Source organism: Megalobrama amblycephala, linkage group LG22 (genome assembly GCF_018812025.1).
Source record: "Megalobrama amblycephala isolate DHTTF-2021 linkage group LG22, ASM1881202v1, whole genome shotgun sequence".
Lineage (NCBI taxonomy): Eukaryota > Metazoa > Chordata > Actinopteri > Cypriniformes > Xenocyprididae > Megalobrama > Megalobrama amblycephala.
Window position 1 is genome coordinate 21,889,568 of NC_063065.1, and position 144,179 is coordinate 22,033,746.

A 144,179-nucleotide genomic window follows, 5' to 3' on the forward strand; every position below is an offset into this window, starting at 1 on the left:
CTAGTACTGAACGCTAACTTGTGAAGAGCCTGCACATATAAATGTCAAAATAAAAAGAAAACCATTTTCTCACTGGACATCATAAAGAAAATGGGCGCAGGCAATTTTACAAACGCATGACAGAATGCGAGTGATTTGTGGGGGTAAATGAACCGCGATTTCCAGTATTTTCCCTTGGTGGATAGTTCTGAACTGGTTGTGACTAGTAAAAAATCTGCATATGTAATTTTTAGGCCTTAAACTACAGGATTTAATAGCATTTTCCAACCCTGTCATTATTTTTTGCTGGTGACAAAGGCACAGTTTCTGCTCAGGAGGAATACTCTAGTTGATATGGCTAAGTGAGGAATGTGTCTGGTGCTGGAGGACTTTGACACGTGAAGTGCACAGAGGGGTGCGTGTCATGACAGCTCAGAGTGACTATATACCCACAGGCTGCTGCACACACGGCTTTATTGATGCCAGTGGTAAGGGTACCGGGAACACATCACTAATATGTGGAGTTATCTTCTGGAGGGAATTGGTGGAAGGTAAAAACTCCACACAAATGTTCCTCTCTGGTACGGAGTCCAGGAATGAGTGTGTGAATATTCTAGCAGCAGATGCTGCAGGCTTTGATGAAGTCATTGAGACTCATGAACCCTAAAGACAGATGCATCACGCTGACAGAGTACTGAAGAAACAATCTGTTCTTTCTTTCTTTCTTTCTTTCTTTCTTTCTTTCTTTCTTTCTTGTTTTTTCTTTTGTTTCTTAGTTCCATCCACTCATTCATCTTTCCTTTTTCTATCCACCCTTCTTTCCCTCATTTCTTTTTCTAATCCTATCCTTGCATTCATCTTTTATTTTCTTCCTGCTTTTTGTTCCTTTCAAATGTCTTCCCTTTGTCCATCCATAAATCCATCCTGTTTTTGAGCCATACATCATTTTCCCCCTTTCTTTTCTTTTCTTTTCCTTCTTCTTTTTCCATCCATCCATCCATCCATCCATCCATCCATCCATCCATCCATCCCTTTCCTGTTTTTTGACCCATCCATCACTTTTCTCCTCTTTCCTCCATCCATCCATCCATCCATCCATCCATCCATCCATCCATCCATCCATCCCTTTCCTGTTTTTTGACCCATCCATCACTTTTCTCCTCTTTCATCCATCCATCCATCCATCCATCCATTTTTTATTTTCTTCCTGTTTTTTGTTCCTTTCAAAACTTCTTCCCTTTTCCATCCATCCATCCATCCATCCATCCATCCATCCATCCAAGCATCCATCTATCCATTCATCATCCTGTTTTTTGAGCCATACATCATTTTCCCCCTTTCTTCTTTTCCTTCTTCTTTTTCCATCCATCCATCCATCCATCCATCCATCCATCCATCCATCCATCCATCCATCCATCCATCCATCCATCCATCCATCCATCATTCCCTTCCTTTTTCCCTCTTTCCTCCATGCATTCATCCATTTAACTTTTATCCATCCATCCATCAATCCATCCATCATTATTTCCTGTTTTTTGACCCATCCATCCATTTTCTCCTCTTTCCTCTTTCCTCCATCCATCCATCCATCCATCCATCCATCCATCCATCCATCCATCCATCCATCCATTTTTTTCCTGTTTTTTGTTCCATTCAAAACTTCTTCCCTTTTCCCATCCATCCATCCATCCATCCATCCATCCATCCATCCATCCATCCATCTTTTATTTTCTTCCTATTTTGTGTTCCTTTAAAAACTTCTGCCTTTTTTGAGCCATACATCCTTTTTCCCCTCTTTCCTCATCCATCAATTTAACCCTTCTTTATCCATCCATCCATCCATCCATCCATCCATCCATCCATCCATCCATCCATCCATCCATCCATCTTTACCATCAATGCATACATCCATCCTTTCTTCACTCTTTACCATCCATGCATACATACATTTTTGAGTCCTTGTTCTATTCATCCATCCATTTTCTTCTTTTTTTGTTCCATTCAAAACGTCTTCCCCTTTTCCATCCATCCATCCATCCATCCATCCATCCATCCATCCATCCATCCATCCATCCATCACACTTTACCATCCATCCATACATACATCCATGCATCCATCACTCTTTACCATCCATGCATCCATCCATGCATCCATCCATGCATCCATCCATCCATCCATCCATCCATCCATCCATCCATCCATCCATCCATCCTTTCTTCACTCTTTACCATCCATCCATCCATCCATCCATCCATCCATCCATCCATCCATCCATCCATCCATCCATCCATCCATCCATCCATCCATCCATCCATCCATCCATCCATCCATCCATCCATCCATCCATCCATCCATCCATCCATCCATCCATCCATCCATCCATCCATCCATCCATCCATCCATTTTTGTGTCCTTGTTCTATTCATCCATCCTTCTTTCCAGGGGCAATGGGTCTGTCACATGGCAGTCAAGAAATGACTTCAATAAAACACTGAGTACAAGTCATTGAAATAGAAACGAGAATAACATATTATGCTGATAGTGATGGACCAGATGGACCAATCACAGTTGATTATTATTGAGATTACAGGGGTAGATTTCCATTTGTACCTTGGGTGACAAAGAGCCCATAGTGTGAAAATTTGTGGTTAGCTCAGTAATCTGGGAGAATTTACCATAATTCTTTCCATAAAAGTGTCTTTGCTGTTCACTTAGATTTGTGCAATTCACATTTGCAGATTTTTTTTTTTTCTCCAAATTTGCTAAATATGAAACCAAATTGATTTGGAATGGAACAGAAACATCTATTATTTTAAAATCCTCTCTCTTACCACTGTATCTAAAGCAGAGCTGATGGCCTTTTCAAGGAAAAGACATGTGTCATGTTTTCTGATGAGTATTTGACACGGAAGCCTGTAAGTCTCGTCAGACTTCATTTGCAGTCCGAGGGTGCCACGCACTTATGCAGTAGACTGAAATCCCTTATCTGCAGACTGGTTCAAGGTTCAGTGCTGTTGATGACGGCTCATGACAATCCCGAGGAGACCAAAGGAAGATGATCTATGATTTAAAAAGAAATGAGAGATGTGAATCTACATGAACGAGTGAATCACAGTAACATTATTTATTGATTTATTTATTGAACTGTATCTCCACTTTGTGGTGAGGGTCGGTTCTCCTTTTGTATAAATTAGAAATCTTTAGTAGTAATTGCATTTGAGACATTTGAGCCAAATTAATTTTAATTGCAGGTATTACTAAGCCTTGAATTGATAGAATGTCACACTTTTTGTAATCATTGTTAGATTTTGAAAGCGAGTGGTAAGGGCAGTGTGATTTCTTTTAAATAAAACTTTCATCTTTTAAATAAAAAATCAGTATTTGAAATGAGTGTAGTTTCATGGTATGAATGTAAATGGTGTGACAGAAGCTGCTTTGTCTACATTATAGATACTTTAATCAATTTGTGTTGCTTTGGCTGCATACTTATTTTTGGGGGGATTGATTATTTTGTAATTTGAAATGTTTTTGTTAAATAAAATGTCTAGTTCATAATTAATTATTAAAAATATGTTCATTTCTAATTATTAACTTGATTTCAATGCTCTTCTCAGTTCACATGTGACATTTAGTCTTAGCTACTTGAAAGCTCAGCCTGATTTCTCTTGAATGTTCACTTCAAACCACAAGAAAGCAAACAGTCATTGATGTTGCAACCTATATTTCAGATTTGTCAAGGGTAGAAATGCAAAGTGTTATATTGTTTTATTTTTTCTCAAAGTTTGAGAACTTTTATCTAGATGCAAACTTTCTGAAATCAAGGACACTTCTCAGATATCATTCTACCTGTCCAACTGTCAGAATATTTTACAGGTTTTCCCCCTTCAAATGTTTTGCCGGGATTCTACTGATGTGCAGCATCACTCAGACAGCCCTGAATTGCACCACTAAAAATTTTAGTAAGAAATAATTTGTTTAAACATAAAATCTGCTCATATCTACAACTATCAATTCATTTTAAATGGAGTTAATTTTGTAAGGCCTTGATGTTATGCAGTATTTAATCAGCGACTAAAATAATACTTAAAGGGGCGGTTTCCCGGACAGGCTTTAAATTAAGCCAGGATAGGCCTTAATCTAGAATAGTTAATCGTATCTTAAATAATGGCTTTCTGTAACACAGGTTAAGTACAGATTACTAAAACCTGGACTATGGAGTCCTGAATTAAAATAAACTAAATTAATTTAAAACCAACTGTGCTAATCTGAATTAGCATGAGAGAGGTTGCCTAGAAAACATGGAATGAACCAGGAAAAGCTTAAAATTGCATGGAACTGAGAAGCAAATCCAAGGAAAACAATGGCAGCAGAAAAAGACTGTAATCCAAAAAAACAACAACAACTAGACAGTTCTTTTAAAGCAAGCAAAATACATCAGCTGTGGGAAAAAAAAATTAATGCCTGGAAATCTGTTTGTAACAAATTCAATTTAAATAGATGAATTCTATATATATATAATAATCCTATGAGTATTAATGCTTTTGTTTTGTTCTTTACATAGCAAGAAACTAAATATAACTATTTACACATGTGATAATCGGTGTTGGCAGTCTAGAAATGATACTGGTTTGATTCAAAGCACTTATGATAGTGGTTGTTTTATTATATAAAAAAGACAAATCTTGTTAGCAGGTCCTCAAACCAAACACTTGGGCTCAACACTTCACCACAACGGTAATCTCACTAAAAACACTAACATAACAAAAACTTTTACATAATAGAACAATAAACAGAAGTCTCTCCATATTCTCATCTTTCTAAAAAAAAAAAATGCATAAAATAACACATTTTCAACATTTGTGAGGTCTGATCGCGCTCTGACAACGGAAGTGATGTCTAGCACTCATTGAAGTATATGTGCGAGACATCACTGCCGCTGTCAGAGCGCGATCAGACCAAACGAATCGAGTGATGAATGCAGTTGGACATAGTGGTGTATTAGAGGTAAAAATTATATAAATACTGTTCGGTTTCTCGCACAAACCGATCGTTTCGTGTCTTAAGACATCAATGGGTCGTCACGAGCCGCAGGGTTTAATTTGGATTTGTCTGTCGTGTTTTATTTACTAGTCCAAATTCCCAATGACTTGCATTATACCACTGACAGACGGCAGCGGTTGGAGTTAAAAATCATAATTTGTGTTCTACTGAAGAAACAAAGTCACCTACATCTTGGATGCGCTGGGGGTAAGCAGATAAACATCAAATTTTCATTTTTGGGTGAACTATCCCTTTAAGGTCATTGCACACTGAGTCCGAAATTCGCATGCGAAACTTTCGCACGTTAAAAAATAAATTCGACCTCACGTTATATCAATCGCGTTTGCACACTGCCTCCGAAACTTTCGTCCGTCAAAAAAATATTCGGATCAGGTTCGATTTTCTGCGTTTTTCGCATCCGTGGCACGCATTTTGAGAGACGTTTTGACAATTCAGAGCCACCGTACGCAAAAATCCAGACTGCCATCTGACAAGTTGATCCACGTCGTCTACAGCACAAAACAGCAGCACAGTGTGCAAGGTCTCTGTGCGTGACGAATTTTTAGGATTGCGAATACAAAAAAACGCATGCGAAAATTTCGGACTCAGTGTGCAAAGGCCTCCCAATTCAGCCCGGTGCAAAGCTTGATGGGAAGTGAAAGTCCTGTTTGATTGGGTTACTTGACTGAAACATGTTATTTCAAAATGAAACCATCAAGTGAATTCTAGTAACCATTTCAAGTCAATTTAACATAAATCACATTTGAACCAAAAACAATGGTGTTAAATCAAAATAAATTGTTTAAATAAAGTGAACAGCATCAATATATACACTGTTAGACATTTCTGTAATTTCTACAGTTATTTACCATATATCACCCAGTATTATACTGCTAATTCTCTTTACAGTAAATAACTGTGATTCCCTTTGCATTATGGGAATTTTTTGTGACGTCAAGCACCACATACAGTGATTTACTGTATTTTTAAAATTTGCAGTATACTACTGTATTTGCTGTAACGGATCCTCTGGCTCCATTCCATCGTGTTTTTTATTTTCCTATTTTTGTACATTTGGTTTGACATGTTTCGCCTCACACCGTGTGTCTACAACGCTAACAGCCCGCGGCTGTCTATATTGGATACACTGAAGCTACCGGACCTTTACAAAATGCAAACCTTGTGTCAGAAATAGCGCGAGCGCTTGGACTCGGAGTACCGTACATATAACGGGGCATCATACTGTCTCTGTCTGGGATTTGTCGTGTCGCGACGGAGCATTCAGTGCAAACAGTGAATGTATTGGGTTCTGACTTTTGTTGGATCGCGTCGTTCGCGTCCGAGGTAGAGACGGAACCAGCGCGGCAGCGCCACAGTCTGCGGCCGGTGTACCGATGTACCCCATGAAGACTTCTCCCCGAGAGAGAGAGACCAGCAAGCAAGGTAAAAAAAAAAATCTTTACCACGGTAAACTGCGTTAACGTTTCATTTGACAAAAGATTTTGTTAGATTATGGAATTTAATATTTACTGCAATTTATGTATGCGTGTTTTAAAGGTCTCAACTGCACCAAAGCGCCGGTGACTGCTAGCAAGATTTCTAAGGTAAGTTTAGCTGTAACGTTACTTGAAATCATATTGTTACTTAAATGTCCTAACAAAAGCAATGTTTTCTGCCTATGTTATTGTAATACTGGTTTAAAAGCGTGCCACAGCGAAATTTTGCGGGCCACAAAGTTCATTGTCATTGTCAGTAGTATAGCTGAAGCACAGTTAATGCAGTCACTAGCATTGTTGAATTAGCAATGTGTGAAGCAAGCAGTGGATCCACTGGTGCAGACTAGCTAGCATTATAAATTTGCTAACTTTTGATCAAATTAGTGATTTTGCATCATGTCTAACATTTTATTTATTACATAGCAAATGAAGCTCAGAAGATGGACCATTTTCTATGTTATGTCTCACCAGATTACATTTATCCAGGTAAGCACTGCAGTAGAACTCTCACAAAATCATTCATACCAAATTTAGCATTCTAAACAACTTTAGTTTATACTTTTGAATTATTTTGATCTTTTATTAGGCCGAAGACTCTACCATTGCAGTCCCGACTGACCAGGAAGGTCCTAATATCAGCGCACAGGTGGGTTAAGTACTGTAGGGAGGAGAAAAATCATCACATAGTGATTTCTTGCATGCGTCTTACTGTTTATTTGTCTTAAACAGCTTCCCCTTCACTGCAGACAAGCTGAAATTGGCCAAATGTCGATTGCAGTCTCTCTCTCTCTATGGATCTCAGCATTTTTGGACAGAATTTAGGATATGTAAGTATTAAAATTTAATCTGGCATAATTTAATTTACAGTTCAGCTGACATTTTTGAATATGCTATTGACAAAAATATGTTACATACATATATATATATATATATATATATATATATATATATATATATATATATATATATATATATAGGTAATATATATATATATATATATATATATATATATATATATATATATATATATACATACACACACACACACACATACTTAAAGGGTTAGTTCACCCAAAAATGAAAATAATGTCATTTATTTCTCACCCTCATGTCGTTCCACACCCATAAGACCTTCAACGAAATTTAAATTGTTTCAAAATAATCCGACATTACATTCCGAACCAGGCAGCCATGCTGTACATGCATGTTATGATCTTTTCTCATATTTCATACTGCATGACAGCATGGGCCCAGGCAGCACCCTCAGCAATAAAGCGCATTGGTTCACTTTACAACCAAGCAATGAAAATTATGGATAGAAAACCTATTCGCTTTCATCACTGCTACATTTTTAAGAAATATAATTTATTAAGTTTTGAAAGCTTTAGCAATTTATGTTTTCTCAAATTGTTATTTAAGTGTATCAATAGTTTGGCTCCTGAACCCCTGAGTACATTTATCCAGAGACCAAACAGCAGTAGAGTGACAAGAGGTTCCTCAAATCAAAACTGTAAAATCCCACAGTGCAGAACATCTTTTGGCAAATCAGCCTTTTCTTACAGGGCTTGTAAACTGTGGAACTCATTGCCCACAGAGATTAAGATCATTTCTGAGTTTAAAATGTTCACCTCTAGGCTTAAGGCTTGGCTGAAAACAAACCAAAACTGTACCCATTTTGTAGATGTCTGAACGTGAATAAGTGAGTTTTGAATATGTAAAATTGCACTGTGTACTTTTTAGAATGAGTTTTTAGAATGAGTGAGTTCTGAACATGTAAAATGGCATTGTGTATTTTTTCTTAGAACTGAATATTGTGTTTTTATAGTAGAAAGGCCCATCCAGGGACGGGAGTTGAAAATTAGCACTTGCTATAAACTCTATGTGCATCACATCGGCTGCAAACTTTGTTCTGTAACTATGTTTGATTGCATTGTCCCTGTCAAATAAACAAATAAAATAAAATAAAATAAAATTCATCTTCGGAACACAAATTAAGATATTTTTGATGAAATCCAATGGCTTAGTGAGGCCTGCATAGCTAGCAATGAGATTTCCTCTCTCAAGATCCATTAATGTACTAAAAACATATTTAAATCAGTTCATGTAAGTACAGTGGTTCAATATTAACATTATAAAGCGATGAAACAAAATAACGACTTATTTAGTGATGGCCGATTTCAAAACTCTGCTTCAGGAAGCTTCGGAGCGTTATGAATCTTCTGTGTCAAATTATGATTCGGATCGCGTGTCAAACTGCTGAATTCACGAGACTTTGGCGCTCCGAACCGCTGATTCGACACACTGATTCATTATGCTCCGAAGCTTCCTGAAGCAGTGTTTTGAAATCGGCCATCACTATATAAGTCGTTATTTTGTTTTTTTGCCGCACAAAAAATATTCTTGCCGCTTTATAATATTAATATTGAACCACTGTACTCACATGAACTGATTTAGATGTGTTTTTAGTACATTAATGGATCTTGAGAGAGGAAATGTCATTGCTGGCTATGCAGGCCTCACTGAGCCATCGGATTTCAACTAAAATCTTAATTTTTGTTCTGAAAATGAATGAAGGTCTTGCGGGTGTAGAACGGCATGAGGGTGAGTAATAAATGACATTATTTTCATTTCAATGTCTATTTCAAGAGGTTTTTACAGTAACTTACTGACAACACTGTTGCCAGTAAGTTACTGTAATTAAGATTTACAGTACTATCACCGTATTTCAGTTTTACAGTAACTACATGGTACTGTAATTGGTGTAATTACTGTAAAAAACCCAGGTAATCAGTACACTACTGTAATTATTTGTCCTAAATATAGATTTCATAATTTTTATATAGAATTAATTATAGAATTAATTTAATTAAGTACTACTGAGATACAATTCACACAAAATTATTCCAAAATATCATTTTATTTTTTATTTAAAACATTGCATATATATCACAAAATAAACAGTCTGCCAATGCTGGAAAGGATGTGTTAAAAATATAAAATGACATAAAATGATGTAAAGTCAATGGTTGTTTAGCTTATTGTCAAAAAAATATTATAATTAAATATCAAAAATTACATTCATAAAACTGCAAAATATAAATACATTTTTAAGCAGTCAAAAATGAAATGTCTAACACAGGACAAAACAGTTCTTTTCTCAATCTCATTAGGTAACATGACACATAACCCCACTTTCAAAATCATTTCACTATTTCCAAAATTTGATTAATGTACACTAGTGGCCAAAAGCACTTAAGTGTCTTAATGTTTTTGAAAGAAGACTGTTCAAGAAACATTTCTTCTTATCAATGTTCTCCTCTAAATTCATAAAAAAAAATAAAAAAAAAGACAACACACTGTTTTTGTCCACCTTTGGAAATAAATGAACTTCTCCAAAGATTGTGTCCACGAACACAAATGTACTCAGTCCTTCAGAGGAGATCCCGGCTCTAACACTATATAAAAACATGAGAATGAGAGAGAGAGAATTCCATATTAGTGTCAAATAATTTTTAACCTCCATTTTTAAACTTTTTTTTTTTTTTTACTATAACTTAAAGGGTTAGTTCACCCAAAAATGAAAATAATGTCATTTATTACTCACCCTCATGCCGTTCTACACCCGCAAGACTAGCAGACTAAGATTTTAGTTGAAATCCGATGGCTCAGTGAGGCCTGCATAGCCAGCAATGACATTTCCTCTCTCAAGATCCATTAATGTACTAAAAACACATCTAAATCAGTTCATGTGAGTACAGTGGTTCAATATTAATATTATAAAGCGGCAAGAATATTTTTTGTGCGGCAAAAAAACAAAATAACGACTTATATAGTGATGGCCGATTTCAAAACACTGCTTCAGGAAGCTTCGGAGCATAATGAATCAGTGTGTCGAATCAGCGGTTCGGAGCGCCAAAGTCACGTGAATTCAGCAGTTTGACACGCGATCCGAATCATAATTTGACACAGAAGATTCATAACGCTCCGAAGCTTCCTGAAGCAGAGTTTTGAAATCGGCCATCACTAAATAAGTCGTTATTTTGTTTCATCGCTTTATAATGTTAATATTGAACCAATGTACTTACATGAACTGATTTAAATATGTTTTTAGTACATTAATGGATCTTGAGAGAGGAAATGTCATTGCTAGCTATGCAGGCCTCACTAAGCCATTGGATTTCATCAAAAATATCTTAATTTGTGTTCCGAAGATGAATGAAGGTCTTATGGGTGTGGAACGACATGAGGGTGAGAAATAAATGACATTATTTTCATTTTTGGGTGAACTAACCCTTTAAGTATGTGTGTGTGTGTGTGTATGTATATGTATGTATATATATATATATATATATATATATATATATATATATATATAGGTAACATATTTTTGTCAATAGCATATTCAAAAATTTCAGCTGAACTGTAAATTAAATTATGCCAGATTAAATTTTAATACTTACATATCCTAAATTCTGTCCAAAAATGCTGAGATCCATAGAGAGAGAGAGACTGCAATCGACATTTGGCCAATTTCAGCTTGTCTGCAGTGAAGGGGAAGCTGTTTAAGACAAATAAACAGTAAGACGCATGCAAGAAATCACTATGTGATGATTTTTCTCCTCCCTACAGTACTTAACCCACCTGTGCGCTGATATTAGGACCTTCCTGGTCAGTCGGGACTGCAATGGTAGAGTCTTCGGCCTAATAAAAGATCAAAATAATTCAAAAGTATAAACTAAAGTTGTTTAGAATGCTAAATTTGGTATGAATGATTTTGTGAGAGTTCTACTGCAGTGCTTACCTGGATAAATGTAATCTGGTGAGACATAACATAGAAAATGGTCCATCTTCTGAGCTTCATTTGCTATGTAATAAATAAAATGTTAGACATGATGCAAAATCACTAATTTGATCAAAAGTTAGCAAATTTATAATGCTAGCTAGTCTGCACCAGTGGATCCACTGCTTGCTTCACACATTGCTAATTCAACAATGCTAGTGACTGCATTAACTGTGCTTCAGCTATACTACTGACAATGACAATGAACTTTGTGGCCCGCAAAATTTCGCTGTGGCACGCTTTTAAACCAGTATTACAATAACATAGGCAGAAAACATTGCTTTTGTTAGGACATTTAAGTAACAATATGATTTCAAGTAACGTTACAGCTAAACTTACCTCAGAAATCTTGCTAGCAGTCACCGGCGCTTTGGTGCAGTTGAGACCTTTAAAACACGCATACATAAATTGCAGTAAATATTAAATTCCATAATCTAACAAAATCTTTTGTCAAATGAAACGTTAACGCAGTTTACCGTGGTAAAGATTTTTTTTTTTACCTTGCTTGCTGGTCTCTCTCTCTCGGGGAGAAGTCTTCATGGGTACATCGGTACACCGGCCGCAGACTGTGGCGCTGCCGCGCTGGTTCCGTCTCTACCTCGGACGCGAATGACGCGATCCAACAAAAGTCAGAACCCAATACATTCACTGTTTGCACTGAATGCTCCGTCGCGACACGACAAATCCCAGACAGAGACAGTATGATGCCCCGTTATATGTACGGTACTCCGAGTCCAAGCGCTCGCGCTATTTCTGACACAAGGTTTGCATTTTGTAAAGGTCCGGTAGCTTCAGTGTATCCAATATAGACAGCCGCGGGCTGTTAGCGTTGTAGACACACGGTGTGAGGCGAAACATGTCAAACCAAATGTACAAAAATAGGAAAATAAAAAACACGATGGAATGGAGCCAGAGGATCCGTTACAGCAAATACAGTAGTATACTGCAAATTTTAAAAATACAGTAAATCACTGTATGTGGTGCTTGACGTCACAAAAAATTCCCATAATGCAAAGGGAATCACAGTTATTTACTGTAAAGAGAATTAGCAGTATAATACTGGGTGATATATGGTAAATAACTGTAGAAATTACAGAAATGTCTAACAGTGTATATATATATATATATATATATATATATATATATATATATATGTGTATATATATATATATATATATATATATATATATATATATATATATATATATGTATATATATATATATATATATATGTATGTATATATATATATATATATATATATATATATATATATATATATATATACATACATACACACACACACACACACACACACACACACACACACACACACACACACAGTGTATATCAATATCAATATACTGTATATCCAAGTAATACATGTGTCTACTTTGAAACACAATGTTAATCTGAAGTTAAACCTGCCTCCTGGTGGGTTTAATTTAAGCCTCAATTTAGTCCTGGAGTAGCTCTAGTCTACTTCCAGGAAATCAGCTTATTAAACTCTGGACTAGACTAAGTCTAGGACTATTTTAAACCATGACAGAGAAAGCAGATTTCTGTTAATGTGGTTTAAAGGCCCATTTTATTCTAGGACTAGGCTTAATCTCTGTCTGGGAAACCGCCCCAAAATGTTCACCTTGTTCTTGATAAGCATTGTTCACTCGTCCTTCAGTGATCGTTTATAGAATTTTTGATTCTTACATTGGTATCTTACCTAACATCACACCTTATTAGGCCCCATTTACACTAGTGTGTTTTCATTTTAAAACATATACAGGTTACACCTGTCGTTTACGTAAACGCAGGCGTTTTCGAACCTCGAAAATGGAGACTTACGAAAATGCTGCAGAGCCCATTTTGGTTTGAAAATGCCACGAATGCATTTCAGTGTAAAACGGATCAAAACGGAGACTTTTGAAAATGATGGTGTGACTGCCCATATTTGCTCTGCGTATCCTTGACGACTGTGTAAACAATAACATGGAGACTGACCTTCGATCTTTGATCGATTGGCAAGTCACATCATCTTCATAAAATTTTCAACAAAAAGCTGAGAAAATCATGTTTTTGTCAGAGACTTCATCAAAATGATGATCGAGTCCATCAACACCCCCAAAGCTTGCACAGTCGTAAACCTCGCTGTGGGTTCAACATTTTTCTCTGTAATGGCAGTTAAGTAGTTTTGATGATAACATTGTGCGTAAGCAACTTCTATCCACTTTTTCTGGTTTACGCAGATCTTCTTTTTCACTTGTTTTTAGATCCGGAGATGCTATACTATATCTGAAGATCCGTAATGTATAACAGTAAGAACACGGATTGCCGGATTTAAGGACCGCTTCACAAAGAATGCTGTTAAAAAATTTCAGTCAGTGAAAGAATAAACCGCAAGGATTTGTTTACATATAAAAACAATGAGAAAGTTTTGCAGTGGAATACAAAAAAACATGTTCTTTATATGAATGACCCTTAACAGATCACCCTCATCAGTGGTGGGGAAGGTCTAGAGACATTTTTTAAAAGTTGAACTTCTTTTATACACAAGGCACTAGAAAAAAGACGTGAGAGTAACTATCAAACACATCCTTCTAGCACGTTTACATAGAAAAACAATGGAAAAGTACCGCCGTGGAATGGAAAAATGCATTCTGTGCAAACAAACCAAACCCTTACAGTATCATCATTGCAGACATGGAGCAACAGGGGCTATGTGTCTTTATCAAGTGCACATGGTTGTACAGTACCCCTATCTGGGCTGAAATTTGGGTTTGTAAAATTGTCAGAATTGTGAGCTAGATGAGGGATAGATAGATGGGTGAGTTTAGGACTCCAGGGACTGGTTTGGTCATGTGGGGAAGGCGAGGTGAGGGATGAGTTCAAGGGTTCAAAGTCAGCAAGAGTGGGCTTAATCTGATGGGAGTTCATCCAGGCAGGAGAACCATGCTGAGATTCATAGAGCTAGCTGTAAACCATATGGGACCTGAGACAGACATTCTTGTTGTTGTGTTTTAATGGTCTCTGTCATGCAGTATAGGTTCAAAGACATTCGCTATATAGCCTACAAGACCAGGTGCAGTCTAATTGTTGGGGGAAACAGTGTTTCATTTGTTCAAAAGCTATTGTAAGAACAGCATTCACACCATGTTAAAAGCAAAAGCTGTTATTTCAGCTATTTATACATATGCATGTATGTAGGGTTTTTGGTTTATTCATTAAAAAATTGTACTACTTCTTGAAAAGTCACCTTATGCAAAATAAGGAACTTGGTGAACTTAGAAAATGCAGCTTTCCCACTAATTGAAACATACTGCTTCTGAGACTGTGGGCAAAAAGCTTTCCCAGAAATTTCAAGCTACTTTGAATTGCAGTAGTAATCAAATTGACTCCCATTCACTCTTGTAACACATATTTATTAAAATCAGGTATTGGAATGCATGTGGTCTTTTAGAATCCTCATTGCTAATATTTTTACAGCTGCCACCCTGAGCTGATGGGTGTTACCATGAGCAAATGGACATATTGATTTATGTGAACGCTGCCTCGGCAGGGTCACAGGGTAACAGGCTGATCAGAATTCTGCGGTTTTGGCTTCTGCGTCCTGCATATAAGCATTTGAGCTGCAAGATGTCAGAAACAGCGAGGTGCTATAAATAAAATACAGAATTGAACAGAATTTTGCTCATTTAGAAACAATTATTTTCACCCTGAAATGAAAAGCAACTACACAGAGTGGGCGTGGCTTCATTATAGTCTAAGTGGTGGTGATGTCATAATGTAGAAGAAGCTTATATTTTACTTGTGATTTTCTGGTTCTAATGGGTGGTATTGGAATATAAATTCATGAGTTATGACTATAGCAAACTAACCGAAATGTACTATATAAACAGTATATATACAGTATCTCACAGAAGTGAGTACACCCCTCACATTTTTGTAAATATTTTATTATATCTTATCATGTGACAACACTGAAGAAATGACACTTTGCTACATTGTAAAATAGTGAGTGTTCAGCTTGTATAACAGTGTAAATTTGCTGTCCCCTCAAAATAACTCAATACACAGCCATTAATGTCTAAACCGCTGGCCACAAAAGTGAGTACACCCCTAAGTGAAAATGTCCAAATTGGGCCCAAAGTGTCAATATTTTGTGTGGCCACCATTATTTTCTAGTATTATCTTGGTCTCATCAGATCACAGGACATGGTTCCAGTAAACCATGTCCTTAGTCTGCTTGTCTTCAGCAAACTGTTTGCTGGCTTTCTTGTGCATCATTTTTAGAAGAGGCTTCCTCCTGGGACGACAGCCATGTAGACCAATTTGATGCAGTGTGTGGCGTATGGTCTGAGCACTGACAGGCTGACCCCCCCACCCCTTCAACCTCTGCAGCAATGCTGGCAGCACTCATACGTCTATTTCCCAAACACAACCTCTGGATATGATACTGAGCATGTGCACTCAACTTCTTTGGTCGACAATGGCGAGGCCTGTTCTGAGTGGAACTTGTCCTGTTAAACCGCTGTATGGTCTTGGCCACCATGCTGCAGCTCAGTTTCAGGGTCTTGGCAATCTTCTTATAGCCTACGCCATCTTTATGTAGAGCAACAATAATTTTTTTTCAGATCCTCAGAGAGTTCTTTGCCATGAGGTGCCATATTGAACTTCCAATGACCAGTATGAGAGAGTGAGAGCAAAGAATATACACTAACAAGAACCAACACTCAATAGAAAGTTCCATTGCAACACCGGCGCCTTGCGTTTCTGCCATTTTGTGGTGAAAGCGAGTCGGCAGTCCACTAGTTTCTATGGCAATATCAGCTGCTTTGTTAAAACAAAACATACATTAAAGCTGAAATCCAACCTGAATGATGACAACACAGAAAAATACTAGTGATCATCAAATCCTTTTAACAGTTTATTTTGCAGACTTTGTGTTTGTCTTTCACTTTTTTCACAAAACATTTGCTCTCTAGAAACCCAGTCAGTCTGAATTAATACCAACATATGAAATTAAATTAAGGACATGCATCAGAAAAATTAGGAATGTTGGACAATAAATATATGAATATAATGGCTTGATTTTGCAGTGTTTTCTAATGTCTGTTAAAGCAAATGTATCCAAAAGGAATTATGCAATAACGGACACAGCAATGCATCATGTATTATTATAAGATCATTATGTGTGTATTGTGATCCATTAAAATGTACAATATAGCCTATTTTCAATTCAGACCTAGTGGTGTGATACTATTATTACTATTACTCCACTAGGTCTGAAATATATTGTTCGCTGCAAACATGATGTTCTTAAATTTATTAATCATTAATTTACTATTAATAAATGTGTACAGTTACATAAAATGGAAATACTCAATAAAACAGGCTAACTACGTTATCTCAGATGGATGAATGGTTGGATTCCACAACTGGTAAAATAAAACATATATAAGACAATACAACATTTACTGTAGGAGCCATACAATTTACTGGTGACTTAATTTAAAAAACTGTTCTATTGTGCTTCTGATTTGGCAGTGAAATTCACAGATTTTGGGTGCGTAAGATGTGAAGGATTCTATGGTCCACTTAGTATTTTCAGCCCATAATGGCGGCCGCGCTACCGGACCGTCATCTATTGGCTGTTACCCAAAAAGTATCAAAGTGTCGCCTCTTGGGTTCTATACTCTTTGGTGAGAGCGATAACACCAAATTTAACAGACCTGCTCCCCATTCACACCTGAGACCTTGAAACACGAACGAGTCACATGACACCGGGGAGAGTATATGGCTAATTGGACCCAATTTGGACATTTTCACTTAGGGGTGTACTCACTTTTGTACACTTGTACACTCACTACTTTACATTGTAGCAAAGTGTCATTTCTTTAGTGTTGTCACATGAAAAGATAAATAATAAATGAAACAAACACAAATCTATTAAAAAAAATCTGTTTTGGAGTGACTAGCCATGTGTGTTATTCTAGGACTTATCTGTGGGTGACTGCCAAACTTAATAATTCACAATTCAACCCATTTCCATTTTATTTATTTACAGAAATACAATAAATCACTTTAAATAAGAATTAGGAAAATTAGGTACCCTAACAAGCTTTTGATTTGCTATTGGCCTTAACAGATGCTGCAGACACATTGAATAAATCCAGCAGATGAAGCATTCTGTTTCTGTTTATGCTTTCTGAACACTACGGTCCCTGTGTAACTGCCTTGGAGGCCCTACACACAACAGAAAAAAAACCAGCACTGGTTTAATCTCATTGGTGCAAATGCTCAGTACTCTTGCAGCTGGGATTATCATCACTGGTCTGAGAACAATGGGATTTCATGGAAGCTTAAATTGGAGCACATTGGATGGCTCTTTATCATCCCATTGAGACAAATTTTTTAAATGATTCTTTCACAGGGGAGTGATGCTCTCCATGTTTACAAGAGTGTAAAACAGCTTCCCCGGTTGTGCTGAAATTCTTATACAAACAATAAAATGATTATGCAGATTTTTAAAAAATGATTAAACTTAGCACTAGCTTGGTGCTTCACCATCTGAGGCATATTTTTGATTTGCCATGGTAATATTTAGGTTAATAACATGTCAGGAATTGTTTTTGTCCTATTTATTAATTTATTTATTTAATAATGAATGAAAATGAGTATGATGGCTTGAAATACATCTCTGTATTGAACATAAATTCATTTTTTAATCTTTCGGAGGCGCAAGAAGAAAACATAACAAATAAAATGTAAAAAAATCTTAAGTACCTTCCTAGAAAAAAATTAATATTTTAACAAAATGCTTTATCAATATTTGAAAAACCTGGAACAAAAATAAAAAATGAAGACCCTCACGATGACTGTCAGTCAGGTAAGTCTTTTAAAATATTTGATAGTTTGATGTTTTTATGACAAGGTAAGGTTAGTTTATTGTAAAATGCCATGAGGCTTGACTCCATAAAATTGTAATGTTTATAATTTCAAAATTCATTATATTAAAAAAAAAAAAAAAAAAATTGCTTTTGTGACCTTGAAAAACAGAATATGTATGTACTCACATGTATTCAAGGTGTAAGGAAAATATATTTTATATAATTCCTTTTTCAAGATACTGTGTTTTAAAGATAATTTTGTAAAATTCAGATAAGTTTTACAGATCTTTATTTGAAAGTGTTAAACAATGTTGCTCGTTCAATGAACAATAAACTAATTATTATTATTGATGTTTATCTGCTTACCCCCAGGGCATCCAAGATGTAAGTGACTTTGTTTCTTCAGTAGAACACAAATGATGATTTTTAACTCCAACCGTTGCCGTCTGTCAGTCAAATAATGGGAGTGAATGGGAACTCAAACAATAAGAGTCGAAAAAACATGCACAGACAAATCCAAATTAAACCCTGCGGCTCGTGACGACACATTGATGTCCTGAGACACGAAACGATTGGTTTGTGTGAGAAACCGAACAGTATTTATATCATTTTTTACCTCTAATACGCCACTATGTCCAACTGCATTCAGCATTCAGTTAGTGAGGTCTGATTGCGCTCTGACAGCGGAAGTGATGTCTAGCACTCATTGAAGTATAAGTGTGAGACATCGCTGCCGCTGTCAGAGTGCGATCAGACCTCACTAAACGAATGCTGAATGCAGTTGGACATGGTGTATTAGAGGTAAAAAATTATATAAATACTGTTCGGTTTCTTGCACAAACCGATCGTTTCGTGTCTCAGGACATCAATGTGTCGTCACGAGCCGCAGGGTTTAATTTGGATTTTTCTATGCAAGTTTTTTCGACTCTTATTGTTCGAGTACAACAGGTTTACATGCATCAAAGGTCAAAAAATGCTTTAATTTTGATGCTTCAGTCTCTCTCCTTTCTGAGAGCCTGCTCTGCTCTGATTGGCCAGATGGCCCGGTCTGTTGTGATTGGTCTACCGCTTACAGCACATGCGGAAATGAAACGTTCATTTCCATAAGTAAACTTCTGTTCCAGAGGCTTCCTAAGGCTCACAGATTGTACACACTGTAAAGACAGTAACGACGGCATTGATTTTACTATATCAATCCAGGCGCAAGATTGAAATAGTAAACATTGGAAGGACTAGTTATTCAACCCGAACCTCCATCGCAAGGACAACTTGAGCAGAACGTTTCTCAGTGATACACTACTCAGTTTGACGTATGAGATGTTGCAAATGTAATTCCTCACCATCAGCATTAACAAGTACATGTCCATCAACAAACCAATGTGTATATTTCTAATTTATTGCGGTGCACATGTGGGAACTGTACGTTAGCCGAGCACTAACATGAATGACAGATGTAACATTAAAGTTTGTAAAACAAATCTTGCTCCTTTATTTATCATTACTCAGAGAAGTAAGAACAATAGAAAATCTGCATTAATGGACACAATTAAAGGTAAAAGTGGGCAAACGCTGATTAGCAGAAGTATTTCAGCCAGACAGTAATAACGGGAGTTAGCCGGTTAGCCCGAGACCTACACAATATAAAACGCAAAACTACATATTTTGAACACTCGGAGGAAAATATATACATCAGTAATTAATCATACTTACAGGTTGTGATTCTGAGAAGCAAGTTGGTCCAAATTAACTGGGTATCCCACATAAGCAGAAGCTCAACCGAACCGGAATAACTCGCAAGAACAAACCTCTTCCAGAAGCTCAAACATGCTGTGTAACCAATGAGGTTCCATTATAGTGCATTATTCAGGTTCGGTTGAGCTTCTTCTTATGTTTGCTGATCAATGTTTACATAGTAAAAGCCTAAATTAAATCTGTCCATCATAACAAGCAATCGATTCTCTTCAGAAAATTCATATGGATTAGTTTTCTGATCTCTTCATGAAGTTTTTGAAGCGTCAAAGTGGTAGTTACAAAGACAGTCTATGGAAGGAAATCTAAGCATTCTGTCATCAAAAAGATCTTAATTTTTGTTCTGAAGATGAACGAAAGTCTCACAGGTTTGGAACGACATGAGGGTGAGTAATTAATGACAGAATTTTCATTTTAGGGTGGTACCTTTAACGAGGTAGAGATGATCACGTTCACTCGCGCTCCACGCTTCCGCTTGAACTAAGGTGCCTATACAGAGATCTGTTATGCCACATTAAAGCGTGTCAAAACGGCATTTACTTTTTGAATTTCATGATAAAATAGACCGAATTTGAAAGACGACACTTTGTTTCTTATTGAAAGTAACAAAAACAGAGCTTATTTTAAAATCAAATTAATGTTGCAGTGTAATACATTCAGTACACATGTGCCTGGAAGTCCTGTACCAAAATGGTTTGATACGAATACGTGTACCGTTACACCCCTAATATAAGTTTATATATATATATAAAGTTTTTTTTTTTTCTGTAATTTAATTCAAAAAGTAAAACTTAAATATATTCTAGATTTATTAGACATAAAGTAAAATATTTCCAGACTTTTTTGTTTTCATTTTGATGAAAACAAAATTCATCATTTTTCAGCTTGCTGCTCATCAAAATCAAAAAATCAGTATCTCAGATTATTAGAATATTTCAAATTTCAAGTTCTATTAAATTACCATTCTCAGGGTATAAATACTGGGTTTAGGTCAGTAATCCCAACAGTCTGCTGACTTGACAGTTGTCCAGAAGATGATCATCAAGACCCTCTACAATGAGGGTAAGCCACAGAGGGTTATTGCATTGGTTGTTCGGAGAGTGCATTGAATTCGCATTGTGCACTGTGTGCATTGAATTAATGCACGAGTCCCACAATTTGAGTTGAATTACTGAAATAAATTAACTTTTCCACGACATTCTAATTTATTGAGATGCACCTGTATGTGTGTGTGTATATATATATATATATATATATATATATATATATATATATATATATATATATATATATATATATATATATATACACATACTACAGTTATTAGAATTTCCTTTTTTTATCATAAATACTCTCATTTGTCATTGACCTGTTTTGCTTGAATGAATTAAAAGTTGGTCATTAATGTCTGATGATGGATGCCCGAATGATATTACATCAGGAGTATTTTTTGCAGGGTGGATCAAATAACACAATCTCATGAGGCGTTAAGGGGAAAAGTCCGGTCCAATGGCAATCACAGCACGGCCACGCTGGACATCAACTCAGATTTCATGCTTTATGTTGCAGAATGATTTGAAGGACAGTGATCCCCTTTGTTCCTGCCTGCACTTTTCAGTCTGATCAAAAGTTTGCTCCTTTTGATGTTTTAACCCCTTCTTTTCTTTGAATAAATAACCTTCCTTTGAACCATATGGTGTCCTCTCTGTGCCGGGAGGGGACCGGGAGTGTTGCAACTCCCACCTGTGGTTTTAATTACGGCCTATGACGAGGTGAGTCAGCCAGGCAGAAACAGAGGAATGGGAACAGGAGTACCGACCCCAGGTGTTTCCCCTTCCCGGGATGAACGAAGCGCAAGGAGGAACGTGCAGGAAACAAAGCGTGACCTGACACTGAATGCGTGTCTGCTATTCAGAATTATCATCCGTTTTTAAATGTTTTCCACTTGGCAAGAACCATGTCGCAACATTCAGACATGCTCTCAAGATCATATTCATCCATGGATGATTGATATTCTGTGTATGTGCGGTACCTCTCGAGCTCCTTTGCCATAATGATCAGTGGATTGCCGCGAGACCTCTCCACGGCTCTTGAGAAGAAGGGCCGAGCCGAGCACCCATCAAATTAAGCCAGCTCAGTTGTACCGCCCTCGCTATACGTGGCGTGATCCTTCTCTTTCCAATACCCCCTGCCCCTGGAGTTCACAGCTCCTCCGCAACCCCTCCTGTACTTCTCAACACTGTAGCCCTCCTTCGTTCTCACTTCTTCTTTATGCACAAATCCTGCTGAGTGTGTGGGTATTTCTGAATATAAGTTGAAAGCCAAACCCTGCAGGTTCATGTCTTTTAGGACCAGCGCTCAGATCTAATCCCATGTTTGTCTCAATTCTACAATGCATTACATTTTTGATTTTCTTTGTTGAGTCAAAAGTGAGATGGCTGTTTTGTAGAAATTTGGGTGGATGCAAACATGATCCATCGATCTTCTTGACATCTCTTCCTTAATATGCACAGGAGCATTCGAAATGAAGGAAAGTATCAAATGAAAGAAACATTGCTACCTTGAAACCATCTTCAAATGCTGTGCTTCTGAAGCTTATTAATTTCTTACCTGACATTGGTAATACTTTGAAAAGTCAGTTTTATTTTTCGGTAATGTATTCTGTGAGGATTCCTTTGAGGCTGTGGCTCCAGATTTTATTCCTGGTGAACGTTTCATATGGCTGCTGTATGTAAGATGTACAGGAAGCCTGCAGGCTCTTCCTAGGAGAACTGATGCAGTCAGACAACATAAATGGGGTTGTGCAAAAAACCCTCTTTCTCCTGTGTTTAGTTGGTTTCAAATTAGCATTACTGTTGCCTGTAATCAGTTAGCGTTTATGCTAATAAAATGCTATTGAATAAAATCAGGGTGATCAGGTAATATTTCACTGATATGAAATTTGTAGCTTTAAGAATTTATATTTTAAGAAAATACCTTTTAATATGTCACTTACAAACCCGATTCCAAAAAAGTTGGGACACTGTACAAATTGTGAATAAAAACAGAATGCAATGATGTGGAAGTTTCAAATTTCAATATTTTATTCAGAATACAACATAGATGACATATCAAATGTTTAAATTGAGAAAATGTCTCATTTTAATGGAAAAATAAGTTGATTTTAAATTTCATGGCATCAACACATCTCAAAGTTGGGACAAGGCCATGTTTTACCACTGTGTGGCATCCCCTCTTCTTTTTATAACAGTCTGCAAACGTCTGGGGACTGAGGAGACAAGTTGCTCAAGTTTAGGAATAGGAATATTGTCCCATTCTTGTCTAATAAGGCTTCTAGTTGCTCAACTGTCTTAGGTCTTCTTTGTCACATCTTCCTCTTTATGATCTGCCAAATGTTTTCTGTGGGTGAAAGATCTGGACTGCAGGCTGGCCATTTCAGTACCGGGATCCTTCTTCTACACAGCCATGATGTTGTAATTGATGCAGTGTGTGGTCTGGCATTGTCATGTTGGAAAATGCAAGGTCTTCCCTGAAAGAGACGACGTCTGAATGGGAGCATATGTTGTTCTAGAACTTGGATATACCTTTCAGCATTGATGGTGCCTTTCCAGATGTATAAGCTGCCCATGCCACACGCACTCATGCAACCCCATACCATCAGAGATGCAGGCTTCTGAACTGAGCGCTGATAACAACTTGGGTTGTCTTTGTCCTCTTTAGTCCGGATGATATGGTGTCCCAGTTTTCCAAGAAGAACTTCAAATTTTGATTTGTCTGACCACAGAACAGTTTTCCACTTTGCCACAGTCCGTTTTATATGAGCATTGGCCCAGAGAAAACGTCTGCGCTTCTGTATCATGTTTAGATATGGCCTCTTTTTTGACCTATAGAGTTTTAGCCGGCAACGGCGAATGGCACGGTGGATTGTGTTCACCGACAATGTTTTCTGGAAGTATTCCTGAGCCCATGTTGTGATTTCCATTACAGTAGCATTCCTGTATGTGATGCAGTGCCGTCTAAGGGCCCGAAGATCACGGGCATCCAGTATGGTTTTCCGGCCTTGACCCTTACGCACAGAGATTGTTCCAGATTCTCTGAATCTTTGGATGATATTATGCACTGTAGATGATGATAACTTCAAACCCTTTGCAGTTTTTCTCTGAGAAACTCCTTTCTGATATTGCTCCACTATTTTTCGCCGCAGCATTGGGGGAATTGGTGATCCTCTGCCCATCTTGACTTCTGAGAGACACTGCCACTCTGAGAGGCTCTTTTTATACCCAATCATGTTGCCAATTGACCCAATAAGTTGCAAATTGGTCCTCCAGTTGTTCCTTATATGTACATTTAACTTTTCCAGCCTCTTATTGCTACCTGTCCCAACTTTTTTGGAATGTGTAGCTCTCATGAACTCCAAAATGAGCCAATATTTGGCATGACATTTTTCTAAATGTCTCACATTTGATATGTTATCTATATTATATTGTGAATAAAATATAAGTTTATGAGATTTGTAAATTATTGCATTCCTTTTTTATTCACAATTTGTACAGTGTCCCAACTTTTTTGGAATCGGGTTTGTACTTTGTGTCAATCTCTCAGATTATTATTATTATTATTATTATTATTATTATTTAATTTTTTTTTTTTTTTAAAAAGCTATGCTAATAATGCTTCAGCTATATTTAATTCAGTTTATACAGTATAATGTTTCTGTTCTAGTTTGGGTCTTGGTAGTGTTCAGCTTTGGAAACAGTTTATTGTGTTTTGTTACTTGATTTAGATTGATTGTCTTGTATAATAATAATAATAATCTCATAATCATTTACTCAGTTTCACCCATTTTTTTCCCCACAAAACTAGATATTTCACAGTATGTTCATGCTGCTCATTTTCATACAATGAAAGTGAATAGTGACCAATCAAGCACCAAAAATTACTGAATCAAACTAACTATAAAAATAAATAAATAAATAACAACCAGCACACCAGTTGCTGGTATAGATTTGTGTGAAGAACATATTCATTATTAATATTCATATATTATAATTATATATTATAATTATTATTATACATTATAATGCTTCAGCTACATTTAATTCAGTTTATACAGTATAATGTTTCTATCCTAGTTTGAGTCTTGGTAGTGTTCAGCTTTGGAAACAGTTTATTGTGTTTTGTTACTTGATTTAGATTGATTGTCTTGTAAATAATAATAATAATAATAATAATAATAATAATAATCTTGTCATCATTTACTCAATTTCACCCATTTTTGTTGTTGTTGTTGTTGTTGTTGTTCACAAAACTAGATAATTCACAGTATGTTCATGCTGCTCATTTTCATACAATGAAAGTGAATAGTGACCAATCAAGCACCAAAAATGACTAAATCAAAATAACTAGATAAAGAATAAATAAATAAATAAATAAATAATAATAATAATAAAGCACACCAGTTGCTGGCACAATAGCTTTGTGTGAAGAACATATTAATTATTAATATTAATATATTATAACTATATATTATAATTATTATTATACATTATAATTATTCATTATTAATTTAAAACTTTACCCTCGGCTATAGATTTGTATGATTTCAATATTCAAATTTGGCACATTGTGACACATGAGTTTTCAATGATTTTTTGAATTATTGATGTAAAACCTACAGTTTTTGAAAAAGTACATTTCTGTTTTTCCTCATAGAAAGCTATAATACTGCTTCATAAGAGTTTCCCTGTTCATCATTCACTTTAATTGCATGGAAAAGAGCAGTGTGAACTTTCTGCTAAACACCTCCTTTCGTGCTCCACGTATAGTCATTTGTGTTTGGAACAGCATGAAAGTGAGTACATGATGACAGAATTTACATTTTTGCTATAAGAGATGGCAGAAGTGACAGGATTTCTTCAACAGATAACTACTACGCCAACTGTTATATACAGAAGAACAGTACAATGATCCAGTATTGGCAAAGTTTACCCATAATTACCTTTAATAACCCATCAGTCTGTACTGTAGTGTGAGTGTATTAATATTCATTACGTATTATGTGGGAGAGCAGTAGAGGATATAATAACAGCTAGCGCTCACAGCCTCTGCGGTTCCGGTACAGGGCCTTTGTTGAATACGAACCACCCCATTCAAAGGTCATGTAAATGAGAGCATCGGTCTGGAGCTAGCAAAGACCTGCCAATGGAGGAGGAAAATAGTGTAATTGCAGCTTGTGAGACTGATTCCTGACATCCGGTCATACCTGAGTGGCTGTTTCTGTAGCTGAGACCCTTATTCCGATCATTGGCATTCTGTGGGTGGATTGTGGAAGAGAGTTGGGTGCTCTGAAGCACACAGAAACATGTCATAGGAGAGTTGTGGCTGTTCCTATCAGACATGTGTCACAGTGTAAAAGCGCTCTTTGTCACTCAACATAAACCCTAGACTGAGTGGCTGCTCAGGGCAGAAAAGAACTTCCCTGTTAAACTCTGAGAGGGATGTGGAGGTGTTTCACTCGCCGCCCTTCGAGAGCCCTTTACAAAACCTGATGGATGCTAGACAGAAACGCAGACATCCAGTGCAGAGAGGAAAAATCCTTGCTGAAGTTTATTTTATAAATTTCCATTTTCATTCTTTTATATTTAAAGTTTTTTTTTTTTTTTTTTTTTTTTTTTTTTTGCCAATTCACTATTTGACTACTTTTTAACCTACATAGTAATTTAAAATTCTAATAATTGTAATAATAATTTTTAGACAGATATTAGATAAGGGGGATCTGTCATACTTTTTCTAAAGTGTATATTTCTCAGGATAGGTTTATTTTTATATTTTTATACTTTTACTTTATATAATTAATTATACATTTATACTATACTATTATAGTATAAATGTAGCTATAAATGTATAATATACTATTAGACATTTATACTATACTATATATTATATTTATACACTGTGTACAGAATGATTAGGCAAGTTGATTTTCTGAGCATATTTATTTTCCAGGCACATTTTACCAATTCCAAACCACATCAATCTCAATAACTACTATTAATTTTGTATTTAATCATTTATACACTGCGTTCCAAATTGTTATGCAATTGACATATCAGTAAGATTTCAGTACAATAAACATTCAGATTTTAGTTTTTCTTTTTAGATAACTGGTATCAATCTCAGACAAAATAATTTGCCAGGTCTCTGGAAACCCTACTTAGAGGTTGTTCCACATTATTAAGCAAGTCACAGTTCTCATGCAATATGGAGAGGAAGAAAGATCTTTCTGAAGATGAAAAGCATGAAATGGTGCAATGATGTGCAAAAGGCATGAAAACAACTAATATTGTGTGAAACTGAATGGAGATTATTGAATTATCATAAGATTTGTGAGTGATTTAGAGCACAGCAGAACTCGGTCAGATAAAGGCTTATTAATGAAAGTTCCTATCAAAAAAAATGTATTGTATTAAAAGGGCAGCTATAAAAAAGCCAGTGTTGAGCAGCAAACAGGTATTTGAAGCTGCTGGTGTCTCTGGAGTCTTGAGAACCTCACCATGCAGGCTGGCAGTTGTGCGTAAAGATGCATTTTAGACACCACTAACCAAACCTCACAAAGAGAAACATTTACAGTGGGTGTAGAAATACATTTTCAAACTGTTTTATTGCTGTCGTGTTTTTTTGCAGCATGGGATAGTGAATAGTGCATTGTACAATAGTGCATTGTACTATGCACTATCCTCCTTTTTATACCATAGCTGAAAATGGCCAGTTATGAGCTCCACATATCTTGCAAAAGTCATTTAAATACCCTCCATCTCATTTCCCAATATTCCAGCCCAAATCATCACCCACCAGCTCCTTGCTGACGTCGCAGTCTTGTTGGAACGTGGTGGCCATTCACCAACCATCCAGAAATCCATCCGTTTAGACCATCTATTGTAGTACGGCATTATTCAGTGAATAAAACTATTTAAAAATGAGTCTTCATGTATTTTTAAACCCACTGTAAATGTTTCTCTTTGTGAGGTTTGGTTAGAGGTGGCTAAAATGCATCTTTAAGCACAACTGCCAACCAGCATGGAGAGCTTCTTGAGACTCCAGAGGCACCAGAAGCTTCAAATAACTGTTTGCTGCTCAACATTGGCTTTTTTTATAGCTGCCCTTCTAATACAATTAATGTTTTTGACAGGAACTTTCCTCAATAAGCCTTTATCTGACCGAGTTCTGCTGTGCTCTAAATCACTCACAAATCTTATGATAATTCGATAATCTCCATTAATTTTTCACACAATATTAATTGTTTTCATGCCTTTTGCACATCATTGCACCATTTCATGCTTTTCATCTTCAGAAAGATCTTTCTTCCTCTCCATATTGCATGAGAACTGTGACTTGCTTAATAATGTGGAACAACCTCTAAGTAGGGTTTCCATAGATCTGGCAAATTATTTTGTCTGAGATTAATACCAGTTATCTCAAAAGTCATGGATAAATAAACAAACAAACATTTTCTTAGAAAAACTAAAATCTGAATGTTTATTGTACAGAAATCTTACTGATTTGTCTCTTGCATAATACTTTGGAACGCAGTGTAAGTGATATATAATTGTTCATGAAGGCTGGAAATGAAAAACGCCTTATATTCAGGTGTGCATAATTATTAGGCAGGTTTTATTTTACAGACAAAATGAGCCAAAAAAGAGATTTAACTCAGTCTGAAAACATGCAAACAGCATTTTGGACAGCAAAATGTGCATTGGATCAGCAGGGTCAGACAAAAACAGGTGGAGAAGAAAAGACACACAATAACTGCAAAATAATTAAGAATTAATGTGAAGAATCAAGTGTGAAACCATCAGGAACCTTTTAGTCTCCAGCGCCACCAGTACTGAAACCTACCTGGAGTCTCCAGAAGTGCAAGGTATCAGGATCTCAGAGACTTAGGTTAGGTAAAGAATCCTAATAGGCTTTATAGACAGACAGATTGAGAGTGACTCTTGAAGGACCAGCACCACTTCCTCTTGTATCACTGTTTGAAGTATTTATCTTCCAGAATCTGGCAGTAAGTTTTGGAAGATCATTTTTTATTCCATATCTGCAAGACAGACTTTTCAGGATAGGATATGGACTAAAAATGAACTCCCACACCTTACAGCCAGATTCTGGAAGATGAATTCTTCAAACAGTCTGCTACAGTCTACTACTAATGACCAGTTGACATGTAGTTAGTAGAATGTCTAAAGTGAACTACTGAAATAAAGTGCTCCCTTATCACACAGTTAATATTTTTGTGGAAACTGTGATTTTATGATCAATAGAAAGCTCAAAAGAACAGCATTTATTTGAAATAGGAATGTTTTGTAAAAGTCTGTACTGTCACTTTTGATTGAATTTCACGTGTCCTTGCTGAATAAAAGCCTTAATTTCTTTTATTTAAAAAGTCTTACTGACAACAAATATATTTTTATAATATAACAAATATTTTTGTAATATAAAATAATACATGTGACAACTAACCCCTACCTCTCTGTGTGTGTGCGCGCGCTGTTAGAACAGTATGACATTGAATCTCCTATCAACGAAAGATGTTTGCTACGATATGACCTTGTCCAAGTTGAATTTCAAAAGAAAAAAAGGGAAATCTTTTTCTGAAAGACAAACGTAGAGCATAATTATTCTACATCAAGAGGTCACTTGAAGATCAATTGCCTCTAGAACACTTTAAAGTTAAGACCAGTGAGTGCTGAAACACAATATACATAAAGTATGTTCACTTCATCCATACAATGGAGATGATTGTTATAAATAAGTCCTTTGAGATGTTACTCTTTTTGTCTGTTTTACTTTGTTTTAAAGCTTCAAAGGGCACAGCTAGTAGTCAGAAATATGTAAATCCATATTTCCACACCATGTGCATGACTTTCTTTTCTAATTTGACGCAAATATCTTGCTTTTCTAGAAAAACCATTGCACTAGATCCTGTAGCACGGGCTTGTATTTTTGTAACTCCAAAGACCTGATTGACAGTGATTCTGGATTGTCTTCTAAAACTTTCTCTCAGTGGTCTGACTACATATGTGAGAGAGCAAGTGTGACAGATTAAAATGTCAATTAAGAACTGTCAACATAGAATAGGCCTACATGAAGAAGAAACCCATAATTAATGCAAATTAATTAATTGAAGATAATCTTTAAAAATGTTAATTAAAAAGGGTTCATAAAATGTTAAAAATAGTAAAATTGTATATATTCAAAGCACTGAAAGTTTAAGGATCATTTCCATAGTTTCTTGTGGATCTGTGATCTATTAGTTAAGGAATGTTGGTGATTGATTAATTTTGCCTGATGATATATTAGGAGGAGCAAAGACTATAGAATAACACAAGACGTGTCACTCGTATTGTTTTGAATGGGAGAAAGTGTAACGCGCAATATTGCGGAATAAGTCCCGCCTTCTAAGTAAGAGCCAATCGCCGACTGGTAAAGTCATCGCGTCACTTCAGCGGCCGTTAGAATCACCGGTTTCTATAGAAACAGTCAGACGCGCGCCTCCGAAGAGACGCGCATTTGGGTCTGCGCATGCGCATTAGCTTGATCCAGCCTGAAAAATACAATTTTTTTGTCATGATTCGAGCGTTTAGAAACTAAATGTATGAGCCGGTTGTTGTTAGATTTGATTGGTGATATCAAATATGAAATTTAATCATAAGGTTGGCGAACAGTTTTGGAGAATTTGATGTTTCCCCATTCAAACAGATTGCATGATCCCCAGGATGCCCGAGATGGCCGCCGAGTGAAATGACTTGTCTTAAAGGGACTTTGGGGGGAGTCTACATAAAGCTCGCTGTGGGAAAAACATCGCTGGAGTTTTTTGTTTGTTTGTAATATTCTTCCCCTTTTCAGGTAGCTATGAGATTTAACTATTGACAGAGAGTTTAAAGTAATTCCGTGCATAATGTTTCACAATTTACCACGGTTTTATTATGAGTTTAAATGAGGTAGTTGATATCAAGTGTAGGACTCCATTTTGTGCATTAAAAAAGCACAAGGTGCACACGAGAAGTTTGTCAGTTAAAATGTCCGACTTGTGTGTTTAATATGTAAATGAATGTTTTTTCGAATGTAGTTTATTTGCTTTTGAAATAGGTATATGTTCAAAATATAAGAACATTAAGAGTTTCAAGAGAAATACATGTGAGTCACAGTATGGCTATACATTGAGAAGTAATTGAAAAACAGTAATTGAAGGAAGAGAACAAACAAATGTTTAAAGGTTTATTTACAAAAGGGAGATGTTTTTTATCAATTATCATCAGTTAATTTACAATTATTAATCTTGGTACACCATGAAACTAATAATTTTATCCACTTAAAGGGTTAGTTCACCCAAAAATGAAAATTCTGTAATTTATTACTCTTCCTCATGTCGTTCCACACCCGTAAAACCTTTGTTCATCTTCAGAACACAAATGAAGATATTTTTTATAAAATCAGATCGCTCAGTGAGGCCAAAGTCCCTTTAAGACAAGTCATTTCACTCGGCGGCCATCTTTGAAACGCTTCTCGGGCATCCTGGGCATCATGCAGCTCCTATCTCTTTGAATGGGGAAACATCAAATTCTCCAAAACTGTTCAACAACCTTACGATTAAATTTCATATTTGAAATCACCAATCAAATCAAACAACAACTGTCTCATAATTTGTTTTCCAAATGCTCATGAATCATGACAAAAAAAACCTGTATTTTTCAGGCTGGATCAAGCTAATGCGCATGCGCAGACGTAAATGCACGTCTCCAGTGCCTCATTTCGGAGGCGCGCGTCTGACTGTTTCTATAGAAACCGGTGCTTCTAACGGCCGCTGCAGTGACATGATGACTTTACCAGTTGGTGATTGGCTCTTATTTTTTAGAAGGCGGGACTTATTCCGCCATATTGCGCGTTACACTTTCTCCCATTCAAAACAATACGAGTGACATGTCTTGTGTTATTCTATAGTCTTTGGTGAGGCCTCCATTGACAGCAAGATAATTTACACTTTCAAATGCCCAGAAAGGTACTAAAAAACATATTTAAAACAGTTCATGTGGTTCAACCTTAATGTTATGAAGCGATAAGAATACTTTTTGTGCACCAAAACAAACAAACAAAATAACGACTTTATTCAACAATATGAAGGACGATTTCAAAACACTGCTACACAAAGCTTCGAAGCTTTACAAATCTTTTGTTTCAAATCAGTGGTTCGGAGCGTGTATCACGTGTATCTTTGGCAGTTTGAGATCGTTTGATACACGCTCCAAACCACTGATTCGAAACAAAAGATTTGTAACGCTTCGAAGCTTCATGAAGCAGTGTTTTGAAATTTTTTTGGCGGACAAAAAGTATTCTTATCGCTTCATAACATTAAATTTGAACCACTGTAGTCACATGAAATGTTTTAAATATATCTTTAGTACCTTTCTGGGATTTTAAAGTGTAAAGCCATCGGATTTTATGAAAAATATCTTAACTTGTGTTCTGAAGATGAACTAAGGTCTTATGGGTTTGGAATGACATGAGGGTGAGTAATTAATGACAGAATTTTAATTTTTGGGTGAACTAACCCTTTAAGAAAACGAAGCAGTGTTCTAAAAGTGTGTTTTGTTTCTAAATTGTCTTATTAGTCTACATAAAGTTCACTGTGGGGAACACATCACTTGAGTTTTTCTGTTCATAAAATTTCACCCCTTTTCAGGGGTACAACACAGGCAGGTCTTAGAGAGTCACTTTGTAGATTTTTTACACATATTCCTGAGAGATATGGAGAGCTAGCACCATCTCACTTCCACCCACAGCCAGACTACTCTCATCATAAATAATCTGCCATATCTGAATATCATGTGACAGTGTGGGAAGAGCCATGCCTGTTTCACAGCTTCAAAAATTATAAAGGCTATGTTAAAATCTCAAATAAGAAGTGCGTTGGGGGGTTTTGACTGGTTTGGCTGTGATTTGCAGAGAACATATGAATAACGGCTGTCGTAACATCACCTTGCTGTCAAACTAGCTCTGATATCGGGGAATTGTTTCTTAATGGTCTCCTGTGAGTTGTGTCAGTAAGGGTTTTAAAAGCACGATCCTTTTTAAACCTGTTTTTCAGCTCTGAAAAAAAATGCAAAGGATGTTGGGGAAAAAGAAATGTTAGTAAAAAAGATTTATAATGTTGCAATTTCCAAGTGGTCTCTTTAGAAGTGAATTGGAACTGTTCTCTGTCTGAGACTTGAGAAAGTTTGCCTTTTCTTCACAAGCTTTTTCATATATGAAGGTGATGAGCTCACTGAATCAAATGAATGAAGGCAGCTTTAAGATGTGACAGTTTATCAAAGCCTGGTGCCAGTCAAAGGGCACAGCTGGTGGGGATAGAGACAGAGCAGAGACATACTGACAAATGGAGCTCAGTGTCACTCAAATAATGGCCACATGTGTGTGTATCGTCACATTTCAAACAAACACATTTAATTTTAGATGGGAGTAGAATGACAAACTCACTCCATTCTTTTTTGTAAGCCACTCAGACGTATTAAATACTGTGAAAACACTGGATATTATATATCGTTAATGTCCCGATGAAATGAAGTAGTGACATTATTGTGAGTACATCCCACTGAAGCGAGTTATTGAAAAGACAAAATGTAGGATAGAACTTGGTTCTATCCATCGGTTGTTAATTGAATGGAGGAAGATCTGAATGTGAGTTGATTGTAAGAAAGGGATGGAGTTTAAAAAACTAAAAGGGATAGTTAACCCAAAAATAAAAATTCTGTCATTTATTACTCACCCTCATATTGTTCCAAACCCGTAAGACCTTTGTTCATCTTCGGAACACAAATTAAGATATTTTTGATGAAATCCAAGAGCTCTCTCACCCTTCCATAGACAGCAATTTATTTACCACTTTCAAGATCCAGAAAGGTTGTAAAGACAGTGGTTGCGTTTCCATTACCCTTTAAATTGCGCAAATTGAAATTGTGAATTGAAAATATGGTCGATGGAAACACGCCAGTTTCGCAACGTTTTTACGCTCGCATGAGGTGGTTTTTCAGGCAATTTGACAAAGGAATATTTTGCAAAACTGCAATGGAAACAGTTTTTTCACATTTACAGGTCACCTGCTGTATGTAAAAGTCAATCATTCTTTAAAGAGAGCTTGGTATGTGTGCACAGAAGACGAGAGTTCTTCATTAAACTCATAAAAGACAAAAGTATTACAGGACTACTGGATTATAAACAAAGAAATGCCACAATTTGAATTTATCAAGACCACAAAGCAGATAGAAGGGAGAAACACCCAGAAACACCTCATACGTGGCCGCTCCCAAGTATAAGGAGCTTTCCTTTCCATAAATACTTGGATAACATGCCTACGTCTCCTTTGATTAAAAATAATGGCTACTGCAGTGGCTGGGACATACGTAAACCTACCAACATCTTTTGCCTTAATTTTTGGACTGACATATCGTGAGATGAAAAAAGACATTTTGGTCGTGTTGAAACGCCATCATTTCGCAATATATTTTTAGCGATATTTAGAAAATATCACAAAAGTTTTGCGCAAATCTATAATGGAAACACAGCTATTGTTAAAATAGTCCATGTGACGACAGTGGTTCAACCTTAATTTTATGAAGCGACGAGAATACTTTTGTGTATTGCACAGTATTGGCCAACGCTGTTCATGTGAGCACCACAATGCATGCTGACGCAGGAGCCGGCCAATAATGAGCCGGCGTTCTGACGTAGAACCCATAAGCTCTGCAGCATGTGTACTGTATGAACAGCGTAAGAGACTGACATGGAAGAGAAGAAATTGTTGAATAAAGTCGTTATTTTTGTTTGTTTTTTGCACACAAAAAGTAATCTCGTCGCTTCATAACATTAAGGTTGAACCACCGTAGTCACATGGACTATTTTAACAATGACTTTACTACCTTTCTGGGCCTTGAAAGTGAATAATAAAAATCTGTCTATGGTGGGGTCAGAGAGCTCTCGGATTTCATCAAAATATCTTAATTTGTGTTCTGAACATGAACGAAGGTTTTACAGGTTTGGAACAACATGAGGGTGAGTAATTAATGACAGAAATTTGTTTTTGGGTGAACTTTCCCTTTAAGTGATTGATGATGTCCAGTCTACGGAAGAGGATTAGGGCCAAGCAATAATAAAAAAATAAAACTATCTCGAGATTAAAGTTGTTAAATTTAGAGAAAAAACTCGTTACATTTAGAGAAAAAAAGTCGAGATAAAATGTTGAGAATAAAGTCATTAAATTATGAGAAAAAAGTCGTTAAATTACGAGAACAAATCTGTTAAATTATGAGAAAAATGTCGTTAAATTTCGAGATAAAATGTTGAGAATAGTCATTAAATTATGAGAAAAAAGTTGTTAAATTACGAGAACAAATTCGTTAAATTATGAGAAAAATGTCGTTAAATTTCGAGAAAAAAGTTGAAATAAAATGTTGAGAATAAAGTCATTAAATTATGAGAAAAAAGTCGTTAAATTACGAGAACAAATTCGTTAAATTATGAGAAAAATGTCGTTAAATTTCGAGAAAAAAGTCGAGATAAAATGTTGAGAATAAAGTCATTAAATTATGAGAAAAAAGTCGTTAAATTACGAGAACAAATTCGTTAAATTACGAATTTGTTCTCATAATTTAATGACTTTATTCTCAACATTTTATCTCGACTTTTTTCTCGAAATTTAACGAATTTGTTCTCGTAATTTAACGACTTTTTTCTCATAATTTAATGACTTTATTCTCAACATTTTATCTCGACTTTTTTCTCGAAATTTAACGAATTTGTTCTCGTAATTTAACGACTTTTTTCTCGTAATTTAATGACTTTATTCTCAACATTTTATCTCGACTTTTTTCTCGAAATTTAACAACTTTAATCTCGAGATGGTTTTATTTTTTTTATTATTGCTTGGCCCTAATCCTCTTCCGTAGAAGTCAGCCTTTTCAGAGTTATGATATTTTGATCATGAATTATGGAGTCAGAAAAAATAAAAATAAAAACATCTTGCTCACTAAAGATCTTCTTTTCTTTTTCAGATAATGAGGCTTATTATCTTTTTCAGACATGAGGGTGAGTAAATAATGCCAGAATTATTATTATTTTTTTTAATGGTGAACTGTCCCTTTAAGTTTTTACTAAACAATCATGTCAGTGCATTGAAGGAAAGAATTCTCCCTGCAGCTAATGCAACGACATTATAGAAACGCGTGGTAGGCCATGCTCTCTTGCGCAAATCAGTGATGATTTAGGAAAAGGACCTATCAGAGGTCTTCCGTCTCCATTCTCGGTCTTTAATTGCAGTCAGTTCTGAGTCACTGCGCTCTTTTCTTGTCAGAACTGTTAACAGAGGGTCTCAGAAGAGAGCTGTTGATGCAGTCAACACAGCCGACTAAATATAAAATAGACCTGCTCTCTCTTAACGCTAATGGGCCCTGCTGAATAATTCAACTATGATGATAATAAAAGGGAAAAAAAACAAAACGTCTTGCATCAGTACCTTATGGGTCGGGGCAGGGACATAATTTGCTGTCAGCAGCAGTAGTTGCTGCTTCCTCTCAGGTCTTTCCTGTCTCTCTCACCCTCTTTCTCTCTATAATTGCATTATTTCACTGGAGATGAAGAATAATTCCTGAGGAATTTTCATCAGTCATTATGTCAGGAGTAAGGATGGTGGGGTGGAAAGAGGGTGCGAAATGCTCCTTCACTGAGGTGTCATGCATTAACAAGAGAGGAAAGAGATTTGAAGCACAAACACACACACACACACACACACACACACACACAAACAGAAGCCGTCGCTGAAAGTAAGACTAAGACGGAGGGCAACACATTGACAGGAGGACAGTGCCAAATTGGACTCTCTCCTCCATGTCTTCCACTGTCTTTTTAATTTCCCTCTCTCACCACTTCCCGTTTCTGCCTGTCTCTCTGTTGTCACAAAATCTTCCCAGAGCTTGCCTCCTGCGCTCAGTTGCTAGTGCTATGAAACCGTGTTTATTCATTTACATCACCAAATGTAATACAAGCCATACCGTATGTGCGAATCCATCTTATTTTCTGCTCCGTTTTCATCTCTGACCCATTTTACCCCCCTTTCCCTGCCCCTTGTTGTGTAAATGTCACAACAAAGTGCTTTGTGTGGTGCGGAACGCAGGTGTACGGCTCACACCAAGGTGTTTTCCGCCTGGTCAGGGCACACAAAACCCTGTGGATAATGGGTCGAGACACTTTATGCATATTAAACCAATTTGCGAGGAGTGTAATTAGTATCATAGCAGGGGTTTGACATAGAGGCCAGACACTGTCAGCACTCTGTAGAGCTCTTTTGAAAGTCTTGGCCAACAGGAAAATTACCTTAGAGAGTAAATATTGACACAAACGCCTCTATGTTCTGCGGACTATTGCTCTCCATGAACAGTGTCACTGGGGTGGAATACGACTGCAGCATCGCTTCGATCATTTCACAGTTTTTTTTTTTTTCACCACAGAGGTTGCGTTGCTTTACGAACTTCCCCCCCGGTGTGGCCCCTGAATTTCCTCTGATGTTTTTCCGGCTTTCTCTCCTTCCTCCCCTTCCTCTAAATGTTCCTGCCTCTTCCCATCCACCTCTGAGGCAGCGCGAGCACTTACTTACATCTGCGGTCGATCCCTTTCTGTTTCAATCTTTTCATCAATGTGGATTATGTTTGAACACAATGAAAAATTAAAGGTGATTTTTTTTTTTTTTTATTGTTAAACACTTTCTCTTATTAATCCTTAATATGCATATATGACTGTAAATAAGCTATTTGTATGCTGATTTACTCAAAAAGTGAACCCTGTGGCTCTGTGGCACTTTTAAAACGTTGCTCTGTTTCAATTCGGCAGCTCAGCATAGCAACACTGGTTTAACCAATGGGCTGATTTTGGGGTGGGGCTATCTGTTTTTTCTATTAATGGCAGGGGGAATGTTTAGAGAACTGTTTGGAAACAATCATTATTTCCATTTAGTGTCGCCTGTGGCACAAAAAAAAGTCAAGTTACATTTATTTATGTAGCACTTTTTACAATACAGATTGTTTAAAGTCCCCTGTAGTCAATAATTGTATCACTTAAAACTCATCTTTGATCACGAAAATGACATATTTAAACGTTTTCTTCCTGTGAAAAAAATTTCTTCATGCCTTAAAATAGCTTGAATGTAACTCTACACCCTAGCCTAATTTAATATACATGTGGATCAATGAATATGCAAATTAGCCCTGCCTCAATTCGACCACGCCAGCTCAGAGATCCACTCGGTCAACTTATTGAGGTAAATGCTGCACAATGGTATCGCTCTTTACAACATTGGACACATAACTGTAATTAGTATGATTAGCCTTTTGCTTGATTGTTATCAAACAGCTAATAATGTGTTGCTAATATTACTCAAACCATATTCCTGTTTGCCATGTCAGAGTTAGGCAGCTGCCTTCTAACAATCAGTATCCTTACAAATGCTTTAACAACTCAGAAAGTCAGTGGAGAAAGGCATATTGTTCATCATAACATCTTAATATACATCATACACATATTGCTAAATTAACACGATTTTTCATATCAACAGGAAAATATACCAGGATAACCTGGCTTCTCTCAAGACTCCCCTGCTAGTTAATGATATGCTAAAGCCTGCCGGCATGTTGACGTGATTGGTTACAAGAGAGTTTGTGATGTCACAGACACCAGCGATTTCAAAAGGCAGGTTTGAGACTAAAAAAAAAATCAGTTGGCATTCTGCATACTCTGTTATATTGCATATTGTGTATGCAGGGTTGGGGAGTAACAGAATACATGTAACGGCGTTACGTAATCAAAAATCCAGTAACTGTAATTCGTTACAGTTACGTCAAAAAATGTAGTAATCAGATAACAGTTACATTTTGAAAAAAGGGAGATACAATCAGGATTACAATGATTTCATTTAAAACTAAATCAATAATTATTTTGCCCTAAAAACATTATATTAAGCGCTGCTTGATTATACAGTATTTCCTGGTTCTGTTGCCCGTGATGACTCATGTGAGCCACCTGCTGGTGCATGCGCAAATAACATCCATCTACAATCTCCTCAGACAGATTGAATCACTGCTGCTAGTTGAAACGATGCTGCCGGCGGGGAATTTCGCTGCCATTTTGTTTTCAAAGAATAAAATGCAAACAACATGGTTGTACAGTGCAAACTCTGCCTTCCAGCTACAAAAACACTTTCTTTATCAAAGGACTAAAAAAATAATCTGTAATACCACACTGTAGCCACTAGATGTCTGAATAGCCTTTATACATACAGGATATTCAGGGCTGTGTATTCCCAAATTGTGGAAATGAGACATGATTGCTTAGTTTTAATAGGTTTTAAAAGTAACTAAAATGCTAAACATTAAGACTAAAGCAGAACAAACGTTTACAGAAATGTTTGATCCGAGCTTGTTAAGTTTGGTTATGATCTGATGTCACTTTTATATTTTAAAGCTCTAAACAACAAAGATAATAATATTGCAATAGATAATTTATCAGATTTTTAAAATATTTGTATTGTTGAGACCCATTTAAAAGTATGGAATGTGTAAAATTTAAAAACTTGAGAAGAAATAATTCTTTCTTTCCTTCTTTATGTGACCTTGACGTAATCCAAAAGTAATCAGTTCATATTGTGGTACTTGGATTACGTTACTGAATACTTTTTTTATGAAGTAATTTGTAACTGTAACGGAATACATTTTTAAAGTAGCCCTCCCAAGCCTGTGTGTATGTGTTACCATTTGTTACCACAAAATTAATGACAGTATTAAACTGAAATTTGGAGTCTGATTGCAAATATTTCTATCAATTACCAAAAAATGAATGGCTGTAATGAATACACATTGACGTATCTCTGATGGTAAGATGCGACATGATAAAAGCAGCCGTTAATTTAGTCAGTGATGTGTGGCATCATGGGGATGTTGGTAGAGAGATTTCTTACTGCTCTTTTTTTTTTTTTTTCTACAGTTGTTACTTAATTCTCTTTTAGGTGTTTCTCATCTACATATTGTGCACTTTTTATTTAGCTATTAGTTGTAAAACAACTAATGTTTTGGCTTTATCACATTTCCCTGTTATCTCATTGAAAAACCCTGATGACAAGCAAATGTGCAATACCATTAAGCTTTTCTTTCACTAATACATAATATCGCCATCTGCTCCAAACTATAAGAACCCATAAATATGGAAAGTTCTTATTTGCAGATGAATTTGCAGTAATCATCACTTAGTCCCACCGTCTGAATTAAACGGTGATATTCCTCTGGGCTTTTCGTCATTACACAACAGCGAAACGTCCTGAAGGCCCCTCGCTCAGATGAAAGAAATAAGGGATGCTTCATTATTTAACAATATTGAGATCCTGATGCTAATGAGTTATTAACAAGATTTATTTAACGATTTTAGAATTATGCAGCAGAGTAATGGGACATATCTGAGGGAAATTTGTATATTATTATTGAGATGTAAATGCAGAAAAATGTGAGATGAGTATGAGGAGAGAGATAAAGACAGTGTTTGCAGCTGTATTTTAATCTGAGAAATGGAAAGTATCATTTTAAAAGGATTGGTAGAAAGAATTTAATAAGGAACTAGTTTAGTAACTACAAGTGGGAGGAGAGATTTAGCCTATTGTCGGACTTTGTACTATTTGATATTTTATTATTTTTTTGTTTATTCTTTCTTTTAAAAGAAGGATTCTATATGCAAAAAAAAAAAAAAAACTGAATAATGAGACCCTTCATGGTTGCCATGGCAATCCTGACAAAACTGTCAAGTTTCAAACTCTTTTATACATCTCATGTGGGGTCTGCACGGCAACTGTCAAAGAAGCACTTTAAACTAGATCTTTTTAGTGGAGCACATTTTATATCTGGCAAAATAAGCCAGTTTTGAGAGCTATTTTCAACGACACCCACTCCAGAGATTCAGCAACTCAAAAGAACACTGCTGAATAAATAAGAAAGCTGGAAACGAGGTGATTGTGATTATTTGGATGTAAGCTATTGCCACACGTGATCATAGTTTAAAAATGCACTTTTCAAACTCTGGCATTTCAAACACAAGGTAGTTTATTGAATTTGTCCAATAATAGTGTCCAACAGTATATTTATTTACATGTATCACAAGTGAATTGTCATTTTATTTCTGAGAAATCATGAACAAACGCCACTTCCGTCGCATATCACATTGCCATTTGTTTTATGGTGGAAATTAATTTTTTTTTTTTTTTTGGAATAAAATGGTCTTCGTCTTACTAAATGTGTATTCATGCCATGTCAGAATTACTGTAACAATGTGATTCTGACTTGTAAAAGGCATTCATAGTCGTAGAACTCGTAAATACAACAAATTTTCGGAGAGGACTGACTTGTATCACCTGACCACTGCAACATCATGTGGAAACACTCACAAAATTAGCAGTAAAATAGAGTTAAGCCACTGCGTTAAGCAATTATAGGGTACCTCAGTGATGATGCATTTTTGTAGGCAAAACCCAGAAGCGAGTTAGCATTTTAGGGCTTCCGGTTCCAACGCCGTAAAGTCAATGGGTATTTTGAATGGGTTTTTGTTAAATCGGCCTGAAATAAGGTCTGTGGTTAACAAAGCCTCTAAATATTTTCACGTTTTGATCTATGACATAAAACACACCGGTTATAACCCACTTGTGATGTTTTTAAACCTTTACTGTGTCTTAAAAACGGCGGTTGCAAACAAATTGCTAAAAGGGACTACTTCCTTTGGCGGGGACTTTAGACGTCATCATGACAAACAGGACATTTGGACAGCATTTCTCATGAAAAAGTGGATAAGTATTCATAACAGCACAGATCATAATCAGCGAGCATTTTTTTTTTTATAACGTTTTTTAAATACAGTTTGAGGAAGCTTGGTGGTGACGACATTGATCTGCGACCATGGTCCATTTATAGCCTACTGTTAGCTTTTTATATCTGACGACTTTATTTAGGCTTCAAAATGTATTTATGTTGTTTTAACTTGTAAAGATTATCTTGATAGACAAAACGTGTAAGTGTCATAACCCTTTGTTAAACACAGAGCTTATTTTCTGCAATTTTCCAAAAGTCTGTGGGAAAAATGCATAGGCTTTCAACCGAGGGAACCCGTGCGCCACTAACTTCCGGGTTGGCCTACAAAAACACGTCATCCCTGAGGTACTCTATTTCATATGATTCATATATTTCTGATTAATAATTCCTTTAATTGACTATTGTTTATGTAAAGAGACAATACAGTTTAACGTAGCTATCACAGAGTTGAATATACCAATATCAGATGCAGAAAGTGGATGATTGGTAGGCCTCTAAAAGTGTGGGTGGGCATCACCCCATGTTTTTCAACCGGCTTAATTTGGAAGAAAAAAAAATGATGGAATGGTCTCTGTGCACATTATTAAGGCCCATGACTTAAAGGTGAAATATGTAAGATATAGATTAAACAGGTTATGAACACAACAAAGTGGACGAGGCATTGCACTGCAATGTGCTAAAATGAACGCTTCAATACAACAACATCATGCATTTGTTTAGAAAGACAAATGTTCTAGTTTATAAAGTTTAATTTGATGTGTCCAGTGTGAACAGCCTCGAATAACTGTGGTGCATCATGTCAAAAAATGCTCCCAGCGCAGATATGTTGAATTTATTTATTTTAAGCAAGACGTTCACTCTAGACTGAGTGTTGCCTACTTAAAGGATAGTTCACCCAAAAATGAAAATTCTGCCATCATTTACTCATCCTTATTTTCTTCCAAATCCAAAAGACTTTTTTTCATCTTTGGAACACAAATGAAGATATTTTTAATGAAATCTGAGAAATTTTTTTCTTCCTTCATTGACAGCTACGCAACTAACACTTTGACTCGTAAATCTAATCCATGTGAATTGGGCGGTTTAGCCCAAATTTTCTGAAGAGACACGATCGCTTTATAAGATGAACAAATTGAATTTAGGCTTTTATTCACATATAAACATTGATCAGCGAACATTACATGACGCATGAGAATAAACCTCTTGCAGAAGCTCAAATGTGCTGCGTGACACGCAAGAATGAACCTCACTGGTTCAAGCAAACATGGTTGAGCTTCTGTTTACCACAACTGATGTGTGCGTTGATGAATAGAAAATAACAATCACTGGGAACAATACACCGATCGGTCCGCTTCAAGCCAAACACACCTCAAATCGTTAGTGGTCAGGTGGTACAGCGGCCACATGGTACACGTCATAGCTCTCAGAAAATTATGAGTTTGCACGTTGTAATTACAAGTTCTACAAGAATGTGAAGACTTTTTACCATTCAGAATCGTTACGGTTATTACAACACAACATGAACGCATGTATAGGCAAACAGGAACAGAACAAAACCAAATTAAATCACAAATAATCTAAACATAACACTTGCACTGGGTAAATCAATTAACTCTATACATAAAAGGCTAACGCAAATAAGTTTTTTAGATGGTTTTATTGTACTCTTCATATATGTAATGTCTTGTTTTAAAGATGCCCTAGAACTTTTTTTTAAAAGATGTAATATAAGTCTAAGGTGTTCCCTGAATGTGTCTGTGAAGTTTCAGCTCAAAATACCGCATACATTTTTTTAAATTCATTTTTTTAACTGCCTATTAACAGCCGATTCAGGGTGTGTGGCCCTTTAAATCTCGTGCTCCACGCCCCAAGAGCTCGCGCTTGCCTTAAACAACATAAAAAAAAGTTCAAACAGCTAATATAACCCTCAAAATGGATCTTTACAAAGTGTTTGTCATGCAGCATGTCTAATCGCGTAAGTACAGTGTTTATTTTGATGTTTACATTGATTCTGAATGAGTTTGAGGCTATGCTCCGTGGCTAACGGCTAATGCTACACTGTTGGAGAGATTCATAAAGAATGAAGTTGTGTTTATGAATTATACAGACTGCAAGTGTTTAAAAATGAAAATAGCGACGGCTCTTGTCTCCGTGAATACAGTAAGAAACAATGGTAACTTTAACCACATTTAACAGTACATTAGCAACATGCTAACGAAACATTTAGAAATACAAATTTACAAATATCACTAAAAATATCATGTTATTATGAATCATGTCAGTTATTATTGCTCCATCTGCCATTTTTTGCTATTGTCCTTGCTTGCTTACCTAGTCTGTTGATTCAGCTGTGCACATCCAGACGTTCTGCCCTTGTGTAATGCCTTTCATAATGTTGGGAACATGGGCTGGCATATGCAAATATTGGGGGCGTAGACCCCGGCTGTTACGTAACAGTCGGTGTTATGTTGAGATTTGCCTGTTCTTCGGAGGTCTTTTAAACAAATGAGATTTATATAAGAAGGAGGAAACAATGGAGTTTGAAACTCACTGTATGTCATTTCCATGTACTGAACTCTTGTTATTTGACTATGCTGAGGTAAATTCAATTTTTGAATCTAGGGCACCTTTAAGGATATGGGGATATGTACAGTACATTGGCAAAAACTGTTAGCTCATTGAGTAATGTATGCAAGCAAACACTATAATATCAGGTGTAGAAAACAGAAAGAAAACAGAATATATTAATTTAGACTCTAAAGCCGGTGTTGCAGGGTGGCTGTTTTAAAAATATTTCTGAACAAAGGATGAAAAGAACACTGTCATTAAGCAAAAATGAGGATATAAAAAATACAGATGTGTAAAAAGTACCTGAAAACCATACTTGAGTAAAAGTACAGATACCCTGCAGAGAAACTGACTCCATTACAAGTTACAATTCACCAATTCCATTAAGACTTGAGTAAAACTCCTTTTTTTTTTTTTTTTTTACTCATACTGAATGAAGGAGATGCATTAGTCCTCAACACCTAAGAGACATGCCAGTGAAAAACAAGAAACAATTGATTTGTGAAATCACGTTTATTTTGTGAAGTCAAAATAAAACTGAACACCTCAAAATTGCAATAAAATCAAGGTCGACAACAGCCTCTTAAACGTCTACAAACACTCTCAGTTCAGCTCAAGTGCTCAAAAGGGGATAAGTAAATCAATATCCTTTAAAAAGTTCTCTTCAATATAACAAATAAAATCATGTTAGGTGAAATTGAATATTCAAAGCCTGCTTGCACTGGATGTACTGGAGTCATGACCTCATGTCATATTTAAAACACCTGAGATTCACAACTATCTGCTAAAACATAGCATTCGCTTAAAGCAGCCTTGTTGACAAGTTTGGGTGAGTAAAGGCAAAACGCACAAGAAAGTACCTTCAATGCCCTGTAGATGGCAATATCTCCAAAACGTAACTAGTAATTGCATTACTCATCAAATGTATTGGAATAAAGAGTACATATACTTATTCAAAAATGTAGTCAAGTAGAGAGTAAAAGTTGCTAATATCTTTGAAACTCAGTAAAACTACAAAATAGCCAAAAGATACTTAAGTACAGTAACTAATTGCATTTACTCAAATACTTTATGCCATTAGCAGAGTGATACTAACCAAATGGATTTGTATACATTGGTAAATATTTTCATGCATGATGTACAAAGGCACCACACCACAAAAAAATCTAATAAATCTACAGTAATGCTTAAAAGGCTGTTGAAACTGAGCAATCTGACACTTTTGTGATTGTAATATTATATGTAACATTATGACATTCTAGATTTTTTTTCCATAACCAAGATTTGAATTTACAAAACATGTTAAATAACGCTTCCTTTTATCATTTTCCTCCAGAGACATTGAAACAGAGTAGTAATTAAGCTCATTCACAGAGATCAGCCTGTGCCACATGGGGATTTGCTCTAGTTCTGTCCTTTGTTCACACCTGGGGGAACAGCAGAGCAAGGGGAAAGCCCTTCTGCCTGAATAAAACTACCTGTCAATCACTCCCATTGTCTGCACTGAGCATGTTAGATACCTGATGCACATTTAAAAGAGGCAGAGACGGAAAAACTCTGTTCATAACAAAAGATTGTTTACATCCTATGATGGAAACAAATAAAGTGTTCTACAATATTCAAGATGAATGAAGCAATATACAGTAACTGTAGTAATCATGAAGTAGGCAATTCTGCAAGTACAAAATATAACTGCAATGTGTTGTAGAAACATCTTTTTAAAAGCCATTCCATCACTGAACATTTTGCATTTCTGTGACTGAGTAAAGACTGAATCTTAAAGGGAGATTTCATCCCAAAATGAAATCTCTTAAAACATTTTTTCCCCCAAGACTAGTTGCTCTCTGCGTTTCATACCATGAATCTAGTTCCCACTGGATTTCGTCCTCCACATATAAGCTTAATAAAGGCTGTCGGTCCATTAGTCTTATTTTTTGATTAGAATAGCAAACAACTCTTAATGCACACATCGCAACAGATTTAAAAAAATGGTGGTTGAAATAAAATCAGCCAATCAGTATGTTCAGCACCCAAGTCCCACCCCTTTTGAAAAAGTATTACCTAACGATCAGGGACTTTCTGAGAGGGACATTTTTACCCGTAACTTCGTTTAGGCCTTGGTCCCAGCGGTCTTTCAGGAAAACTGAAAGTTCAGGAACTTTCGGGGGTGGGACTTGGGCGCTGAACATGCTGATTGGTTGACTCCATGCAGCATTTTATTTCAACCACCATTTTTAAAAAAATGTTGTGGTGCGTGCAGTAAGAGTTGTTTGCTATTGCAATCAACAATGGATTTTAAAAAATACCACAGATGGACCGACAATGAGGTTCAGGCTTTATTAAGCTTGCATGCGGAAGACGAAATCCAGCGGGAACTGGAAAGTCATGGGAAATCCTATGTCACCGGACTTAATCTTCACAGTATTTTAGGCCGTGATGGAAACGCAGACAGCAACTGGTCTGGGGGAAAAATTTCCAGGAAAAAAAGTTCTTGGGACAAATTGTTCCGGGTAATTTCGGTGGAAAAGCAGCTCATGTCTGTCAAGCTCCAAAAAGCACCATAAAAAATCCTTTTGTCAATTTGGCAAGAGATGAAGTCTTGGCTGTTAGTTTTGTTGGGTATTTGTTGAATGTGTGTGTGTGTGCAGGCCTGTGTGCCTGTAGGGCTAGAGCCACAAGACCACTGAGAGGGGAGGACAAGGTCTTGGAGGGAAGCACAGGGTGAGAGATGACTCAATCAGCCAAAAGCACCTGCTCCTGCTACTACTCAACGCTCAGGCCTATTAATACAACCACACACACAACTCAAATAATCCCACTTTCTTCAGCTAGGCTCCTTTTCAGACTGTCATATTCAATAACATCTCAACATTTCTAGGTAGTTTTGTGTTTTTGTGTGTTTTTTTTAATATATATATATATTCTTTTAGCATTTTAATTCTAGTTTTAAGGCCCGTTCAAACCAATAACTACACTCTTAGAAGAAAAAGTTTCAATGATGTTCAGTAATGTTCAATAATGTTCTTAATGGAGCCCTAGGATTCTTGACTCAATTTTAAAAAATCCTTTATGCCAAAGGAGAAATGTCTTAAATGACTACATAATACTTTCACATTTCAAGTTATTTCATTTTTTTTTTTTTTTCTGTATGTTTACATGCTGTTTAAAACAAAATTAAAATCTATAAAATTATCCCCTGATCCTGATGGAAACCCCTAAAGGTTTAATTTTGAAGCACCTGACCCTTTAAGATTCTTTATAGAGCCTTTTCTTCTAAAGATGTAAAATGATAACAATAAAGATTTAGTTTTAAAAATCATTCTGAATTTAAATGAATAACAGAGACCACACCACAACTATACAGAAGAGGATTAGGGCCAAGCAATAATAAAAAATAAAGAGATTCTCGAGATTAAAGTTGTTAAATTTCAAGAAAAAACTCGTTAAATTACGAGAAAAAAACTCATTCAATTTCGAGAAAAAAAACTCGTTAAATTTCGAGAAAAAAGTCGAGATAAAATGTTGAGAATAAAGTCATTAAATTATGAGAATAAAGTCATTAAATTACGAGAAAAAAGTCGTTAAATTATGAGAACAAATTCGTAATTTAACGAATTTATTCTTGTAATTTAACGACTTTTTTTCTCATAATTTAATGACTTTATTCTCAACATTTTATCTCGACTTTTTTCTCGAAATTTAACGTGTTTTTTCTCGTAATTTAACAAGTTTATTCTCAACATTTTATCTAGACTTTTTTTCTCGTAATTTAACGAGTTTGTTCTCAACATTTTATCTCGACTTTTTTCTCGAAATTTAACTACATTTTTCTCATAATTTAACGAATTTGTTCTCTTAATTTAACAACTTTTTTCTCATAATTTAAATACTTTATTCTCAACATTTTATCTCGACTTTTTTCTGAAAATTTAAAGAGTTTTTTCTCGAAATTTAACAACTTTAATCTCGAGATGGTTTTATTTTTTTATCATTGCTTGGCCCTAATCCTCTTCCGTACAACTATAACGATAACGGCAGAAAGAAACTATATTGTTGGAAATTACTTTTAGGATGATTTTTTTTACTAGGTGATGAATGTCAAAAACATTGTCAATTATTGGTAACCAATTATAAAAATCATTCTAAATGTAATAAAAAAAACCCCAAAACAGTCCACTCCACAACCATAACGATAACGACGCAAAGGAACAATATCATTGCAATCACTTTTTAGAACTTTTTTTTTCCCGGCTGATAAATGATAAAAACATTGACAGTCAATCATAATCCATCCTGCTTAACAGAGCTCCGGCATTTAACTGCAGAACTGTTTATAATAAACAGAATGATATTGTGCGTTGGTGTGGATGCTAATATAGTTATCATTATAGTTATCTTTATTTATTTATCCATAAGCATGATTAATGTGTTTGATTATAGAATTCCACACAACCCACAGATGGTTTTCAGACAGGAAGACATGGAATAATAAAATCAGGCCGTAGTCTGTAATAATGCTGAAACTTGAGATCAATGTTTCATGCAAAATATTGCTCCTGCTGTTGTTTTCCTTTCCACAGTCAGCTGAGAAAATCAACTGGCATTTAACTGAAGTGAAATGTCAAGGTCATTCAAATGTTTTTTTTCCTCTTTTCTCTTCTCCGAATCACCGATGTCATCCCCTCTGCGGTAGGGTCAGAAACATCTGTTCTGTTTATCATAAATAGCTAAATTAATTAGAGATTCAAGCCATGCCAATACAATTCATATTTATTATTCTGCTACCACTGCATGGCTTTGAAATTTTTAATGAGATACAAGCTGGAAATGCACAAATGCTTCTTAAGTGAGCTGGAATCTGTACTCTGGTGAACTGTGGAGTTTTACTTGGGATTTGTAAATGCCATGAGATGTCAATCATTTGGAGCTGTGGTATGATCATTCATAGTGTTCATTTGGAAAACTCGATAAATAGATGCCGATGAATGTTGAGTGTGCGACACTAGTTAAAGGCTTAGTTCACCCAAAAATGAAAATTCTGTCATTAATTACTCACCCTCATGTCGTTCCACACCCGTTAAGACCTTCGTTCATTTTCAGAACTCAAATTAAGATATTTTTGATAAAATCCGATGGCTCAGTGAGGCCTTCATTGCCAGCAAGATAATTAACACTTTCAATGCCCAGAAAGACGTATTTAAAACAGTTCATGTGACTACAGCGGTTCAACCTCAATGTTATGAAGCGACAAAATTACTTTTTGTGCACCAAAAAAACTAAATAATGACTTTATTCAACAATATGAAGTGATGGACGATTTCAAAACACTGCTTCATGAAGCTTCGAAGCTTTATGAATCTTTTGTTTCGAATCAGTGGCACACCCCCCAGTGGTGAAACATTGAAATTTCGAAACACTTATGATGTAACGAAGCCTCGTTTACTAAAATCACATGACTTTGGAAGTTTGATACGCACTCCAAACCAGAGGGCCTAACACAGATCCTTGCGGCACTCCATAATTTACTATCGTTATCTATCTCCCGGGGTAGGCGCGCTCTTGTCTCCGAAAACACACACAGCTTTTGTTGTTGTAGTGGACCAGAATTGTATAAGTCCAGGAAGTCCTGCATGTGTCTCTCAAAGGGGCTGTCCCCCAGGAGAGGAGTAGGATACAAACTGCCGCTAGATCCATTTTTAGGTCTTTTCTTGTCTCACAAGCGGTTGCAATAATGTGAAAATGGATCTAATTGCAGCAATATTAGAATTTATTAACAAAGAACTGAAGACTAGAAAACAGAAACTGAACAACCAAGTTTAATGCAATGAGAACAGACAATGAACTAAACAAATCACAGAGCTTAATTACACAAACAAACCAATCAACGAAATAAATGACAGGTGGGCATGATAAATCAATGAAAAACCTTGGAAACTAAACTAAACTAAAACACAGAAAACTGAACTACCCCCCTCCCCAAAACAAAAAAACAAACAAACAAAACAGAAGCAATACACATCAGAGAAAAGAAGAGATTTTGCTGCGAGAGAGAAGGGAAGTTATATTGATTAAAGATAATAAGTGCACATGAATAAAAAAATAAAAAAAACATGATGTGCACGGATAAATCATTTATAATAAATACTGCAGTATTCCATAAAAAATAAGAATTGTCCATTTTAATTTCACAGTGATTTTAAGCATGCCTACATAAAGACTTTTATGTGAACTGGTGACTTTATTTACATGATAAATAAACAATAAAGCTCCTAAAGTGACATTTGTGAAAAAAAAAAAAAAAAAAAAAGCAAAAAAATGAAACTGTCGCTTGCACGATAAATGCAGATTAAGTCTAACCTTTTTCTTGCAAATGTTACTTCTGGGGATCCGTAAAGGAGTGGTTTTCAATCCTGGCCCTAGGGACCCAAGCTCTGCACATTTTGTATAGCTCTTTTAAGGCACTCACACACTACAAGATAACCAGGCTTATTTTTGTCCCAATTCTCCCCTTCTGACAATCCTAGTTAAAGTCACGATTATCTTGATGGTTCTACAGATTATCTTATCATGTTTTCCTGTGGTGTGATGTGTGTTAAGAGTGACTGAATCTGCTCGGTAGAACGTCACGGCTGCATGATCTTAAATCACAAATATCCAACATGTTGAATATTTACAATCAGAAATCCTGTTGTGTGTGGGGGGGGGGACCCTGAGGACAAACGCACACACACTCTGTAGATTGTCACGTGGAACGAAACAATAACAAATCAGAAAGCGAACTGATGGAAACATAACACGACTTAATCCAAACCTTTTTCTTTTTTTCACACATTTTTTTTTTTATGTAAAAAGCTGTACAAACACTATTATTGTCATTTCTTCTTGCTTGTCCTCCACTATGTTTTGTTTAATCGAAAGTCATGTTTGACCACGAGAGATTTTGCGAGATTTCCAGTGTTCACAATTGAGTTGTTTGAATAGAATCTGATAGATCTCCACACACTATAGGAACAAAACTGTTAAATCTATTATTTTTTTTATTCATCAAGTTTGTGGTCTCTCACATTTTTAAATCTGATATGATTTTAAAAAAATCTTTTAGTGTGGGCCAGCCTTAATCTGACAAATTTCAGTTCAGTTCTTGAAGCTAGATGTGTTAAATAAGGGAGATATCCAAAAGTGTGCAGAGCAGTGGGACCAGGCCCAGGATTAAAAAACCACTACCATAGAGGATAAGCAGCGACATATTTTTTTTTTCTATATAGAAAAAAACACTGTGGTTTTGTACAGAACATTTTTATCAGTGTATTGGCAGGGCTGGAAGATTGCCTTGTCTTGTTGTTGTGGTATTTCCATATTAAACCTGGAGTTTAACCGAGGGCTTTGAAAACCTGCTTGCTCATGAGCTACTCGCAGTCCCACGGGATCTAAACAGGACGTTGATTCGCTCTTAGACCTGCACCATGCCCTGCTCGTTTTACCCTGTCACACTTCTTTCAGTGAGGGCAGCCGACTGTTAATTAAGAAAATGTTTACAGCTCTCTGCATAAATTACATGCTTGCTACAGAAAGTCAATGAGATTCATGTTTGGCTTTTCTCTAAAGGTGAGTATTAATAATGTTTTATACAGGGCTAATTATGCTAAACTTTTACATGGGTTCCAGATTCTCTCATTACTGTGATGAAGTGTAAAACACTAAAATGAGATAGAAAGGTCCACTGAACACCATGTATTCATTTCTGCATTTAAAATATTGCAATGTTTAATTTAATATAGATTTGAAGTTTTAAAAACCATACCTTAAAGTCCATGATTTTGAAAATTTTAATTCGCGTGCTCCCTGCCACACGAGCTCTCGATTATATTACAGCACATTTACAAAGTTCACACAGATAATATAATCCTCAAATGGATCTTTACAAGATGTTCGTCATGCATGCTATATGCATGCTTCGAATTATGTGAGTAAAGTATTTATTTTGATGTTTATATTTGATTCTCTATGAGTTTGAGGCTATGCTCCGTGGCTAACGGCTAATGCTACACTGTTGGAGAGATTTATAAAGAATGAAGTTGTGTTTATGAATTATACAGACTGCAAGTGTTTAAAAATGAAAATAACGACAGTCTTGTCTCCGTGAATTCAGTAAGAAACGATGGTAACTTTAACCTCATTTAACAGTACATTAGCAACATGCTAACAAAACATTTAGAAAGACAATTTACAAATATCACTAAAAATATCATGCTATCATGGATCATGTCAGTTATTATTGCTCCATCTGCCATTTTCGCTGTTGTTCTTGCTTACCTAGACTGTTGATTCACCTGTGCACATCCAGACGTTTCTGGCTGCCCTTGTCTAATGCCTTTCATAATGTTGGGAACATGGGCTGGCATATGTAAATATTGGGGTGTACACCCCGACTGTTACGTAACAGTCGGTGTTATGTTGAGATCCGTGTGTTTTCCGGAAGTCTATTAAACAAATGAGATTTACATAAGAAAGGGAAAGCAATGGAGTTTGAAACTCAATGTATGTCTTTTCCATGTACTGAACTCTTGTTATTCAACTATGCTGAGGTAAATTCAAATTTTGAATCTAGGGCACCTTTAAACAAATGAGATTTACATAAGAAAGGGAAAGCAATGGTGTTTGAGACTCACTGTATGTCATTTCCATGTACTGAACTCTTGTTATTCATCTATGCCGAGGTAAATTCAAATTTTCATTCGATGGCACCTTTAAATTACTGGTAAAATCACAGTATATAACATACAGGTATACGGTCATAAAGGCAATAGAGGATAAGTGTAGGGAAGTCGTGTGGCTGCAGTTTTCTCTGCAGGCTGTGCCTCAGGCAGAGGAATTGCTTGCTGTATGGTTGCTAAATTGTCTACAGAATGTTTAAAGAACGTTGGGAGCTCTGTTATCTTGCCAGTTTATTTCTGTTTTCATTCAAGTGAGTTCAATCTTGGTTGTGACACAATGTTTGCAGCCATTTCAGTACTTAGATGATGAACAAACTGAACATCTTACGTCATGTCAGCGCTAAACACAGTGATTACTGGTTACCAATCTCAACAAGTGCTCTCTGGGTAACCACAATTTACTGAAAGCAATTTGTGACATTGTTAATAATAGAACTGTCAGCGGTGTAACCTGCTACCAAGGCTGCCACTCAAGCGCTAACATAGACACATGCGTGGAGCAGCCCATCTGCTTTTGAATGATCTAGTTGTAAATAACTCATCTTAATAGAATCATATCTATAGGTTATGGAAATGCCCCTTGTCACCTTCCTGATGATAACAGGTAACTAGCATTGGGGTAAATTGTTTTCTGGGGGGGTTATTTGTGTCTAAAGAGGTGAGTGTTGTCCGGTTGTAATATAGTTGCTTGGAGTGATTGAGAAAAATGTCACTTCACTCAGCAAGTGATGAAATTTGACATATGGCATCAAAGCATCATTAAGGCTACACCTGCTGGAGGAGGGTCGAGGTCTTGAAGGAGATTTTATCAGGAGCGGAAGTGATTGCAGGATGAGGAAGGCCATGAAACAGCTTGGAGGCACCACGGTTGGGTAGATACAATACAGCAATTGTACACTACATTGTAAGATGTTGTATGTTGATAAACAGTGAAGTGTTAAGGAGCCCAGCATGTGAAGAGATAGATTTGGAGGATCGATCAATCAGACCCTTTAGGGATTTCATTAGTGCAGACCTCATGTTATGTACAGCAGTAAGTGATTTGCAGCCTATTTTAGCCTGGAACCGCCCTTTCAAAGGAAGGGACCTTCTGACTGAAATATATAGTGACCACTCAGAGGGGTAAAGTAAGTAGGGGTTTTATATACCAAAATTATAGACGCCCCAGAAAAAAAGCCATTTGGCAAATAGTTGTACATAAAACGTGTATAGACGTGTATAGAATTTCTGCTTTTCAAAAATGTCACAGAAATAAACTGCAGAATACACAGTTCTTTTCCTGGACGTCTAGTTAACCCACTTCAATTATTACAATATATAATAAATTATTAAAATATTATTTAAATTAAATTTAAATTTTTGTGAACACATTTTTTTTCTTTTGTTAAATCAGTTTCGATAATTAATATGGTTCAGATGACAATATTTTGAGTTTCTGTCGATAAAACCAATCACCTTTATTGTAATAACTCAAATTTTTAATTACAGTTAACTCAAAAATTTTAAGGCAATCAGGTAAACTTTAATTGTTGGTAAAGTTAAACCAACAATTATTTTGTACAGTGTAGTTGATGGCATTAACTAGATCAATTTTGCCAAATCCAGTGATTTCATTCTCAAAAGTGCTTCTTTTATCAATATGGTACCTTGTTAAGGGGCCATTCACACAGAATATGTATTCCACTGCTTCATTTTTCCATTGTTTTCTATGTAAACGTGCGCTGGACGGATTGGTATGTTTGTGTCTTGCATCTTTTGCAACGTTTCACGCATGACACACTGGCACTTAAACTAAAATAAGTAGCACACATAGTGCAGTGTTCAAGTTAAAAGAAGTTCAAATTATTATCAGCAAGATTTTAGACCCTGAGCTTTTTTTATTTGTTAATTTCTCTGCCCTGTGAATCACATTTTTGTATTCCACTGTGCTGCTTTCCTGTTGGTTTTCAATGTAAACTTGGTAGACGGACATCTTTGACCGGTGCGCTTGTGCCTCACGTATTTTGCAGTGTTTCAGGCTTGACGAGACATTCTAAAAACGCAGGAAGGTAAAGAAGTTCAACTTTTAAAAATGCATCTCGAGACCTTGCGTTGCACCCCCCCTCCACTGCCCACTCTGTTTTTGCGTTGAAAAACACATTCTGAGTGATTTTCTTCCCAAACAGTCATGTAGGCAGTGAAATTTGAACTTAATAGATCAAGAAAGTGGCGTCCAGTTTTGTGTGCAGTATGTATCAGATGGTCATAAAACAGACCTGTCTGACTAAAACTAGTAACATAATGAGTATAACATCTAATTTCTAGGACTGGGACAATACATCGAATCTTGATTCGCGATACGAAGAATCTGGAGCGATTCTTATATTTTCTGATTCTCTCTCCAATCGATTCTAGGCTTAGTTTTTAAACAGTAGATGGCACTACTATACGCGCTTTAAGGCAGGATCACACCAAGCCGACGGTCGGCCGTCGGGCAGTTTTTCTTCGTCGGCTGACTAAGTTTTCTCAGTGTGTTCTGTACCATCAGCTGAAGTTGGTCCTCGTCGGCTTTTTTTCGGCCGATTCGAAATGTTGAATCGCCGTTGGAGCTCGTCGGTCTGTCGGGCCATCTGATCATTCTGATTGGCTGTTCAGATACTGCCGCCTGCTGGTACGGAAAGGCATTTCATCTCACGCAGGCGCAGAACGGACGTGCTACTTGGCTGTCGGCTGTTTAGCGTCGTTTTTGCCGACGTGAGCCAACCCCACAGTCTGCTTTCGTTGCCACTAGTTCATCGGCGTCGGCTTAGTGTGTTCTGGCCTTTAGAAACACTCGTACACTGCCTGCTTCAAGTTCCTTTACACACACTACTTAAACCCAAAATAATCATTCATAAAGTTAAAAAAATGTTGAAGCGAATTACATAACAGCACTTTGAGCTGAGGTGCAAGTATATTTAACCACTTACATGACTCAGCCGAACGCACGAGCGCTGTCCAGCAGTCTTCTTCGTGAGCGTTTGAGGGTGTGCGGTTTAAAAACTAGCCTAAAGCGCCATCTGCTGTTAAAAATTAGCTCAGAATCGTTTAGAGAGAGAAAATATCAGGATCGATCTAGATTCATTGTATCGATCGAGAATCGATGTATCGTCCCAACCCTACTAATTTCTAGACATACGTTATCCTGATTTGGGCTTCCAGCTAGCTCAGGATCAGTACTGCTGTTCCCCCTCTCTCATCTCCATGTAATCCTGTTCGTCTTCAGCAAAAGCCTTAATGCAGATTTTACACGGCTCAAGTTTGGCTCTAATGAGGCTGATTCATCAGAAACAGATGCAGGGTTGCCCACAGGTTGTGATGTGTTTGGCACAGAGCTTCAGATTCTTATGCAGGTGGTTGATTACATATGTCAGTTCTTTGGCCATTTCACCTCTCACTGTGTCGGCTGTTTTGTCTAATAGCATTACACCACACATTACGTTCCACCAAGATGAGCCACTCACTCTCAGGGCGCTGACTTTATTTCAGGCCAATTATAAAATAATGACCAATTTTGTAATAAATAACCAGACAAATCGGTCAGATAGAGCAATAAGCCTATTGCTCCTTCTTCCTCTCTTCCTTTCTGAATGCAGATCAGTGGTCTGTTGTAGCAGGAAATATGGAGGTTCTTAACAGAATGATGAATGGATGGTTTTGCTGGCTCACCATTGCAGTTTTTCAATATGCTGCATGCACTGAATGCTCCACTTGCCTAAGCAATGGATTCTCAGAATGATCTGAGTTTCTCTATTTAAAGCCATTAATTATAAATGACATGTAGCGTAATGCATATGGAGTACCAAAACAACTGAGTCGCAATTAACAATTATAGAGTATGCATTGAGTCAGAGGCAAAAAAATAGAGCCAGTATTTTTCTAGTGGAAATTTTAATTCATTCAAACGCTCATTATTATTGTTCTAAATGACAATAAGAAATGAATTTCACAAAGGTCGTGATCTGTTTTCCTCAGTAATGATTTTAATAAAAAGCAGAGTGCTGCAACATTAATTTAGGCCTCAGAATTATATTTACTTATATTTCTTAAAGTCCCCCTGTGGTGAAAATCAAGTTTTTAATGTTGTTTATATGTCTATGTTGTGTTTTTAATATGCTTTAAGACAAATCATGTGCAAATTCAGTCAACACCATTGCTGAGTATTTCGTCTTTAAAACTGCAGTAAACCAAAGACAGTCTCAAACCCATGGTTTGAAATCGCTGGTGTTTCTGACATCACAAACTACCTTATAACCAATCACGTCAACATGCCAGCGGGCTTTAGCTGACCGCAAGGGAGTCTAAAAAGAAGGTTATCCAGGTATATTTTTCTGTTGACATGAAAAATCAGGTTGATTTAGCAATATGGGGGTGTGTGATGTATATTAATGATTAACTCCCTGAGGCCGGCGCGTTTTCAGGTTTTTTTTCACATTGCAGCAAAACAGCCTTAAAATACTCCGTCATTTTTTGTCATAGAGACATAAGTAATATATCAATTGAAACTATAGAATATCTTCTTTTATTTGTGTACACTCAGAGTAAAAACAAAATGTTGTGCTTTTTGCAAAATAAAGAAAACTAAAATGATGTATGATCTGTCCTCTCCCTCTGAACAAAGTTTAATCTGATAGTTCTCAGAAAATAAACTATAACTTAGTGAATACTAATCACAAAAAAATAGAAATGTCTAAAGACACATTGAAATGTCAGGTGTTACATCATGTCAGTTATATCGAAAACAAAAATTCTGTGTTTATGTAATCTGTATGAAAAGAGACACATGTCAGAAATCCGTGATTCAGCTCATTATCCGCTAATGCGGCCACGCCCGCGGAGGGAGCGCTATTCAGAGGCAAATTATGAGTCAATACAGGCATACATCATCTCAATCGTGTATTTATTGTCTTGAAAAGTGTTTATCTGTATGTAAAAGCCTGTATGTTAGCGACCTCTGGAAGACTAAATGTGCACAGAGAGCGCCCTCCGGCTGCATGTATGAATTGAAAACACCATTCCGGAAATGTCCTCTTCTTCTTTAGAATAATTTGTGGACAAAAGGTGTACAGAGCGACCTCCGGCTGCAAGTATGAATTGAAAACACCAGCGCTCATAGTGATAACGATGAATATAGAATAAATATAACTCCTCTGTAAAGAAAATTGACATAAACATATGAGAATCCATCAATATTTCTCCAAATGTGAATGCTTTTAAACTAAAAACCTATATTCAGACTCTTTGCATCACAGAAATACATTATATTTTAAAGAATATAATAGAATACCATTATTTTAAATTGAGCTGAGACATGATTACAGAGGTTTTTTTCACAGCCTACCTGACTGAAAGGCCTCATTAATATGCAGCACCATTAGAGGTTCTTTATGCGATTCTTTTGTCTTCTCAGGTGTAAATGAGCCATTATTCATGATGAACATGTTACATTCAAGCTATTTTAAGGCATTAAGAATTTTTTTCACAGGAAAAAAAAAACATTTAAATATGTAATTTTGGTGATCAAAGATGAGTTTTAAGGGATAAAATTATTGACTACAGGGGACTTAAACTATATACAAACAACGTTTTAATTACCATATTTATTTTTTGGTCTTTATTATGATACAAACAGAAAATCTGGAGCTCGCGCTTGCCTTAAACAGCATAAACAAAGTTCACACAGCTAATATAACCCTCAAAATGGATCTTTACAAAGTGTTCGTCATGCAGCATGTCTAATCGTGTAAGTATAGTATTTTTTTGGATGTTTACATTTGATTCTGAATGAGTTTGATAGTGCTCCGTGGCTAAAGCTAACATTACACACTGTTGGAGAGATTTATAAAGAATGAAGTTGTGTTTATGAATTATACAGACTGCAAGTGTTTAAAAAATGAAAATAACGACAGTCTTGTCTCCGTGAATACAGTAAGAAACGATGGTAACTTTAACCACATTTAACAGTACATTAGCAACATGCTAACGAAAGATTTATAAAGACAATTTACAAATATCACTAAAAATATCATGATATCATGGATCATGTCAGTTATTATTTCTCCATCTGCCATTTTTCGCTATTGTCCTTGCTTGCTTACCTAGTCTGATGATTCAGCTGTGCACATCCAGACGTTAATACTGGCTGCCCTTGTGTAATGCCTTGAACATGAGCTGGCATATGCAAATATTGGGGGCGTGCATATTAATTATCCCGACTGTTACGTAACAGTCAGTGTTATGTTGAGATTTGCCTGTTCTTCGGAGGTCTTTTAAACAAATGAGATTTATATAAGGAGGAGGAAACAATGGTGTTTGAGACTCACTGTATGTCATTTCCATGTACTGAACTCTTGTTATTTAACTATGCCTGTCATGATCACTAGTGAGAGTACCCTAGTCAGCCACTAGAGGGCACTCCATCCTGGACTCTTGTTTTCACCCCTTGGACTACATTACCCATAACTCACTGGCTGGACAGAAACAACTGAGTATAAATAGACAGACACTAATGATGAACACAAAACAGCTGGGTGCAACGACAATGAGATAATGAGTCCAGGGAAGTGAGTTATGGGTAATGTAGTCCAAGGGGTGAAAACAAGAGTCCAGGATGGAGTGCCCTCTAGTGGCTGACTAGGGCACTCTCACTAGTGATCATGACAATGCCAAGGTAAATTCAATTTTTAATTCTAGGGCACCTTTAAAAAAAAACTCACTCTGGGGGGTCAGTTAGAATATTTTAAACTCATGCTTGAAAGGGTTAAAAACCATGTAGAAAAACACATCATGGCCATATTCCAGAATGACAATGCCAATATTCATCAGGGTTAAAATTGTGGAAGAATGGTTCAGAGAGCATGAAGAATAATTTTCACACATGAATTGGCACCTCTGAGTCCAGACCTTAATTTCATTGAAAGTCTTTGGGATATGCTGGAGTAGACATTACAGAGTGCTCACCTTTTGCATTGCCAATACAAGATCTTGACCAAAAATGTATACACCTCTTGATGTAAAAAACATCACAGCATTTATTTCCATCGAAAGGTGCATATTTTTTTGGTCAAGATCTTGTATTGACAATGCAAGAGGTGAGCACTCTGTAAAGTCTCCTCCAGCACATCCCAAAAACTTACACTGAGGTTAAGGTCAGTGCCAATTCATGTGTGAAAATGATGATTCATGCTCCCTCCCAACAATTCTTTCACAATTTGAGCCTGATGAATCTTGACATTGTCATCCTGGAATATGGCCATGATACATCTTAATACATGGTTGTTTAAGAAATGAAAAGCTACACACTCCATCTTTTAGGGTTCAAAGATCCGTTGCCAAACATATAACCACTGTAATAATCACTGTAATAATGATCCATCCATAGACTCTCAATTATTTGCCTATTAAAGGGATAGTTCACCCAAAAATGAAAATTTGATGTTTATCTGCTTACCCCCAGAGCATCTAAGATGTAGGTGACTTTGTTTCTTCAGTAGAACACAAATGATGATTTTTAACTGCAACCGCTGCAGTCTGTCAGTGGTATAATGCAAGTCAGCGGGAACTTGGACTATAAGAGTAAATAAAACACGACAGACAAATCCAAATTAAACCCTGCGGCTCGTGACGACACATTGATGACACAAAACAATCGGTTTGTGCAAGAAACCGAACAGTATTTATATAATTTTTTACCTCTAATACACCACTATGTCCAATGGCATTCATCACTCGATTCATGAGGTCTGATCGCGCTCTGACAACGGCAGTGATGTGTATATGCGCGAGACATCACTGCCGTTGTCAGAGCGCGATCAGACCTCACGAATCGAGTGATGAATGCAGTTGGACATAGTGGTGTATTAGAGGTAACAAATGATATAAATTCTGTTCGGAGTGTGTGCTTTTTTGACTCTTATAGATGGAATTCCCATTGACATGCATTATACGACTGCAACAGTGGAGTTAAAAATCATCAATTGTGTTCTGCTGAAGAAACAAAGACACCTACATCTTGGATGCGCTGGGGGTAAGCAGATAAACATCAAATTTTCATTTTTGGGTGAACTATCCCTTTAAAATCCAAACGGCAACTTATTTTTTTGGCCGGGCAATGTATATGGTCATTATACCATTGCTAAAACATCTAATGGTGGCCTAAGACTTTTGCATAGTACTGTATATTTAACTGTAAATATGAATACTTATTAAACAATGAGAGTATTTATGTTTAGTGTTACAAAATGCTCTTTTTTTCTTTTCATTATATCCATCTAAGAATCCTGAAAAAAATGTTTCATGGTTCCACAAAAATATTAAGCAGCTGTTGTCATTTAGCAACATTAACTGTATTCAACAGAAATACTTTTCAATTCTCAAGTTTAATAATCTGCTCAGTTAAGATAAAGAATGCCTTTTCTGACCCACTATCTGTTAAACTTCCCTCTGCCCTATAATGTCCTCTGTGCACCTCAGAAAAAGCCCTTACAATAGCTGTATTCCCCCTCTTACTAAATCTAGGTCTCCTCTTTATCAATTCATTGCACACTAACTGAGGACTCTTACCCCTTCCTCTTTTTATTGCCTTTCCAGAATGTATTATGGTAGGGAATAGGAGTTGAGATTCTGTCCACTTCTTTCCAAAAATTAATGGGATCTTTCTATACGGAAATGAGATGGATAATCGCATGTGTCCAAAAGTGAGGTGCATTTCTGTTTATAGTTCATTGTTGCAGTTGAAAACTAAATGCCTAATTTCAGCTCTGGCGGTTACATATATAACAAAAAGAGACAAAGAGAGGAATGTTTTATGAATAGAGGTATTTTGAATTGAGATGTATAATTTAGGAAATTACTGTTATTGTATATTATTACTAAAATAGTGCCTCTAAATGTAGATACAGATTCCCAAAGGCAATACAGCCCACAGTATGTGAAAACATTGTTTATTCCAACCTAGTGAATAAACAGTCCTTGTAGACTTTGGCCCCCATTCAAAAAAAAACAACAAAACAAAACAAAAAAACTCTATTCCGAACATGTTGTTTCTTTGGCACTTTCTCAAACCAGTGTTTACAGGAATGGCCTCTGCGTGCGAGATCTCTGTTTTCAAATCATGGCTTTCTGTTGTCCTTTGCAGTAGGTTTGATTACAGGCATTGTGAAACATTGCTGTTTGTGAATTGGGGTTGAATGGGTAAACTTGAAAACTAAAGTGATGATTATAAAGCTTCTGCAGGAAGATAAAATTATTATAGTTTTGACAATGAAAGAGAAATTTTCCCTGGCGGCATTTTTTCCCACTTCAGAACTGCTTATAGTAGTGTTCCAGTGGGAATATTGGTGGTGGACATTTAATTAGTTGTTTATTTGTGTGTGTGTGTGTGTGTGTGTGGCAGGGGAACTATATCCTTTGATTTAATATGGGTCAAAGTCTGACAAAGCCTTTTTCTTAGATGTACATAGAGTATACTGTATGCTGCAGTAACATGGTCTCCTACTGTATCTTCAAGGAATAGTTCACCTCCAATCAAACCAAGTATGACTTTCTTACTTCCATGGAACAAAAAAAGGAGAAATTTAGCTAGATGTTCGTGCTACTATTTTTCATACAATGGAAGTAAATTAGTGAGCAAGGAAGGTCAAGTTAAAAAATGACCAACAATGCCATAAAATATCCATAAAAGTGATATTATTTTTTATTTATTTTAATTTTTTGAGGTATTTGCTATCACTTCTAATCCATTTAATGCATCCTTGCATCCCCAAAGTTCAAAGAACAACATTTATTTGGAATAGAAATCATTATAACATTATAAATATCTTTACTGACACTTTTGATCAGTTTAATGAAGCCTTGTTAAATAAAAGTTCTAGAAAAATAAAAAGAATATTAAAATCTTACTGACCCTAAGTTTTTGAATGGTATTTGGTCTGTTCCTTAAAAATATAATAGGACTTTGGAAGAATTTTCTGAAGAAAATTAATTTTGGGGTGAACTTTCCCTTTAAAATTCCTTAAAGGGTTAGTTCACCCAAAAATGAAAATTCTGTCATTAATTACTCACCCTCATATCATTGCAAACCCATAAGACTTTCGTTCATCTTCAGAACACAAATGAAGATCTTTTTAATAAAATCTGTGACAGCTGCACAACTGACATTTTGACACTTCAAAAAGTTCATAAAGGGATCATAAAATTAATCCATATGAATTGAGTGAAAAGAGATCACTTTATACGATGAACAGATTGAATTTAGAATTGTATTCCCATATAAACATTGATCACCGAACATAAACAGAAGCTCAACCGAACCTGCTTGATGCGCGAGAAATAACCTCATTGGTTCTTGCACTTCAAGCAAACATGGTTGAACCTCCATTTACCACAACTGATGTGTGAGTTGATGAATGTTTGTATGTAAATAAAAGCCTAAATTAAATCTGTTCATCATATAAAGCAATCGGGTCTCTTCTGAAAATTTGGACTAAACTACTCAATTCATACGGATTAGTTTTACAATCTCTTTATGAACTTTTTGAAGCATCAAATTTTCAGTTTTGTAGCTGTATGGAGGGACAGAATGCTCTCAGATTTCTTCAAAAAGATTTTCATTTGTTTTCCGAAGATGAACAAAACTCTTACGGGTTTGGAACGACATGAGGGTGAATAATTAATGACAGAATTTTCATTTTTGGGCAGAATTTTCAATTTTGAGCTATCCCTAAGGAATGGGACGTAACACAACATCTCACTGACCACTTACAGTCACAGCTTTTTAAAAGGACAAAAAGTTATAGCACAGTTGTAGCCATGCTTTCTTAGTTTGGATTGACCTGCCTGATAAGCTTAAGTTTATTTCTAGTGTGTGACCATTTAAAATGCTGTACGAGAGGCTGCAGGGTTAGCAGGTGAAATAGGTTATACATACACATCAACAGGTCCCTGTGGTGTATGATAAAAACAGAGAAGAGCAAAAGACCAGAGGCCAGATCTGCCCTCAGGGCTCAATAACTCTCCGGTCATCTTCCATGCTTAGTCCCAAGATGAGGTTTAAATCACATTCATTGCCATCATTTCTCCAGAAAGCCGATTTACCCGATGGCGGGATTTTGAATGCAGACTGCACTTGTTCACATATCATCAGAGTGGCTGAAGTACATTCAGTCTGAAGTGACAAAGAGAGAGCGAGCGCGAGAGAGAGAGAGAGAGAGAATCAAAGAATGGAAAAAAAGCGGCTTATAATGGGTCACTTTTGAATGCTAGAATAAAGAAGTGATCATTACTCTGTCAAGTAGAAATGGGTTCAGGTAGTGCAGAACTCTCTTTACTCCTTGTGAACAAGTGGAGGAATAAAGCAAGATATATAAGATGCAGTATATGAACAGAAAGGTGTTTTTGTTTTTATATATGTACATTACTCTTCAAAAGTTTGGGGTCGGTAAGATTTTTTCTTTAATTGTAAAAAGAAGTCTCTTCTCACTAAGGCTGCATTTATTTTGATCAAAAATACAGTAAAAACAATAATATTGTGAAACTCACTTTCACTAAATATTATTACAATTTTTTACACGTTTTTTATATATTTTGAAACATAATTTATTCCTGTGATGGCAAAGCTGAATTTCCAGCAGCCATTACACCAGTCTTCAGTGTCACATGATCTTTTAGAAATCATTCTAATATAAAATTTAACAAAGTCCACTGTAGGCGAGTAGTCCGAACCAAAGTGCAGCTTTATTTACAAAACAATTTATGAAACAAACACACAATAAACAAATGACTTGGCAGAGCTAAACGAGTTGAGTTCATTTGACTTAAAACATGAACTAAACTTAAAGGGATAGTTCACCCAAAAATGAAAATTTGATGTTTATCTGCTTACCTCCAGGGCATCCAAGATGTAAGTTACTGTTTCTTCAGTAGAAAAATGATTGATGAATGATGAAAAATTATGATTTTTAACTCCGTTGCCGTCTGTGAGTCAAATAATGCCCGTCAATGGGAACTTTATCAATAAGAGTCAAAAAAAACTTGCATAGACAAATCCAAATTGAACCCTGCGGCTCGTAACGACACATTGATGTCCTAAGACACAAAACTATCGGTCTGTGCAAGAAACCAAATAGTATTTATATAATTTTTTACCTCTAAAACACCACTATGTCCAACTGCGTTCAGCACTCGGTTAGTGAGGTCTGATCGCGCTCTGACAACGGCAGTGATGTCTCGCACTCATTGAAGTATAAGCGCAAGACATCACTGTAGTTGTCAGAGCGCGATCAGACCTCACTAAGCGAATGCTGAACGCAGTTGGACATAGTGGTGTAAAAAAATGATATAAATACTGTTCGGTTTCTCGCACAAACCGGTCGTTTCGTGTCTTAGGACATCAATGTGTCATCACGAGCCGCAGGGTTTAATTTGGATTTGTCTGTCGTGTTTTTTTGACTCTTATTGATAGAGTTCCCATTGACGCGCATTATTTGACTCACAGACGGCAACGGTTGGAGTTAAAAAATTTTCATCATTCATCAATCATTTTTCTACTGAAGAAACAGTAACTTACATCTTGGATGCCCTGGGGGTAAGCAGATAAACATCAAATTTTCATTTTTGGGTGAACTATCCCTTTAAGCTGGTTTAGCTGGTGTTTAACATAATGGCTGAACCTAGTGTAAGCTACTTCAACAGAATCTTTGTTCCACCCATATCCAAACAATGTTGCTGATACTAATACAAAATGTTATGTGTATACATTATTGAGACGGCAATTAAGGGAAAAATATGAACTATATTAAAGGAAATTATTTTGATGGACAAGAAGCATAATGTTTTAATAGTTTTTTCTTTTCACTGTTCATTTTGATTAGCTTTGTTATCTCGTTGTGATTCTGCTCAATGCTTCATGAAAGATGGAATTTCAAACTGAAGGTAATTGGCTGGAGCAGTAAAGTTTCTTCAGAAAAAACACCTGATCAATATCCAAGATTTGCTAGTAGCGAAAAGGTCAATGACCTTGTTTAAATAAGCAAAGTTACTCATCAATCTGACTGAAAAAAAGATTTATTCCACTCTAAAAATGCCATGTAATCTCAGTTGTAAAAAGCAACATTACTACAAGTTGAACAGTCTTACTGTTAATGTCTTATATTCATTTAATGTACTCGCACAACTGATTTTCAAGCATATCATCAAAATCAATTGATTTATTAAAGTCATTGATTTCTAAAACGATTCCAAAAAGAACGACCTCAGCATCAAAAATATCAGATTTGAATAAAACAGTGTTCAAGTTACTGATGGAACATTTTTCTTTCACGTTATTTAATGAACTTAAAGTCACAGTTTTAATGAAGGAATGAGAGGATACTTGACGACAGGGAGGTTTGTATAATTCATAAGGCCTGAGTTGTTGGATGATCTGTTTTCTTTGGGGTGGCATTTGTACTCCGTCATTTAAAAATTCATTGTAAAGTGAGTCATTGGAAATCAACCACATCGTTCCTCTCTGTGAAGACTATCTTTTATTTTTTGAGCCTATTTCTCAAGGAATCAAGGAGATGTTTCACTGAACAGTTTAATGAGATCATTATCTCACAGCCCTTTGTCTTTTTTAAACTTTCTTAACATCTTTAAGAATGAAGAAGTTTTGGTCAATGATACGTCAAGGTTAATTTAATTGCTGCGGCTCTTCCGAACCATTGCTTTACTATTGCTAAGGATTTCTTTGCATTTTGTGAAGGTTGAGTAGAAAGTCATGTCTTGATGCTTGACAGAATAAAAACATGGGTTAGCCATGCTTTCATCCCCCAACAGCGCTTTTAACGGTGCTGTAAGAATGTGATGTTGCGAGTTTCGGGCAAAAGAATCAGTTCTGCTTCAGATCAACCAGATTTTCACTGGTGCTGGTAGGGAAATCAAATGTTTTGAGTTCCTAGCATGGCTTGCTCTTAAAAAGTGAATGAGAGCTTGCCAATCTGGGTTTCTTTTTTCCTCTAAGGAAACTTTCCCACCAGCTGAAGCACTATTGTTTTCTGATGCAATCGTTAGTAAGAATGCTTACATGCTTCAGGCTCTAACTGGATTCTGACTCAAGAACTGGAGCACATGGATGTCTGATTCCACATTCCAGTCTTGTATTTTGTGCAACTTTGAGCAGGGTGGACCAGCTCCTTTCTACCATAATCTTCAAAGTGAATATCAGCTGGGTGTTCCTCTTTTGCATCAACAAAGCTCCTCAATGATGGCTCTCCTGTGGATTGGCTGAGGAACCTGGAGTGTCGCTTCATAGAGTCATAAAAAGGTCCTAATGTTACAAAATTCCAAATATTGCCCTTTGGTGTGAAATTCTTTAAAAATAGTTTTAGATGTAGCTAATTTCTCTAATTGTTTTGTAATTTATTATGACCTCATATGATCTGAAAGACTACATGAAATATATCAACTCTAAATAGTATATTTATTTAAATAATTAAATAAATAGTGAGCAGTTACGGGACCTATGTATAGGTTAACGTGAATATGTTTAAATATTACCCTAAAATCTTGATTATGATATATACTCTATCTAGTAGTCATTAATCTCTAGATGGCACTGGCTGATAGGTCCGTTACATGCAATCTGCAAGCAATCACATCATTACCGCATGGCACAAACTGATTGCCCTCTGCAGCCAATGAGAATGCTCGCTCAACATTTAAATAGTCTTGTTCAGTCTGCTGTAAGCTAGTCCTGCAGCACACTGTCAGAGTTCCTCTGAAACCCTCCACCTTCCCCAGCTCCACCTGCCTAGGTCTTCTAAGGGATTTATGTATGTTCTATTTATGCAGTAGTCTCAGCTTTAGACGTCACACCCACGGACCACTGGCTGAACGTTTGATGCATATGGCACACTTAACTGGAAACACTTCAGGATTTTCGAAGTCGCCACCTGGTTGGTTGAATTCTACAGCATGTCCGAGTGATGTGTGTGCCCTAATGCCATGACGCCAAATCCCCTCGCGGATGAAGAACGTCGTCATGTTTACGACTGTGAGAATGAGCACTTAACAGGATCAACTAAATGTTGGATTTTCAAAAGTATGTGAAGTTCATGGTTCCATTGTTGTAGTAAACTTGCACAACTTGAATGAATAATTTATTAGATGCACGCCGGTCTGTTATTGTAGGGACATCGACCTTACATTTTCACTCCCCTAAACATGATGCGGAACATAACAAACTGTGATTGGTTGCGTTACATGTCAGTCAAACATCCTCTTGGGCAGTCCTTGGCCAATGAAAGCTGTGATAGAGTCTAGACCTTCTGCCGTCAATCTGAAGGTCTGGCTACGTGAGACTATTTATGCAGCTGCAATATCTTACATGCTCACAGCAGTGTGTCTGTGTATCTATTATCAGTAGCAAGTCCATACATGTATGGAATAATCAACAGCAGCCACAGCAGCGTAGTAGATCTAGTCCACCAATACCAAATATGTTAACATTGCCATATTCAATAAATATAAATAAATCAACTGTAAATGAGGAAACATCATCTAAAATATGCTGATGGTTTAAAATCACTATCCCCAATATGATATAATCACAATAATCTGCATTTACATATTTAGAAAAGTAGTAAATACAAGTGTAAGTGATGGTTGAAGGTATCTGTCAATGTAAATACAAAAACTATTAAATATATATTTTGTTATCAATAAAATGTGCTTTTTTTTGGATTATTATCAATAAAATGTGCTTTTTTTCCCCCCTTTAAAATGAAGATACCCATTTGATTTATGCCATTTAAATATGATTTTATCGCTGATGAAGAGGCAATGCTCTGCTAAAAGCAAATTAGAAATTAATGATATATGCATAGTCAATTAAACTACTTGGAGAATGACTTCAAGGGGACGCATACATGAGACACAGCTCTTATCTGTAGTCAGTTTTCTGAGTTCATAAATCATTGCAGTGTCCTTCTGTGTAGTCAGTATTTACAAAAGCATATACACCAATCTGGCATAACATTATGACCACTGACAGGTGAAGTGAATAACACTGATTATCTCCATCACAGCACCTGTTAGTGGGTGGTATATATTAGGCAGCAAGTAGACATTTGTCCTCAAAGTTGGTGTGTTAGATGCAGGAAAAATGGGCTTAAGGATTTGAGCGAGTTTGACAAGGGCCAAATTGTGATGGCTAGACAACTGGGTCAGAGCATCTCCAAAACTGCAGCTCTTGTGGGGTGTTCCCGGTCTGCAGTGGTCAGTATCTATCAAAAGTGGTCCAAGGAAGGAACAGTGGTGAACCTGCGACAGGGTCATGGGCGGCCAAGGCTTATTGATGCACGTGGGGAGCGAAGGCTAGCCCGTGTGGTCCGATCCAACAGATGAGTTACTGTAGCTCAAATTGCTCAAGAAGTTAATGCTGGTTCTGATAGAAAGGTGTCAGAATACACAATGCATCACAGTTTGTTGCATATGGGGCTGCATAGCTGCAGACCAGTCAGGGTGCCCATGCTTGACCCCTGTCCACCACGGAAAGCGCCAACAGTGGGCACGTGAGCATCAGAACTGGACTGCGTAGCAATGGAAGAAGGTGGCCTGGTCTGATGAATCACGTTTGCTTTTTCATCACGTGGATGGCCGGGTGCGTGTGCGTCGCTTACCTGGGGAACACATGAGACCAGGATGCACTATGGGAAGAAGGCAAGGCGGCAGAAACAATGTGATGCTTTGGGCTATGTTCTGCTGGGAAACCTTGGGTCCTGCCATCCATGTGGATGTTACTTTGACACGTACCACCTACCTAAACATTGTTGCAAACCATGTACACCCTTTCATGGAAATGGTATTCCCTGGTGGCTGTGGCCTCTTTCAGCAGGATAATGTGCCCTGCCACAAAGCAAAAATGGTTCAGGAATGGTTTGAGGAGTACAACAACGAGTTTGAGGTGTTGACTTGGCCTCCAAATTCCCCAGATCTCAATCCAATCGAGCATCTGTGGGATGGCTGAACAAACAAATCCGATCCATGGAGGCTCCACCTCGCAACTTACAGAACTTAAAAGATCTGCTGCTAACATCTTGGTGGCAGATACCACAGCACACCTTCAGGGGTCTAGTGGAGTCCATGCCTCGACGGGTCTGTTTTGGCAGCAAAATGTGGAACAACACAATATTAGGAAGGTGGTCATAATGTTATGCCTGATCGGTGTATGTTGCAGTATTATTAATTTGGTTGGTTATATTTATGAACCACACAGGAAATTCACTGTCGTCATTATTTCAGCTAAAACATGCGTCTTGTTCACTTATCACAGCAATTTGGTTTTACAAGGCATTTGTGATCATTGCCTGATTTGCACAATTCCTTTAGTAAGTCAGGTGCTAAAATAACACTATCAGTGGACACAACTTGTTTTTAGTGAAATCCCCCCAGTGTGTTGATCCTGACACTGCAGCTAATGTATTTAAAAACCCAAATGTAAAATGAGGCCAATTACACTGTAAGAAGGATCACATTCATCATTTGTTCTTGATAAATCATGAACACATGGTCAGTCACACCTCATTAAGTGACTGTGTCATGGACATGGGCCAAATCACAATAACAAGCAGATGTCTATGGCAGTACGACTAACCAATCATAGACTGGACAACATAGAATCAATTAAAGATAATACAATAACTATGATAGTACGACTAACCAATCAGAGTAGACAACATGGGGTCAGTTACAGAGAGTACAATAACTATGGTCTGAAGTGAGTATCTAACTGCATTGAATATATTTTTTTCTGTAATTGCAAAGCTGAATTTTCAGCATCGTTACTTCAGTCTTCAGTGTCGCACACTGTAAAAAATGACCGTGATTTTAACAGTAAAAAACTGTAAAAATGCTGCGATGAAAAACTGTCAATTGGTTTACAGAAAGTGAATACGGTGAATAACTGTAATAGATCTAACTGTACATTTAATGTAATTTTACAGTTTTTGGAATTGAAAAATAACAATTCATTGTAAAATTTGCAGTGAAAAACCGTAAATTGACATTCCCACAATTCCCTGCATGACACTTCACATTTGATATATTTTTGTTGAAATAACTCTGTTTCTTCTTAGTTTTTCTCATTTTTTTCTAATCAGTTATGTACATTAGGGTTTTATGTTACATCTAATGTTGTTAAATTAATGTTTATTGCATTTTTAAAATTTCATGAATGTTACCATGATGGTGTTTAGTATGTGTGTGAATGACACTGTGTGCACCTTCTATATGTTATAGTGTTGTCCTTCTCAACTTGTGATGAACTTTGATTCATCATGTGACTCTTATCACCTCTGTGTTTGGTGACTGTCGGTGTATTATAAAGATACAAAACAGTTATTAGTACTTCATTAGGTTTATTAAATTAACATTATATCAGTTAATGAAATACGTTATTTTACTGTAAATTTAACAAAAAATTTTTTTACGTTGCTACTGTATTTTTTACGGTAAATTTCTGGCAACCACAGCTGCCGTTTTTTTACCGTAAATTTTACTGGGATTTTTTTTTTACAGCATGATCCTTCAGAAATCATTCTAATATGCTGATTTGCTGCTCAAGAAACATTTCTTAATTTTATCAATGTTGAAAACAGCTGCTTAATATTTCTGTGCAAACTGTGATCCATTTTTTTTTCAGGGTTCTTTGATGAATAGTTCAAAAGAACATTTATTTGACAGAAAACATTATAAACATTACAAATAACATTATAAATGTCTATAATGTCGCTTTCAATCCATTTAATGTGTAGTTGATAAAATAATGTGTTCTATGAGTATTCATTTCTCTTATTAAATTTTTAATTTATGAAAGAAAAATCTTACTGACCCCACACTCTTCAACAGAACTATATGTGTTTGTGTGAATCAATTTGGTTCACTTTCACTGAATGGACAAAAACAGCTGAGACATTCTTCGAAATGTTCCACAGACAGTCATATCGGTTTGGAACAACATGAAGGCGAGTACATGACAGAATTTTTATTTTTGAGTGCACCGTCCCTATCCCTGTGTAAGTTGGTAGCATCATAACTTTATTATTATTCCTAAGGACATTTCTACTCTTTGAGGTATTGCGCAGCACCGCTACATATACAGCCACATCTCTCTTAAGCCCATTTAAGTGGTCCTTCCCTGAGGTTATCCACACAATCATCTGACACTGAAGGGAATGACCCATCCATGGGAACCAGAGGCGTGGAGCACACGGCCATAAAACACCAAACATAGCTCTAGTAACAAGCTCGCTTATGTTAGGATCAAGCAACGTAACAACCCAAGTACATAAAATATTTACACCTAAGTACGGTATTGAAATCCAAAAGGCTCGTCATTTGTGGCTTAATTAGTTATTAGCACCAGAATGCTTGCCGGGATGGTTGGCATGAATAATAGAAGACAGTTTGAAGGTCATTAAAAGCAAGGCAGTTCGCCGTTGAGCAGGGGGAAAGCAGTTTGAATTGCCAAATGCTGCAGATTAACAATGCCATCGCTCGGCTCCCCACGCTCATGCGACCAGTAAAGGCAAGGTGGGGGTAATTTGTCAAACGCTCTAGCGGGGCCATCTGTGCTATAGACTGACAAATGTCCCCCTTATTTGTCATAAGGACACATGTCGTACAAGCGCTGAATTAATTCCCCCTTTGCAATACATTTATTTGTCATCCAGGTATTTAACCGGATTTCGTCTTGCATTGCTCACACTGTATTACGTGGGCTTGACAGGACAACAGGCGGTTACGCCCCGCAAGCTTTTCCTAATACTTTACAAGGGAAGGTGCAATATGAGGTGAATCTGGTGCCTGCACTGAAAAAAAAAAACAAGGAAAAGCACACTCAGCATTGAGAGCGATTGTGTAAATCAAGATGCGCCAATTTTGGTAGCAGCCGTCCCCGTTTTCTAAGTCTCAGAAGGGCTGTAATGCGTGCATGTGATGAAATCTCCCTGTTGTTTTTGCTGGATTCTTCCATCTCGACAGCACACCCTTGAGAGCTGACGGCTTTGTTGTTGCCAGTCTATTTCATCTCTTCCTAAGCAGGCGTCGTGCAAATAACGCCATTTGGTAAATATGATGGAGTGCCATTAGAGTGGGTCAAGGCCAGTAATCTCCTAATCTCATCCCAGGCAATATGGCGCCTTCCTAGTGAACTCTCTCAGTCCGTGGCCCCTTCACCTGATAAAAAGACACGATAGAAATTTATTTGAAGAGGCCTTTCCTGGAGAGGGCAACATTTCCACCTTAATCATAAGAAGAAGGAACATGACAAGCTGTGAGCTTTATTATTGCCTTTCTTTATCTATTGCATTTCATGACAGGGACGCCAGCCGTGACACAATACGTTTCCAGGGATGAGCGATTTGTTGCAAAACTGCTGCACAATGTGACACAATTACAGCCAAGAACGTATCGTCACTATTGGACAGAAACCTCTTATCTTAAGATGACGTGCCAACATGACAAAGCTTTGTTCGTAATTTTCAACCAGGTGATTTCGTGTTTGTGTTTCTGCCTGTATCTAATTCTCCCATGCATGCTCGGTTTGCTGGACCATATTAAATAAAGAAAAAAACTGAGTGACACTAACTACACAGTTCTAACCCCAGATCGACGACGCAAAAGCAGAGTCTGTCATGGAATCTTGCTAAAAGCGTATGTTACCAGAGATGTGCCTGAAGTTAACCCTTTAGTTGAAATGGTGTCTGCTTTAAATGTTATTGATCCGCCTTCCAGTTATGTGCTAGAGTCAAATGGTTTAATTGGCAAGGATGTTCAAGCCTCTTGTGGGAGACTTTCAAACTCTGCTATTCTGGCCACCTTGTCATCTTACCTCTCGTATTTGTTTGAGAATCAGCGTAATGACATTGCTAAGTTGATTCACAAGTATCCTACGCTGTTTAGTGATGTTCCTTCCCAGACAAACGTGTTAATGCATGACATTGAAGTGGGTCAAAGCACACCAATTAAGCATCATCCATATCGGGTTAACCCGCACAAACATCAAGCAATGAAAGTCGAAGTTGAGTATCTGGTGAGTAACGGTTTTGCTGTTGCCAGTCAGAGTCCATGGAGCTCGCCTTGCATACTCGTGCCCAAGTCTGGCGGCTCTTTTCGATTCTGCACGGATTTTCGCAGAGTAAATAATGTTACTAAATCTGACTCATGTCCTCTCCCCAGAATGGAGGACTGTGTTGATCGTGTAGGTTCATCACGTTATGTGACCAAACTCGATCTCTTAAAGGGATACTGGCAGGTGCCATTGACACTGCGCGCTTCTGAAATCTCCGCTTTTGTTACACCTGATGCATTCATGCAATTTACGGTAATGGCTTTCGGGATGCGCAATGCACCTGCCACATTCCAACAATTAATGCACATTGTGTTATCAGAAGTACAAAACTGCAAAGTCGATTTAGATGACTTGGTGATATATTCTATAACATGGGAAAATCACTTATGCACCCTCAGTTCAGTCATGGAGCGTTTGGCTGAAGCATCCTTAACACTTAAAGGTGCTAAAGAGGATGTTTTGTTTTATACATTTTTGCAATTTTACTTGAAACTGTCTTTACTAACTGATAAAAGACTATTTATTAGGTGCACTGAAAGTAATAATATTAATATTCATCATCTGTGCACGAGGTAGGGCCTTAAAAACATCAGCCAATCGTTTACACGATCATCGCGTAAACGATTGGCCCTCTGGCTTGTCAATCACTGCCGTGACGTTCCTTGTGAGAGATGTGCACGGATTGGCCCTCTGGCTTGTCAATCACTGCCATGACGTTCCTTGTGAGAGACGAGCTCGACTGCGCGCTCCAGTAACTTTCCACACTCCACAGGCGCCGCATGCAATGTTTTTGTCAGGAGACAGGAGTAACAACTGCAGATTATGAGTTACCTGCGGTGAGTCCAACATAATGAATCCACTAACACGACACAGCGAATGCCGGTGGTTAACACTCGTGTTCCAATACTCGTGCACGAGTTTTGGGAGGCGCTCCCTTGAAATGAGCTGTGAAGGAGGGGGGTTGTTCTTACGCATGCGCTCATTTCAAAAACTCAGTAACAGTCTTTGGTTTCTCAGTCGACGAAAAGATCCTCTTTATCACCTTTAACCTCAGCAAGTGTGAGTTTGCCAAGGCAGTTGTGACTTACCTTGGTAAACTAGTTGGGCAGGGTCAGGTTAAGCCTGTGAGGGCTAAATGTGAAGCCGTTGCTAAATTCCCTTCACCCACTAACAAACGCAAGTTGCGGCGTTTCCTGGTAATGGCCGGGTACTACAGGGGATTCTGTAGGAATTTTGCCACAGTGGTTGCACCCCTCACTGACCTTTTAAGTACTGAACGCAAATTTGTGTGGAACGAAGTATGTGAATCTGCCTTTTGTTCCTCTAAAGATTTATTGTGTAATGCTCCAGTCCTTTCTGCACCGAATTTCGCTTTACCTTTCAGCCTGCAGGTGGACGCGAGTGCTAATGGCGCCGGTGCAGTGTTGATATTACTAATTAACTTAAATTAACTTAACATTATATTTGAAAGATATTTTAAAAGTGCCCTAGAATTAAAAGTTGAATTTATCTTGGCATAGTTAAATAACAAGAGTTCAGTACATGGAAATGACATACAGTGAGTCTCAAACACTGTTGTTTCCTCCTTCTTATATAAATCTCATTTGTTTAAAAGACCTCCGAAGAACAGGCGAATCTCAACATAACACCGACTGTTACTTAACAGTCGGGATCATTAATATGTACGCCCCCAATATCTGCATATGCCAGCTCATTAGACAAGGGCAGGACATCTGGATGTGCACAGCTGAATCAGACTAGGTAAGCAAGCAAGGACAACAGCGAAAAATGGCAGATGGAGCAATAATAACTGACATGATCCATGATATCATGATATTTTTAGTGATATTTGTAAATTGTCTTTCTAAATGTTTCGTTAGCATGTTGCTAATGTACTGTTAAATGTGGTTAAATTTACCATTGTTTCTTACTGTATTCACGGAGACAAGACTATCGTTATTTTCATTTTTAAACACTTGCAGTCTGTATAATTCATAAACACAACTTCATTCTTTATAAATCTCTTCAACAGTGTGTAATGTTAGCTTTAGCCACGGAGCACAGCCTCAAACTCATTCAGAATCAAATGTAAACATCCAAATAAATAGCATACTTAAGCAATTAGACATGTTGCATGACGAACACTTTGTAAAGATCCATTTTGAGGGTTATATTAGCTGTGTGGACTTTGTTTATGCACTGTTTAAGGCAAGCGCGAGCTCCGTGGGTGGGGAGTGTGAGCATTTAAGGGGGCCGCAGCCTAAATCGGCTCATATTTAATGATGCCCCAAAATAGGCAGTTAAAAAAATTAATTAAAAAAAATCTATGGGGTATTTTGAGCTGAAACTTTACAGACACATTCAGGGGACACCTTAGACTTATATTACATCTTTTAAAAAGACATTCTACAGCACCTTTAACATTCCATATATGCCTCAATTGGTGTTGATGCAAGCAGATAACGCTGATATCGAACATCCAGTGAACTATTTCTTGAAAAAATGTACTAGTTGTCAGAAGAACTAGAAGCTGTGGCATTACTGTTGGCCATTCAACACTTTGAGATGTATCTCAGCTCTGGTGACTGCATTGTGGTGTACACAGATCACAACCCTCTAATATTTCTGGCTTGTATGTCTAACTCTAACCAGTGGTTAATGAGATGGGCACTCATTTTAGAAGAGTCCAGCTTAGACATACATTATAAAAAAGGTGCAGATAATATTGTAGCTGATGTGTTGTCAAGGGCTTATACTGATGATGCTTAAATTGTCCGTTGAAAACAGCATGGATCATGTTGATGTACCCAATTTATTTTGTTACAAATCAGGTTTTGTAACTAAGGGTGGGGGTGTTACGTCCCTGGATGTATTTGATTTCTTGTTGTTGTGATGTGTTCTGTGTATTGTATGCAGGAGCAGGAACGCTTAAATGCTGAGAAAGACGGCAGTGGTGTAGAGCTTCCTGTGTACACGTCGTAGAGCTCCGCCTTGTTGGTCACTGCCATTCTGCCCTCCGTCTCCTGCCCCAGACATCCTTTTCCTGCTGTTAGTGCTGTAGCTGTTGGGGTGCTGCCGTTTGAGTGAGAGTTTTTCCCTATGTTGCGGGGTTTTCACTGTGGTCAACAATAAAGACCTGTTTCCTTTGCTGTTTGTGAATCCTAAGTTTTTCTTTTGTTTTGGGATCAAGATATTATCATTTGGTTTCTTAGTTTGTTGCTGGTTTATGTAATTAATAATCATTTTTGGAAGCCGTATTGAGGAGGTTGCCATTTCCTTTATGAATCTTTGTTTTCTCCTGTTTTTGGTCAGTTAGGGAGTAAGGGGAGTATTTGGGATTTTTGGTTTGTTAGGTTAAGTTAAATTTAATTCCCCTTTAGTTAGATTCACTTTTGTTTATTATTTTGGCCATAACCTCTCGTAAAGATTCATGCTTCCTGTTCTGTCTCTTTGTGAATAAAAAGCTTATTTTCTTTTGAATCTTCTCGCTCTGATTTGTTTGTGCGAGAGCTGGGACAGGAGAGGAGGCATAGTCGTTAATTTAAAATTTTTATTTGTCACTGGCTTTCCTAACCCTAGACTGGGGAGGTCGTGACAATATTTCACCCCCCCCCATATTCCACCCCCCTCCCCATAAATCATTACTTTTGGTCACCCTTTATGTCTGTGTTTGGGTTTTGCAAATATTTAAGCAATGAAAATTATTAAAAAAGAGCTCATAACTCCATTGGTTCCTCAAACTGTCAGTAAAACCACATAACTCTACCCCGCCTCAATCTTGAATGAAGTGCCACATTTTAGACCATCTCTGCTTGTTTGGAATGCAAGGGTAAATAAAGAACTGGTTGCTTGAATAAGTACAACGTTTTAAAGGCTATCATTTTATGTATTTGAAGAGCATAGAAGAGTGTCTTCAATATTCTGTGCAAGGCACTTTATCTTTTATAACCTTTTATGGCCCCAAAAAAACTGAGCGTCCACATAGCAACAATAAACTAACATGTAAGTTGATGAAAACGTAATGTGATGCACTTACTGCCTCTGATGCGGCCATTCTAATGACGGACAAAACACGTATGTCAATTAAATGGTAAATTCAATAGTCAAAAATCCTCATAACTCCATTTGAGCTTGCTTTCGGTAAAATGTTAATAATATAATGACACATGCAAGTGTCTGACCATATATAAAGCCACAATATCAACAGCACAGTGTTTAATTATTTTTCATGAGGTCACATAATATAATCAGAGTAATGCATATTTGGTGTGCTGTCCAAGGGGAGGGCTCTGAGCTTGAAATTTGGCCCGAACCCAGAGTATTCTCCCCCATATCCCTGGCTGGGATTAGGGATGGTTGATAGCGCTTATTTTATTTTTTATATGATACCAATACTTTTAAAGGCCAGTATTATTGATGCCGATACGATATCGCTAAACTGAACTTTTAAATTATTACTAATTAACACATGGTTTACACATGGTTATAATGTGTGCTGATACTTAGTGGGCTGTGAGTCACGCATACGTCACGTCCTGTTTGTTGCTGCCGCGTTGTTTGAGCTAGAGCTCCGTCGAGCTGATTCCTAATTGTTTGTTTTTGCCTCGTAAAATCTAACTTATAATCCATCACTCTTTCTTTTTCGGTGGGGGAACACATACCCAACATTATTTTATATAAAAACATTTGGATTACCTTGATATCGCTAGTTTTATCCGACTTCCCGTACTTTCGCTACTAGCTTTAGCCCGTTAGCATTAGCGGCGTGCCACGCCCACGCTACGCTAGCATTTGTACTCTTCTCTCTCACAATATTATTGTTTCATCTACTCTAATGGCGAGTGTATTGGATGTTTCTCTACCTTTGTGTGCAGGTGAGGACACATTTGAGCTGCATGCGGTGCAGTTGGAACTGGAGGCCGTGGAGCGGCAGATCCGGATCCTTCTCGAGAAGCAAGCCGAGCTACGCGAGCGGCAGACAGCGCTGGAAACTTCTCACGCTGACGCTCACCAACCCTCGGTAAGTTTGCAGCGCGATATTAACACTCCTGCTTCCTCTACGCCGTGTATTTCTCTGCACAGGGCCCGAGCACCAAGAACGCGTTCATCCCAGCCCTCGTTCACTCCGGCGCCGTCACACCAGGGACCTTGGGTGCTTCAGCAGCGGAAGACGCGAGCCAGGCCTCGGAACAGGACCTCTCCTCCGCCGCCCCCAGTCTTCGACGTCTCGACACGGAACCGCTTCTCCCCTCTTCGCGAGGCAGAACGCGACGCCGTGGTCATCGGAGACTCCATCGTCCGCCACGTCCACGCTACCACAACCAAAGGTAAGGTGCGCAGTCACTGTTTTCCTGGTGCTCGTGTTCTCGATGTCTCTGCACAGATTCCCGCGATCCTCAACGGTGCTGAGACCATCGGAGCTGTAGTGCTGCACGCGGGGGTGAACGACACCAGGCTGCGGCAGACGGAGGTGCTCAAGCAGGACTTCAGAATCTTGATCGAGACGGTTCGAGCCACATCGCCCGCGACGAAGATCATTGTGTCCGGACCGCTTCCGACGTACCGACGAGGACATGAAAGGTTCAGTAGATTATTTGCTTTAAATGAATGGTTGATATCTTGGTGTAATGAACAGAAGCTGCTCTTTGTAAATAATTGGAATCTTTTCTGGGAGCGTCCTAGGCTCTTCCGTGCTGATGGCCTGCACCCCAGCAGAATCGGAGCTGATCTTCTGTCAGAGAACATCTCCAAGACGCTTCGCACCATATGACTAGTAAGTCAAACCTCAAATCACAGCCTGTGTTCTGCCCACTTCATTGATAGAAATGTGAGTGTAGTACAGTCTATAGAAACTGTGTCTATTCCCCGAATAGTGAGGTTTAACAATAAAAATAAAGGATCTAGAAAAAACCTAATCGTGATCAAACCAGATTTTTGTAAAATTACTGAATCTCTAAAACTAGGGCTACTAAACATTAGATCGCTGACACCTAAGGCAGTTATCATAAATGAAATTATCATGGATAATAGTCTTGATGTAATTTGCCTTACTGAAACATGGCTTAAAGCAAATGATTATTTTGGTCTTAATGAGTCTTGTCCACCTGGCTACCGTTATAAAAATAAATGCCGCCTGATTGGCCGTGGCGGTGGTGTAGCAACAATCTATAGAGAGATACTTAATGTTACTCAGAGAACAAACTACAGGTTTAATTCATTTGAAATTCTTATGCTAAATGTTACACTCTCAGATATAAGTAAAAAGTCGCTACTATCTCTTGCTTTGGCTACCGTTTATAGACCTCCAGGGCCTTATGCTGATTTCCTAAAAGAGTTTGCAGACTTTCTCTCAGACCTATTGGTCAACGTTGATAAAGCGCTGATTGTTGGAGATTTTAACATTCATGTAGACAATACAAATGATACGTTAGGGGCTGCGTTTACAGATTTACTAAACTCATTTGGGGTCGAACAAAACGTCACTGGACCCACTCACCGTCTTAATCATACTCTAGATTTAATTATATCACATGGAATAAATCCTACTGATATAGAAATTCTACCGCAAAGTGATGACGTCTCTGATCACTACCTTGTAACATGCGTACTGCATATTGATGATATTTGTCAAATTGCGCCACGATATCGACTAGGCAGAACAATTCTCCCGACAACTATAGATAAATTCACAAATAATCTGCCTGATCTGTCTCAGCTGCTCATCGTACCCAAACACGCAAATGATCTTGAGGAAATGACTAGCAGCATGTGCACCATTTTTACTAATACATTAGATACTGTTGCACCGATGAGATTAAAAAAGGTTAGAGAGAAAAATACTGTACCTTGGTACAACAGTATTACTTACGCTATCAAAAGAGAAACTCGTAATCTAGAACGCAAATGGAGACAAACTCGTTTAGAGGTCTTCAGAATCGCGTGGAAAGACAGCTCGTCCCGCTATAGAAAGACTCTAAAAGCAGCCAGGGCAGAGCATCTCCGCAAACTCATAGAAAATAACCAAAACAATCCACGGTTCTTATTTAGTACAGTAGCTAGATTAACAAATAAACAGATATAACCAGAACAAAATGTTTCATTACAGTTTAGTAGTGATGACTTTATGAATTTCTTTAATGAAAAAAATCGAAAGTATCAGAAATAAAATTGTAAATGTACAACCTTTGACAGAGTTTTATGATTCAGCTTTAATTATCGCCCCTCAAGAACAGTTGCAGTGCTTTACAACTATAGGACAGGAAGAGCTACATAAACGTATCACTGCGTCTAAACCAACAACATGTTTACTAGATCCAATACCCACTAAACTACTGAAAGAACTGTTACCTGTAGCAGAAGAGCCTCTTCTCAATATTATCAACTCGTCTTTATCTCTAGGTCACGTCCCATGACCGTTCAAGCTAGCAGTTATTAAGCCTCTCATTAAGAAACCACAATTAGATCCAAACGTATTAGCAAATTACAGACCCATTTCAAATCTTCCATTTATGTCTAAAATACTAGAAAAAGTGGTGTCGGTCCAATTGTGCTCCTTCTTGCAAAAAAACTCTATCTATGAAAAATTCCAGTCAGGATTCAGGTCTCATCATAGCACAGAAACTGCGCTCGTTAAAATTACAAACGACTTGCTTCTAGCTTCTGACCAAGGCTGTGTCTCAATACTAGTGTTACTTGATCTCAGTGCTGCGTTTGACACTATAGATCACAAAATACTCCTAGATCGACTACAAAATTACACTGGTATTCAGGGACAGGCATTACGGTGGTTTAAGTCGTACCTATCAGACCGTCACAATTTTGTTTATATAAACGGGGAAAAATCTAAGATCACGATAGTAAACTATGGAGTGCCGCAAGGATCGGTGTTAGGCCCTCTGCTATTTTCAATATACATGCTGCCACTCGGCAATATTATAAGAAAACATGGAATTAGTTTTCACTGCTATGCCGATGATACTCAGTTATATATCTCATCACGACCAGATGAAATCTCTAAATTATCCAAACTGACAGAGTGTGTTAAAGAAGTAAAACATTGGATGACTAGTAATTTTCTTCTATTAAATTCAGATAAGACTGAAGTATTACTTATTGGACCAAAAACCTGTACACAGAATCTCTCAGACTACAATCTGCATTTAGAAGGATGTACTGTTACTCCATCCTCGACAGTTAAAGACCTGGGTGTTATATTAGACAGCAACTTGTCCTTTGAAAATCATATTTCATATGTTACAAAAACAGCCTTCTTCCACCTCAGAAACATTGCTAAAATACGGAATATGTTATCTATTTCTGATGCAGAAAAGTTAGTTCATGCTTTCATGACATCTCGACTAGATTACTGTAATGCATTATTAGCTGGTTGTCCTGCTTCATCAATAAACAAGCTACAATTAGTACAAAATGCAGCTGCTAGAGTTCTTACCAGGTCAAGAAAATATGATCATATAACACCAATCTTATCATCTCTACACTGGTTACCTATTAAGTTCCGTATCGATTATAAAGTATTGCTAATGACCTATAAGGCTCTAAATGGTTTAGCTCCTGTGTACTTAACCGATCTTCTATCTCCCTACAATCCTTCACGCTCTCTAAGGTCACAAAACTCTGGACTTCTGGTTGTACCTAGGATAGCTAAGTCCACTAAAGGAGGGAGAGCATTTTCACATTTGGCTCCTAAACTCTGGAATAGCCTTCCTGATAATGTTAGGAGCTCAGACTCGCTCACCCAGTTTAAATCTAGATTAAAGACGCATCTCTTTAGCCAAGCATTCACATAATGCATCTCATACCAGATCAACTGCACATGACTATCTTTGCTTAAAGTTATGAACAGCAGCTACGCTAATTATTCTCCTTTTGCTTTTCTGTTTTGCCTCGGGACACCCGCCCTGAGGTGACTAGAGAGGACTTCAGCTTCAGTTTGGATCCAGCCTCTTAAGAAGACCTCAGATGACCATCACCTGTGAAGAGACGGCGCCAGCTCCTGCGAGGACTTCAGAAGACGCAATCATCTGGATCAACATTCACATTGCACAATCTATCCTAATTTATTGTTAATGTAATTCATTTTCCAGGAGCTCTTTGCTTCTACCTTCAGTTAAACTGCTAACAGTGATTGTAATTAATTACCTAAAGTATATCATTTGCTAACTACATTCTTTAAATTGTAATGTTGACATCCATTTTCTGTAAAGCTGCTTTGAAATGATATGTATCGTGAAAAGCGCTATACAAATAAATTTGAATTGAATTGAATTAAAATGTTTACTGTAGAGGTTACTGTGGTTTTACTACAAATAGGCTACTATAGTCACTGTAGTAAACAGTTCATTTGATTTGAATAACAATTACAGTATAGAACGTGATTTATTTGAACATTTAACGTCCAATTTAAACACATTTAATTTCACATATTATGTACAATTTTATTTTGTTTATTGTAAAACAACATGGGTAGATTATCTGGATATGAAGAGTTTGGTTCCAAAACGCGATAAACGCCATTTTCAAAAAAATGAGTTTCCGCCAAAATCAGTATTGTCTCTGTTCGGTATTGAAAAGTAATTTATTAATTTTGCGCAAAATGTGATATCCGTCGTGTTATTCTGTAATGTTTTCTCCCTGTCTTTCCAAAACGCGACAAACGCCAGTCTCTTTTTTCTGCAGAACGCAATATATCCGCTCTCAACCAATCACAGCGCACCATTCCACGCACTGTAAACATCGAAGGCTTTTTAAAAAGCCGTTTTTAATACCAATGTACTCGGCAAATGTGTTTATTTAACCAGATACTCTTTAATCGGTAATAACAAATAATTTATAACAAGATGACCCGTTGAATTCATTTTGGGAGCGACGGCTGAATGTATTTTTAATAAAATGCCTGTATATAAGATAAATATTGGCAAAGTTTAGACTCTGTCATATATGTGAATCAACTTACTTTGTTGTGTATTTTCAATTTGAAAAATAACTTTTATTTTGATGGATTAATTGCATTTTGAAAAAAAAAAGTGTCATGGATTTATTGCATTTTGGGGAAAAAATAATACGTTTTTATAATAAACTTTTTAAAATCAAAATGTAGATTTGAATGTTTAATGTTTTAATTACCTAAAGATGCTATGTGAAAGTCTGAAACAGAAAATAGTGGTTTTCATCTTGCCACTTTCTTGGTAAAGAAAACACCTTTTTACTCAAATTCAATAATCAAAATGGAGTTATTGCGCTTTGGAACCAAACTCTTCATATGTTCCTTTGTTAAATAAGCATAATTAAAAAGTGTTTTTTTCCCATTTCTTGAAAAATAGCAGTTTGAAACATAGGCCTATGAGGTCTCTGCCTGACAGCGATGATATATATATATATATATATATATATATATATATATATATATATATATATATATATATATATATATATATATATATATATATATATATATATATATATAGCCTTGTCCGAAAACTTAAAAAGCTGCCTTCAGAGGATGCATTCCAAGGTAGGAAGGCATCAAGGCACATTCGAATCCAATGTTAACCTGTCTCCTGAGATACCTTCATCTGATTGATTTTTGAAGGCAGCATAGATGTATCCTTCGCTGCCTTTGATATCCCACAATCCTGTGCTTTCCATTCTGTGACAGTTGAGCTAAAAATATAAAGATGGCATCTGAAAGTTGCGGTTGGTGGTTATTTTGTGTGTAAATGTAAATTGTTGACCAATTCTTTCCACTTCTGATGTCATTTACAGCGAGAAATTACTATTGTAGTTATTAAATATTTGCTTAGTTATCACCAAAGCTAGAAATTAGATTTTCCATTTCATGCCAACTGTAAACCACAGTCAAGCTACTGTTTTGAAAAAGTAATTAACTGCTGCTATAACCTAACAAAAAGTTAAGAGAATGTTTTCTTAAACAAAAAATATAACTTTTCAGTATAATTTAATCTCAATTAGGGTGAGTGTATCATTATTAAACAGTTAAATATATACTAAATGCAACAAAAACACCCTAATTTATATAAACATGAAGTTGTGGCTATTCACTGTAAAGTAGCTAGTTAAATGATACACCGCTGAAAAGAACTGAACTGTAAACTGAGACATCTAGTGTCATTACTTTTAGTTAGTTATTCTCCAATACTGGTTTCAATATTTATGATTCAATATTTTGTGGATTAGGTGTGGCTGAATTCAGGAATGCTGACTAGACAGCCAATCAAAAACCAATGTGCTGCAAAATTATTCTGAAATAGAAATATATTTGGGCCAGATTGAAATCAATTATGGATATCCTAGAAATGGTGGTGAGAGCAATCTTCAAGCTTGTGAATATAATCAGAGATTGATTGTAGATGTTGAATTGTTGTAAATCCATATGGTGGTGGTTTACAGGTTGTTTACAAAGACAATCATTTTTTTATTCAATTTCAGAAACTGACACATTTGAATAAATTAAATAAATTAGATCATTGCCCCATTTAGAAATTACACTTAGGTATGGAGGGATTTCCATTGCATTCTAATTATATTTTTTAAGGGATGTTCATTCTTGTTGACAGACATGGTTGAGTCTCTGACCTATCAGGAAATATGGTGAGATTATTTTTGTGATATTGTTGTAATTTATGACCTTTTCAGTGCCGCAATATCATAAGACAGGATGAAATAAAGAGCTTAGTTTATGATCGAACAAATCAAGAATAAAGTCTAAAAAAATCAGTTTGAACTTTAATAACCAATATACTGGCATCTTTCTTTATCTCCCAGTATATTGATGTTTCACCTTTAACTGCAAACATTGATCATCATTTAAGGGATAGTTTGCACACAAATGAAAATTTTGTCTTTAGTTACTCTAATCTAATTTCAAACCTGTACGCTATTATTTTCTCTGAGGAACATGCAGGAGGAGGATTTGGAACAATGTACCATGAAACCATGCACCATGAAAGTACAGTAGAAAGTACAGTTTTTTTCTTTTCTTTCAGAAAACTTTAAATGAGTCATTTGGACCTCTTTCATGGTGCTTTTTGTGTCATTTTGGAGCTTGACAGCTCTAGTCCTCTTTCACTTTTATTGTAAAGGGGACCTATTATGTCTAGATTTTGATTTTAGGGTCTATTAATAGGTTTTCATGCTTGATTTTTCAAAAAGAAACATTTTTTCACATTTTACATTTTTGTATCACCTTTCTTCCCAGTCTGTCAGTGACGCTTTGCTTAGTTCCAGTGTCTAGAAGCCACACCTTCCGAAAAACAGAAAAACAGCTAGTCTGTTTGCAAGCAGCAGAAAGCCATCTACGTGCGACCCAAATACAGTAAACCTAAATGTTGTTTACTCTGCTGCACATAATAGCACCAAATTAATAAAAAAAGTTGGCAGTTTGAAAATTCTTGTCTCCTTTTATTTATTTCAAAGACCTAAGGTGAATTGTCCATTGTTGCTTTCAGTATAGCTATAAAAGACACACAAAATGATATCCAAACTCACATCAGACACATTTAAAGGGTTAGTTCACCCAAAAATGAAAATTCTGTCATCTGTAAGGCCTTCGTTCATCTTCGGAACACAAATTAAGATATTGTTAATGAAATCCGATGGCTCTGTGAGGCCTCAGAGCAAAGCAATTGAAACTGTTAAGATCCATAAAGTTACTAAAAACACATTTGAAACAGTTCATGTGAGTTCAGTGGTTCTATCTTAATATTACAAAGCCACGAAAATACTTTTTGTGCGCCAAAAAAAAACAAAATAATGATTTTTCAACAATATCTAGTGATGGGCCGATTTCAAAACATTGCTTCATGAAGCTTCGGAGCTTTATGAATCTTTTGTTTCGAATTAGTGATTTGGATCTCCTATCAAACGGCTAAACTACTGAAATCACATGACTTTGGCGCTCCGATCCACTGATTCGATTTGTAAAGCTCCGAAGCAATGTTTTGAAATCAGCCCATCACTATATATTGTTGAAAAGTCATTATTTTGTTTGTTTTTTTGAACCACTGAACTCACATGATCTGTTTCAATTGTGTTTTTAGTACCTTTATAGACCTTGAGAGTTTTAATGGCTTTGCTCTCTATAGAGGCCTCACTGAGCCATGGGATTTTATCAACAATATCTTAATTTGTGTTCTGAAGATTAACGAAAGTCTTACCAGTGTAGAACGACATGAGGGTGAGTAATAAATTACATTATTTTAATTTTTGGGTGAACTAACCCTTTAACATTGAATAAAGCACATAAACAGTATCTGAGATTATTATTATCATACTTTGTGTTGTTGTTCCAGCTGCAATGTCGCAGAAAAATAGAAACCGTTTCTAAAATAGAATCATCATCTGTCACCGTCGCCAAAGTCCCTTTCGGCAGCCATCTTTGAAATGCCTCTCAGGCATCCATGCAGCTCCTATCTCTTTGAATGGGGAAACATCAAATTCTCCAAAGCTGTTTGCCAAGCTTTCGATTAAATTTCATATTTGAAATCACCAATGAATTCTGACAACAACTGTCTCATAATTTTTTTTTCCAAACGCTCGAACTTCCAAACTGTATTTTTTTAGGCTGGATCAAGCTAATGCATGCGCAGACCTAAATGCGCGTCTCTTGTGCCTCATTTCGGTTTCTATAGAGGATATGCACGTGACGTCACCGTCGACCGTTAGGACTGCGGTCACGCACGCTGAGTGGCAAAAGACTGAGCAGCAGCATTGGTTTTCAGCGTGAATGTCGCGAAAAACACACAAAACACATTCAAAACGGGAAAGAGCTTTGCGGCATGACTATACAAATAGATTTGACACAAACCCTGTGGTATATATTTAAAAACTAGAGAAAGCAACAGAAAAAGAAGCAAATGGATCACTGCAATTCACAGAAACAGCTGGACTTCAGCAGAGAAACATGGATTTGCAGTTATCATTTTGTGTCGAATTGTTGGATTTTGAGGTAAAATCATACCTTATATATTGTATTGTTATATATTATGTTGACGATTCATCAATTAAATATTTTCCATCTTATATTATGCATAATTGGGTGTTTTTAAATAAACAACACTGTCAAAAACTATACTATAAAACTATATATGTTTTAGGGCTGGACAATATGACGATATAACATTGATATAAGTGATTAAGCAGATTTAAACCTACCGATATTGTAGTTATATAAAATATTCACAGCCAGATTTGCTTTATGTATTTCCCCTGCGTCAAATCAGGCACATATAAATGTCATGAAACACGACTCCTGGCTGCATGTCAATATCCATGGATTAGGTTTATTTGACAAGTTGTAAGAAACACTTTCGAGTCCAACCTTTAGGGTAATTCGTTAGTTTTACTCGCGTTTTCGCCGTTTCTCCTATTAATCCAGTTACGCAGCAGGTTCTTTTGCCACTCAGTCCAGCGGAGGGAGCGCGTTTTCGGCGGGAAAGTGACGTCGATGCATACCCTCTATCCGCTTGTTAAGTCATGACGTAAGGAACGCCGTTTCCGGGTCCAAGCCTCGACTCATTTCACTTGAGAATGCCATCGACGGCCGTTTATGAGCGCTATTTATTCATATTAAACATCAATCATTTAAAAAAGTTAAACATTTTAAATACTTACAGTCTACACAACAGTCTCCGTGCTCACAGCGTCACAGACATTAATATTTTAACGATTTATAAAAGATGAATCATTGTCTGGCCATCTGGGATTTTGGTATGGAGACAAAGGTTATAATTATATATTTTTTGTACTATTACACCACATCGTGTGTGTATATTAGCACCATTTGTTGTTTTCTTGTGGTATGAGATAGAGCGTTTGGACCCGGAAGCGCTGCCGCGTGACGTCAGACTTAACAACCGGATAGAAACCAGTGCTTCTAACGGCCGCTGCAGTGACGCGATGACTTTACCAGTCGGCGATTGGCTCTTATTTTGAAGGCGAGACTTAAGCTGCGTTCACGTCACCTCGTATTTACCGGAATCTTGAAATGACAACAGGTGACGTTATATTCGGAGCTGTTCACGTCCTTTTGGTCCTTGAACTGGGAATTATGCGTTTCCATGGCAGCACTGTCAACGCCTAAATGAATCTACAGCTGTCAGGTGGTACAGCGCGGCCACGTGGTATATCTGGGAGCTTTCAGAAAACTCCCAGCTTACAAGCTGTAATTACGAGCTCTACGAGGACGTGGACGCTTTTTACAAGCTAGAATCTCGTAACTACAGGAATTACGAGGCCACGTGAACGCACCTTTATTCCGCAATATTGCGCGTTACACTTTCTCCCATTCAAAACAATACGAGTGACATGTCTTGTGTTATTCTATCCACAAGTTTCCTACGCCCTATGAGGCCTTGCGTCAAACGTGGGAGCGTCTTCCGGTTCGAAGTAAACAAGCTGGACGTGACACTCATTCATTCAACAGTTGACAGTCATTCAAGATTTAACGATCCAACCCAGATAGCAAGCACTTTTGGGCCGATTCCGGCAGAAAAGCGGCACTGTCGGCTCACTGTCGACGTCGATGAAAAGATAATGGGCCATAACTCTGCCGACTGTACTCAACGCATCTGGCTGACAGACAGCGTTTTCTTTATGGGCCGGTCTCGGCTGAAATAGTTGTACTCGCGGCAGGTCCATATTACTCGGTATAGATCTATCGGCCCGAGTTCGTTTCGTAATAGGCGGGCCCCCAAATAACAAGCACTTTTGGGCCGATTCAGGTTTAAATGCGCCAACATCGACTCATTGTCAGAATCAGTGAAAGGATAATGGGCCAGAGCCGTCGACTGTACGGCTGACAGACGAAATTTTCTGAATGGGCCAGTCACGAAAAGCTCGTTATCTGTTTTCGGCCCGACATCTTTTGTCACATGCGGGCCACTTCAGGAATTAAGGACTTCAGCAGACTGAAAATGAGTTTTGGCGGTTAAATCCTGAGGAGAATCCTGCAGTCAACATTTCATGATCGAGAGAAGGACTTCAGCTGCAAAACGGTAAGTAATTTAATTTATTTCATGTTCAGTTTAGTGTTTTTAAATGGATTAATTAATGGTTTGCAATGATAACGTCACTCAGTACTCATTTGGTCCCAGAGAGTGATAGTATTTAATGTTTATTGGAAATACTGCTGAGCTCTGGAGCACTGTTGGCTAATGCAATGATATCGAGTTATAAATGAGTCATTCAATTCATCTTTTCCAACGAGTGATTATTGAATTGAGTCGGAGTATGCGGTGGCGCTCTCAGAATTCCTTTTTTTAGGTTATGGCATTATGCAATTTTGTGTGGGCTAAATACTTGAACACGTGCTCCCTTACAGACAAAAACATGAACTTCACATGTGCAAAAACACGTGGTCACATGTGAAATTCATGTGTGTTTTTTTTGTTTTTTGTTTCTGTAAGGGCTGCTTTAAACAGTCTGTCAAAAAAAAAAAAAAAGCCTCTCAAATAATCCCTCTTACTGGAAAAGTTCATTTCTGACCCTGGTAATATTATATATATCCCATACAATATGTTTAAAATCATAGTACTTTATTTTACTGCAATGGGGATTTCTATGATTTTGAGCGATCACAAACTAAAGTTTAACCTGAACACACTGTTTGGAGACTGACACCAAATCTTTTTTACAGATATTTTAAACTCATGCATAAACTCTGGATGCAGTTTATCAAATATATAGGTGTTAAAGAAACTGTAATGCTTAAGATTTAATAATGACCTAACAATATGTATTCCTTTATTTCAAAGGTGCAGTTCAGAGAAACCTTGCTGAAATGGAGGATGAGGGGACCATGAAGAGGTGGCTGCAACTGGCAGCAAATTCAAAGGGGCGGATGCAAGGCAAGTCTTCTTAGTGTTGTTCAGAGTTCCTCATGTATAAAACTTTCCGTAGATTTCATCCTAAAAGTGTGCGCACAAATGTTTTTTTTAAGCAACACGTACGCCAGAACCTGCGCAAAATTATCTTTATAAAACCCAGTCAGCTAAAGATTGTGCATACATGAATCTCCACCCTGTCTCCTCCCAGAAATCACCAGATATGGAGCTTACAACACCTAGTTTTATTATGCATTACATCATCTACATATCATTTCCATGCATATTCCCCTCCATGTGACACCGTGTTTAACTGTACAAGACATTAGGAAAATATGACAATAAATGCCGTCACATTACATTGCTAAAAATCATTCACTCTCCTTGTCTTGTTTTAGAAAAAAATAAATCATATAAAATGTTCAGAATGTTTTCAATGAAGTTATTTTAATTATTTTCCACTGCCAAATAGTATATTTTAAATATGCGATTTTGCCTATAAAGTAAACATTGCCTATGTTTTAGGATGTTTATATATTTGTAATTGAAACAGATAGGCTGCCTTATTTTTGCATTGTAAATTATTGTACGACTCAGCACGTCACTGACAAACATTTTAAAAATAAAATGTGCATATCTTACCGTTTCCTTTTAAATCTAGCCTTCAAATACAATGGCGTTTTTCATAATATTGGGAAGACCATGAAATGTGTTATCTTTAAGCTTCTGTCTGTGCACGACACCAGCAGCAACACTTGTGTTCAGCAGAGCTACTCGTCGGACGATCACCGAGCGACTCCTTCAGTGCCATTATGCCATTTTGTTGCTAAGCTATCTGCTTAGACGAAGTGTGCATCACTGATAATTATTTGCTCAAAAATATTTTCTCAGAACATGAGTTTTGCTATGTAGAACACATTTTAAAGCGTAATTATCATGCACCAAGCATTCCTCTATATTAAACACCCATCTCTCGTTGATTGTTAGGATTGTCAGGCTAAATAAGGTAAACTACAACCAGAAACATTACCTACAACACCCGATATACTTGTTTCATCGTAAGAGGAATGACATTTATGCTAAAATTAGTCTGTCTGTCTCATTCCATTTCCAGAACAGATGTTTGAGATGACCACAACAGCCCTGAATGTCAGCGGAGAACATGACAACTAAACAAGCTCTGGAGACAGATCCGCTGTGAAGACCTCGTTGACACAACAGTCTTCAACACAGATCTTCAGAAAAGACCACAAGAACCAGACGAGACCTCTGCAAGGCCACTTCAGCTCCTCCTCCCTCTACATGCAATTGTGCTGTGTTCGATCTTCAAGAAAAGAAATTGGATACATTTCTGAATGATATCAGTCCACAATCTAACTTCTGATGTGCTGAACACTGTATTTGTTTGGCCAGAGGAAAACTGGCCCTCGACTGAGCCTGGTTTCTCCCAGGGTTTTTTCTTCATTCTGTCATCTGATGGAGTTTGGGTTCTTGTCACTGTCACCTCTGGCTTGCTTAGTTGGACACCTGCTATTCAATAATATTGATCTGACTGCATTGACACTATTGGATGAGAACTCAACAGAGCTGGATTATGACGTTACTGTTTTCTGCAGAACTTCTTTATACCTGAATTGAACTCATTGAACAGAAACAACACTGAAATGACTTCAGGTGAACAATCACACTGTCTTTTGCTGCATTACAGAATTTAATTCTGTTTGCATAATTGAATTATTATTTTCCAGTTTCTTTGAAACATACTGTAATGTATGAAGGTGACTTAACTTAAAATTTGGAAATTGTTAGAGTTTTTATGTGTGAGAAAGGATGTTTTTCCATTTAATAATATACAGTAAATAATTAACTTGGTATTTAGTGGTATAAAATGTTTGTTGTTTATAAATGTTTATAGTGTATTCATTGTTAATAACCATAGTGTGTTTGTTAATTTTATAATAAAATGCCTTAAGCTTTTTAAATGGTTCAATGTGTTTCATTGCTTAATTGAAATACATTTAGACGTTTCTGGACCACATCTGGCCCGGGGACCAAGCCGAATCTCAGCCAGATCTGTTTTACAGTGCCTGGGCCAGACCTGGGCCACATAAAACAATTTAAGTCAATTTTCAGTGTGCTGGCCAGACCTGGGCCACATCCATAAATAGAGTCTTTTTACATGGTGTGGGCCGCATCTGGGCCAGAGGAAATGGTTTGTGTCCATTTTCAGTGTGAGGACCGGTTTTGGGGCCGGGGACCCAGCCAGAACTGGGCCAGAATTGTAGCAAGGATGTGGCCCAGAAGTGGGCCAGACAAATTTTGCTATCTGGGAAACTTGCGAACGTTTGTTTTTTACTTAAAGATTTAAGATTCCGGCATCAATATTTGAACAATGTTTTACAATAAAAAATGTTACAGTAATAGTAATGTATTAATTTATGTCAGGAGTGCACATCAATCATGCTGAATCTAACTGATATTTATATTGACATAAAAAGAAAGCACAGACCTATTCAGTTGCGCCTGCTTCCATTTATTTGCGATCACAAGAACGCAAAAAACATCTGCATTTTAAATCCAAAGGCTTACACATTTAGAAATGTATTGATACCCTATGTTTACGTCACTTTTCTGAGCGTTTCTATTTTCCTCTAAATTATGCGATGATTGCTATCCGAGGATGTTTGCGCGATCTCTTCGTCTATCTATCCTGATCCTTTCAGCCAGAGCAACAGAGGGAGCTCATGAGAAGACAACAGGAGTTATGAGTTATACGAGTTAACCGGAGTGTGTGAATCTGTGAAAGATAGGCATTTGTCAGGAATCAACAGGCACAGGGAAGAGACAGATAAAACATTAAACCAATTAAATACATGATTATAATCACATAAGAATTGTCTTCGTTCCTCAAGCAGTCTCTGATATTTTCCATAAACGTGTGTATTTATTATCGCAATGGTTAACATAAGTAGCCTTTAGCATCGCATATATGTCAGTGGAAACGCGACTGCCTCTGGCACGCACGAAACGTTAGGAGTCAATAATATCACATCATAAGGCTTTGGTGCTAGCATCAGTGACAGGTGAAGTACAGACAGCGGGTTGTTCATGTATTGCAGGGTCAGGATGCTCTTGTAGTCATGCAGCAGCACTTTTGTGGAAGGTCAGTAAAGTAAAGAGCAATTAAGGGCACGTTTATTGTATTGTGATATTATTAACTAATAATGTAGTAAACTGAGATGTTGTCCCTGAGCACCATAACGACATCTCTCATAAAGATTTGCAACTTTACAAAGTAAACAATGATCCAAAAAACACTTAGCCTCTTCACTAATTAGCACACAAAATACCATTGGTAGGCTGCTTCCGCCGCCTCACCGGAAGTTGTACCCACGTTCTCTTTTACAGTAGCGCCCCGCGGAAACAGGTGGATAGTCTTTGCCGTCGCGGCTAGATAGGACAAAAACATGGAAAAGATACCTTTTATTGCATGTAATGTGTACACACCCAGAAGAAATCTCAAGACTACAATGGACCCTTTTCAAAGACTGTGATGACAAATCTAGTAAAGTTTTTCATATTTTCATTTTTAACAAATTGCATTCACATTTACAAGACAATGACAAAAAACGAATTAACTGCTGCGAGGGTGTTTCTAATACAACAGCTAAGGGAGTGATGGCAAATTTGACCTTATTCTCCCTTCTGACTGTTGTAAATCAGTTTCTCTATATTTTTCCATCTTTTGCAAAGTTGTGGAAACACTACCACATTTTTTTTTTCTTTTGCTATCGGAGCAAATGAAAATACAAAAATTATATTTCCAGTCATTTCCTGTTCTCTGCTATAGAAGTTTACCAAACTGTGACAACAGTTCGTAGAACCCAGGAAATGTAAAAAGGGTCCATCAAGGCATTTCAGCGAGTTCAGAAACAGTGCTTACTGACATATAGAATAACTTTCTTTGGAGTGACTTTATGCTTTGTAATCTTTTTCATACTCAAACAGCAACATTATACACTAAAAAAAAGTAATGGCACCCCTTTAAAGTGGCCAGGTGAAATTAATCTTTCGTGTTTAATGGAAAAAGAAAGTCAAACAGGTTTTAATTTTTTTTGTGTGTGTGAACTATCCCTTTAATGACTGGGAAATACAGCAATAGTGTGTATATTCCAGACATATTTTTCTATCATTCTGTGCTATATGTCTCTCTTTTTTTCACCCACCATCGTAAGGATTGATTCTTGTTTTGGGCCATGCCTTTGGGCCTTATTAAATCAAAATGTAAACTCACTCTCCTCTAACAAACAGCAGAGAAAATGCCAGTGGCCGGCTCCCTACGGAGTTGCACTCAGATTACTCTGACAAGTTAACTACCGTATAAGCTTCCACTTCTCTTCTTTTATTTAGTTAGGTGATGGAATACTCTACATCTCTCCAATATTGCGGAGGTGAAGAGCGGGGTATCACCCCCTTGCCTGTTATTGTGTTTACATTGCAGGCACTATAATGGGTACTGTATGATTATATTATAATGCATGTTGACAGCGTCTGGGCTAGGCTGTGATTATTACCCAGTAGAGTATATACAGTGAACATGTCTCGAGATGTGTCAATTCTTGACCGTATGGCACAGTGTTACCTTTCGCATATGTAAGCACTCACCTTGACTGTTGTCCATACGTGGCTACTGTAGCTGGATGGAGGACACTGTCAAAAAGGCCAAGGCAGCAGGGCCATCTGGACTCCATATGGATAAGGCTAATATCTAAACTATTATCATTACTCAACACTTTGGCCTGTAGGAAAGGTTAGCAGGATGGCACCTATCTGTCAGGACGCTTAGAGAAGTCAAATTGTGAAGCACATTTTTCACCCCAGGCTCATTAGAAAAACATACCTGTGTCAACATTTTTGCAAAACACAAAATACGTAGCGTCATGCACGTTTTGCGAAAGTGAAATGTCCAGTGAGTGGTGTTAAATGCGTGTTTAGTTTTTTTCCAGAACAGATGAACATGAATATGGCAATGTTTTGTTATGTTGAAGTTTGTACGTATCACCGCAGTTCTTAATTGAAATGTCTGGTGAGTGGCGCTAAATGCTTCATCACGTTTAATAACGTACACTTACATAAAACCCTAAACCTACCTGATAGTGTTACCAAAAGCAAATGTGATATAAAAACGCAATCGTAACAAAATGTTTGTTTTTGAACTCTTGTCTTTGAGCTCTTTTACTGTGACTCATTTTTCATGGGATTCGTTCCCAAGCTCTTTGCATCGGAAGTACAGCTCTGTACCAGATGAGCTACCGATCAACCGTATTACTTCAGTAAAACTGAACATCTGGAGCTGGGTAAGTGATGCAAACTCCAAAATATATTCATTTGCAAATCATGCACTATGGTAAAAAGTGTTTTGAGGTCATAATATAATTGTGCAAGGAGCTACGTGAAAACAAATCTTTATTAGTCCATAATCTGGCCCTGTAATCATAACTGTGTGTGAAAACGATTAAAAGTGCTTGCTGTTTTACTGCCTCTAGTGTTCATTTCTGTTGGAAACTGCAGTGATACGTACGTATTGGTACGTATTTTGCGTTTTGCAAAAATGTAGACACAAGTATTTCCAATGAGCTTGTGTTGACATTTTTTATTGCCTTTGTTTTTTATTGCCAGTATAAATTACAACCAGAGCTGTCAGTTTAGCATGTTAATTTTATGGGATCAATTATGAAGAAGATCAAACAATAAAGCAATATATTCAAACAATAAATATATATATTGTTTTTTTTTTTATGGGTTTAGAACATTTTGAAACTCTTATGTTTACCAAGGCTGCATTTATTTGATCAAAAGCACAGTAAAACTGTTTTTTTGGTTTAACTTTTTTTAAGTTAAACCAACAATTCTTTTTTTTTTTTTTTTTTACAGTGTATGTACTTACTATAGGGTTTGGTTTAGGGTTAGTAACTTGTAATTATGCATTTGTTAGTACATGTAAGTACATGTAATGTGTAACTGTCAACTTAAAATAAAATGTCAACACTGTTTTCTGTTTGAATATATTTTAAAATGTAATTTATTCATGTTATGGCAAAGCTGTCTCCAGTCAAAACATTCTAATATGCTGATTTGGTGCTCAAGAAACATTTTTTTTTTTTCTTCCCAGAATTCTTTGATTAAGAAAGTTCAAAGAAGAAAACAGCATTTACTTGAAATGAAGTCTTTGTCTACTATCACTTTTGATCAATTTCATCTGTCCTTGTTAAATAAATAAATTACTGATCACAAACTTTTGATATACATTTATATTTTTAATAAGTTTTAATCGACTAATAGCTATTTTATATGATCAGTTTTATTACCACACTGACAATATTATGTTTTATTTTCCTAAACAAATAAACTTTATACTTTCAACTTACTCTGGAAATATATTTAATCACCACATTAAAATAATATTAGCTCTTTAGTGCCTGACTGGATGATGAGGATGATTATTGCTGCTGTGTACAGAACACCTGCTATAAAACTTGCCCTGAGCTTCTTTTTTTCCCCTCCACAGAACATATACTCTCCCTGAAAATGTGCAAATTAAATCCTTTGGCACATTGAATTAATATAGAGCATGTGTGCACTTCTTAAGGTGTTTAAAATTAACACTCAGAGGCAGGGATAAATGTATGCCCTCATTAAATCTCAGACAAGGATGTAACACCGTTTGTTACACCACAGATTTGAAACCACTTAGCACCCTGATTAAATGTGAAAACAAAATGGTTGTTGTGACTTTGATAAGGTGTATTTGCGAGAAGCGTCACTATTCTTTTTCTAAGCAACTGCGAGACAGGTGTTGTAACGGCTAAATTTAGCTTGTGCTAAACTACCTAAACCTGATAATCTATTAAAATGACTTATTTAAGCTTGCACAGCATGTGTTTTTCAATGTAAAAGAGATGACAGCTCAACACAACACAGCAGATTGTGAGAAAATAGTCTGTGTGTGAAAAAAGGTCTCTGTTGTTTTGTTAATTGTAGCTAACAGCACCTAACAGCACCTTTGCTGTTTTGTTCATCACTTTCTTTGTTTACATTTGAGTTGAAAAGTTCACCACACAAAAGATCCCTTTCTCGATTTCTGCATAGATGTAGTTCTGGAGACCCGCATGTCTCAAAAGTGTCATTATAAGCCCACTCCTCCATCTCAGAACGGCCATCAAAGCCACTGTACTGAATGTGCAGCGTTCGGCCGCAGATCCATCACACTCCTGCGTGGTAATTAGGAAGCAGAGCAGTGATAAACTTATGATTTAAATGAAACATCTTGTGTGTTTATCTGTCATTTGGGATGGAGGGAGGAGTACAGTGATAGGCAGATGGAGGTGGCTTATGTCTGCTTCGCGGCATGCTGGGAGAGGAACAGGAATGGCGCCAAACGCTTCTTGCCCCATAACACACAACCCAACACACACAAATGCACACATACAGCACACATATCAGTGCATCTGTCTCTGACTACCCACAATCCTGGTGAGAAGTGTCTCTCATTATCTAAAATTAGCAGCTTTCCATAACGTTGGTAATGAGTCAGGGATGGTAAATATGGATCCCAAAGCCCCCTCTGGTTATTTCCTGAAACATACTAGTCATTCCCAATTCACATTTCCAATATCAGTTAACGCTTAATGGCAACATTGACAATGGGGCTGCTTAATTTCAGCTAAGTTTCTGAGAAAGCAACGAGCTTGCCCATACAAAAAAAAAAAAAAAAAAAAGAAAAACAAAGAAAAAAGTTTAAAGGTGCCCAAGAATGCTTTTTCACAAGATGTAATATAAGTCTAAGGTGTCCCCTGAATGTGTCTGTGAAGTTTCAGCTCAAAATAAATTCATTTTTTTAACTGCCTATTTTGGGGCATCATTAACTACGCACTGATTTTTTCAGCGCGCCGCCCCTTTAATTCGCGTGCTCCCTGCCACACGAGCTCTCGGTTATATTACAGCACATTTACAAAGTTCACACAGCTAATATAACCCTCAAATGGATCTTTACAAGATGTTCGTCATGCATGCTGTATGCATGCTTCGAATTATGTGAGTAAAGTATTTATTTTGATGTTTATATTTGATTCTCTATGAGTTTGAGGCTGTGCTCCGTGGCTAACGGCTAATGCTACACTGTTGGAGAGATTTATAAAGAATGAAGTTGTGTTTATGAATTATACAGACTGCAAGTGTTTAAAAATGAAAATAATGACGGCTCTTGTCTCCGTGAATACAGTAAGAAACTATGGTAACTTTAACCTCATTTAACAGTACATTAGCAACATGCTAACGAAACATTTAGATACATTTAGACAATTTACAAATATCACTAAAAATATCATGATATCATGGATCATGTCAGTTATTATTGCTCCATCTGCCATTTTCGCTGTTGTTCTTGCTTGCTTACCTAGTCTGATGATTCACCTGTGCAGATCCAGACGTTACTGGCTGCACTTGTCTAATGCCTTTCATAATGTTGGGAACATGGGCTGGCATATGCAAATATTGGGGCGTACACCCCGACTGTTACGTAACAGTCTGTGTTATGTTGAGATCCGCGTGTTTTCCGGAAGTCTTTTAAACAAATGAGATTTACATAAGAAAGAGAAAGCAATGGAGTTTGAAACTCAATGTATGTCTTTTCCATGTACTGAACTCTTGTTTTTCAACTATGCCAAGGTAAATTCAAATTTTGAATCTAGGGCACCTTTAAGAGTGCTATTAGGATACTCCTTTTAAGGTAAAAATAAGAAAGTACTTTCAGCCTAATTTTTATACTTCCCAGAAATATACTTAAAGGGATAGGGAATCTGCTGTTAATTTACAGGCCATCCAAGATGTAGGTGACCTTTTTCTTTAGTAGACAGACAAGTAAAGTAGTTTTTAGCTGAAACCGTGGTCCTCTGTGATTCATATAACTGAAGCCAATGCTTGCCGTCACTTTGAGATTCAAAAAACATATGCAGACAAAACAAAAACAATACCTGAGGCTCCTGAAAATACTTTTTGATTTCTTAAGAAGTGAAATGATCGGTCTATCCAAGAAATTGAACATTATTTACCATAATGACGTATTTGTCTGCATATGTTTTTTTGAGTTTTTTCTGAATCTCAAAATGACGGCACCATTATACCATTACACCATTATGACTTTCATTATATGAATCACAGAGGACCACGGTTTCAGATAAAAACTTCTTTACTGTTCTACTAAAGAAAAAAAACCTCCTACATCTTAGATGGCCTGAGGGTAAGTAAGTTAACAGCAAATTATCAGAACTATCCCTTTAAAATTACACTAAAGTATACTTGACTTATACTAACAGATAAGTCTTAGGGCCCTATTTTAGCGATCTAAGCGCATGGTCTAATGAACATGGCGCAAGTGCATTTAGGGCGTGTCCAAATCCACTTTTGCTAGTTTAACAATGGGGAAAAATGGTCGCCGTGCCAGGCACATGGTCTAAAAGGGTTGTCCCTATTCTCTTAATAAGTAATGGGAGTAAACCATGAAATATGAACTAAAATGTGCTTTTAATATACTATCTCTGTATTAAATATATTTAGCTACCACTTGTAGTACACTATGGGTTCAAGTGTACTATAAGTGGTATCTAAATACATTTTTTAAAAACAGAGGTAGTGTATTAAAAGCACATTTTAGTTCATATTTCATGTAGCACAGTGAGTACACTTAGATGTTCTTAAGATTATCTTAAGAAGTACTAAAGAAGAATTTTTAGTATATTAAGTACAAAATTAGTGCACAAAAATAGAGCACTTTAAGTACATTATAGAAATGTACTTTTTTTCACCTGGGTAGTAAAAGTGTTTTGAAGTCTTTATTAAAGGTGCCCTAGAATTAAAAATTGAATTTATCTTGGCATAGTTAAATAACAAGAGTTCAGTACATGGAAATGACATACAGTGAGTCTCAAACACCATTGCTTCCTCCTTCTTTTCTCAAAATCTCATTTGTTTAAAAGACCTCCGAAAAACAGGCGAATCTCAACACAACACCGACTGTTACGTAACAGTCGGGATCATTAATATGTACGCCCCCAATATTTGCATTTGCCAGCTCATGTTCAAGGCATTAGACAAGGGCAGAACGTCTGGATGTGCACAGCTGAATCATCAGACTAGGTAAGCAAGCAAGGACAATAGTGAAAAATGGCAGATGGAGCAATAATAACTGACATGATCCATGATATCATGATATTTTTAGTGATATTTGTAAATTGTCTTTCTAAATGTTTCGTTAGCATGTTGCTAATATACTGTTAAATGAGGTTAAAGTTACCATCGTTTCTTACTGTATTCATGGAGACAAGAGCCGTCATTATTTTCATTTTTAAACACTTGCAGTCTGTATAATTCATAAACACAACTTCATTCTTTATAAATCTCTCCAACAGTGTAGCATTAGCCATTAGCCACGGATCACAGCCTCAAACTCATTCAGAATCAAATGTAAACATCCAAATAAATACAATACTCACATAATCCGACGCATGCATGCAGTGTGCATGACGAACAATTTGTAAAGATCCATTTTGAGGGTTATATTAGCTGTGTAAACTTTGTTTATGCACTGTTAAGGCAAGCGCGAGCTCCGTGGGCGGGGAGCGTCAGCATTTAAAGGGGCCGCAACCTTAATCGGAGCATTTCTAATTATGCCCCGAAATAGGCAGTTTAAAAAATTAATTAAAAAAAAAATCTATGGGGTATTTTGAGCTGAAACTTCACAGACACATTCAGGGGACACCTTAGACTTATATTACATCTTGTAAAAAAACGTTCAATGGCACCTTTAATTTCTAATATGCCCCTGTTATCATAACTGGTGTGAAGTGGAATAAAAGTTGTTGGTGTTTTACTGCCAGTAGTGTTCAGTTCAGCAGGAAATGTTTTTTTGTTGTTATTTTTTTTCCCCCAATGAGCCTATGTTGACTAAACATATAAAACAATATTCATAAACAGTTTTTCACATCAAAACTATTCACTCAGAGTCTGATGTCATTTTTTTTTTTTAATTCTTTGACAAATTTATTTGATTCTTCATACATTCTTTGGCATCTCAACAATGATGAAATTTTATAGAACTGCATTTATCCTTTGCAAAGAAAGTAGTCCCAGAATGCATTGCAATATGCGCAGTGAAAAAATACAGTAAATCCAAAATGGTGGATGAGGCAAGAAAAAAATAAATAAAATCTAACTCAATATTGAGTTGAGTAGCACTCTGTAGAGCACTCCAAGGTTATTTTGATGGTACACATTATTATGATGCTGTCTTAGAAGGTTCCTAATAAGTACTGGGACAGATCACTAGATTTTTGTAATAGGAGGTGCTCATAGGTCTTTTTTGCTCGTAGGTCGAATTTGATGTGTACTTGTTGTCTTGTGGACTTCTAATGGCCATTGTGAAGTCTATGAGAGAGATTTTTTTTGTACTTTATTTCGTACATAATGCAGTTTCTCTTTTGCAAGGCAGTTGAGCAGGGAGAACAACAGCATACACAGAAGGATAAACTATAACACCCATGAAACACATATAGTGCTCAAGGGTACAACAGCACTGAACTATTCAAATGGAGGAAAACAATTAGTGCTTATATAATATAAAATTTATACCATTTACTATACTAGGAAATTCATCCACCATCTGTCTGCTCCTTAATGAATTTGACGTTTTAGATGTTTTAAACTGTAATGATGTATTTACATGCAAATAATGTTAGGATATAACATCATAACGACTATAGGTCATGTTTTACAAGCACTTACATGAGGTTGTAAAATCATCCAAAATATACAGTTTCTGCTGGAATTAAATATCATAACCATTGAGATATATATATGGGTCAGTGATGTGACGGGTCATTTTTTTTGTCTGAAGGCCTTAATAATAATTAAAAAAAACAAAGATATGACATCCAAAGTATGTAAGGTAGTACAACTAGATCTCTTTTATTGAATCCAAAAGATTTTAATTATATTTTGCTACATATAAAGGTATTTTAGAGATTTTGAAGTGTCAAAAGGTCATTCGGTTTAACCGTCCAAAGGCCAATACAGCCATTTCATTTGTGATTAAAATACCTTAAAATGTAATAAATGTATATTTTTTTTATTCTGCATGATTTTATAATATCATACATCAACATAGTGCATAATGGTATTACAATTATGTGTAGAAGTCAATGCTTTGTTATGAGAAAGAATGTCTGGAAAAATGATGTCATTTGGAGTAACCAATATAAAGGGACCATTTTGGATCAAGTCATGCGATCAATATCATGTGACAGGATGTGACATCATTCACACACCTTCAAAGGACCACATGGTCAAGAAGCAAAGTAACTACTCTCTTTTAACTATTTGAAAAATTCATGTTTTCACTTGCTCATATGCATGTCCCGAAACATCAGGTCATTCGGTACAACCGCTATAAAACATGGAAAATGTTGTAATATTTTAAAAACTTGTACTAAATATAAAATGTTTTATTGTTTCCTTTTGTTAGCTAGCTAGCAAGCTAACTAGCCTGTTAGCATTGTTTGAAAATATTGTCATTTGGTATAACCAAAACTGTCATTCGGTAAAACCAATATTTTGGTTAAACTGAATGACTTTTTTGGTGACAAATTTTGTCTATCTTGTAAAAAATGATGAAAGCAGTGTTAATTGATTATAAAAACCACATAATCTCATTGTTAACACTTAATAACACTTTTAATTATATCTCCACTATGTTTTTTTTTAAACACTTTTAAAAACCTTATTCGTCAATATATATATTCTGTATATATATATATATATATGCTCAAAACACTTTGCTTGTGTGTATATATACTGTATATATATGCTCAAAACACTTTCTCTTTGCTTTTTGCAAGCATGAACAATGACGCAGAGGCAACATTATCAAGACCTCTTCTGAGATACAGTTTTTTCCCCATCAGCATTTTGTATATATATATGTACATATAATATTATGAACGCTCTAAATATTCAACATATTGTGTCTGAAACTATTGATTAAAGTCTTTGAGATGCAGCTTTTATAGATTATTTGGAGTATTCCACATCTTAAACTGCTCGCTGCGCAGACAACCAGCATAAATAATTCAATTAGAGTTTCCTATTCTTGAAATAATGCAATTTACACTCATTGTCATTTTGTGCTACAAACATTTGTTTGAAATTTTCTGCAACTGCATCATCCTCAGCTATTAAACTAACTAATGAGATTTGTTGATTCCATCTGTCTTGAGTGCTGTTTGGATCGCAGACACTCGGGGAGGGGCTTGTGCTAGACTCTTAAACTTCTGGTCCACAGAGTGAGACAGAGTGCTTTCATTAATTTCATTTGTTTCTGTAAAAGAAGATTATAGCGTGACCTTTCTGTGAAGCTGGACCAGCATCATCATTCGCACTCATTATACAAGAATTCGATGGGATTGAACCCGACACCTGCCTCCTAAGGGGGTAATTAGACAGTGAATGAATCCTCTACAACTTTCTAAACTTATGTTGCACGGCTGTGGCACAAAAGTGCAGGGAAAGGGTGAGGAAAAAAAGAAAAGAAAAAGCAACAACAACAGTTTCCCTGGGCACCACTGATATAACTATTAGGTTTAATGATATTTAGTGCAAATGTTTCTATTTTGCATGTTTCATCTAATTGAATACAATTTTTCTTTACAAATTGTAGTGTCAGCATACCAATTTAAATGCAAAGTTGAATTGAAAAATTAATGTGATGTCAGTCTTTTGCTTTAATGACACCAATCTTTTTTTCTAGTTTTAAATGAGATTTTGAATCCCTGATTTTATATCTTCATATTATGTTAATTTCCTAATTCCCTTATTTCCATAACAAACACACTCTAACAGCAAAAACTAGTGCTGTTTTATGTGTCTATCTATCAAGATTTTCTTATGAATTTGACATATTTTAACATCAGAATGCAGTTAAATGTGATTGTGGTCCTATGGCCACAAGGCCCATTAAATTACATAAATTTAGTCTGCATTTTTACAATCAGCTTTAAAAGTTTTGTATTATTATTATTATTTTTTCCACTGGACACCTCAAAAAATGTATTACGCATTCTAAGAATACATACTTAATTTTAATGAATGAACAAAAAACATTAAAATTACAGATGTACCACATATTTAAACTCTAGTACTACATTAGTAGTTTGTGTTCGCACAGCTAAGTCTAAAATTAATTGCTTGTTTTACATGAAACTATTCTGAGAGACTAAACAACACTACGATGTTTCTCTAGCACACACTCTCGGCTCTGTAACATCCTGACACCTCATCCCAACTTGAGTGTATTTAAAAAATTTATGAGGGCATTTAAAACTGGCTCTGTTATATAAAGACCATGCAGATGGGTTTGAAAATGCTATTTGGCATAAATTAAAGTTTAATTTTTGTCCTAGATCACTTGTCTCGTTCACAGCCATTATTTACCAGAGACAACACTTTTTTTTGTGCATAATTATTTTGACTTAAAGCATAGGCATGGCTGGCTTTAGCTGTGGTAATGCATTGTTCATATCTATTTAATGACGAAGCAGGTATTGCGCAACACGCACAAGCAGCTAAAAGTGGAGGTGTTCTGATTCACCTAATGCTTTTATTGTTATCATGAGATGTTTCTTTTGCAGATTGGACTACAGTATTACTTCCGTTACAGTATTGCTGATATATGTGTATATATATATATATATATATATATATATATATATATATATATATATATATATATATATATATATATATATATATATACATACATATATATATATATATATATATATATATATATATATATATATATATATATATATATATATATATATATATATGGGTCATTGATGAATAAGGTTTTTAAAAGTGTAAAGTGTAAAATAACATAATTGAGATATAATTAATTTTGAAGCCTTATTTTGCGTTAACAATGTTTTTTTTTTTTTTTTTTTTTTTTTTTTTTTCTTACAAGATGTAAAAAATGTTTCACTAAAAAAGTCGTTCGGTTTAACAAAAATTTCGGTTTTACCGAATGACACTTTTGGTTATACCGAATGACGATATTTTCAAACAATGCTAACAGGCTAACTAGTTAGCTTGCTATCTAGCTAGCAAAAGGACAACCAAACTTTATATTTATATTTAGTACAAGTTTTTCAAATATTACATTTTCCATGTTTTATAGCGGTTGTACCGAATGACCTGATGTTAAGAGAAAGTTAGTTACTTGAAGGTCCTTTGCAGATGTCTGAATGATGTCAGCTCCAGTCACATGATATTGTGGTACATGGTTACTCTGAATGACAACAGTGAAATTAATTTTTTTCCAGACATTATTTCTCATAACAAAGGAACAACTTCTACACATAATTTTAATACCATTTTGCACTATGTTGATATATGATATTATAAAATCATGCCAGAATAAAAAAAAAATATATATATACATTTATTCCATTTTAAGATATTTTAATCACAAATTAAATTTGTGGCTGTATTGAAATTTGTGGCTGTATCTGTAGGCTGTATTGGCCTTTAGACGGTCAAACCGAATGACCTTTTGACACTAAATACCTTTATATGTAGCAAAATATAATTAAAACCTTTTAGATTCAAAAAAAGATCTAGTTGTACTAACTTACATACTTTGGATGTCATATCTTTGTTTTTTTTATTATTATTAAGGCCTTTGGACAAAAAAAATGACCCTGTCACGTCATTGGTGTATGTGTGTGTGTGTGTGTGTGTGTGTGTGTGTGTATATATATATATATATATATATATATATCAGAGGTTGCGTCAGACTGTAACTTTGTCCGTCATTTTGACGGACCGTCATAATCTATTATTACCCGTAATTTTAATTTTCATCTTTTAATTATAATAACACATTTAATTGCTTTTATTTTTGCTCACATTTGAACAAAAATAAAAGCAATTAAATGTTTTATTATAATTACAATATGAAATTAAAATGACGGGTAATTCACACGTGAAATTTCTCTGTATGTGTTGGTAGCTATTAAAGAAAACGTGGTTTCATATTTATGTTTAAATAGTCCTATGTTATGTTTTAAATTCATTCATCTATTTGATTATGAAAAGTGAAGAGCATGAGTAAGATGCATCATAAGATGCGCAGTATGTTGGGAGACATGGAGTGTGTCAGACATGATTTTGACCACTTCGTAAAGTTTTATTTTGTAGAAAGCCTTTCTTTAAAGTGAATTTCGTTTTGTAAAAATTGTATCTTAATTTTAATCAATGTTTTATCAACCAATTGCCTGGATGTAATAAATAAGAAGCAAATATAGTAGAAAATATAATCATGACATGGAGGCGCGGGCGCGATCACTGGTGCGTGAACTGGAACGCGTCTTACATGAATGAACCGAAACTTAGCGTATAGGCTGCTTGCCTCAGAGACATGAGAAATATCTCTATAGAAAGCATGAAATATCTACTTTAACGAAAATGAAATAATTCAAACTCTGTTTATGTAGAATAAACTGAATGAATTGTTCATTCTCTCTCTAAGCGCGTCCATGAGGAGATGAGGAGAGTCAATGTCAACTTCATCTTTGCCGCCGACACTGATTCAGAAAACATTACTTTATTAATAAACAATTAAAATGTCTCCTTGCTGTTTTGGTCACATTCATAAGACCAATATCGATTCGTAAGTCCCAGGCTATATGCCTTTTTCAGTCGACGAATAAACAGTGCATATAATGCGCCTCCCACCCAATAAATCGCAATAGGCTGAAAGCTTTGTGTTGCTTTTGATATGGAACAAAGTCTCAGATTTAAAATTCTGTCCATTTCATTAAGAAATTCAAGCAATAAATACCGTTTTGGCGCTCTTTAATGTGGCGCCATATAGCCTATCGATGTAGCTTCTGATACTCGCCTGTGCGTTATCAAACGCATATCAAAAGATTCGTGCCAGTTTCATTTTTGTTCTGGATCCAGTGGTCTGCTGCTACATTGGAGCGCACTCGCCACCAACTGGACAGGGGTGTGAATTACAGTTACAATTTACAATACATCACCCTCAGTGTAATCTGTCAACGTGACGGACGGCCTTCAGATTTTTCCGTCAATGTTAAAAAAATTCCGTCAATGACGGATAATTTTCGGTTAACGCGACCTCTGATATCCCTTTTATGCTATTTTAAAGGTTTCTAATTTGGTTTTGGAGGTCTCCTATATAAAACAAAACAAAACAAAACAAAAAACACTTATTTTCTCATAATATTCATTGAAGCATCACCTCTTTTCTCACAGAGTCTGAAACGGTTAGATAAAGGATTCAGGCTCTCTAAACCCCTCCTTTTCGAGAGCCTGTACTCTGCTCTGATTGGTCAGATGGCCCAGTCTGTTGTGATTGGTCTACCACTTACAGCACGTTTTGGAAACAAAACACCTATTACCATGTCTAAATTTCAACTCTGGAGGCTTTATCAGCACTTGTACGAACAGTGACAATGGCATCTGTTTTACTGTATCAATTCGAGCCAGAGTCCTCATCCTTTAGAACTGCATGCAACTTGAATTTGCTTTCACAGTGCAGAAAACAGTGTCTTCTCGACATGTTGACAACATGAACCAAACAATTCCGGGCCATAGGCTGGCATTATGCAATATCTGTTACAAGCCTACGTAGGTTCCTGCAGAAAGCAAGACTGGGATTACTGATGACTCGTTTTTCATTGGTTTTTAAACTACATTTATCGTGCCCTTTGATCTTTTGAAACTTTTTTTACATTCACAAACAGCTATGTTACACACTACATGAAAGGTAATGTCTGAAAAAGCATAATAGGGGCACTATAAAGTGGCATGTTGGTTGAAATAAAAAAATATAATGAAAGAATGCTCTTTTCAAGTCTGTCGACCACAGTAGTTTCTAGAGAATAACCATTAAATTTAATATTTAGGCCTACTCCAGAATGTCTTTAAAGTCAATCACAAAAGGTCTGTGATATTAAAAAAGTGTCCTAAACATTTCGATTTGTTCTGAAGGTGTTTCGCAATAGCTGCAGTATTGCACATACATAAAAGTGTACTTGACACAATGATGAAAAACAAATCCTGGGTGTTTTAAGTGGGTTTTAAAACATAATTGGGAAACTATAGTCCTGGGGTTTCTGTTTCATCATAGACAGATCAATAATTCCTTGGAGAGAACCCAGCAAATTATCCCCCAGATCAAGCAGCAAAGTTCTCCCTGATGATAGGGGAGGTACAAGGCAAAAAAAGCCCTCACAAATGGCAGGGACATAATGAAAAGTAGCGCACAAGGCACCCACATCACCATTTCCTGGTATCTTGCTGTGCTTTGGCAGATTTGAGGAGCAGGAAACTGGCAGAGAGCGTGTCTAGACCGGATGAAATTCTTCATTAATTCAGAATGTTGTTCTTCTGCTTCCCAATTTAGAAGCTCAGCAATTAAAACGACGCAGACACCAAAGCAGCTCAGTTTGAAAGCTTTCAGCCCGTAATGTTTTGGAACATTTTCTGAGCTCTTGGCCACACTGCCTGACATTTAAATATGGTGTGTTTTCATGACATAGTCAATTGATTCAGTCATCGATCTATGACATAAACTCGTATTTACGGTGGCATGCAAAGTATTTGGACACTTTTACGTCACCTTAGTGTCTTAGTGTCATAAGTGTCTTAATGTCATTGCATTGCATACAAGAAATGTATATTATATTATATGTGACCCTGGATCACAAAACCAGTCATAAGGGTAAATTTTTTGAAATTGAGATTTAATTTAAAAGTTCGAATTTAAAAGTTCGAATTTAATGGTCACCTCACTCAAAAGTGTCTGGAGAACAATCAGCCACATTTGATTGAGCCTTAAATTAATAGTTAAACTAAAAATTAATGTTCTATCTTGTTCCAAACCGGCATGACTTTTTCTCTTCTGTGGAAGACAAAAGAATCTAATTCCAAAACCTGTGTTAGGGGTAACTCATACAAGGAGGAACTCATGGAGGAAAAGTTCATGGAGCTATGGCAACAATACTTCTGCCTTTATGATGTTTCTTTTCTTTGTTTCTTTTACCATGGAAAAAGGAAAAAGGAAAAAAAAAAAAAAAGGATAAAGGCGCTTCAGCAGCCCGGTGAGTGCTGGAATTAGCATTAAGCCAAAACGCCGCTTCGGTAGTTTGTTTACGCTCTTGTTTCCAGAAGTCAGTCGCTAGTTCCGACTTCTCTGATTGGTTGGGAAGCAACGTGTAGTCTGACATGTTTCTTTGTCACGCCCTCTATTGTACAGGCATGAATTTGCATTTCCATCAGCCTGAGGCTTATTAGCCTCACTTTTGGGGCTTGATCAGGCCTCCTCGGAGCCAATGAATACCTTGTTCTAAAGAGGGCTAACTGTTGCTTGAGGAGTGGTCGGTCATAAACAAAGGCAGAGTTCATCTGAGTCAGGAGGGGGTCAATATTGCTGCTCATTTCCCATACCAGGCTACCAGCTAACCTCAATTTTTAAGACATTTAAAACAATTTTCAGCTCAGAATTCACTTTCAAACACTTTCAATTGCAATGTGCATACATGAAAATCCCTCACCTTTCGGCGAAATTCGTCGTTTTGAAACCAAAATACACCAAAGCAGCTCAGTTTGAAAGCTTTCAGCCCGTAATGTTTTGGAACATTTTCTGAGCTCTTGGCCACACTGCCTGAAATTTAAATATGGTGTGTTTTCATGACATAGTCGATTGATTCAGTCATCGATCTATGACATAAACTCGTATTTACGGTGGCATACAAAGTATTTGGACACTTTTATGTCACCTTAGTGTCTTAGTGTCATAAGTGTCTTAATGTCATTGCATTGCATACAAGAAATGTATATTATATTATATGTGACCCTGGATCACAAAACCAGTCATAAGGGTAAATTTTTTGAAATTGAGATTTATACATCACCTGAAAGCTGAATAAATTAGCTTTCCATTTGTTATGATAGGATAATATTTGGTCGAGATCTACTTGACAAAAAAAAAAAAATCAAAATATTGAGAAAATCTCCTTTAAAGCTGTCCAAATGAAGTTCTTAGCTATTCATATCCACACACAAAAATACATTTTTGATATATTCATGGTAGGAAATTTACTAAATATTTTCATGGAACATGATCTTTACTTAATATCCTAATGATTTTTGGCATAAAAGAAAAATCGATTTCCAGGGTCACAAATCCATCCATCCATCCATCCATCCATCCATCCATCCATCCATCCATCCATCCATCCATCCATCATCTTAATGTTATGAAGAACAGCACTTATTTGAAATAGTAATATTTTTTAACAATGTAATTTTTTTCTGATCAATTTAATGCATCTTTACTGAATAGAAGTATCAATTTCTTAAAAAAAAAAAAAAAACATACTGATCTGCAACTTTTGAACAGTAGTGTACTTTTCATTTTTACTTTATGTTTGTAATGTGACCTGCTCTTACCCCCACAGTTACTCTCCACTATTTTTGTGTAGCCAAAGCCAAAAAAAAAAAAAAAACTTTCCCAAGCGTCCACTTGAGCTTAGAGGTCACATGGCTGTGCTGTCCATATACTCTAATGGAGATCAAAGAATAAATCACTCTGGGCGTTCTGTCTCATTTTCTCTCAGGGTTAGAGCAAAAAAGTGCTTCATGTGGTGTGTAACTGATGTATTACTTGAAAATATAACCTGTAAGTTTGATTCATTCTCTTCAGGCCATCAGCGGCCAGCCACAAGTGCCTCCATTCCCAATGAAAGTAATAAGGGGTTATCAAAATAAGCCTGCAAATGCAGTACAGCGACTAAAAGCTGAGTGATTGATATGCACTGGAATTACTTTAGTCTGGATAACTTTCAGAACAAAAGAGCAAGAAAATGTGACTAAAACCTAATTTTGAGGTTAAAAAAGAAGAATAAAGTCACTCTGCATAATGGGCATTTTTTCTAATGGCCACTAATAGGTTGAGCCAATATTCAGAGGTATACCCACAATGCTCTCTTAAAATCAAAGGTTTTGCAGATATGCAATAGAAGTACCTTTCAATGACCAGTACTTAAAAGAAACATTTTTTCTTAGTGTGAAGAACATTTTAATAATCTAAAGAACCTTTTTTTTTTCTGCTATAAAGAACCTTTTATGCAATGGAAAGTTTGTTCTTGGAAGCACAAATTTTAAGAGAGTATGGTTCGAATTTAATGGTCACCTCACTCAAAAATGTCTGGAGAACAATCAGAAATTAATAGTTCTAATGTTTATTAATGTTTATAAATTAATGTTCTATCTTCATTTATATATTCTCATGTTGTCCCAAACCGGCATGACTATTTCTCTTCTGTGGAAGACAAAAGAATCTAATTCCAAAACCTGTAACTCATACAAGTAATATTACATAATTATCAGATTACTTTCTTCAAGTAATAAGATTACTTTTAAATTTACAACAAAATAGTGGATAACAACCCACGCTGTGTCTGCAATGCTTCACAATGTCACGACAGAAAGACTAGCATGTTAAATTTTTTCGGTCCTCCATGGCGGGTTAAGTCATATCTGTGATGTTGACCAATAGGAGCACAGAAGCTTTTCCGTACACAGCTTTCAAACATGGTGAAACGAGAGAGAGAGAGAGAGAGACTTTGGTATTGGTGCTGCTAGGTGGAATTATGCAATGGAGGAAAAGTTCATGGAGCTATGGCAACAATACTTCTGCCTTTATGATGTTTCTTTGATGGACTACCATGGAAAAAGGAAGGAAAAAAAAGAAAAAAAAAAGGATAAAGGCGCTTCAGCAACCCGGTGAGTGCTGGAATTAGCATTAAGCCAACACGCCGCTTCGGTAGTTTGTTTACGCTCTTGTTTCCAGAAGTCAGTCGCTAGTTCTGACTTCTCTGATTGGTTGGGAAGCAACGTGTAGTCTGACATGTTTCTTTGTCACGCCCTCTATTGTACAGGCATGAATTTGCATTTCCATCAGCCTGAGGCTTATTAGCCTCACTTTTGGGGCTTGATCAGGCCTCCTCGGAGCCAATGAATACCTTGTTCTAAAGAGGGCTAACTGTTGCTTGAGGAGTGGTTGGTCATAAACAAAGGCAGAGTTCATCTGAGTCAGGAGGGGGTCAATATTGCTGCTCATTTCCCATACCAGGCTAACCTCAATTTTTAAGACATTTAAAACAATTTTCAGCTCAGAATTCACTTTCAGACACTTTCAATTGCAATGTGCATACATGAAAATCCCTCACCTTTCGGCGAAATTCGTCATTTTTAAACCAAAATAGGTGAACTACGTGAATCGTGTAGATTCGATGAGAATTTATTTTATTTATTTTTTGTCATATTCAGTGAACTGCGAACAGGTGCGCATGCCAGAAGGGAGCGCGAGATTCAGTGAACTGCGATTCAGTGAACTGCGAACAGGTGCGCGTGCCAGAAGGGCGCGCGAGATTCAGTGAATAGAGGGCAGTGATGGGAATAACAGCGTTATAAATAAGCGCCGTTACTAACGCCGTTACTTTTTTCAGTAACGAGTAATCAAACGAATTACTTTTTCTCCCGTTACAACGCCTTTACCGTTACTGACAAAAAAATTGCCGCGTTACTATAATTGAGCTCACTGAAGCTGTTTTCATCCGAGTAAGCTCTCTCTCAGCCACAGGACCTGCAAAGTTTTTTTCTCTGGTGTGTGCTGCGGTTAGTCATACACAAATATAATTTTAAACTGATAATAATGTATGACGCGCTGTGTGTGTGTCTGTCAGAGCATGCGCGCGAAGCGCGAGCTCAAACCAGAATACCCTTTTTGATGCTTGATCGAAAATATGTGAAATTTGTTTTTTTCTAGTCGACTAGTAGTTGTTCATTTAAGCTATTAGTTGACTAATCACATTTATATTAATTTAATTTCTTAAATACTGGAGAGAATAAACCATAATAAGGAGCGTTTACATAATATAGGCTATAGGCCTATAGCACTCAAGGGCACGCATAATTTCCATAAAGAACCGGCAAAAGTAATGATTATGAGTGTGACAAAAACAGCAAGGAGACATTTTAATTGTTTATTAATAAAGTAATGTTTTCTGAATCAGTGTCGGCTTCTCATTGCTGATCATCTGCTCATATGGACGCGCCTAGAGAGATAATGCACATTTCATTCAGATTAGGCTACATAATCAGAGTAGCCTCTTTCTTTTCGTTTTTAATTACTTCATTTTCGTTAAAGTAGATATTTCAAGCATTCTATAGATATATTTCTTATGTCTGCGAGGCAAGCAGCCTCTGAGTTTCGGTTCATTTAGCCTATAAGACGCGCTCCAGTTCACGCGCCAGTGATCGCGCCCGCGCCTCCATGTCATGATTTTATTGTCTGCTATATTTGCTTGTTATATACTAAATCCAAGCAATTGGTTGATGAAACATTGATTAAAATTAAGATACAATTTTTACAAAACGAAATTCACTTTAAAGAAAGGCTTTCTACAAAGCAAAACTTAATGAAGTGGTCAAAATCATATCTGACCCACTCCATGTCTGCCGATATATTTGCGCATCTTATGATCCATCTTACTCATGCTGTTCACTTTTCATAATCGAATAAATGGATTTAAAACATAACATAGGACTATTTAAACATAAATATGAAACTGCGTTTTCTTTAATGGCTACCAACACAGTACAGAGAAATTTCATGTCGTGAGCAAGAGCGGATCATGAGTCAGGAGTCGCATCAAGAATAATTTATTCTTAGACTTATATGTAATATTGGGGGCATTCAATTTATTTGGCATATTTTTATTTTTATTTATTTATTTTTAAAAGTAACGCAATAGTTACTTTCCCTGCAATTAGTTACTTTTATAATGATGTAACTCAGTTACTAACTCCGTTACTATTTGTGAGAAGTAACTAGTAACTATAACTAATTACTTTTTTAAAGTAACGTGCCCAACACTGATAGAGGGTATGCATCAACGTCACTTTCCCGCCAAAAGCGCGCTCCCTGGACTGAGTGGCAAAAGAACCTGCTGCGTGACTGGATTTAATAGGGGAAACTGCGAAAACGCGAGTAAAACTAACGAATTACACTAAAGGTTGGAATTGAATGTGTTTCTTACAACTTGTCAAATAAACCTAATCCATGGATATTGACATGCAGCCAGGAGTTGTGTTTCCTGACATTTATTCGACGCCGGGGAAATACATAAAGCAAATCTGCCTGTGAATATTTTATATAACTACAATATCGGTAGGTTTAAATCCGCGTAATCACTTATATCAATGTTATATCGTCATATTGTCCAGCCCTAAAACATATAGTTTTATAGTATAGTTTTTGTCAGTGTTGTTGTTTATTGAAAAACACCCAATTATGCAGAATATAAGATGGAAATATTTAATTGATCAGTTGTCAACACAATATATAACAATACAATATATACGGTATGATTTTACCTCAAAATCCAACAACTTGACATAAAATGATAACTGCAAATCCACGTTTCTCTGCCTGGAGTCGTTGCTTTCTGCATTTTTTAAATATATACCTCAGGTTTTGTATCAAAGCTATTTGTACAGTCAATCACAAAGCTCTTTCCCGTTTTGGATGTGTTTTGTTTGTTTTTCACGACATTCACGCTGAAAACCAATGCTGTCGTTCAAGGCGCTTGCACACCAGACGCGAAGCTCAGCGCCGCGCCGCGACGCGCATTGTTTTATATTTTTTTCTTAGTCGTAGCATGGGCGCCTCGGACAGGCGCCGAATGTCGCCGGCGGTGTGCGTACACTCATAGAAAACAATGCGTTCGAATTTTAAAGACGTGGCGAGGCGCTGAGCTTCACGTCCGGTGTGCGAGCCCCTTGAGCAGCAGCATTCAGCATTCAGTCTTTTGCCACTCAGTGGGCATGACCGCAGTCGTAACGGTCGACGGTGACGTCACGTGCATACCCTCTTTACTTAGTAAGGAGGCCATAATAATTTTTGACTCATGGCTGAAGTTAAGTTTCTCCAGCTCTCCCCAGGTTGGCAAAAAAAAGCATCTTAAAATGCATCAAATTGATGCTTTAAAAATATGGAATATTTAAATTCCCCCCCTAGAGGGGTAATATCCTTCTCAACTTTTTTACCCCTGACCCGTTTTCATGCCTGGATGTGATGGGGAGTCTGATCAGCATATGAAGCTGAATTATTCATATGTGATGCTAAAGACTTCTTATGCTAATTATTGGTTTGATTTTGGCTTTGAGGTCCAAGGCTGTTGGCCCCACCCAGCATGTTGTTATCCCTGGTTTGAACTCACTGATACAATGATCTGGTTGCAGCGGCTAATACCATATAGGAGGGAAAAAATTTGTTAAAAATAAACAACTTAGATGTTTGTATATGACGCAAAGCTATATCAAACGGCTTCAGAAGTCTTGGAATATAGTACATAAATTCCATGTACTATTTTATGACACTCGATACATTGAAAATAGTGTCTATTCACCTTCTTTATTCCACGAAAGAAAGAAATTCATACAAGTTTGGAAATACATGAAGGTGTATAAATAAATGAAAAAGAAGTCTGTCATTTCTTTCTTTTTCTTTTAATGGTTCCGGGCAACTCTGCATGATCAAAAGAATGGAATTTGCTTTGCTTTGTTTCTTGTATCGTTTAAAGGGTGAACCTCGCCTGTCTCACTCTTTGTTTGTGTTCAGCAGAAAAGCAGCTCATTAGGAATCAGTTTGTCTTTGATATGAATAAGGACTCGCAGCTGATTCACTCACAGTGTCTACAGTGCTTCTGAATATCTCCCGCTATGGCTGAGTGTCACAGTGAGATTATTCCTTTGTTTCAGCATTGACTTCTGCATCTGCGCCGCAGTGTGACTCTTTTGGATTCATTCTTTATTATCAACAAATGCTGTGTCTATAATTGACAAGGCTTCTAATGCAGAAACAGGGAAATGTTTTCTTTGATGCATGATGCTGTGATATTCCATCAGCTCTTCTGATTCATTACTTTAACTCTCCTCTGCAACAATACAATTGAATTACGCAGTCAATATTGCTAGTCTTTTGTGTGGGACACACATCATATGAGAGACCTATGACCATCATTAATTTTCATTTAGGAGAACGATTGCCCTTCATTTGTAACGACTCTTGGGTGTATGACATATCTATAGGAGCCGGCAAATCTTCAGCGGTTTCTTGTAAGAAGAATATAACAAAATGGAAGTAAAAATAGAGATGTGAAGTCATTCAAAAGTTTGGGGTCAATACGATTTTTTTTTGTTTTTGTTTTTTGTAAAATTTCATTGAAATAAATGAATACTTTTATATAGCAAGGACACAACTGATCAAAAGTGACAGAAAAACATTTATAATGTTACAAAAGATTTCTATTTCAAATAAATGCTGTTCTTCTGAACTTTCCATTTATCAAAGTATCCTGAAAAAAAAATGTATCATGGTTTCCACATAAATATTAAACAGCACAACTGTTTTCAACATTGATAAAAATCAGCATATTAGAATAATTTCTGGAGGATCATGTGACACTGAACACTGGAGTAATGATGCTGAAAATTCAGCTTTACCATCACAGGAATAAATTACATTTTAAAATATATTAAAATAGAAAACAGTTAATTTAAATTGTAATAATATTTCATGGTATTGCTGTTTTTACTGTATTTTTGATCAAATAAAGGTTTCTCTCAAAAATAGCGTATATTGACATTAAATGAATCATATTCCTTGCTTTAGAGCTAAACTCTAAATTAGCCAGCATTGTGAAGTGATATTGAAATAAAAAGATCTTGCCAGTTGAAAAAAAAAAAAGAAAAAGAAAAACTTTATTGCTCTAAGGAGGTGAGTGATAGCGGAACATAAAACTGGGTCCAGCTGGAACAGATGGAAGCTTGGTGACTGTAAAACCCAAAATGTCCACGGAAGCTTTTCATTGGTGACTTATGAAAGCAATCTGTCAAAACAAGTGCGATGTTAGCTAAATAATATGCTAATGAGAACCGGCTGCCGAGCCACAAATCAAGTTTAAAATGTCAGTTGTTTTGGAGAGATAGTGGTTGATTGTTCAAAGACATCATGTCTGAAATTGACCTGGATGAGGGACCAGCAAGATAATGGGGAGCAGTCTGTGTTCAGCTTTGCCAAGTCATCATTTCCACAGTGGTGTGGAGCCAAATGCTGTAAAAGTTCACTATTGAGTTTCCACTTTTTCCCCCATATATACACTACCTTTCAAAACATTGGGGTCGGTAAGACATTTTTGAAAGAAGTCTATTGTTCACCAAGGCTGCGTTTATTTGATTCAAAATACAGTTAAAACAGTAATACTGTGAATATTATTAGTATAATTTAAAATAAGTGTATTCTATTTTAATACAATTGAAAATATATTTGATTCCTGTGATGGCAAGCTGAATTTTTAGCATCATTACTGTCATGTGTCACATGATCCTTCAGAAATCATTCTTATATGCTGATTTGGTGCTCAGTAAACATTTTTTATTATTAATGTTGAAAATGTTACCAGATGAATATGAAGGAGAGTTCAAAATAAACAAAAGTGTTCTTTAATGAAAACAAACTCAGGTAATCCACAACGATGAAGACAAAGTAACAGCGTGTCTCCAAGCACACAAACAACCGACAACTGAATGGTGAAACAGAGCAACTTAAATACACAGTGATAATGAGATAACGAACAGGTGTGATGATTAGATGAGTGTCAATGACAACTGATGAGTGGCAGGAAAACTCAAACAAAGGAACACATGTGATGAAGGAAAACAGACTAAACGTCCATAAAAACAGAAATAACGCAACAGAACGCACCCTCCTGGAAAGTGCGACTTTGTGGCATGGAGAGGATAAAAAGGAGGCTTAGGAGGCGGACAAAGGGATTGGGACAGGAGCAGGCGAAGGGATGGTCATAATCAGTGGCGACTGAGGACTGGTGACAGGAGGGTGACGACGAGACCCCAGTGGTGATGATGGTGTACATCCGATGGCACAGATCCAGAGCTGAGATACAACAGCCCACAGTGGAGTCGAGGGAGTGAGGATCCAAGGTGGTGTAGAGGCTGATGACATCTGGGGGATGACAGATGGAGGCGGAGTTGATGGTTCCCAGAGAGCAGACGGAGAGCCGATGGAGCAAAGCGACATTACTGGCATAGGAGGTCTAAGTGATGCTGCAGCGACAAGCGTCTGAGGTGGAGCCAGAGCGCCCGAGGACTGAGGTGATGCCAGTGTGATGGAGGACTGAGACATACCCGAAGGGAAGGAGGAGCCCACTGCAGCCGCAGGGGTGGAAGTATGGAGCATAGTGGAAGATCCGCAAGTTCGTGGCGGAGGTGGAGTGATGACTGACCAAGGTGGAGCCGGTGGGACAAGGGAACCTGGTGAAGCCATAAGGCCGAAGGTGTCTGGTGGAGCCAAAGGTGAGCAACAGAATCTACTCACTCAGGAGCTTATGGTAGTTGCTTGACCTGCAGCTCAAAGTCACAGCATGGCATTACAGGAGATGGCGAATGGCTGCAAACCTCCAGCAGAGGCAGGGCTGGAGGACTGGCTGAACAGGGCAGTGATGGAGGCAGATGGAGATTTGACAAGACTGAAGGTAATAATATATAGTCCAAGCAGGTCTTAGTGCTGTCTAGAAACAACAGTGAAGGTCCAGTAATGAAGTGGGATAGGGTAGGAGACAATACTGAAGTCCATTAGACAGTCCTCAGTCTCTATTTCCACCAGTATACCCTCGGCCACATATGTCGCGGGCTCACACCCCTGCTCAGACTCACTGGGAGGCTCCTCTTCTACCGTGAGGGTTAGCGCTATCCACTTATCCTCGGGCTCTAGGCTGACTCTTTGCGGTGGGTGGTAGATCTCCGTCTGCAGGGGGCTTGCACGATTCCTCCATGGTCAAAAGTGGTGAAACAAGCTCTGGGTCCGGCTGTGTTCTGAACCTGAGGTAAACACTCTCCAGACACCGGATGGTAGCATCCCTCCAGTTTAGTCCAGAGGTGTCTGGGAGGTAATTTGCCCTGATCCAGAACAATGACTCCAGGGTCTTGTCGTCTAAGTAAAATTAAATTGTGTAAATCAAGTAAAATTGTGTTTTGTCTGAGCCACAGTAGCAATGTTGCATACTCCATACTAGGTCAGTAGTTCTGTTACCAGATGAAGAAGATGAAGGAGAGTTCAAAAGGTTTTCATTAAACAAAAGGGTTCTTTAATGAAAACAAACTCAGGTAATCCACAATGATGAAGACAAGTGTGTGCTGTCATTACGATTGTTTAACTGCTTCTAATCGAGACGGAGCGTCCCCGATCTCAAATCGTAAATATCAAACATGTTAGTAATTTATGACTCTTGATCGGGCTGCCTCTGACATGATACCCACAATAGTATCACGATAGAGGGGCGGTCCCCCAGGTATCGGTCCTGCAATCAACAGGTGTGTGGTCTTGCAGTCCAGTCGAAAAATCTAGTTCAGAGGATTATAATGCTAAAAATCGGTTGGAATGTGGTCTTTCACAGTTTTAAAATCGGTTAAGATTTGAAAATTATGTAGTGTGTCCCAGGCCTTAAATACACAGTGATAATGAGATGATAACAAACAGGTGTAATGATTAGATGAGTGTCCATGACAACTGATGAGTGGTGGGAAAACTCAAACAAAGGAACACATGATGAATGAAAACAAGCTAATAGTTCATGAAACTAAAACACAACTAACATAACGTGACAGAAAACAGTTGAGCTACTTAATATTTTTGTGGAAAAATTTTTTTTTCGGGATGATGAATAGAAAGTACAAAAAGAACAGCATTTATTTGAAATAGAAATCTTTTGTAATGTTATAAATGTCTTTACTTTTAATCTTTTTTAATGCATCCTTGCTTGAATTAATTTATGTAAAAAATAAATAAAAAAAAAACATTTTGTCCCCAAACTTTTGAACAGTGTGTTTCTTTAACTAAATGTCCCTGAACCAAATGTAATTTCCACAATATTTATGTTGTGGTGAAAATTATATTTCAAATAGCAAATATACAGCTTGATTGGAAACTATGCAGAATTATTGAAAAAAAATATTGTTTGTTTTCTTCATGTTTCTTCACTTGTTTAGAGTATCATTTCAATAAATCAATTTCAAATAAATCAGTTTCTCAATATTTTTTTATTATATGTTTTCTGATTGAAAGTATGGGACAAGAGTAAAACAATAAAATCTATACATAAAGACATTTGAAGTAATTAAAAGTAGCAAAAATAAACCATGAATGCAGTTCTAGACATAGTGACCTTTGTATAACAAAAATGTAAAGTCTTACAATCTGTTAGTTTTAATAAAAATAAATCCCTGGGACATAACTGTGCCTGTAGTTGAAGAAATAATAAGTAAAGTTTATATAAAAAGTTTATACAAGAGATCATAATGTTTTGAAAGAATTGAGAAGAGAAATGTCAGGAGACTGTAGGACGTCCACAGCAGCAGTATTAGCATGAAACGACCGACTACGCTAGTTAAGCATAATAAGACACTTCAAAAATAAGCAGTACAGGCAGATACTGTACATTCCTTCTCTATGTTGGTGTATGAAGTAAATTCCGTTACCCTATCTGAGGTACATATTACAGAAAATGTAGAGTGAGCGAGTTGATGTCAACTCTCAGTGGATTATATTAAAAAAGCAGACTGTTGCAGTCCACAAAAGTAAGAAAGGGCAACACCACATGACATTTGAAGATGGAATTATTATAGATGTTTACATGCCAGGTGTCAGTGGTGTCACAGATTGGCATTCTAGTGTGCTCAGCATGGCTCCTATGCAGTAAACAGACTTCAAAGGGCTGCTACTGTGCTCACACGCTAGCCGGGCTGAATAGGTGCCTTCACTGTCTGAGCCCTTCGCACGCATCACACAGAGAGTTCATTCAGCGGGACTGACGCGCTGTGCACAGCCGGACACCAGCGTGAAAATTACACCCTTAAAAAGAACAACTTCATTCAATAATGTCAGGTCTCTGGCTCTCTCTCCCTCCCTGTCTCTCGCTCACTGTCTCTCTGTTGTTCTGTCCTCCTTTCTCTCTCTCAATGACATATCAGTATACACAGATAAATGCTATCATCATGTATAACGCTGTTTCCCTAGTCCTTGTCCCTACATATTTACACATAACTAGCATTTGCTATTGCAATAGGTCTATGACTTTATAGAGAGCAAATGTCAGTTGATATACATATAGTGTTCATAAGTTTAGTGTCTGTATAATTTTTGAAAGAAGTCTCTTATGCTCACCAAGTCTGCATTTATTTGATCAAAAATACGGTAAAAACAGTAATTTTGTGAAACATTTTTACAATTTAAAAGAACTGTTTTCTATTTGAATATATTTTAAAATGTAATTTACTCCTGTGATGACAAAGCTGAATTTTCAGTATCATTACTTCAGTCTTCAGTGTCACATGACACACACTACTCACTAGGGGTGTGCAATAACTGACCAAATTGATCTATCAATATTTTCTGGGATTTTGTCGATAATGGTAATTAGGCAATATTTTGCTGAGTGTGTTTTTGTGCTGGAATCTTGATTGGTTCAGCCTGTCGTAGACAGCTAACTCCTAAATCTGTTCATGCCTTCATATTCTGTGCAGTGGTTACTTCACAGTAGTGACAGAAATAAACTTTTTCATTAAGGGGAAAAATTGTTAAATGTTAAATTAATTGCAGGGGTATTATTTTTTTAACCTTATTTTCTAACCTTATTAGATGTATGCATAATATTTTATGTTCAATTTTAGAATAATAAGACTCTATAGGCTGTTACTAATCAAATCAACAAACTCTATGTTTGCACTGCTGAAGCTGCATATAAAGCAGCATTTAGATGTATTTTCTCTACATAATTAATGTTATGAGATTGTTTAAAAATAATACTTTGAATACTGAAATGTGATTTTTTTTGTTTAATGAAATGTTTTAAATAAGAAACTAAAAGGCAGGTCATTAGTGGCAGCAAGTCACTGTCTTAATGAGTGGATCATGGAGTCATTCATTAAACCGATTCGAATGGCTGATTCATTCAGGAAAAAAACAAGAGACGAGCTGTGTCTCATTTTCAAAGGCTGTGTCCTCTAGAGGGCACATTTGTCAGCTGCATCCATCATTAAGGCTGCTTCATTTCAATAAACTGACCACTACATTCCAAAGTCATTACAAAATTTTAAGCTTCACTAGGAATAACTGTCAATTTTATAATGGTTGCTTATAAGTAACAATAAGACATATTTTATAATATATGTTGCTGACAAATTAAACCTCCAAAGGACGCAGCTTTCGAAATGAGACACAGCTACTGTCTTTATGAATGGATCATTGATTCACTTAAATGCTGATTCATTCAGGAAAGAATGAATCGGCTAGTAGATGCATAGCAATTTGTTTTAGAACTATTTTCATAGGCAAAAAACAAATAATTCTAACAATATTGCTCCTATAATGTAAATACCAATATTAAACCCCTTTGTTGAACTATTCAACACAATTTTCATTTGTGCTGATATTTGAGAAAAACAACACACTTGCCTGTGTGATATTGCTTAACTATATCATATAGAAATATAAAACAAAGGGACAGATTTACTAACTGCTTGTGCCAGAGCAAACCCTCTTTTGCCTAAAAAAACAAAACAACAACAAAAAAAACACTACTGTCAGGATTTACTAAAGCCGCAGAGTGAAAAATTAGAGCTGAAAAGGCTTTGACAGTTATTTTTTGTGGCTAACTTTAGTGCATATGCATTTGTAGGAGTTACCCTTTCAGGCGCAAAATTCATGGGAGGAGAGTATTTAAATGAATCATGCAAGGTGATTTACTAAGGTTTGTGCTAGTCAATTTGCTGGCATTTGCACCATTATTTACTGCCCCCAAAAAAGCATATCTTAAACCAAATGCTAATATTCATTGCTTTTGGTAGATTGTGTTGATCGTTTTGGAAAGGATCTGCCTGCGACCGTGTTCTTTAATTTGCATGCCGTCATTCGATTACACGCAGAACTGCGCTTTTGTGGAATCGAGCTCTCACGCTAGTTCACCCTGTTTAGTCATTCAGGCCCAATAACTCATGGGGGATTTTTGCCCCTGTATAATGAATTTTGACGGCATTCTAATAGGGTTGGGCCGATAGACGATGACATCATCCAAAACCATGCAAAAAATCACGAGAATACTTTTTGTGCGCCAAAAAAAAAAAAAAAAAAAAAAAAAAGACTTTATTCAACAATATCTATTGATGGGCGATATCAAAACACTGCTTCATGAAGCTTCGAAGCTTTACAAATCTTTTGTTTCGAATCAGTGGTTTGGAACATGTATCAAACTCCCAAAGTAACGTGAACCATTTAAATTTCGAAACACTTATGACATAACGAAGACTTTACTGAAATCATGTGACTTTCATGCTCCAAACCACTGATTCGATACAAAAGATTCGTAAAGCTTTGAAGCTTCATGAAGCAGTGTTTTGAAATCGCTATTGTTGAATAAAGTCGTTATTTTGTTTCTGTTTTTTGGCACAAAAAGTATTCTCGTCACTTCATAACATTAAGGTTGAACCACTGAACTTTTTAAATATGTTTTTAGTACCTTTCTGGGCGTTTGAAAGTGTTAAGTATCTTGCTGTCAATGGAGGCCTCGCTGAGCCATCGGATTTTATCAAAAATATCTTAATTTGTGTTCTGAAGATGAACGAAGGTCTTACAAGTGTGGAACGACATGAGGGTGAGTAATTAATTACAGAATTTTCATTTTTGGGTGAACCCTTTAATCACACTATATACACAATATATAATGCATGCATTCCCAATGCGATTTCCCCGCAGATACTTCAAATATTCTAATTTCTAAAATTCATTTTTTTTCTGATTAGGTAATAATAACATAATGAAGTTGTTCCCAATCACAATACAAATTACATTCAAAACAGTTAAATAAACATATTTTCCACAGTAAGGATTTTCTTGTGAAAAAAACGCCAAATTAATTATAGGCTAGATCTTTTACATGAACTTAATCACTGATATTCAAATGGCGCACCGCGAGCACCATTTTACTGTTTCTAGTTGAAGTGAGCAGCGAGTCAAAACAGTGGTGCGGATCACACTACAAGCACTCAGGATCATTTGTGGTAATGATATGTCAGCGCTATACCCTCTAGTGGTTTTATCTAAAACCAAACACGCTTCATTCAAGCCCTTTCAGCTCCAAGCGTTTTTAAACCCCCCCTCCCATGTCATCCCAATTTGGTAGACATCGCCCAACCCTATACTCTAATTGGCTTTTTCATGGAGTGAAAGCATGCACTCTCAAGACATATTTTTGTGTGTTATTTATTCAATGCTTCCTTAAGACTAATTAGTCATTGAATCCTTCAGACAAATCAACAAGTAGTTGTTTTGGAAAAAGTGTCGTTTTGCATTTCCTTACTATTATTGTGATAAAAATCCTCGAAGGATTTTAACTGCTGAACAACTATTTAACACATTGACTCAACAAGTATAACATTTCTTTCGTCTGACACATGCCAAGGGAAAGACAATTTTCAAACATACCCAGAGGCCATGTAAATTCAGTTCATAGCTTGTATACCCATCACCTCTCCTAACCCCTACCCCCAGAAATTTTCCTTCCCCATTCACACTCCTTTAATATTTAATCAAGACAGCAGATTCACAAATGATGTTAGCCAGAATGCATGCTAGATCATATTGTCTCATCCAGTGTCTCGTCCTTTGCTTGCTATCAATTACAACTTTGACTCCCAACTAAGTCATTTGCACTGGATTGGTAATTTGATTTCAGGAGGTCTCTCACTTGATTTCCCTTTGCCATTAATTTAATTTCACAGGCCCCCATCAGCAGATAGCACATGCTGAGACACCTATCTCCCAGAGCTAATCTCAGCAGCCTGGATTAAATTTGAGTGCGGAGGGCCGTCGCTTCATCCCTCTGTCACCATGGCATTATGAGCACCTCGTCATTCATCGTCGTTTGCATACTTGTGATACTGAGTTATTTGTTTATCATTTTATTTGTTACTAATACCTGGTTTTAGTTGTAAATATAAGTTCTGATGCTAAAAAGCAATTGGATGAGCCTTGTATCAAACCATTGTAAAAAAAAAAAAAAAAAAATAGTCTGTATGCACACTTGTAACCTCAAATCACATGGTGTATATTAAAGTGCCCCTATTATGCTATTTTAAAGGTTCCTAATTTTGTTTTGAAGGTCTACTACTATAGGTTTACATGCATCCAAGGTTAAAAAACACTTCAGTTTTCTCATAACATATTGCACATCACCTAATTTCTCAAAGAGTCTGAAAACAGTTAGTTCAAAGATTGTCTCTCCAAACCACTTTTTTCCATTAGCCTACTCTGCTCAGAAGGCCCAGTCCATTTACAGCATGTGTCGAAATCGAAACTCTTATTACCATATCTGAATTTCAGCTCCGGAGGCTTCCTCGGTGCTTGATAGACATTGGTGCGAACAATGGCAAAGTTTTTTTTTTTACATATCAATTCCACCTTGAGTCTTCATGCTTTTGAAGTGGATTCACAGCACTGAAAATAACATCTTCTCGACATGTCGACAACACGAACCAAAATCTTCCAGGCAATCAGCTACAACCACAGTGTTTTAGAGCGGGTCAAAGTAGATGTCATTCGCAGGCAGCCAATGAAGACCATAAACTGGCATTATGCAAATTTGTTACTTTGTTACATAGGTATGTAACAGGAAGTGCGATTGGAATTGCTGACGACTCATTTCAGCAGTTCAGAATCAAGTCTTTCGTTTAGGAGAAAATAACTTTGTTGTGCACTTTGATCTTTATAACTTTGCAGACCTTTTACATTGACAAACAGCTATATTACACTGCATGCAAAGTAATATTCAAAAAAGCATAATAAGGGCACTTTAATATATCAGCTGATTAAAACTGTAATCTAATGATATGTTATTATTTAATGTAACTTGCAACAGTTGATTGTTTAAAATCATTAAATTAAAATTTTATATTGTTTGCTATTTGCATATGCATCAGATGGACACCTTTGTCCATTTTGTTTTCAGTTTCTCACAAAATAATTTGAGTTTTTAAGGTACGGTTTAAGTTAAAAAAGTTCATTCGTGACAACTAAAAGTAGTTTTGGCATGTTAATGTTAATGTTTTTGGTGTTGAAGGATTAGACCTGCTACGCTGCTGCTGCAGAGCAATTATGAACTTGCTACTTCCAATAGATACACAGACATGCTGCTGTGAGCATGTAAGATATGCTGCTGCTGCTGCTGCAATAATAGACATCCTGTAGCAGATCTAGGCAGGTGGAGCTGGGGGAGGTGGAGGGTTTCAGAGGAACTCTGATAGCGGGCTGCAGGACTAGCCTACAGCGTACACTGAACCAGACTGTTTTAATGTTGAGCAAAATCTCATTGGCTACAGAATCAGCAGAGTCCAATCAGTTGTGTCATTTGGTAAAGGTGAGATAGCTTGCATATCGCATGTAAAGGACCTATCAGTCTGAGTCAGTCTATCAGCCTAATCTAGAGTTTCATGACTGAATTAGATATTTAAACTATATGGCTGGCTCGTGTTCACTTACCTGCCTTGATTACTCTGTGAGCATTGTCACCTAATTAATATTTATGACCCAGGCTGAAAATGTTTATAATGTTCACCCCATTTTTAGAATTTAAAAATTATTGCACATAAGCTTGCATGTTTCTAAGCATATGCAAACACTTAGTTGTTTTCGATGGACTGGATATATTTTGCTTACTCATGTCTAATCACAAATTAAGAAACCAGTCCCCTTTAGGCAGGCACACTGTGAGCCACCGTTCTGATGAAACTGAGCTACTGTCACCATCTCAGCATGTTGAATAAGAATTAGGGAAGCACAGCCTGAAGGATTGATTGAACTGTAGCCTCTGGAGGATGATTTGCAAGAAAAAAAGAGAACAGTGATCTAATGAAGGGAATTAAGTGAACAGAGTCTATTTGTAAGAGCTCTTTATTCTGTTGTTGTCATCAAATTATACAGAAGTCAACTTTTTTTGTTATCTTTTTACTTGAAATATGTTAAGGGTTAATTCACCCAAAAATGAAAATCCTGTCATTAATTACTCACCCTCATGTTGTTCCACACCCGTAAGACCCTCGTTCCTTCGGAACACAAATTAAGATATTTTTGATAAAATCCTATGGCTCAGTGAGGCCTCCATTGACAGCAAGATAATTAACACTTTAAAAAGGTACTAAAGACATATTTAAAACAGTTCATATGACTACAGTGGTTCAACCTTAATGTTATGATGAGAATACTTTTTGTGTGCCAAAAAAAAAACAAAATAATGACTTTATTCAACAATATCTAGTGATGGGCGATTTCAAAACATGAAGCTTCGAAGCTGCCAAAGTCACGTGATTTCAGTAAATGAGGCTTCATTACGTCATAAGTGTTTCGAAACGTTTCGAATGGTTCACGTGACTTTGGCAGTTTGATACACGTTCCGAACCACTGATTCGAAACAAAAGATTCGTAAATCTTCGAAGCTTCATGAAGCATTGTGTTGAAATCGGCCATCACTAGATATTGTTGAATATTGTCGTTATTTAGTTTTTTTGGTGAACAAAAAAGTATTCTCGTCGCTTCATAACATTAAGATTGAACCACTGTAGTCACATGAACTGTTTTAAATATGTCTTTAGTACCTTTTTGGGCATTTGAAAGTGTTACTTATCTTGCTGTCAATGGAGGCCTCACTGAGCCATCAGATTTTATCAAAAATATCTTAATTTGTGTTCTGAAGATGAACGAAGGTCTTGACATGAAGTTGAGTAATTAATGACAGAATTTTCATTTTTGGGTGAACTAACCATTTAAAGTATTATATGGTGGATTAATAAAGGTGCAATTTGTGGGTTAAAATGTATTATTAACACTTAAAAAGGTTAAATTTATGCAATGCACCTAAAATGGCTTAATGTAATGCACAAAAATGGCTTAATGCAATGCACAAAAAAGTATGTATGTATGTATGTATGTATTTACTTGACTATTTGACATGTAGGCCTGAAACATGTCTTCTTTTCAATAATTTAGTGAACATACTCAATTTTAAAATGATTTTTGGAAATATTGTGCTGTTAATGCCATTTTTTTCTTGGTACAAAGAGTTAGTCTGCTCATAATGATGTCAGACTAGAGGAAAGTCATCTTATTTAGCCAAACTTCTAACCCCGAGAGTACATGACTGTTTTACAGACTAGCTGGATCATTGACTGCAGGCACCTCTGTCTATTTATAAGTCAGACTTCACAGAAAGCCGTTCCAAGGTGCAGGTAACTTCTGTACTCGCACCATTAAAGGCTAACTAAAGATAATTGCATCTGTATATACTGAGAAAGCGTTCCCTTTAGCACCGAAACGAATATAGTCTTGATTGCTAGGCTAATCTGCTGTAGTATCGCAACATTCCTTGGCGTCAATATGTAGGTCAGGCTAAATGCATTACAGAATCATTTGGGCGTTACAGAAATGAGATACCTCACAAAGTTGTGCTGTAGTACAAATTCAGTCCAATTATGAGAAAATACTTCTGTTTTTTTTTGTATGAAAAGAGAAGAAAAATCATAAAAAAATGCTTGTATTTGCATTAATATTTGCTGTGCGAATGTACCATTCATTTTCTGATGAGATGAGAGAAAGGGAGGTACCGGAGGAGGAAATAGAGAGGCCCATCATGCTACCTTCCAAAAGAAGACCCCCCACCTACATCCCCCACCCTCAATAAATAAAAACAGACTAAACTACATTTGCGGCATAATAAGATGCAGTAATTAATGCCATCGATTCACATCCGTAAGGATCCCGACGCGGGGAATCCGATTACTTTTTATCACATTTCAAAACTCCAAGTTAGTTTCAGGAGCCGGTAACTTGGTTAGTGTTGGGCTGGAGCTGGAATGAGACGGCTGCTGAGCTTGATTGATGAGAATGCAGCAGGCAAGCTATTAAAAAACCAGTAGCTTTCATATCCCAGACAATGGCTATAAACATATTCTGAGAGCTGCATCCAAAATGACTCCTTTAGAGAGAGAAAACACTTCATCGCCGTAAACCCGCAGTTTATAGGATGTTCAATACATGAGTTCACAATATAACCGTCTTTGCTGTCACTCATGTCAATGACAAATAGATATTGTGTACATATAAATTATTCCTGTTGGCCTCTATTATTATTTGAAGATTGGGAATACTGAGTTCAGCGTATAAGAAGCATTATGAATGGGCGAGTGATATTTTAATTATTTAGCAATCAAATGAGGTTCACATTTAATCACTTGACGATGATACAGGTTTGTTAGAGGCATTATGGGCTTTTTGTAAACAATATGATTGTATAATTATTCGGAGGCTGTGTAAACTCTAAATGTATTGTATTACCCTGGACAGAATTGTTATTCATGGACAAAATGAAAGGTGCACGGAAAAACATGTTAATGAGAGAAATGAAGCAATGAAAAAAAATGAAAGGGGAAGATAGAATAGCTCAGTTATTGTTTTTATTCCAGGTGTTTCCTTTTGTTTATAAAAGCCCACATGTTCTGTTTGAGATTTGTTTGACAAATTTGATACATATGAAAAATAGATACATATTAAAAAGAATTTGAAGAGAAAAAAAGGTCAATTTTAAAGTCACTCTCAGTAGAACCTGCGGTTTAAAGGTGAGGTCACGTTAGTGAAATTTTGCAGACAAAAAGTCCATTGTCTATTGTTAGTAGTTTTGCGATGTAAGAAGTATTGCGTGAAGCCACTTTTAAACCAAACAGCTTTCAGTTAGTCAATGTGGGCAATTGTCACAAACTGCTCTGACACACACAGGTTGAGGATCCAAGTGCAGTTTTATTAGGATAACCCGAAATCATAATTCAAATAACAGGCAAGAGATCAAAAACACAGGACAAAGAATCCAAATTATGACTGAGACCAAATCACAGGCAAACAGGGAAATCCAGGAAACCAGGCAGATGATCGAAACCATAACACGGGATACCAAAGAGAGAGTGGTCAGAATTGAAGTGCGACACAAACAAGACTTCGCAAAGAATGACTGAAAACATAGGGCTTATAAAGGCAGAGTTAAAGGGTTAGTTCACCCCAAAATTAAATTTCTGTCATTAATTACTCACCCTCATTTTGTTACAAACCCGTAAAACTTGTTTCGGAAAAACAAATGAATAATTTTTTCTGACAGACTGCTATCAGATTCCCTTCCATAGACTGCCTTTGCAACTGACAGTTTGATGCTTCAAACAGTCCATAAAGGGATTGTAAAACTAATCCATATGATTTGAGAGGTTTAGTCCACATTTTCTGAAGAGGATCGATTGCATGTTATGATGAATAGATTTAATTTAGGCTTTTACACACTTGTAAACATTGATCAGCAAAGCCTAACCCTAACCCTAACCCATGCTGTCATTATCATGTGACCTACCAGCGTCAGTTGTCTCTTCACTTGCATTGATAAATCCTTTTCCATGGCCTTATGGGATAGTAAATTGTCCATTGTATGCACACTTCAGAATGTTGCCGGAAGTAGTAGGGCATCCAGGTACTTTTTGCCCACTTACTGAAATGTGTCAGCACTCATGTAATCAGCCAATCAGTTAAGAAATTGTAGAAAAGAACATATAGCTAAAATCTTAAAAATATTGTTAAATAATATACATTGCATAAAACTCAAAGTAACTTAACATAAATATATATAGCCTACTGCATAAAACCCGACATAACCAAAAATGATGCCATAGGTCACACGTATGAACTCTTAAGTTGTTCCTAAACCAGTTTTTTCTTACTCTAATACACTTATTTTAGTAAAACAAAAGAATAGTATCGGTATGTAGGAATATTGCCTGTCATATTTTATGAAGCTTTAGCTGGACAGTAAGCACAGCAGTGCATTAATGAGGGTCAGAAACAGAAGCGAGACACTGTCATCCATTGCCCCAGAGTTTAACACACTTAAACTTCTTCTCCTGCTGAATAACTTTAAGCGCTGTAAGATGTCTATTTCTGTTTTGGAAGTTCATGACTGTTCAGCAGACTTTCTTAAGGATTCTATTCCCCTCTACTTTTTTGTTGTTTTGACAGTGAAGAACCACAGATCCTCCCTATCCTACTGTCCTGCTTCCATTAACTTCCTCCACAAAATATTATCCTAGCCTCTCAAGGGAGGTCTGCAGAAAACGTGCTTTGGAAAATAGTGAGTACTCCTCCGGCAACAACAGCTGTTTGCAAATGATCAAGTCCTAGGGAAAGGATGGGTATAATATTTTATGGGTCGAATGGGATTGTTGGCTTTTCTTACCTCTCTGTACTCCTTTATTTCATTAGCTACTACCTGTCTAGCTTCTTTTCCTTTCGTTCTTTCTACCCCCTTATGTATATTCCTATGTTCCCTCTTGTTAGTCCATCACTAAATGGTTCCAGAAGAGTTAGCACACACAGTTTATTCAGCACTAAAAACGATAGAGATTAGATGTGCCAGATTTTCCACACAGTGTGCAATGCAACAGTTTAATTAAGCTGAAAGCTATGTCATTTTTCAAGTATATGCAAATACATAAAGCATGTTGTTATGAACTCTCCATTTAGAGGAATATATTCTAGGTGATAAATCATGCGAGTGATGTTGAAATGCTGAGGGAGCAAGTCTATATAAGACGTCCACAAATATGTTACATTTTCTACCAGTTTCTTTTTTTTTCCTTTTTTTTTTTTTTTTTTAAATTAAAACTATTATGTTATACAGTGTAAACTGTTTTCTAACAACAAAACTGCATAAAAATAAACTACTTAAAAAAATATCCTCCCACCTCAGAGGTCAACTGTATCCAGCAATTAAAATCATTCAAGAATGCTTTAATTTGGACATAATCTGTTGGACAGTTATTCCATTCATAGCCGTAAAAACTATTATTATTAACTAATTTTGATGACAATGTAATGTTTAGCTGTGTTCCACTATAAGTTTATGAATTTCTGCATTTAGTTCTAAATTGGCATCCCTGTTAACCATTCTGGTAAAGTTGTTTATATTTTCATATTATACATTTTATTTTTATTTACAATTTAATTATTTTATTTTTATGCATATTTAATGTTTATTGCTAGAAAATGGCAGAGAAACACACATTTTGGTAACAAGTTTGCAAAAGTTGCAAACCGTGTTAAAGGATTAGTTCACTTCAGAATTAAAATTACCTGATAATTTACTCACCCCCATGTCTTCCAAGATGTCCATGTCTTTCTTTCTTCAGTTGAAAAGAAATTAAGGTTTTTGAGGAAAACATTCCAGGATTTTTCTTCATATAGTGGACTTCAGTGGGGTTCACCTTGTTGAAGGTCCAAATTGCAGTTTCAGTGCAGCTTCAAAGGGCTCTTTATTCCTCGTCATGACCCCAGACGAGGAATAAGGGACTTATCTAGCGAAATAATTGGTCCTTATCTAAAAAAAATAAAAATGTATTTACTATTTAACCCTTAAATGCATACCTCGGGTCTTTAGTGACCCGGGACGTCATTCACTACCCTCCTCCTCGTTCATTTTTTAAAGTTAGACATCAACCTTCTTGGTATTCCTCAATCAATTCATTATAAAGAATATAACAAGAAAAAAAATTATAAAATTATAAAAGAATGCCTATTTTTGTATTCATTTTTTGTAAAAATTGTATAGGGTCGCAAACAACCCGAGGTGTGTATGAGTGTACATATATTTTCTCTGCACAACAATAATTGAATCTTAGATGACAGAATAAGTGCAATTCACCTTTATTCCACAAGGTGGCAATGTCTGATACACAATGCTGAAGTGACGACTCATTCAGACAGAAAACGAAATAATAAGAGAAACATGAAATGGCTCAGCGATTTACTGCAGAGCAAGTACTGAACGCAATAAAATATGACTGTAACTGTTACTGGATGGATCTGGTGAAGCTGTTAGCGATCGAAATATTGATTTTGAAGATGTTGAAAATTATCTAGTTTTGACAGTACGTTTGAGATCGCGAATGGGCTCATATTCATGACCTCAAACATAAAACTAGCCTATTATTTGCTGAATTTACTGGGAAATGAGCTCTGACTAGGACAGTGATGATGGCATAAAACATCTGCTCAAACGGAGCCCTTTCAAGCTCCAAAAGGTAACAAAATACGATTTATTTTATTCTTCTGTAATTGTTCATCTAATATCAGAGGAGTTTTATATTATCGCAACAGGTAGAGATCCTTCCGTGTTAGATATAGATCCGGGTCGATAAGGACCCGAATATGTAAGAATGATTGGCGAAACACTCATGCATTTAAGGGTTAACCACAAATGCTCATCTTGCACTAGCTCTGCGATCCGCACGCATGACGTAATCATGTTACAAAGGTCAGGCATGACGTAGGCGGAAGTACGATCTGTACAAAGCGAACATGCAAATACTAAGTCGAACACCCTTTACAAAAAAAAAAAGAAGGTAAAGCAATGATATCGGACAATTTTGAAGTTGGAGGAGAAAATTAGATGAAGTTTTTGACCCTACCACAGTAATTTCAATGTAATGTAATGCGTGGTGCATCACAGAGCTGTGCAAGAAGACTGAAAAAAAGATTGTTTTGCTAGATAAGACCCTTATTCCTCGTCTGGGATCATGTAGAGCCCTTTGAAGCTGCACTGAAACTGCAATTTGGACCTTCAACCCGGTGAACTCCACTGAAGTCCACTATATGGAGAAAATTCCTGGAATATTTTCCTCAAAAACCTTAATTTCTTTTTAACTGAAGAAAGAAAGACAGAAACATCTTGGATGACATGGGGGTGAGTAAATTCTCAGGAAATTTTAATTCAGAATTGAACTAATCATTTAATAGTGAATATAAAATTAAACATTTCATGTAATTTAATACTACTATAATTTAGTAGTTTGAGCTCCTGAGGTTGGGAACAAAAACTTTCACATTTTTAAACAAACAAGCAAACAAAAAACCCTCCTACTTTAACTGACCATTAATTGAAAGCATTTTTTTTTTTAAGAGTTTCATGCACTATTTTCTACCATAATTGTGGGAAATGCTGTAAGGTCAACATTACTGGAATAGCTTTCTTCAAATATGAAACATACTGCTTAACTGAACTATTTACCAGGTCAGGCTAACCAGGCTTGATATTGTGATACACAGTTACGCCGTGTAACGCCCCAACCAAAATACATTCTGTATGATATTTATTTTCTCTGTCAGTTAGGGTTGTTAGTGAAATTGTGTCTTTTGGTGTGATCCGTATACGTCGTGCTTTTGTGAAAATCACTTGTGATACCCCCGTGTTAAGTGGAGATATTGTTCTTGTAGGAAGCCGCTGTTTGTGGAGTCAAATTACGAAGGAGCGTCAATCTTTTCAAAGTTAATATACGACAAAGTGTGTCCCTCAAACTTTTGAAAGTACTCTCAGCCTGCAAGAGCACTTCTGATTAAATTAGACTCCCTTGATAGAACAAGTGAGACCAGGGTGACTATTTTTGTAGAGACTCCTGAGATTGTCATTTGCAGCTATCAACACTGTGTCAGTGGACCTTATGTGACGATCGTGCAACAAAATAACTTATTTTAGGTTGAGGGGATCAAATATGGCAGCATTAAGAGTGTGTGTTTCAGGTGTGCATTGAAGACAAGGCACAAGCAGATGGCATCTGTGAATATGCCCTGGACTTGGCAAACAGAGCCACCTTCAGAGTGCGCACTGCCAGACACTGGTTCCAAGTATTAATTTAAACCATAGCTTCTGTTAGATGATCATTATACCTTTCTTGAGAACTGTTAGAATCATCTATGCACTATGTGTCTCAGACTTTAATAATACATTCCCATATTTATCTGTTTTAAATTAAAATATTTTATAAATCTACAACTTATTCCTAGATGTCAATACTAAGAGTAAAATGTGATAATAGAAAACAGATGCTTTGAATTTTGTGCATATATTTATTGAGGTAAACAAATGGACTTGTTTAGCATTATAATTCAGAAAGGTAGATACACATTTTAATTTAAAACAGCAAATAACCTTCACACCTTTCCTTTTTGCAAATGCTGAGCTTGATAGGATAAATGGCGAAGCTTACAACAATGAAAGTCTCTGAAAGGATGCAATTTAACTAAAACCAGAAATTTATGAAGTATGAAGGATTTTTGGAGGTGATTTTTCATCTCTTAACCCACAACATGTTTAGTGACCTGGCAACTTGTCGTGTTATGTCAGGTCTTCCTTCTCAAGAGGGTTTGCTGAAAAGAAAGGTCAGGAAAAGAGAGCTTATAAAAAGATGTGGACAGCTTCTAGCCTTCGGCTTGGCTTTAATTCCCACCAAACACACAGTCAGAGTCAGACAACACTTCTGATTTACTTCAGCAAGACTGAGCACTAGGTCTGAGTAAGATCTATGTGATTTGCTCAGTCGAGGGCTCTGACTAACCCAAGACCTGAACAGTGCCTCAGGTAAGCACACAGGCTCTGCTCGCGCACGGCACTGTAGTGCCTTCATTAGTATGTGTGTGTTTAAAAGTTCACATGACAATACTGTTAAGTCTTGCTGAATTTCTGTTTTTATTACATTCTAACATGAATTTGTCTACGCGTTATTCAACATCACTTATCAAAGGCACAATATGTAATATTTTTAAATTAAAATATCCAAAAACCACTAGAACAATGTTAAATATTTTGTTGACTTGCGTACTTACACTATCCCAAATGTTTCCAACAATGTTTAAATCCAGCAGTTTTAACCATATCCGCGTTACCCTCGATTTCCAGTTTTACTTTCATAGAAACCATGGAAAGACTAGATGCTTTAATAAATAATGTGTTGTATTATACAGATGAGCAACTGTTTGGATACATTTATCAGCTCAACATGGTTAGTCTTATTGTTTGAATGCTCTACTCTTCACCACAATGGTAACCCTACAAAACTAACTAACATAACACACTGTAAAACCCAATAAGTTCAGAATACTCAAAACATTTGAGGAAATGTATTACCTCAAAACATTTAAGTAAACTAACTCATTTTTTTAAAGTTGGTAGAACTTAAAATTTTTGTGACAAGTGGGGCGGGGCTGAGAGCCATGGAAGTGGATCAAGGCCAGTGAGGTGCACAGGTGTCTCTCACTAACAATCCCGTCACCAGCATCCCATTTCACATACAGTTAATTTACATAAACATCACATTCAGATCTTGGATAAATGTTACATAGCAAATAACACATGCTATTATAACTATCAGAGAGACTGTCATTACATACTTGCATATATGTAATCAAACAACATATGTGGTCTTAAATGTTTTGCAGCTCATCCTCAACCTAACCACAGGCTCTACTCTTCACCACAGTGGTAACCCTACAAAACTAACATAACAGAACCCCCCTGAATCCCAACATAACACAACATTAAACATTAACTTATATCTCCATATGTTAATCTTGTGCAAAAACACACAAAATAACCCTTAATTTCAACAGTTATTTATATGGTCTGATGCAAAGCATGCTGGGAATTAGAAATCTGCTGCAGCTCAACTCAATCATATTAAGTTCAGCTTAATACAATGAAATTTTGAGTTCATGCAACTTTTTCCTATTAAGTACAATGAACTTTCATTATTATTTGAGTGTAACAAACTCATTTAATTTAATAATTAATTTCACTGTTCGGTTTTACAGTGCAGAACCCTCTGTAAATCCCAACATAACACAACATTAAATACTAACTTGTGTCTTTCTATGTTAATCTTGTGCAAAAACACACAAAATAACACTTAATTTCAACATTTGTTTTCCTTATTCAGGCTGAAGCAAAGCATGCTGGGAATTAGAAATCTGTTGCAACTAAATCATATTAAGTTCAGCTTACTACAATAAAATTTGAGTTCGCTCAACTTTTTTATATTAAGTACAATGAACTTTCATTATTATTTGAGTGAAACGAACTCATTTCATTCAATTTCACTGTTCGGTTTTACAGTGCCACCAAGCGAACTGTTATAACACACTCAAATGCATTTAATATGATTGTTTTAACCAAAACAGATCTGCGTTACCCCACATACGCAACAAAAAGAGCAGAAACGGACGATTGCAGCATAATAAAAGCTCCCCTGGCCTCCCGCGGCTCTTGGCCGCCCTGCTTCATACCACAGTAACGTGTTTTATAAAATGGCTTTGAAATGATCTCACAAAGATCTCACAAAGCCATTTCCAATACCAAAAACAATATGGTATTTATACAGCACATTCCACAGCAAAAACTGCACAACCACTAATAATCATTTGGATGCTCCATTAAGTTTTGATTCAAAATTTGTTGAAGTAATTATTCAGAGGGGTCTTAACAATGAAAATAATTAGTTTAAGCCTTAAATAGAGACTCTGATTGCAAACAGAATGGAGACGAAATTCTTGTCTGATTTTATGAAATCCTGAGCTGCTTAATTAACAAACAGACTTAAATGTTGGTGGTGTTTTCTGCCATCGCTGGCTTTCTGCTTATCACGGTTAACCAGATAGATAACACTTTTTTCTATTACGAAAACATCCGATGCATCCACTCATCTTCTTTACGTTTGCTTCACAATAACATGACCTACTCGACATCCTGTAAGGATTTTAATGTTTTGACCTGCAGATAGCCCCATTTCATCTTTAGATCAGACCTTCTCCTTTCTTCTCCGTAAAGGGTCTCCCAGGTAATTATGCCTCCCTTTCCAAATAGCCCTGTTAATACTTATTTAGCACACATATTCTGTAATTAACAACACCCCCGCCTACTCAGTATCTTACTCAATTTGCAATCAAAGGCTGCCGTCTGCAAAGTTTTTAATTGTGCCCATGGCGATGATTTACGGTTGGTAATTACATTCCGCTTTACCCTCTATAATACCGGCAATATTCCCAGGTGCGCTCGAAGTTAGCGGTGCAAGTTAATTCGCCGCGTCCCATATATGAAATGAACAACACCCCGATAGCCTGTGTGCACGTTTCTCCCGCACGACAGCGGGCTGGTTAATATGCTCACCAATTATTTCCACTTTGAGCTTTTATAGCCCTCCAGTGGGGAGTTGGAAGACAGAAAGTGCGCCTTGCTATCGTAATACAGTACAATCAGATTACGTGGAACATCCTTAACACAGGGAAACACAGGAAGTATCTCATAACCAATAAATTGCTTCATTTTGAGATGAAGCCACACAGATGCTGACTGGAGGTACTTGCCTCGACACCGGTGATGTTAGCCACGCTAATGCCACAGTGGAAAAGGCTTATATATGCTATGACTAATAAGCATTATAGATGGAACGGCTTTGGATCTATGAATCACAAAGTCCTCAACTGCCAATTTAATATTCAGACCGCAGGAAGGCAAATTATAGGTGACTTAGTGTTCTCTCTATTGGAGTCCTGCCAGAGCATGTACTTAACTGACAACCATAAATAGAGGGAGTGGGATTTTTTAGTCGCTATTAAGTGTGAGTCTTCCACTAACACGGCACAGCAGTGAGTGGCGCTGATTTTTTTTTTTTTTTTTTTTTTTTTTTTGGATGCTTCACTTTGTAGAAGGCTTTGAAAAATGTCTTTAATATATCCCCAGCACACTGTTTGATACCTCTTCCAAGCAAATATGAAAGAAAGAAAAAAATCCCACATATAAATAAATCTTATATCTAGGTCACCTTTATGTTTTTTGTATGGAAATGAGGCTGAGTTGCTGCAATATGAGCATATTTTGGCCCACTCTAACCAATTAGGCAGAGCTCCCGAGGAGAAGTGCGCTGCTCCTGATACCTAATATCAGCTTTTGGAACAGAGTTTGTGAGACACCGTGTAACTGTTAGAAAGCATAAGAAAAAAGTAGAAACTGTGCTCTATGATCTCACAAAGTATATATATATATATATATATATATATATATATATATATATATATATATATAACTTATATATATATATATATATATAACTTATTAATCACTAAATTAACTTATTTACCTTTTGATTAAGTGAATATATAGAGAGATTTTCTTTTCTTTTTTCTTTTCTAATGTTTATGGTTTTATTTAGTGTCTCTGAGGCCCCAAACCAAAATAATTAATTTTTTATGCAGCACGTTTGAAGCATATTATCAGATTGAAAATTAGTTCATAATCAGATTTATATAATATAATTATTACTGTACATATCAACCTGATATTTCAACATTGCATATGTTTTTTTGAACTCTTAAAGGGGTCTCGGGGGGCTCTCAGACCCCAAACAGAACATGCCGGTTGACTTTGATTTACGATTAGATGTTTGAGGCATGAAAGACACGGCAGCATTTTACTTAAAAAAGCGGTAAAATCCTTCCAAAATGCATTGCACTTGCAAAAGAGCAGGCAAGACAGCCTCATCGTTTTTCCTTTTTTTTTTTTTTTTTTTGTTTAACACACCATCGCTATTGTCATTAAATCGCTGATCGTTTATCATAATAAAAAAGAGTATGAGATGAAGAAAAAGGGAGAGAGAGAGAATGCGTGGAATGAGCAGATTAGCAGAGATATTTTTCAAGATTACGTGCCCCTTCTGTGGAGCTCTCAGATTTGTCAGCAGAAGAACAGATACAGCTCTATCAATAATCCATGGCATTGTGTATTTCCCAACTGATGCTATTATACCGCTCTGGATGACAGCCTGCCTCAACTCCATCTTCCTCTCCACCGGGACCAGAATCTCATAAACTGCTCTCAACACAGACATCTCATATAAAGGGTAATAACTCTAGCCAGTTAATACCACAGAATTATCCGAAAGTAGAGCAATGAACCTGCTATAGATGCCGGGTAGGAGGTGTTCTCACAGAATGCGGTAGGCAACTAAAAAGAAACTAGGAGCAAGGACCCCTGACAAATAATGCAGTTTGGATCGATTTAGAGTTTCTAAGGTTTCCTGTGCAGCGGGACGCTGCATCTCAGAAGAAAAGATGGCTTTTCTTGGATTCCTTAACCATTTTTTTAAAAAACATAACAGACATTATGGCATAAATAACACTACATTTGCTTCATTGTTCTATTTTTTATAACAACCAAGTACCAAAATAACCATTTGATGCATTATTTTTATTTCAAAATAGCAGAAACAAGTGAGCTTAAAGGGATAGTTCACCCAAAAATGAAAAATCTGTAATCATGTACCCACCCACATGTCATACCAAATATGTCTTTCTTATGCTGAACACAAAAGAAGATATTTTGAAGAATATTGATAACCAAACAGTTTCAGTTCCCATTGACTTCCATTGTATCCATACCATGGAAGTCAGTGGGAAACGAAATTGTTTAGTTTTTAGTTTTATTTATGATATTATGCAATTAAGTAGATAGTCCACCCAAAAATTTAAATCCCACGTCATTCCAAACCTGTATGACTTTCTTTCTTTCTTCTGTGAAACACAAAAGAAGTTATAAATAGTTTCAGTTCCCACTGACTTCCATTGTATAGACAAAATATAATATGAAAATAAATGTGAACAGAAACTGTTTGGTTGTAAACATTCTTCAAAATATCTTCTTTTGTGTTCCACAGAAGAAAGATAGCCATACAGGTTAGGAACAACTTCATTTTAGGGTGAGCTATCTTTAAAGGGGACCTTTTTACACAATAAAATATAAGTCTCAGGGGTCCCCAGAATTTGTCTGTGAAGTTTCAGTTCAAAATACCCTGCAGATCATTTATTATACCATGCCCAAAATGCCCCTTTTTAGGTGGAAGCAAAAACACGCTGTTTTCGTGTGTTTTTCTTCAAATGCAAATGAGCTGCTGCTCCCCACCCCCTTTCCAGAAGAGGGCTGTGCCTTTACAGCTCGTACCTCAGAGATCCGACAACAACAAAACAGGAGAAACAGTATTGTACTATTAGAATGTGTTTTTGCATTCCACTGCACTGCTTTTCCATTATTTTCTATGTAAACGCGTTAGACATACTGTACCTTGCGTAAATTAACACGCAACCCGTTTTTTAGATGCAAAGTCGTGGTCAGTGGAAAACGCAAGGTGTCGAGATGTGTTTTTTTAAATGTTAAACTTCTTTTAACTTGAGTGCTGCATTTTAGAACGCTCTTTCCTGCGCAAGATGCCGTAAAGATGTGAGACGCGAGTGCAATGGTCAAACACCTCCGTCTAGACCATTTATATGGAAAAGCAATGGAAATATAGCGCAGTGGAATGACGGATGGCGGATTGTGAGTAGGGCGGGGCTTGTTACATTGTGATGTCACAATGTATAGAACATGCGAACGACTCAATTGAGAAACTGCTTATGATTTATGAGGAATATAATAAAAGGATTGATTTTTTTTTATTATTATTATAATAGGGTGGTTGTGTACACACTGCTGATAACAAACACCATGTGAAAGTGAATACTGAATAATAGGTCCCCACATAATTGGACCTATTGAATAATATTATAAACATGCACAATCAGTTTGAGATAAATTACTTAATCAGAATTTCCCAACACAAATTTACTCTGGTAAATAAGCAAAGAAAGAACCAATTTATTCAATAACCTTCAATCTTTTTCTTTTGTTTGTCACTGTTAAATTCCTGCACCAGGTGTTTGCCGATAGCAGATCATAACTAGCGAAGGCCGGATGATGAACCCAGCCTGTAAAGATATTCATTGTTTGCATTTCAGGGCACAATAAGAAAGACCATCTGTTCATGTCAATTGTGCTTTATTGTCTTCCTGTGTATCCGGTGGAGTGTGCGTTCAGAGCGTTGTGTGGTTTGATGGTTGTAGGATGGGGGCTCATTATGGTTCTCAGCCTATCAGCACATCACAGCGGTGAGCAGAAATGAGAGTAAAGACGGCTTTGCGCTAACTGCAGGTCTGAGACCACAGAGATGGACACAGATGGAGGATGGAGGAGAGCAGGGATGAGGTTTCCATGGATGGGGCCCAGGGAGCAAGCATGCATGTTGGCAGAGAAAGAGAGGAGCTCCCTGGAGCCGGATCTGCCAAATCTCTTACGTGGGAATGGGCCTGGCAGCAGAAAGATCCTCTCTGTGGAAGGGCCTATGAGCGCTGAGAGAGCCAGGCTGTGTGATACGCCTTCTATTAGCAATGGGAGGACCGAAGACTTTTACACAACTGATGTAAAGAATGCACTGAAGTGAATTTGAAAAGTAATTTGCGCGCTGCATAAAAATTATTTACGACCTTCTACTGTATGTACATAATAAAACTGGGGAAATATGATGGAAATCAATGGAATGGAAATACAACAAATGAAATATTGATGAAATATTCTAAACTAACTTTATTTATTTATTTATTTTTTTTTTTTTAAATCAATGCTTTAGCCTGCCTCAATATTGTCTTTAAATTATCTTTATTTGGGGACTTTTTCCTAACAAATTTGGACATATGTCATTATTTGAACTGTATCATGTGTATTTTATTTTATGATGTTATTTTATTATTTTATTTTATTTTATTTACAACCCTAATATCGAGTAATGGTGTAAAATGAGTTTCATAAGAATGTTACTTTTATTTTATTGAATTTTTTTATTTTATTTATTTTTGTTTTATTTTATTTTGCATTTATTTAATTTAATTTAATTTAATTTTATATTTATTTAATTTGTTTTTTATTATTTTATTTTAAATTATTAATT

General features: G+C 36.7%; 2 protein-coding genes and 1 long non-coding RNA gene across 4 annotated transcripts; all 3 read left to right on the forward strand.

The window, feature by feature from the left end:
- Positions 1 to 30,793: 30,793 nt before the first annotated feature.
- LOC125258630 lies at positions 30,794 to 77,671 on the forward strand. The gene is made up of 3 exons (XR_007182658.1): positions 30,794 to 30,889; positions 36,088 to 36,121; positions 77,251 to 77,671. It is a non-coding gene; the product is annotated as an uncharacterized LOC125258630 (long non-coding RNA).
- A 1,184-nt stretch (positions 77,672 to 78,855) lies between these two features.
- On the forward strand, positions 78,856 to 83,303 carry LOC125258472. Of its 2 annotated transcripts, none has more exons than XM_048175423.1 (2): positions 78,856 to 80,107; positions 83,258 to 83,303. In XM_048175423.1, exon 1 carries the CDS (start codon positions 79,169 to 79,171, stop codon positions 80,102 to 80,104), a length of 936 nt encoding a protein of 311 aa, XP_048031380.1. In that variant the 5' UTR covers positions 78,856 to 79,168; the 3' UTR covers positions 80,105 to 80,107; positions 83,258 to 83,303. The 2 variants fall into 2 exon arrangements, with proteins under 2 accessions (XP_048031380.1, XP_048031381.1); XM_048175424.1 differs by lacking the exon at positions 83,258 to 83,303 and having other exon boundaries at positions 78,856 to 79,354; positions 79,417 to 80,284.
- Positions 80,108 to 81,565, forward strand: LOC125257723 (the record flags this gene model as incomplete). The annotated part of the gene is made up of 1 exon (XM_048174375.1): positions 80,108 to 81,565. A coding segment is annotated over one exon (1,308 nt), but the record flags the coding sequence as incomplete, so codon positions are not given.
- Positions 83,304 to 144,179: the final 60,876 nt, after the last annotated feature.

Bases quoted from the DNA above. Each gene is read 5' to 3' on its own strand.
- LOC125258472 (XM_048175423.1), top strand. From the start codon at position 79,169: ATGGCGAGTGTATTGGATGTTTCTCTACCTTTGTGTGCAGGTGAGGAC.